At 49.6% G+C, this 144,179-nt stretch overlaps 1 protein-coding gene across 1 annotated transcript; it reads left to right on the top strand.

Moving 5' to 3' along the window:
* The first annotated feature begins 61,786 nt into the window (after positions 1-61,786).
* Positions 61,787-139,916, top strand: LOC147114404 (15-hydroxyprostaglandin dehydrogenase [NAD(+)]-like). Its single transcript, XM_085996080.1, has 7 exons — positions 61,787-61,954; positions 76,928-77,051; positions 94,953-95,059; positions 101,541-101,637; positions 103,306-103,382; positions 118,934-119,085; positions 139,699-139,916. Exons 1-7 carry the CDS (start codon positions 61,862-61,864, stop codon positions 139,841-139,843), a joined length of 795 nt encoding a protein of 264 aa, XP_085852206.1. The 5' UTR covers positions 61,787-61,861; the 3' UTR covers positions 139,844-139,916.
* The last annotated feature ends 4,263 nt before the right edge of the window (positions 139,917-144,179 follow it).

Genomic DNA, 144,179 nt, shown 5'->3' with positions numbered 1-144,179 from the left:
ACGAAGAGATGTTGAGAGTAAGCAATTCTAGCACATCCATGAGAAGCCAACAAGGAGCTTCAATGTAGGGCAACCAGTCTTGGCCCGCGACTACCGAACAGAAAAATGACAGCCAGGAACGATATGCACATGGCAGGGCCCACTAATGTACACAGTGGATGTTGGGGAGAGCATCGTGAGACGCCATGCTGACCAGATCCTAGAGTCACAGGAACAAGTCAACCCCATGCCTCACCCATACGTACCTGGTGATGAACCCGACGTACAGGTAGCATCTACCCCAGAAACAGTAGCATCGGAAGCTGATGAACCAACTGACGACAGGGGGCCAGAATCGCCTCCGCACCAAGAGCAAGACACTCGGTAAAGGCGCTATCCAGAAAGGATCAGGAAGCCTCCCCAAAGACTGAATTTATAAATAGACTATTTTCAGCTAATGTTGCATGTTAAAGGTGTTAATTGTAATTAGTTTGATATTTAATTGTTAATTGAGTGTTATGGTACTGTTAATCTAAAAGGGGAGGAATTGTAATGTATGTACCTTTAAGGGGGGAACTACTTTGTACAGCTCATGTATACTGTAGTACCGGCAGTGACCACACCTGTATGTAACGCTGAGTAGTGATCTGTACAGATCAGTTGCAGTTTGAACCACGTTGAGTAAACATCTGTTGTACCGTTCTCCGCAGTACGTTTCTTATTATACACGGACGTAACAATCTCATTGAACCATACAAAATTCTTACAGGACTTGACAGGGTAGGTGCAGGGATGATGTTTCACCTGGCTGGGGATTCTAGAACCAGGGTTCACAGTCTCAGAATAAGGAGTCAGCCATTTAGGACTGAGATGAGGAGGAATTTCTTCTCTCAGAGGGTGGTGAATATGAGGAGAGATTGAGTAGACTAGGCCTATATTCTCTAGAGTTTAGAAGAATGAGAGGTGATCTCATTGAAACATACAAAATTCTTACAGGGCTTGACAGGGTAGATGCAGGGAGGATGTTTCCCCTGGCTGGGAAATCTAGAACCAGGGGTCATCTCAGAATAAGGGGTCGGCCATTTCGAACTGAGATGAGGAGAAATTTCTTCACTCAGAGGGTGGTGAATCTTTGGAATTCTCTACCGCAGATGGCTGTGGAGGCTCAGTCGTTGAGTATATTCAAGACAGAGATCGATGGATTTTTGAATATTAAGGGAATCAAGGGATATGGGGATCGGGCGGGAAAGTGGAGTTGAGGTAAAAGATCAGCCATGATCTTATTGAATGGCAGAGCAGGCTCGAAGGGCCAAATGGCCGACTCCTGCTCCTATTTCTTATGTACTTATTTTCTTAATGCTAAGGTAGAATTCGGAGTTTGTTCAGCAGAACTACTTGTAAAGATAATTAATCCATTTGTTTATTGGCCTATCAGAGGCAGGTTAAATCTGATGAAAGGGTAAAGATCAAGTTATGGAAGGAAACAAGAAAGTGAAACAAACAGGCTCGAGGAAAAGTTAGAACAGGAGGAGAGGTGGTGTAATAAAGAACAACACGAGAGCCAATGTATAAATAATCAGGATCAGTGCAATACCTTGTCAAAAGAACTATCCAAACAGAGACATCGGTCAGAGCAGGCAGGAAAGATCAATGAGGACCTGAAGGTTGTGTTTAGGGTCACCCAGAAACAGGCTCTAGAGGAATGGAGTGCTTGTGGGGACCACACTGAATGTAATAAGTGGATTAAGGAGTTGGAGATAAAGAGGGGAAAAGATCTAAGTTGCAGGCTAACCAATCTGAAAACTCAGCAAAGGAAGGAAACAAACAGGGATTTGGAGAACTAGGGAAAGCTGCTGAGATGACGATTTAAAAGAAGGAAAAAAAGAGAAACTTAACGATTTACCAACACGGAAGTTATCAGCCTCTGTGCCGAGACAAATAAAACACAAGATTTGCTGAGTGAAAGGAACCTTAAAGGATGCTGGAATTTCAGTTTGTGTGAAAGTGTGTGTTAAAGTGTGGAAGTTTTCCTGACTATGAATTTTAAGAAGTTACAGTATTCCTTTTGTCTGAAAGTCTGTCTTTGAAAGAAAGGGGGCGATTTTGCCAGCCCTGGGGAGGTGGGTTTGGAGGTGGGATGCCGGGAAAATGGCAGAATCTGGGAGCGGGTACCCATCCCGTCCCCAACCCGCCTCCATGCCATCTTCCCAGGAGGCGGGTACCCGACCCACGCTGGGTCCCGTCTCCTGGAGGCAGGAAGGGGATTACAGCCACTTAACAGGTAGTTAACAGGGAGTTAAGAGGATTATCCCCATTTTTCCATCAGAAGTGTGGGCTTCCCAACGTCAGGAAACCCCGCCAGGGTCAGCGAGGTGAGCAGTGGGTCTGCGGGGGTGAGAGGGGTCCAAAAGTGCGCTGTGGAGGTGAGTGATGGGTGCAAGTGTGGAGAGGTAAGTATGTGAGGTGAGTGAAAAGTGTTAGAAAAAGTTTACTTACCTTTGTTTCTTCCTGCAGGCTTCATGGCAGAGATGACAGAATGGCTGCTGCATTCTCCGATACAACAACCATCTGCCTCCTGTTCAGGAAATAGGTTTGGTGAGCCTTGAGTACAAGAACTCACCAAACAACAGAGAATGTCAGTGTTTGACAGCTTCTCAAACAATGACAATTCATCTGTCAAAAATTTTTGACAGATGAAACGTCATACGCTGATGTTCTTTTTCACCGGCTTTCCCTTAATTGGCCTGCTGAGCCCGCTGGCCGGGCTTAACAAGGCCAATCGAGGGAAAATAGCGTGGGTTGGCCAGAAGTCGATGGAGGCGGGACTAAAACCCGACAAGCAGCAGTCCCGCCTCCAAAAGCTCCCCATTGGCAAAATCACCCCCAAAGTTTTTGTTATATTTGTTTTAGCTCCACCCAGTTTTCTGTGCATGGAGCTAAAGCCCTTTAACCCTTTGTTGGATGTTGGAAGCTTTAAGAGAGTGGATGTGGTAAATATGTTCATTTCAATTTAAGATTTTGCACCTAGAAGTGGGAGAAACTTTGAGATTTGCAGCTTAAGTTAAAGACCTGAAGGCAGCAGGAGCGGTAGATAAGGTGGTTAAAAAGGCACATGGGATACTTGCCTTCATTAGCCGAGGCATAGAATATAAGAGCAGGGAGGTTATGATGGAACTGTACAAAACGCTAGTTAGGCCACAGCTGGAATACTGGGGTCGATTTCCAGTGTGCTGTGGAGTCGGGATTGGAGGCGTGCGAGGGGTTAAATTCCCGAATTCGGGGGTCCCGACACCATCCCACCCAAAACCCGCCTCCATGTAAGTTCCAAAGGAGGCGGGTACCCGCCCCACACTGGGACCCGCCGACCCGAGGCGGGAAGGGATTAGTGACAATTAACTGCCTGTTAACAGGTAGTTAACAGGCAGTTTTTAGCCTAATCCCTATTTTGAAGGTTGTCATGTGGGATTCCCGATGGCTCCAAACCACTGCCAAGTTAGAGGAGTCGGGCCGTCGGGTTGAAGGACTTGGAGGGGTCAAGATGTCGGTGTTCAGGTGAGTGATGGGTGCATGAGTGCAAAGGTAAGTGTGTTTGGTGTGTCTAAAGTGTGTAAAGAAGTTTAAATTACCTGTACTTACCTTTTCAGCCTTCCTTCCTCTAGGCTTTGGGAGTCCATCATCTCACCGGCACAGAAAGCAGAATGGCTGCGATCTGTCAAAAGTGACAGCCTGCAGCTTTCAGGGCCGGCGAGATTGCCAACTGAGTCTGCGTAGAAGGACTCAGGTTAGAAGTAAGACTGTCAGTGTTTGACAGCTTCAAACAACTGTGAAACACTGATATTTCATCTGTCAACACGTCTTGACAGATTAAATTTCAGTCTGTGACATCACCTGTTGCCGGGTGGCCCTTAATTGGCCTGCTGAGCCCGCTGGGCGGGCTCACCAAGGTCAATCAAGTGAAAATCGCGTGGATTGGCTGCATCTCGATGGAGGCGGGACTACAACCCGAAAGTTGTAGTCCCGCCTCCTTCCCGACTTCTGAATGAAAATAACCCCCATTGTGTGCAGTTCTGGTCGCCACACTATGGGAAGGATGTGATTGCATTGGAGAGGGTGCAGAGGAGATTCACCAGGATGTTACCTGGGCTGGAGTGCTTCAGCTATGAAGAGAGACTGGACAGGCTGGGGTTGTGTTCCTTAGAGCAGAGAAGGCTGAGAGGGGACCTGATTGAGGTGTACAAAATTATGAGGGGCATAGATAGGGTAGATAGAAAGGAACTTTTCCCCTTGGTAGAGGGGTCAATAACCAGGGGGCATAGTTTCAAGGTAAGGGGCAGGAGGTTTAGAGGGCATTTGAGGAATAGCTTTTTCACCCAGAGGGTGGTTGGAATCTGGAACTCACTGCCTGAAAAGGTGGTAGAGGCAGGAACCCTCACAACATTCAAGAAGCATTTAGATGAGCACTTGAAACGCCATAGCATACAAGGCTATGGACCAAGTGCTGGAAAATGGGATTAGAATAGACAGAGCTTGATGGCCGACGTGGACACGATGGGCCGAAGGGCCTCTTTCTGTGCTGTATAACTCTATGACTATGACTCTATGACACTGCTGTAGATATATTTTGACTGGGACGGCTTGTACAGCAAACTGTACATCAGAGGCAGTTTGTTTTACAAAAGATAAACTTCAGCCTTGAAGTTACGGTTGCCATGGTTTCTCATCATGTCTGGTAGAAATAAATTTGGACTTTTTGAAAGTATTTTGTTTTAGTTGGATTACAAAAAATAGCTAATGTTTGATTTTATTTTAAATCAATTTGAACGTTTCCAAAGCACTGTCTTCTTAATTTGGTTACATAAGTCCGAGACGCCCACTTTCTAAGTTTTTGACAGGCAGCCTGTGGTGAAATTGTATGAATGTTTCGAAGCTACAGGCTGAGGGAAGCTTCTCCCTTTCTTTTCAAGTGGTACTGGTTAGTTTGAGATATTGGTTTGAATTGAATTGGAGTTATTGAGGTTAATTAACCTGTTTAAACCAGACTTTTTTTGCAGCCACGGTGAAATTCTGGTTGGTGTAAATTGTGTGAAAGCCTCTAATTCCGGACATGAGGCAATCACATCAACAATTGGTATTTTTGAAATTTCTGACCAATTTCAAGTATGTGTGATCTGGAAAAATATAGAAATGCTATTGTTGTGTGTGGAGTTGTTTTACAAAATGTTTATAGTAGTAACACAAACTTAAAGGCACAAAGATCTTGTTTTAAATTTACCCAAAAGCAGCGAGAAGCTGTGTGACACAAGGTGACATTGATTGATGGTATCTGGATTTGTCTTCTTTTGAAAAATGTTAACTAACCTATTAAATTGTGAAACCCAAACTGTCTTTTCCGATTGGGAAAGTTTTTTTAAGCTGTACTTGAAGTGATGCAATTGCGTGTGTCTAACAATTCGCTCCGCCTTCTTACAAACCGGCAAAGGAGTTAACCCTTTCCACTGACAGCTGGTTTTCACCACACAACTAAATTCAAAGATATTGGACATTATTAAATTTAAGGTTTTTAATTTGAGTGGATGTTTCCCCACTGTGACGGAAGGGAATCAGGAATCATAGGAAAGCCACAATGGATTGTCTGTTTTTTTCTTTTAAGCAGGGGGCCAGATGATTGTTAGTGGTGCAAGATTACCAGGTGGGTAGAAGTCTTCCCGTGCAAGTCGGCCTCATAGACGGCCAAGATCCTAGTTACAGAGGTATTCTCCAGATGTGGTAGAGTCAGATCAGAGAAGTAATTTTACAGGTCAGGTAATGCAGGCCACTCTGAAATGATGTCAAGAAATGGCTGAAGATACTGGATACTGCAAAGGCTATGGGCCCTGACAGCATTCCGGCAATAGTACTGAAGACTTGTGCTCCAGAACTAGCTGCACCCCTAGCCAAGCTGTTCCAGTACAGCTACAACACTGGCATCTACCCGGCAATGTGGAAAATTGCCCAAGTATGTCCTGTCTACAAAAATCAGGACAAATCTGACCCAGCCAATTACCATCCCATCAGTCCACTCTCAATCATCAGCAAAGTGATGGAAGGTGTCGTCGACAGTGCTATCGAGCGGCACTTACTCAGCAATAACCTGCTAACTGACGCCCAGTTTGGGTTCCGCCAGGGCCACTCAGCTCCTGACCTCATTACAGCCTTGGTCCAAACATGGACAAAAGAGCTGAACACAAGAGGTGAGGTGAGAGTGACTGCCCTTGACATCAAGGCAGCATTTGATCGAGTGTGGCATCAAGGAGCCCTAGCAAAACTGAAGTCAATGGGAATCAAGGGGAAAACTCTCCATTGGTTGGAATCATACCTAGCACAAAGGAAGTTGGCTGTGGTTGTTGGAGGTCATTCATCTCAATCACATGACATCACTGCAGGAGTTCCTCAGGGCAGTGTCCTAGGCCCAACCATCTTCAGCTGTTTCATCAATGACCTTCCCTCCATCATTGTAACGATCAATAACATGTTATTCTATAGTGGACACTAGGTGGAGCCGTAGAGCTGTGTAGAGCTGTATATATATAAGACGACACTACCCAGCTGTATGTATATTAAGACTACATTACCCATGAGGCACTAGGCTACCCAGAAGGCAGCAGTCAAGATGGATGCCTCTACAGATACTGTACCGAGTCCACATGTGCTCAATAAAAGTGTCCAGCAAAAGCTGGCTGTGTTCATAATAAGAATGTCTATTTATTAATGAACATAAGATGGTACCAGGATGGTGAAGATCTGCTGAAAATTGTGAAAAGCGACATGGAGAATTGGAAGCCACCAGAGCATTTGAAACTCACAGGAAATATCGACCACAATTGGCAGACTCTTAAACAACAATTCAAATTCTACATTGCAGCCATCGGATTTGGTACGAAGCCAGACGCAAGGAAGATAGCATTGCTGCTTACGGTTGCAGGCCCACAGGCGATAGAGGTATTTAATACATTTGTATTTAATCCAGAGGAGAACAGAGAAAAATTAGAAGATGTGCTAAAAAAATTTGATGCACATTGCTCTCCCAAAAAGAATGAGACCTATGAAAGATACATCTTCCGTTCTCGGACACAGCAGCAAAATGAGACTTTTGATAGCTTTATAACTGATCTGAAACTGAAAGCACAGACATGTAATTTCTCTGAGCTCAAAGCATCCATGATTCGTGACCAGATTGTGTTTGGTATTCATGATAAAAAAGTCAGGGAACGTCTGTTCAGAGAAACCAAACTAAATTTGGAAAATGCGGTGAAAATATGCCAAACCAGCGAGCTAGCTCGAAAGCATGCAAAGACTTTCAGTGAAATCAATAATGATGCGATTGTAATGAGTGATAATGCTGCTGTTGGTGCTGTGTCCTACAAGGGGAAGAAACGTGGGCAGAACAGAAATGAAAAGCAATCGGAGGATGAAATTTTTAATTGTAAACGCTGTGGTTACAAACACCAGTTAAGACAATGCCCAGCATTTGGAAAAATGTGCACAAAGTGTAATAGAAAGAATCACTTTGCCAAACAATGCTTTTCAAAAGCAAAAACTAAGAAAGGGCAACGAGTTAATGTAATTGAGGACACTGATTTAAGTGAGACATTTTTTGTAGGAATGGTGTCATGTGACGATATCAAAAAAGATACAGAAAATGTGCAGCCCTCAGAAATGGACAATGCTGAACATAAAGTTAATGCAGTAAAAGAGGACAAATGGATGATCCCACTGCAGGTAAATGGAGCATTAGTTACCTTGAAACTAGACACTGGGGCAAAAGCAAACTTAATCAGTATGAGTGACATTAACAATATGAAAGAAAAGCCCAAAATACAGAAAAAGTCAGTACTACTGAAGGACTATAATGGACAGAAAATAGATAGCTTAGGTGTATGCAGACTTAAAGTGACAGTCAAAGACAAAGTGCATCATCTCATGTTTTCTGTTGTGGCTGAAAGACTTGATTCACTGCTGGGTGACAAAGGTTGTGAGGACTTAGAACTGGTCAAGAGAGTCTACCGTATAAACTGTGCCATAAGCAGACCAGATGACTCGGTGGATTCTGTAGTGAATAATTTCCAGGATGTGTTCAAAGGATTTGGAGTTCTACCATTCACTTACAAGATCCAGCTAAAGCAGGATGCTCAGCCAGTGTTACATGCTCCACGAAGAGTTCCAGCACCCCTGCGTGACTGGCTCAAGAATGAACTGGACAGAATGACCACACCAGGAGTCATCAGGAAAGTCGAAGAGCCAACAGACTGTGTTAACTCCATGGTATGTGTAAAGAAAAAGAACAATGATCTAAGAATATGCATGGACCCAAAGGACTTAAATGCAAACATAAAACGTGAACACTACCAGATTCCCAAGCGAGAAGAAATCACCAGTGAAATGTCAGGTGCCAGATACTTTACAAAGCTCGATGCCTCACAAGGATTTTGGCAACTAAAACTGGATGAAGTGAGCACCAAATACTGTACCTTCAACACACCATTTGGCAGGTATTGTTTCCTCAGAATGCCTTTTGGGATAACATCTGCATCTGAAATCTTTCATAGAGCAATGGAACAAATAATTGAAGGTCTGGAAGGAGTTCGGGTCTATGTTGATGACATCATCATCTGGGGCTCCACACTGAAAGAACACAATGAGAGACTGACTAAAGTGCTACAGAGCATACGCCGGAATGGACTGAAGGTCAACAAAGCCAAGTGTCAGTTTGGCATCCAGGGAGTCACTTTCCTAGGAGATAATCTATCTGGTAAAGGAATAGAGCCAGGTATGGAAAAAGTAAACGCCATACTCAAAATGCCCCGACCCACTGACAAAAAAGGAGTGCTACGCATCATGGGGATGATAAACTTCATTGGAAAGTTCATTCCTAACTTGTCAGTCAAGACAGCCTGTCTGCGAGACCTGCCACATAAAACAAATGAGTTCGCATGGACAGAAAGACATGAACAAGAGTGGATAAACCTTAAAACAGTGCTGACAACCACACCTGTACTCACCTACTTTGACCCAACAAAAAGAATCAAAGTGTCAACGGATGCATCAAAAGATGGCCTAGGTGCAGTCTTGCTACAAGCAGAGGGTGAAGATTGGAAGCCTGTTGCCTATGCCTCCAGGTCTATGACTGATACTGAATGTCGATACGCCCAGATTGAAAAGGAATGCCTAGGCTTGGTAGTTGGACTAGAAAAGTTTCATGGCTGCATATATGGACTTCCCACCTTCACAGTTGAGACAGACCACAGCCCTCTGGTTGCCATCATAATAAAAAACCTGAATGAGATGTCTCCAAGGATTCAACGACTCATGATGAAGCTGCAAAGATATGACTTTGAACTGATCTACACACCAGGCAACTACATAGTGTTAGCAGATGCACTATCCCGAGCACCCACAATGAGTCATGTGAGCTCTACTGAAGAAGACGTGGATGTTCATGTAAGTATGGTCACTGCTGCGCTGCCCGTGTCAGACACAAAATCAAAGCAAATAGCAGAAGAAACAGTAAAAGACACAGTATTACAAACAGTAATAGAGAACATTCATCATGGTTGGCCAAAAGGTTCCTGTCCAAAATATTTTCACATAAGGTCAGAATTGAGTGTCGCAAGTGGACTATTACTAAAACAGAACAGAATAGTCATTCCACAGGCTCTACGTCAAGACATGCTCAAAAGGATTCATGAGGGACACCTCGGAATTGAAAAATGCAAAAGGAAAGCAAGAGACACTGTTTATTGGCCTGGCATAAATAAGGACATTGAGAACATGATAGGCAAATGTGAGACATGTCAGAAACACCAAAGCAAACAAGCAAAGGAACCAATGATAGTAGCTGACATACCAACAGCACCATGGCAAAAGGTTAGTATGGACCTTTTTCATTTAAATGGTAAAGACTATCTAATAGTGATTGACTACTATTCTAACTATCCTGAGATGGCGCTGCTCTCAAGCACCACAGCAAGCAGTGTCATAATGCATGTGAAATCCATCTTCGCCAGACATGGAATTCCCAGGATTGCCGTTAGCGACAATGGTCTGTGCTTCAACTGTAAGGAGTGGCAACAGTTTGCAGCACATTATGACTTTCAGCACATCACATCCAGTCCTTTGTATGCTCAGTCAAATGGTAAGGCAGAGAAAGGTGTTCAAGTTCTCAAGCAGCTACTGAAGAAAGCGACAGAAAGCAAGTCTGATCCTTATCTCGTCCTGCTGAGCTACCGAGCCTCACCTTTAGACTGTGGTTCTTCACCTGCTGCACTACTAATGGGTCACAAGTTGCGCACCACGCTACCCTGCTGTGCAAAAGAACAGCAAAGTGAGGAACTGAGACAGAGACTTCAACTGTTAAAGCTGAAACAGAAATCACACTATGACAAGTCATCCAAAACTCTAAAACCATTGACAAGGGATGATGTTGTCAGGATTGAGGATCCAGATGCATGGAACAGGAAAGCTACAGTTCTTGAGGAAGTAGGACCAAGGTCATACACTGTTAGAACTGAGGAAGGACAGATTCTCAGGAGGAACCGCCGTTCCCTCCTAAAAACACAAGAGACTATTCAAGACCCGATTGATGACAATGCCGCAACTGCATCTTGTCATTCACCGCCAGAACAATCTCATGAAGACACATCAGACTTACCTGTGTTGAGAAGATCCACACGTGAAGTAAAAAAGCCTGATAGACTTAATCTTTGAGTACAATGTAAAGCTTTGAAAATGTGTTGACTGTTTTGAAAATGTTTATGATTATAGAGCACTAACAAAAGTGTTACTGATATTATCTTTATTGTTTTCTTGAAAGTTGATTGATATTGATTTTGTTAAACCTCAAAGAAAGGGGGATGTAATGATCAATAACATGTCATTCTATAGTGGACACTAGGTGGAGCCGTAGAGCTGTGTAGAGCTGTATATAGCTGTATGTATAAGACTACACTACCCAGCTGTATGTATATTAAGACTACATTACCCATGAGGCACTAGGCTACCCAGAAGGCAGCAGTCAAGATGAATGCCTCTACAGATACTGTACCTAGTCCACATGTGCTCAATAAAAGTGTCTAGCAAAAGCTAGCTGTGTTCATAATAAGAATGTCTATTTATTAATGAACATAATAATCATAAGGTCAGAATTGGGGATGTTCACTGATGATTGCACACTGTTCAGCACCATTCGAGACTCGTCAGATACTGACATAGTCTGTGTCCATATGCAGCAAGACCTGGACAACATTCAGACTTGGGCTGACAAGTGGCAAGTAGCATTCGCACCACACAAGTGCCAGGCAATGACCATCTCCAACAAGCGAGACTCTAACCATCTCCCCATGACATTCAATGGCATTACCATCACTGAATCCCCCACTATCAACATCCTGGAGGTTACCATTGATCAGAAACTGAACTGGACCAGCCATATAAATACTGTGGCTACAAGAGCAGGCCAGAGGCTGGGAATTCTGCAACGAGTGTCTCACCTCCTGACTCCCCAAAGCCTTTCCACCATCTACAAGGCACAAGTCAGGAGTGTGATGGAATACTCTCCACTTGCCTGGATGAGTGCAGCTCCAACAACACTCAAGAAGCTCGACACCATTCAGGATAAAGCAGCCCGCTTGATTGGCACTCCATCCACCACCTTCAACATTCACTCCCTCCACCACCGGCGCACTGTGGCTGCAGTGTGTACCATCTACAAGATGCACTGCAGCAACTCGCCAAAGCTCCTTCAACAGTACCTTCCAAACCCGCAACCTCTACCACTTAGAAGGGCAAGGGCAGCAGACGCATGGGAACATCACCACCAACAAGTTCCCCTCCAAGCCTCACACCATCCTGACTTGGACCTGTAGCGCTGTTCCTTCACTGTCGCTGGGTCAAAATCCTGGAACTCCCTTCCTAACAGCATTGTGGGTGTACCTACACCATATGGACTGCAGCGGTTCAAGAAGGCGGCTCACCACCATCTTCTCAAGGGCAATTAGGGATGGGCACTAAATGCAGGCCTAGCCAGCCAGCGATGCCCACATCCCATCAATGAATAATTTTTTTTTTTTTAAATCGTGTTTAACAAATTTATTAGAATTTTTTGAGGATGCAACTTGCAGGGTAGATAAAGGGGAACCAGTGGATGTAGTATATTTGGATTTCCAAATGGTATTCGATAAGGGGGCGCATAAAAAATTGGTACACAAGATAAGGGCTCATGGGGTTGGGGGTAATATGTTAGCATGGATAGAGAATTGGTTAATGGACAGAAAACAGAGAGTAGGGACAAGCGTGTCAAGAAGGTGGCTCACCACCACCTTCTCAAGGGCAACTAGGGATGGGCAATAAATGCTGGCCTTGCCAACGATGCCCACATCCCATCAAGGAATAAAAAAAAATGTTTTTCCGAATGGCAGGCCAAAACAAGTGGAGTGCCGCAAGGATCAGTGCTTGGGCCTCAGCTATTTACAATCTATATTGTCAAGCAAGGCTGTGTCATCGCACCAACGCTCTTCTCGATCTTCCTTGCGGCAATGCTCTATCTCACCCTCAGTCAGCTCCCTGCTGGAGTGGAGCTAATTTACAGAACAAACGGGAGACTGTTCAACCTCCGTCGCCTCCAGTCCAGATCCAAGGTCGCCCCTTCCTCTGTCATCGAATTACATTATGCAGACAACGCTTGCGTCTGCGCACACTCGGAGGTCGAACTCCAAACCATCGTTAACACTTTCTCCGAAGCGTACGAGAGCATGGGCCTTACACTAAACATCCGTAAGACAAAAGTCCTCTACCAACCATCCCCCGCCACACAGTACTGCCCCCGATTATCAAAATCCACGACAAGGCCTTGGACAACGTGAACCACTTTCCATACCTCGGGAGCCTACTGTCAACAAGGGCAGACGTCGATGATGAAGTCCAACGCCACCTTCAGTGTGCCAGTGCAGCCTTCGGTTGCCTGAGGAAGAGAGTGCTTGAAGACCAGGACTTCAAACCTGGCACCAAGTTCATGGTCTACAGAGCAGTAGTAATACCCACCTTCCTGTATGCCTCAGAGACATGGACCATGTACAACAGGCACCTCAAAGGACTGGAGAGGTACCACCAACACTGCCTCCGCAAGATCCTGCAAATCCATTGGTAGGATAGGCACACCAACGTCAGTGTTCTCGCTCAGGCCAACATCCCCAGCATCGAAGCTTTGACCACGCTCGATCAGCTCCGATGGACAGGTCACATCGTCTCCGCATGCCCGATACGAGACTCGCAAAACAAGCGCTCTACTCGGAGCTCTGATACGGCAAGAGAGCCCCAGGTGGGCATAGGAAACGCTTCAAGGACACCCTCAAAGCCTCCTTGAAAAAGTGCAACATCCCCACCGACACCTGGGAATCCCTGGCCTAAGACCGTACAAAGTGGAGGAGAAGCATCCGGGAAGGTGCCGAATGCCTCGAGTCTCTTCGCCGGTGTTATAAATCTCATCATTTGTCAAGAAACTTGTTAGATCCGTGTATCTTAATGTTGTGTCCTTCAGTAATCAGACAACGACTGCAGGGAACAATTCAACAGGTGTTTAACTGAATGAGGGTTACTCGAGAACTAACTGTACAGATCACTATTCAGGGTTTATATACAGGTGTGGTCACTGCCGGTACTACAGTATACAGGAGCTGTAAAAAGTAGTTCTCCCCTTAAAGGTACATACATTACAATTCCTCCCCTTTTAGATTAACAGTACCATAACACACATTTAACAATTAAATATCAAACTAATTACAATTAACACTTTTAACATGCAACATTAGCTGAAAATAGTCTATTTATAAATTCAGTCTTTGGGGAGGCTTCCTGATCCTTTCTGGATAGCACCTTTCCCGAGTGTCTTGCTCTTGGTGCGGAGGCAATTCTGGCCCCCTGTCGTCAGTTGGTTCATCAGCTTCCGATGCTACTGTTTCTGGGGAAGATGCTACCTGTACGTCGGGGTCATCACCAGGTACGTATGGGCGAGGCATGGGGTTGACTTGTTCCTGTGACTCTAGGATCTGGTCAGCATGGCATCTCACGATGCTCTCCCCAACGTCCACTGTATACATTAGTGGGCCCTGCCGTGTGCATATCGTTCCTGGCTGCCATTTTTCTGTTCGGTAGTCGCAGGCCAAGACTGGTTGCCCTACTTTGAAGCTCCTTGTTGGCTTCTCATGGATGTGCTGGAATTGCTTACTCTCAACATCTCTTCGTATGTTTGGTCTGAGCAAATCCAGGCGAGATCTTAACCTTCAGTTAAAGAACATCATGGCTGGGGCCTGGTTGGTGACTGCATGTGTCGCATTCCGGTAGGCGAACAGGAAATTGTCCACCTTGTGCTGCAGCGGAATGTTGTCATTGTACATAGCCTTTATTGCCTTCTTAAAGGTTTGTACGAACCTCTCAGCCAATCCATTTGTGGCTGGATGATACAGGGCGGATGTATAATGCCTTACCCCATTCCTTTTCATAAATCTTCGAAACTCTTCGGACACAAACTGTGGTCCGTTATCAGAGCAAATCTGCTCTGGCAAGCCGTTCCTGGCAAAAATGGTCCGTAGGACTGCAATAGTTTTCTCCGTGGTGATGGAGGACATTTTGATCACCTCAGGCTATTTCGAGTGCGCATCCACGGCCATTAAAAACATTGAGTCCATGAATGGACCAGCAAAATCAATATGCACCCATTGCCATGGAGATGAGGGCCACTCCCATGGGTGTAGAGGGGCATGTGGTGGTGCATTTTGGACCTTCTGGCATCCTGAGCAGCTCTTTGTCAGGTCCTCGATTTGCTGATCGATCCCCAGCCACCACACATAAGCCCTACCAAGGCTTTTCATTTTCACACCTCCCAGATGACCTTCGTGAAGCTCATTGAGCACTCTCTCCCTTAACTTGGGTGGAATTACCACTCGGGATCCACACATCAAGGTCCCCTGGCATACTGACAGCTGTTCTCTTCTGGATGAGAATGCTGGCAACAGTGAGTCGCCATGTGCTGGCCATCCCTTCACCGTCAAATCGTATACCCAAGACAGTGTCAGGTCTCCTTCTCTATACCAGCGTTAGTTACTGGCAAGCATTCAATTATATTCGAATGAAATATTTCGACAGGATCCACTGCTGGTGCTTCCTCCGCAGTAGGCAGTGGCAGGCGTGTTAGCCCATCAGCATTTCCATGCTGTTTCGTGCCCTTATACTCGATTTCATATTGGTGCGCCCCTAGAAAAAGGGACCATCTTTGTAGCCGTTGCGCAGTCATCACCGGAACGCCCTTCTTTATTTAAAGATGGAGACAAGTGGTTGGTGGTCAGTCAGCAAGGTGAACTTCTGCCCGTGCAGATAGTGATTGAACTTTTTCACTCCCCACACTAGGCTGAGGGTCTCCCTGTCAATCTGGGCGTAGTTACGCTCAGCTGAGGTAAGTGATCGTGACGCAAAGGCTATTGGCGTCTCTGAGCCGTCCGAGAATTTGTGTGACAGCCCCGCTCCAATGCCGTAGGGTGCAGCATCACATGCCAACCGAATTAGTAATGCCGGGTTGTAATGGGCAGCACGGTGGCATAGTGGTTAGCACTGTTGCCTCACAGCGCCAGGGACCCGGGTTCGAATCCGGCCTCGGGTGACTGTCTGTGTGGAGTTTGCACATTCTCCCCGTGTTTGCGTGGGTTTCCTCCGGGTGCTCCGGTTTCCTCCCACAGTCCAAAAGATGTGCGGGTTAGGTTGATTGGCTATGATAAATTGACCCTTAGTGTTAGGGGGATTAAATACGCGGGGATAGGGTGGGATATGTGTTGGTGTAGGGGTTACGGGGAACGGGTGGGATATGTGTCGGTGCAGGCTCGATGGGCCGAAATGGCCTCTATCTGCACTGTGGGGTTTCTGTGATTCTCTGTGAATACCTCTTTCGATGTGATTAGTGTTTTGCTCTTCTGGAAAGCTCGTCTACATTCGTCACTCCACTTCCATGGCACCCGAGTTTGCAGTAGGGTGTTCAGTGGGTGTAGTATTGTAGACAAATTTGGGAAGAACTTATGGCAGTAGTTTACCAGCCCGAGGAACAACCTCAGTTGTGACAAATTTTCCGGTGCTGGAGCCTTGACTACTGCCTCAATCTTCTCTGGGGACTTATGTAACCCCTCTTTATCGATAACGTGGCCACAATACGAGATCTGTTTTCTAAAGAACTCGCATTTGGGGCGGTTAGCTCGGAGCCCATATTCCTGCAATCTAGTGAACACCTGCTCCAGGTTGGCAAGGTGATCACTGTCATTTTCGCCCGTGACCAGGATGTCGTCCAAATAACACTGGGTCCCTGGGATCCCTTGCAGAACTTGTTCCATTGCCCTCTGCCAAATAGCTGGAGCTGATGCTACCCCGAATACCAGCTGGTTGTATTGGTAGAGACCTTTATGGGTGTTGATTGTGAGGTATTTTTTTGATGCTTCTTCCACCTCCATTTGCAGATACGCCTGGGCCAGATCAATCTTAGTGAAGCGTTTCCCTCCAGATAGCGAGGCAAAAATATCTTCAATCCGCGGAAGTGTACGGTGTGAAGGACCGGGTTCACTGTTACCTTAAAGTCCCCACAGATGCGAACCTTCCTTTGTTCCCCAGGCGTGCTGCTCAACGACTTTTTCATCACAGGGACGATGGGTGTAGCCCACTCGCTCCAGTCTACCTGGGACAGTACACCTGAACGTTCCAGACTCTCCAGCTCTGCTTCGATGGCTGGGCGGATCACATAAGGTACCGGTCTGGCCTTAAAAAATTTTGAGCTTGCATTTTCTTCAATTTTAATCATCGCTGTCTTGGCTTTTAGTGTTCCGAGTCCTTGCTGGAACACTTCTTTCGCGTCAGATAGGATCTTTGACAGTCGCCCAGGTGTGATGTCATCATCCTTTTTGTCAGCCACAGTCAGTGCCTGTATGGAATGCCAATCTAGCTGTATCTTCCGGATCCATTCACGCCCTAGTAGTGGTGGTCCTCCATCTGGCAATACATATAGGTCCATTTTTGGTGTTTCCTTGCCGTTATATATAACGTTCACCCTTATTTTTCCTTTGGGGTCGACTTTTTGCCCCGTGTACGTCTTCAAGACAATCTTTGTATCTCTCAAGGGTATATGTGAGAATAGCCGCTTGTAGTCCCTTCGGTTTATGGCTGTTAGGGCTGATCCTGTGTCCAATTCCATTTTCACTTGGACTCCTGCTATCTTGAGCGTGACCCAGATAGTTTGGTGATCATCCATTTTGATCACATTATGTAGTTTCAGACAACCCAGCTCCTTGCTTCCGGAGTCTGTATCACTTTTCTGTTCGTCTGAACCACTCTCCGTCACCTTATGTACCTTCTTGTACTTCTGTGGAGATTTCTTGCTGCTGGTTTTCTTTCCCGACCTGCAGACTCTTGCTATGTGTCCTACTTCTCCACACTGTCTGCACACTTTGTCCTTGAACCAGCAATCATTATGGTCGTGTGTTGTTCTGCCACAGCGATAGCACTTCACTGTTCCGTATGACATTTCATTTGTGCCATATTCTTGCGGTCTCCGTTGTATCTCTGCAGCGCCCCGTGCTGCTGCTTCGTGTGATACTGCAATGCTGAAAGCCTTGTCCAGCGTAAGATCCTTTTCTGATAGAAGCCGTTTCTAGGTTCCTTCACTTTGAAGCCCACACACAAACTTGTCCCTTAATGTATCTGCTAGTCCTGTTCCAAACTGGCAGTGTTTCAATAGCTTGCGCAGTTCCGTTAAATACTCAGTATTACTTTCATCTTTATTGCTGGTTCCTTTTGTGAAACTTAAATCTTTCTGCTATCAGCAGCGGTGTGGGGTTTAAGTGGTCCTGTAGGATTGACACTATGTTTTCAAAATCCTTTTCTACTGGCTTCTCTGGGGTTACTAGGTTTCGTAGTAAGCCATACGTTTTTGCACCCATTTAATTCAACAATACCAGCGCTTTCTTGTCATCTGGCACTTCATTCGCCTTGCAGTATACTTCTATGCGTTTGACATATGTCGTCCAATCTTCGACTTCATTGTCGAACGCTGTGATACTGCCACTCTTCGGCATTTTTGGGTGTGGTTGGACTGGCTTAAAATGGCATCTCCCGCGCTTTCCTTTCTTCCCCGCTGCGGCTTAAAATGGCTTCTCCCGCGCTTTCCTTTCTTCCCCGCTGCGGCTTAAAATGGCGTCTCCCACGCTGCTGCCAACGCCGCTCTCGGCAGTCCTCACGGCAAATGGCAGCGCCTGGCGTTTTCCTGCGCGCCTCTCTCCCCCATTGATGCTGCGCAGCACTTGAACACCGGCTGCGCTCTGCTCTCTCTCGTCTCTCTCCCCCGTTGACGCTGCTCGGCCCTTGAACACCGGCTGCGCTCTGCTCTCTCTCGTCTCTCTCCCCCGTCGACGCTGCTCGGCCTTTTTCTGTGCCGCTCGGTCGGGCTCTAGCCCGTCGCTGTCCGGGAAGGGTCTGCGCAGTACCTGTTGCCAGCCCATTTCGCTGGACCACCGTGACTGGAAAGCCAAGCCTGGCTCTCGGCAGCCTCCCCTGCGATGCTCAAATCTCCGCTGGATGACTGGGCGGTTGCCCGTGGTCGACGCCCGTGCTTCTGGACTCGACCTTCTTCCACTGTTCTCCAGGAGCGAATCCCTGGGAGGTGATGCAGAGTTGCAGGTAGGTTCGAACTTGCTCGTCGCCACTGTTAGATCCGTGTATCTTAATGTTGTGTCCTTCAATAATCAGACAACGACTGCAGGGAACGATTCAACAGCTGTTTACTGGATGAGGGTTATTCTAGAACTAACTGTACAGATCACTACTCAGGGTTTATATACAGGTGTGGTAACTGCCGGTACTACAGTATACAGGAGCTGTAAAAAGTAGTTCTCCCCTTAAAGGCACATACATTACAAAACTACTCATGAAATAACACTGGACGGCCAGCTGGTGGCGCCGTCCAAGGAGTATAAATACTCGGGCGTGGGCCCAGCCTACCAGGGACATTTTGTAAGACAAGGAACTAGTGAAGTACAACTAGACCTCCATGTTCTGAAACAAGTTGATTAAATTGACGTAATAAAACTCACTACACACTTGGTTTGAGCATAAAGCAAGGCCCTGGTGCCGCCGTCGTGGAAGTGAAGAGCCGGGAGGGAGTTGCGGATAAGACACTGACATCACCCAGCCAGCTAAAGCAGGACTCTAAAGTTGGAACTTGATGCACAAGTCCGACTCCCCCAGACAGGGCAGTGAGAAAATTTGAATTGTTGCAATTTAAAAAAGAGCTGGAAGGTGAAAGTTGTGATGATGCCATTGGCATTCTGACCAATCGCGCCCCCCCCCCCCAATAGTGGGAGAGCCACCCAGCAACCAATAGGGAATCGGCAGCAGCCGGAAATGATGCAAGGAGTTTTGTTTTGGGACAAGCAGAAATAAAGAATGGCTTCACCTGCAGAGAGTCATAAGGTTGTCTTTGAGAAAGAGGGTGTGTTTCTGCACATGAGCACAAAACGGAATCATGACCAGGACACGCTCATCCCCGGAATGATCCGGATCCTCCAGAAGGGTCCTGATACTGTGATGGATTGGACTCCAATCAGTGAGAGCGGAGAACACCCTCAGTTCCTGTACTCCAAGAAGGATTCCACTGTGAATGGAGCCAGTCACACTGAGGAGGACATGTTTGACCCAGGTTACGAACCTGACTGGGCCGTTATCAGCACAGTAGGAACCAGGATACGCCCACTGGAGGATCTGCGCGCTGCCGCCCAGTGCTCCGGAGCACACAGCAAGTGGTCGTTCTCTCTCAGCCTGTCCGAGCTCAAGTCCATCCGGAAAAACAAGCCGGGCCTGGGCTGGAATATCTCATCTTCATCAGCAAGGACGGCATCTCCCTCCCGGCTCTTCACTTCCACGACGGCGGCACTAGAGCCTTGCTTTATGCTCAAATCAAGTGTGTCGTGAGTTTTACTACGTCAGCTGGTAGCAAGCGGAAGCCAAGCGCAAACAGCGGAAGGTGCGCACGTCAACCCAAGCACCCCACTCACCCGCCCCTTCAGCCATCGTCTGCCCCACCTGTGACAGAGACTGTAGGTCCCACATTGGACTCATCAGTCACCTGAGAACTCATTTTTAATGTGGAAGCAAGTCATCTTCGGTTCCGAAGGACTGCCTAAGAAGAAGATATTAATCAATTAGATGAAGGGACCGAGTGCAAGTTATCCAAGTTTTCTGACAATACAAAGCTAGGTGGGACAGTAAGCTGTGAGGAGAACACAAAGAGCCTGCAAAGGGATATAGATAGGTAAAGTGAGTGGGCAATAAGCTGGCAGATGGAGTATAATGTGGGGAAATGTGAATTTATTCACTTTTGTAGGAAGAATAGAAAAACAGAACATTTTTTAAATGGTGAGGAACTTTCAAATGTTGGTGTTCAGAGAGATTTGTGTGTCCTTGTACAGGAAGCACAGAAAGTTAGCCAGCAGGTTATCACATTATAAAGAATGTGATAACAGGATACTTAGAAAATATCAACGAGATTAGACAAAGTCAACTTGGATTTATGAAAGGGAAATCATGTTTGACAAACCTACTGGAGTTTTTTGAGGATGTAACTGGTAGAATAGATAAGGGAGAACCAGTGGATGTGGTGTATTTGGATTTTCAGAAGGCCTTTGATAAAGTCCCACATAAGAGGTTAGTGTGCAAAATTAAAGCACATGGGATTGGAGGTAATATACTGGCATGGATTGAAAATTGGTTAACAGACAGGAAACAGAGAGTAGGAATAAATGGGTCTTTTTCAGGGTGACAAGCAGTGACTAGTGGGGTACCGCAGGGATCAGTGCTTGGGTCATAGAGTCATAGAGTCATAGAGTTATACAGCACAGAAAGAGGCCCTTCGGCCCATCGCGTCCGCACCGGCCATCAAGCCCTGTCTAATCTAATCCCATTTTCCAGCATTTGGTCCGTAGCCTTGTATGCTATGGCATTTCAAGTGCTCATCCAAATGCTTCTTGAATGCTGTGAGGGTTCCTGCCTCTACCACCCTTTCAGGCAGTGAGTTCCAGATTCCAACCACCCTCTGGGTGAAAAAGTTCTTCCTCAAATCCCCTCTAAACCTCCTGCCCCTTACCTTGAATCTATGCCCCCTTGTTATTGACCCCTCTACTAAGGGAAAAAGTTCCTTTCTATCTACCCTATCTATGCCCCTCATAATTTTGTACACCTCAATCAGGTCCCCCCTCAGCCTTCTCTGCTCCAAGGAAAACAACCCCAGCCTGTCCAGTCTTTCTTCATAGCTGAAGCGCTCCAGCCCAGCTAACATCCTGGTGAATCTCCTCTGCACCCTCTCCAAAGCAATCGCATCCTTCCTATAGTGTGGTGACCAGAACTGCACACAATATTCCAGCTATGGCCTAACCAGCGTTTTGTACAGCTCCATCATAATCTCCCTGCTCTTATATTCTATGCCTCGGCTAATGAAGGCAAGTATCCCATATGCCTTTTTAACCACCTTATCCACCTGTTCTGCTGCCTTCAGGGATCTATGTACATACACACCAAGGTCCCTCTGATCCTTTGTCTTTCCTAGGGTCTTACCATTCATTGTGTATTCCCTTGCCTTGTTAGTCCCTCCAAAATGCATCACCTCACACTTTTCAGGGTTAAATTCCATTTGCCACTGTTCCGTCCATCTGACCAACCCATCTATATCGTCCTGCAGACTGAGGCTACCCTCCTCGCTATTTACCACCCCACCAATTTTCGTGTCATCTGCGAACTTACTGATCATACCTTTTGCATTCGCATCCAAATCATTAATGTAGACCACAAACAGCAAGGGACCCAGCACCGATCCCTGCAGTACCCCACTGGACACAGGCTTCCAGTCACAAAAACAACCTTCGACCATCACCCTCTGCTCCCAGCTATTCACAATATATATCAATGATGATTTGGATGAAGGAACCAAATGTAATATTTCCAAGCTTGCTGACGACACGAAACTAGGTGGGATTGTGAGTTGTGAGGAGGATGCAAAGAGGCTTCAAGGTGATTTAGACAAGTTGAGTGAGTGGGCAAATACATGACAGATGCAGTATAACGTGGATAAATGTGAAGTTATCCACTTCAGTAGGAAAAACAGAAAGGTACAGTATTATTTAAATGGTGATAGATTGGGAAATGTTGATGTACAGAGGGACCTGGGTGTCCTTGTACACCAGTCACTGAAAGCAAACATGCAGGTGCAGCAAGCAGTTAGGAAGGCAAATGATATGTTGGCCTTCATTGCAAGAGGATTTGAGTACAGGAGCAAGGATGTCTTACTACAGTTGTACAGGGCCTTGGTGACACCACACCTGGAGTACTGTGTGCAGTTTTGGTCTCCTTACTTAAGAAAGGATATACTTGCCATAGAGGGAGTGCAGCGAAGGTTCACCAGACTGATTCCTGGGATGGCAGGACTGTCATATGAGGAGAGATTGGGTCAACTAGGCCTTTCTTCACTAGAGTTTAGAAGAATGAGAGGGGATCTCATTGAAACGTATAAAATTCTGACAGGGCTAGACAGACTGGATGCAGGGAAGATGCTTCCCCTGGCTGGGGGGTCTAGAACGAGGGGTCACAGTCTCAGGATATGGGGTAGGACATTTAGGACTGAGATGAGGAGAAATTTCTTCACTCAGAGGGTGGTGAACCTGTGGAATTCTCTACCAAAGAAGGCTGTGGAGGCCAAGTCACTGAATATATTTAAAAAGGAGATAGATAGATTTCTAGACACAAAAGGCATCAAGGGGTATGGGGAGAGAGTGGGAATATGGTATTGAGATAGAGGATCAGCCATGATCATATTGAATGGCGGAGCAGGTTCGAAGGGCCGAATGGCCGACTCCTGCTCCTATTTTTCTATGTTTCTATATGGACTTCCTGAAGGAATTCTCAAATTAATGCCCATCGAATTGAATGCAAATTACTGACCCGGATAGGAGACTGGTTAGGCAGTAGAAGACAGAGATTAGGGATAATGGGTATGTATTCGAATTGGAAGGAAATGACTCGTGGTGTTCCACAAGGATGTGTGCTGGGTCTTCAACTAGTTACTATATTTATTAATGATTGCGGTAGTGTGGCAAAGCAGTCTAAGGTGCTGGATTTAGGTTCCAGTCTCTTTGGTGATATGGGTTCAAATCCCACTGCTGTCAGAAATTATGTTATAGGTGGAGCAGGCTCAAAGTGTCATATGTCCTGCTCCTAATTCTTATGACTTAGATAACACAATAGAGAGCCATACAATCCAAGTTTGCCAATGACACAGATTGGTGGTATAGTAAGTAGTGTAGACAGGAGCATGAAATTACAAAGAGGCATTGATAGATTAAGTGAGGGGGCGATACTGTGGCAAATGTATTTTAACATGGGAACGGTAGCATAGGGGATATGGGGAGAAAGCAGGGACAGGATTCTGAATTTGGATGATCAGCCATGATCTCATTGAATGGCGGAACAGGCTTGAGGGGCCGAATGGCCTACTCCTGCTCCTATCTTCTATAGTGGTTATGTTACTGGCCCAGTGATCCAGAGGCCTGGACTAATGATCCAAGAGACATGAGTTCAAATCCCTGTGGAATTTAAATTCAGTTAATTAAATAAATCTGGAATAAAAGGCTAGTATCAGTAATGGTGACCATGTAACTACTGGGTTGTCATAAAAACCCATCTGGTTCACTAATGTCCTTCAGGGAAGGAAATCTGCCGTCCTTACCTGGTCTGACCTATATGTGACTCCAGACCCACAGTAATGGCCCAGCAAGCCATTCAGATGTATCAAACCGCTAGGAAAATACCACACGGACTGCAGCGGTTCAAGCAGGTGGCACACCACCACCTTCTCAAGGGCAATTAGGGATGGGCAATAAAATGCTGGCCTCGCCAGCGATGTCCACATCCAATGAATAAAGAAAAAAAATGTGTGGTCATCCATTTTGTGCCAGAAAAGGATAGATCCGAGTGTTAGTTAAACGGTGAAAAGCTGGGAACAGTGGAGACTTGGGCTGATAAGTGGCAAGTAACATTTGCACCAGGCAATGACCATCTCCAACAAGTGTGAGTCTAACCACTGCACCTTGACATTCAACAGCATTACCATCGCTGAATCTCCCACCATCAACATCCTGGGGGTCACCATTGACATAAAACTTAACTGGGCCAGCCACATAAATACTGTGGCTACAAGAACAGGTCAGAGGCTGGGTATTCTGCGGCGAGTGTCTCACCTCCTGACTCCCCAAAGCCTTTCCACCATCTACAAGGCACAAGTCAGGAGTGTGATGGAATACTCTCCACTTGCCTGGATGAGTGCAGCTCCAACAACACTCAAGAAGCTCAACACCATCCAGGGCAAAGCAGCCCACTTGATTGGGACCCCATCCACCACCTTAAACATTCATTCCCTCCACCACCGGCGCACCGTGGCTGCAGTGTGTACCGTCTACAAGATGCACTGCAGCAACTTGCCAAGGCTTCTTCGGCAGCACCTTCCAAACCTGCGACCTCTACCACCTAGAAGGAGAAAGGCAGCAGGCGCATGGGAACACCACCACCTCCAAGTTCCCCTCCCAGTCACAAGCCATCCTGCCTTGGAAATATATCGGCCGTTCCTTCATCGTCGCTGGGTCAAAATCCTGGAACTCCCTCCCTAACAGCACTGTGGGAGCACCTTCACCACACGGACTGCAGCGGTTCAAGAAGGCGGCTCACCACCTCCTTCTCAAGGGGCAATTAGGGATGGGTAATAAATGTTGGCCTTGCCAGCGATGCCCACATCCCATAAACGAATAAAAAAAAAGGTCCAAATAGATTTAGCTGTCCGTGTACACAGATCGGTATAATTAGTGTTCAGGTACAAAATATAATCAAAAAGACTAATGGAATGTTAGTGTTTATAACTAAAGGGCTAGAATATAAAGAGAAGGAAGTTGTGCTACAGCTATACAAAGCCCTGGTTAGACCACATCTGGAGTGTAAAGTCCGCGCCTCAATAATACACGGACTTCGGGAGAACAGCTTAACAGGTACTTTACTGAACAGGAGGCAGCGTCAGACTGAAAATACAGAAGCCTGCTAGGGCCTTTTATACAGGGGTGGTCACTGCCGGTACTGCAGTCTAAGACCAGTTATTCCCTTAAAGGTACATACACAACAATTCCTCCCCTTTTAGATAAACAGTACATAACATTCATTTAACAACTAAATAATAACTAATCAAAATTACAATTTTCTCAGTAATATATACATCAACTGAAATAGACATTTATAAGTTCAGTCTTTGAGGAGGCTTCCTGATCCTGACTGGATAGCCTGTTCTGGCAGTGGAGTCAATTCTGGCTCATTGTCATTGGTTGCTTCGTCAGCTTCCAATACCCCTGCTTCTGAGGTAGACGCAATCTGTACTTCGGGCTCATTACCAGGTGCACATGCTTGTGGTATAGGTTTGGCTTGTTCCTGTGACTCTAGAATCTGGTCAGCATGGCATCTTATGATGCTCTCTCCAACGTCCACTGTGTACATTAGTGGTCCCTGCTGTGTGCATATCGTTCCTGGCTGCCATTTTTCTGTTCGGTAGTCGTGGGCCAAGACTGGTTGCCCTATCTTGAAGCTCCTGGTTGGCTTCTCATTTATGTGCTGGAACTGCTTATCCTCAACATCTCGTCTTATGTTTGGTTTGAGCAAATCCAAGCGATATCTTAGTCTCCGGTTGAAAAACAGTACGGCTGGAGTTTGGTTGGTTACTGCATGTGTCGCATTCCGGTAAGCAAACAAGAAGTTATCCACCTTGTGTTGCAGTGGTATGTCGTCATTATACATTGCCTTTATGGCCTTTTTAAAGGTCTGAACAAACCTCTCAGCCAATCCATTTGTGGCTGGATGATATGGGGCAGATGTGTAATGTTTCACCCCATTATTCTTCAGGAACCTCCGGAAATCCTCAGACACAAACTGTGGGCCATTGTCGGAACAAATCTGTTCTGGCAACCCATTCCTGGCGAAGATGGTCCTTAGGACTGCAATAGTTTTCTCCGTGGTGGTGGAGGACATTTTAAGGACCTCTGGCCATTTCGAATGGGCGTCCACAGCGATTAGAAACATTGAGTCCATAAATGAACCAGCGAAATCAATGTATACCCGTTGCCATGGAGATGAGGGCCACTCCCATGGATGTAGCGGGGCCTGTGGTGCAGCGTTTTGGACCTTCTGGCATCCTGTGCATCTCTTGGTCATATCCTCGATTTCTTTATCGATTCCCGGCCACCACACAAACGCCCTGGCTAGGCTCTTCATTTTTACCCCTCCCAGATGACCCTCGTGAAGCTCATTGAGCACTCTATCTCTCAACTTGGGTGGAATTACCACTCGGGATCCACACATCAAGGTTCCCCGGCACACTGACAGCTGTTCTCCCCTTGGCGAGAATGCTGGCAACAGTGAGTCGCCATGTGCTGGCCATCCCTTCACCGTCAAATCATAGACCCGAGAGAGTGTCGGGTCATTTCGTGTTTCCTTCTCAATACTTGCGTTTGTAACAGGCAAACATTCGACTATGGTCGCATGGAATATCTCCACAGGGTCCACTGCAGGTGCTTCTTCCACCGTAGGCAACGGTAGGCGCGACAGCCCATCAGCGTTTCCATGTTGCTTCGTACCTTTGTACTCTATGTCATACTGATGTGCCCCTAGAAAAAGTGACCATCTTTGCAGCCGTTGCGCCGTCATCACCGGAACGCCCTTCTTTGGGTTAAAAATTGAGACCAGGGGTTGATGATCAGTCAGTAGGGTGAATTTCTGCCCGTGCAGATAGTGATTGAACTTCTTCACCCCCCACACCAGGCTGAGGACCTCCCTGTCAATCTGGGCGTAGTTACGCTCGGCTGCGGTTAGCGAGCGCGATGTAACGGCTATTGGCCTCTCTGAACCGTCACGGAATTTGTGTGACAGCACCGCTCCAATGCCGTAAGGTGACGCATCACATGCCAACCGAATCGGCAGTGTTGGGTTGTAGTGGGCCAATACTTCTTTTGAAGTGATTAGGCATTTACATTCCTGAAAGGCACGCTTACACTCATCACTCCATTTCCATGTTACACCAGTTTGAAGCAGGGTGTTCTGTGGGTGCAGAATTGTGGATAAATTCGGCAAGAACTTATGGTAGTAGTTTACCAACCCGAGGAACGGCCTCACTTGCGACACATTTTCCGGTGCTGGAGCCTTGACTACAGCCTCCATCTTGTCCGGCGACTTATGCAACCCTTCCTCATCAATCATGTGGCCACAATACGAGATTTGTCTCCTGAAGAACTCGCATTTGGGACGGTTGGCTCGTAGCCCATATTCCTGCAATCTCGTGAGCACCTGTTCCAGGTTGGCAAGGTGTTCATTGTCATTTTCGCCCGTAACCAGGATGTCGTCCAAATAACACTGGGTCCCCAGGATCCCTTGCAGGACTTGTTCCATTGCCCTCTGCCAAATAGCCGGGGCTGATGCTACCCCGAATACCAGTCGATTGTACTGGTAAAGGCCTTTGTGAGTGTTTATCGTGAGGTATTTCCTAGATGCTTCTTCCACCTCCATTTATAGATACGCTTGAGCCAGGTCAATCTTTGTAAAACGTTTCCCTCCAGATAGTGAGGCGAAAATAGCTTCTATCCACGGAAGCGGATACTGTACTGTGTGCAGGACTGGGTTCACAGTCACCTTGAAGTCCCCGCAGATGCGAACCTTCCTTGGCTCCCCAGGCATGCTGCTCAATGCTTTCTTCATTACAGGAACGATGGGTGTGGCCCACTCGCTCCAGTCCACCTTAGACAGCACCCCCGAACGCTCCAGACTCTCCAGTTCAGCTTCCACCGCTGGGCGGATCGCGTATGGCACCGGTCTGGCCTTGAAAAATGTTGGGGTTGCGTTATCCTCAATCTTTATGGTTGCCTTTACTCCTTTTAGCGTCCCAAGTCCTTGTTGGAACACCTCTTTCGCATCAGTTAGAATTTGTGACAGACGTCCAGGTGCGACGTCATCTTTTTTTTTGTCAGTCACAGTTAGTGCCAGAATGGAATGCCAATCCAATTGTAGTTTTCGGATCCATTCACATCCCAATAATGGTGGTCCTCCATCTCGTAGTATATACATGTATAGTTTCTGTGTTTCCTTTCCGTTATATTCAACTGGCACCCTTATTTTTCCTCTGGGGTAGAACTTTTGCCCCGTGTATGTCTTCAATACAATGGACGTGTCCTTTAAGGGTATGTGTGAGAATAGCCGCTCATAGTCTCGTCGTTTCATGACAGTTAGGGCTGATCCTGTGTCCAATTCCATCTTTACTGGGGACCCTGCTATCATGAGGGTGACCCAAATGGTTCGGTGATCTTCCTTTGCGATCACGTTGTGTAACTTTAAACAACTTAGTCTCCTGCTCCCGGAGTCCTTATCACTCTTCTGATCTTCTGAACTGCTATCTGTCAGTTTCTTTACTTTCCTGTACTGTTCCTTAGTAGTTCTTGTCGTGTTGGTCTTCTTTCCCGACCTGCAGACTCTTGCTATATGTCCCATTTTCCCGCATTGCCTGCATATTTTATCTTTAAACCAGCAGTCCTTCTGCTCATGGGTTGTTCTGCCGCAGCGATAGCACTTTTCGGCTCCATACGCCATTTCGTTAGCGCTGTATTCTTGTGGTTTCTGTTGTATTTCCGCAGCTCCCCGTGCTGCTGCTTCGTAGGATACTGCCCCGCTGAAAGCCTGTTCTAGCGTCAGGTCCTTTTTTGAAAGTAGTCGTTTCTGGGTTCCTTCACTCTGGAGCCCACAGACAAACTTATCCCATAAGGTGTCTGCCAGTCCTGCTCCGAACTGGCAGTGCTTCGATAACTTGCGTAGTTCTGTAAGATAGTCAGCATTGCTCTCATCTTTGTGCTGGTTTCTTTTATGGAAATTGAATCTTTCTGCTATCAGCAGTGGTGTAGGGCTTAGGTGTTCCTGTAAGATATGAACAATCTCCTCAAAACTTTTCTCCATTGGTTTAGCTGGGGTAATTAAATTCCGCAATAGGCCGTACGTATTCGCACCCATCAGATTTAATAATACCGACGCCCTCTTTCCATCAGCCACCTCATTTGCCTTGCAGTACACTTCGATTCTTTCTACATACGTGGTCCAGTCTTCTACGTCGTTGTCGAAAGCAGTGATACTGCCACTTTTCGGCATCTTGGGCGATTTAAAATGGCGCCTCCCGCGCTTTTGCTTCTTCCCCAATGGAATAAAATGGCGCCTCCCGCACTTTTGCTTCTTCCCCAACGGGATAAAATGGTGCCTCCCGCGCTTTTGCTTCTTCCCCTTACTGCCACACTGCTCCTAGCATTCTACGGGGTAATGGCGGTGACCCGCAGCTTCGGCGCGTCTCGCTTTCCTTCCCCCCCGTTTAGTTTCTCTCCGCTGTCCTGTTCTTGAGCACCGACCGCGCCCTGTGCGCTCCACCCTCTCTCTCTTGTTTTCTTTTCCTGGCGACGCTGCGCGGCCCATTTTGCAGAGCCGCTCGATCGAACTTGAGCCCGCCGCAGTCCGGAAGGGTCAGCGCGCTACCTGCTACCAGCACGACTCGCTGGAACCATCGTCTCTCCCGCAATTCTCCGAACACCGATGAATTCTTTGGGCGGTTGCCCTCGGTCGACGCCCGTTGCTCAGACTACGACCTTCCAGGACCCTCCTCTCAGGCGAGATCCCCGTGAGATAATGCCACACTACAAGTGAGTTCGAACTTACTCGTCGCCACTGTAAAGTCTGCGCCTCAATAATACACGGACTTCGGGAGAACAGTTTAACACGTACTTTACGGAACAGGAGGCAGCGTCAGACTGAAAATACAGAAGCCTGCTAGGGCCTTTTATACAGGGGTGGTCACTGCCGGTACTGCAGTCTAAGACCAGTTATTCCCTTAAAGGTACATACACAACATGGAGCACTGTGTACGGTTCTGGGCACCCCACCTTAGAAAGGATATATTGACCTTGGAAGGAGTGCAGCGCAGATTCCTCAGGGGTTAGATTATTAGAAGAGATTACATAAACTAGGCTTGTATTTCCTGGAATATAGAAGGTTAGGGGGTGACTTGAGCTGAGGTTTTAGTATTTTGAAAGGAATTGATAGAGAGTAAATGTTTCCGCTGATGAGGAATAGCCCAGTGTTAGAGCGGAGGGAGAGGGGGATGAGGAATAGACCAGTGTTAGAGGAGCGGAGAGAGAGGGGGATGAGGAATAGACCAGTGTTAGAGGAGCAGAGGGAGAGGGGGATGAGGAATAGACCAGTGTTAGAGCGGAGCGAGAGGGGGATGAGGAATAGCCCAGTGTTAGAGCGGAGGGAGAGGGGGATGAGGAATAGACCAGTGTTAGAGGAGCGGAGAGAGAGGGGGATGAGGAATAGACCAGTGTTAGAGGAGCAGAGGGAGAGGGGGATGAGGAATAGACCAGTGTTAGAGCGGAGCGAGAGGGGGATGAGGAATAGCCCAGTGTTAGAGCGGAGGGAGAGGGGGATGAGGAATAGCCCAGTGTTAGAGCGGAGGGAGAGGGGGATGAGGAATAGACCAGTGTTAGAGGAGCGGAGAGAGAGGGGGATGAGGAATAGACCAGTGTTAGAGGAGCAGAGGGAGAGGGGGATGAGGAATAGACCAGTGTTAGAGCGGAGGGAGAGGTGGATGAGGAATAGCCCAGTATTAGTGCGGAGGGAGAGGGGGATGAGGAATAGCCCAGTATTAGTGCGGAGGGAGAGGGGGTGAGGAATAGCCCAGTGTTAGAGCGGAGGGAGAGGGGGATGAGGAATAGCCCAGTGTTAGAGCGGAGGGAGAGGGGGATGAGGAATAGACCAGTGTTAGAGGAGCAGAGGGAGAGGGGGATGAGGAATAGACCAGTGTTAGAGCGGAGCGAGAGGGGGATGAGGAATAGCCCAGTGTTAGTGGAGCGGAGGGAGAGGAGGATGAGGAATAGCCCAGTATTAGTGCGGAGGGAGAGGGGGTGAGGAATAGCCCAGTGTTAGAGCGGAGGGAGAGGAGGATGAGGAATAGCCCAGTGTTAGAGCGGTGGGAGAGGGGGTGAGGAATAGCCCAGTGATAGAGGATTTTGGACTCTTCAATATGTAATAAAGGAAACTTTCGTTTATCCGGAGGTTAAATGTCCGGAAAGCTCTATCTACCGGCAAAATTCAGGAGTCGGTTCAGATAATTTTTTTTCTTTTCGTTGCTTCTTTTCTCCAGCCCTGGCTCTACAAGCATCTCTGAAGCTAAGCAACAGCTTCAACTAGATGCTTGCAAGCTGCGCCGACTGTTTTGAAGCTGTTGCTAAGCAACAGGGTTTGTTGCTTCACACGGAGCTCTGAGCTCCGTATGTTTTAACATTAGCGCTGGTTTCTACGGCAGTTTTGATCTAACGGCACCAGCTCGGTCCCGTCAGTGCCGGATACCAGAAAGTTTCCTGTATTTTTTTTTAAGTAAGAGTAAGCATAGAAACATAGAAGATAGGAGCAGGAGTAGGCCATTTGGCCCCTCAAGCCTGCTCCGCCATTCAATGAGATCATGGCTGATCATCCAAACTCAGTATCCTGTCCCTGCTTTCTCCCCATATCCCTCGATCCCTTTAGCCTTAAGAAATATATCTAACTCCTTCTTGAATATATTTAATGAATTGGCCTCAACTGCCTTCTGTGGTAGAGAATTCCACAGGTTCACCACTCTCTGGGTGAAGAAATTTCTCCTCATCTCTGTCCTAAATGGCTTACCCCTTATCCTTAGACTGTGACCCCTGGTTCTGGACTCCCCGACCATCGGGAACATCCTTCCTGCATCTAGTCCGTCCAGTCCTGTTAGAATTTTATAAGTTTCAATCAGATCCCCTCTCATTCTTCTAAACTCCAGCGATTATAAACCCAATCGACCCAATCTCTCCTCATACGTCATTCCTGCCATCCCAGGTATCAGTCTGGTGAATCTTCACTGCACTCCCTCCATGGCAAGAACATCCTTCCTCAAATAGGGTGACCAAAACTGCACACAATACGCAAGGTGTGGTCTCACCAAGGCCCTGTACAACTGCCATGGTGTGGAGATGCCGGAGTTGGACTGGGGTGGACAAATGTAAAAAGTCACACAACACCAGGTTATAGTCCAACAGCTTTATTTGAAATCACAAGCTTTCGGAGAGCAGCGCTCCGAAAGCTTGTGATTTCAAATAAAGCTGTTGGCCTATAACCTGGTGTTGTGTGACTTTTTACATCTGTGCAACTGCAGCAAGACATCCTTGTTCCTGTACTCGAACCCTCTCGCTACGAAGGCCAACATACCATTTGCCTTCTTAACCACCTGCTGCACCTGCATACTTACCTTCAGCGACTGGTGCACAAGGACACCCAGGTCTCATTGCACGTCCCCTTCTCCCAATCTATTGCCGTTCAGATAATAATCTGCCTTCCTGTTTTTGTCACCAAATTGGATAACCTCGCATTTATCCACATTATACTGCATCTACCATGCATCTGCCCAATCACCCAACCTGTCCAAATCATACTGGAGTTTCTCGGCATCCTCCTCACAGCACACACACCCACCCAGCTTTGTGTCGTCTGCAAACTTGGAGATATTGCATCTAGTTCCCTCATCTAGATCATGAATATATATTGCGAATAGCTGGGGTCCTAGGACTGATCCCTGCGATACCCCACTAGTCACTGCCTGCCACTCGGAAAAAGACCCGTTTATTCCAACTCTCTGCTTCCTGTCTGCCAACCAGTTCTCTATCCAAGTTAGTACCTTGCCCCCAATCCCATGTGCCTTAACTTTACATGCTAATCTCTTATGCAGGACCTTATCGAAAGCATTCTGAAAGTCCAAATACACCACATCCACTGGTTCTCCCTTATCTATTCTACCAGTTACATCCTCAAAAAATTCCAGTTGATTAGTCAAGCACGATTTACCTTTTGTAAATCCATGTTGACTTTGTCCGATCCTGTCACCATTTTCCAAGTGCTCTGCTATTACATCTTTTATAATGGACTCTAGCATTTTCCCCACTACCGATGTCAGGCTTACCGGCCTATAATTCCCCGTTTTCTCTCTACCACCTTTTTTGAATAGTGGGGTAACATTAGCTACCCGCCAATCCATGGGCACTGTTCCAGAGTCTATCGAATTTTGGAAGATGACCAGCAATGCATCTACTATTTCTATGGTTACTTCCTTAAGTACCCTAGGATGTAGATTATCAGGCCCTGGGGATTTATCGGCCTTCAATCCCATCAATTTCCCTAACACCATTTCCCTACAAATACTGATTTCATTCAGTTCCTCCCTCTCATTAGACCCTATGTTCCCTGACATCTCTGGGAGGTTATTTGTGTCCTCCTTTGTGAAGACAGAACCAAAGTATGCATTTAATTGGTCAGCCATTTCTCGTTCCCCATTATAAATTCCCCTGATTCTGACTGCAAGGGACCTACGCTTGACTTCACCAATCTTTTTCTCTTCACATATCTATAGAAGCTTTTACAGCCAGTTTTTATGTTTCCTGCAAGCTTACTCTCATACTCTATTTCCCCCCTCTTAATTAATCCCTTTGTCCTCCTTTGCTGAATCCTAAACTGCTCCCAGTCCTCAGGTTTGCTGCTTTTTCTGGTCAATTTATATGTCCTCTCCTTGGATCTTATGCTATCCCTAATTTCCCTTGTTAGCCACGGTTGAGTCACCTTTTTTGTTTTATTTTTATGCCAAACGGGGATGAACAAATTCTGTAGTTCATCCATGCGATCTATAAATGTTTGCCATTGCCTATCCACCGTCAACCCTTATAGTAACATTCCCCAATCAATCCTACCCAACTCGCGCCTCATACCTTCGTAGTTTCTTTTATTTAAATTCAGGACCCTCGTCTCTGAGTCAAATACTTCACTCTCCGTCTTAATGAAGGATTCTATCATATTATGATCGCTCCACCCCAAGGGGCCTCGCACAACAAGATTGCTAATTATTCCTTTCTCATTACATAATACCCAGTCTAAGATGGCCTGATCTCTAGTTGGTTCCTCTACATATTGGTCCAGGAAACCATCCCATATACACTCCAGGAATTCCTCCTCCACAGTATTGGAACTAATTTGGTTAAAGAATGAGCTTGAAATCCTGAATTACTTGGTAAAAGAACAGAAAGGTCAATTTGAGTAAAGCAAGAATTCTGGGAAATTTGGCCATTGACATGTCCTGAAAAGGATCATGGGATTTTGTTCACGAGGATCACAGGCTCACACAGATTACCCAACAGGGCTTTAGAAGTTGTAAGGCTTTTATTAAAGAGCTACAGTTTTAAAGCATAATCAGTTATTACATTTGGTTTAAGCCGAGTATAATAGACATACAACCTGTGACAGTAGGAGTGATCTCCGACTCCCGAATCGGAATGCCATGACCGGACAGATGAGGAGGCAGTACGGTGGTCTCGGATTGGGTGGATTCCTGCAGTTTGCTGCAGCAGTCACTTCGGTTGGGTCATCTCTCAAGTTGCTGGAGGTGTTAGGCCATCAGCCACCTCAGAGGCTAAACTTGACCAAGGTGTTAGGCCATCAGCCACCTCAGAGGCTAAACTTGACCAAGGTGTTAGGCCATCAGCCACCTCAGAGGCTAAACTTGACCAAGGTGTTAGGCCATCAGCCACCTCAGAGGCTAAACTTGACCAAGGTGTTAGGCCATCAGCCACCTCAGAGGCTAAACTTGACCAAGGTGTTAGGCCACCTTGGGGAATCCTTCGCCCCTGACTGCCTGATTTCCTCTCTCGGTCGTCTATATTTATAGTTATTTCGGTGGGCTGGAAATCACCTGCTGTCAATCATTTGATCCCCATCCTAGTGTCCAATTGTGAAGCGGGAAGGCCCCCTCGCCATCCCTTTCTGCCTGGCTGATGAAGCCTCTCTCTTATCTTTCTGAGGAATGTTTTGTTATGTTTCTTTAAGGACATTTTATGACTTTTTGGCTCCATTTTTGTCTATTATCCCACCACCCTGTGTTGTTTTGCATTTTACGATTCCATTATCACCTCTATTTGTCTTTTGATGCTTGATATCGACCTTGCTGACCTTTCTGCTCTCTGTTCCCGGTTGCATGTTGTCTGCCTCTGTTCTAAGAATTAAAACCCATCTTTGAATCTAACAGCTATTTCTTACAATTCCCTTCTTTGAGAAGGAAATATCCTTATTGACTTCTCACAATCGGCTCTTGACTAATCTAGCTAGCTCTTATTGCTCTCTCAACTTGGGCATTAGTTAGTAGGGAGTCTTGAAAATGAAGATTACTCCCATCCTTACAGTCCATTCCTTTGAGGAGAAGGAGCAACCTCTGACCCCTTACTCAAATTCAATTCACTGTTCCGGTGTTCCAATTCTGCCCCGCCTGGGATATCCTCTGTTTCTTCTATCTTTCCTGATGTTACCCCCGCCTGGGGTCTCCTCTACATTGCTTCGGATCTTCTCTTTCGGTGTGCTCAATTAATTTGTTAGTGCTGGTTAGTCATGGGCATGAGTACCCAATTGGCTTATGTATCAAAGTCTTACTACACATGTTACATATATCAAATACACTATCATTACAAGTTGGATAACTACCAGATCATGTGAAATAATATGAACCTAAGGGTGTGCTGATGTATTAAGCCCAATATCCCACCAGTGTGAGTTGTTCCCTATGCTGTCAATTTCAATATCCATTCCCGAGTTGTCTTGCTCCAAAGCATAAAAATGCTTTAGGGAGGAATTCAGTCACATCATGAGCTCACTGAAACCCTCAAACAACAGGGGAATGTCGTATCCGAGTATCTGAATTGTGCCACATAATTGTGTAGCTCATACTTACAAATGTGTTGGTTGATGGGACAGGTCCTGTTAGAAACATAGAAACATAGAAGATAGGAGCAGGAGTAGGCCATTCTGCCCTTCGAGCCTGCTCCGCCATTCAATGAGATCATGGCTGATCATCCAATTTCTGTACCCTGTCCCTGCCTTCTCCCCATATCCCTTGATCCCTTTAGCCTCAAGAAATATATCCAACTCTTTCTTGAATATATTTAATGAACTGGCCTCCACCGCCCTCTGTGGCAGAGAATTCCACAGGTTCACCACTCTCTGGGTGAAGAAATTCCTCCTCATTTCAGTCCTAAATGGCTTACCCCTTATCCTTAGACTATGACCCCTGGTTCTGGACTCCCCGGCCATCAGAAACATCCTTCCTGCATCTAGTCTGTCCAGGCCTGACAGAATTTTATAGATTTTGATGAGATCCCCTCTCAATCTTCTAAACTCCAGTGAGTATAAGCCCAATTGACACAATCTCTCCTCATACGTCATTCCTGCCATCCCAGGTATCAGTCTGGTGAATCTTCGCTGCACTCCCTCCATGGCAAGAATGTCCTTCCTCAGGTAAGGTGACCAAAACTGCACACAATACTCAAGGTGCGGTCTCACCAAGGCCCTGTACAACTGTAGCAAGACATCCTTGTTCCTGTACTCGAACCCTCTTGCTACGAAGGCCAACATACCATTTGCCTTCTTAACCGCCTGCTGCACCTGCATGCTTACCTTCAGCGACTGGTGCACAATAACACCCAGGTCTCTTTGCACTTCCCCTTCTCTCAATCTATTGCCATTCAAATAATAATCTGCCTTCCTGCTTTTGCCACCAAAGTGGATAACCTCACATTTATCCACATTATAGTGCATTTGCCATGTTTCTGCCCAATCACCCAACCTGTCCAAATCGTACTGGAGTTTCACGACATCCTCCTCACAGCTTACCCTCCCACCCAGCTTTGTGTCATCTGCAAATTTGGAGATATTACATCCAATTCCCTCGTCCAGGTCATTAATATATATTGTGAACAGCTGGGGTCCTAGGACCAATCCTTGCGGTACCCCACTAGTCACTGCCTGCCACTCGGAAAATGACCCGTTTATTCCAACTCTTTAGTTTCTGTCCGCCAACCAGTTCTCTATTCAAGTCAATACCTTGCCCCCAATCCCATGTGCCTTAATTTTGCACGCTAATCTCTTATGTGGGACCTTATCGAAAGCCTTCTGAAGGTCCAAATACACCACATCCACTGGTTCTCCCTTATCTATTTTACCAGTTACATCCTCAAAAAATTCCAGTAGATTAGTCAAGCATTATTTACCTTTTGTAAATCCATGTTGACTTTGTCCGATCCTGTCACTGCTTTCCAAGTGCTCTGCTATTACATCTTTTATAATAGGCTCTAGCATTTTCCCCACTACCGATGTCAGGCTTACCGGTCTATAATTCCCCGCTTTTTCTCTACCACCTTTTTTGAATAGTGGGGTAACATTAGCTACCCTCCAATCCATGGGTACCTTTCCAGAGTCCATCGAGTCCTGGAAGATGACCAGCAATGCATCTACTATCTCTAGGGTCACTTCCATAATACCCTGGGATGTAAACCATGAGGCCCTGGGGATTTATCGGCCTTCAGTCCCATCAATTTTCCTAACACCATTTCCCTACACATACTGATTTCTTTCAGTTCCTCCCTTTCATCAGACCCTATGTTCCCCGGCATCTCTGGGAGGTTATTTGTGTCCTCCTTTGTGAAGACAGAACCAAAGTATGTATTTAGTTGGCCTGCCATTTCCTTGTTTCCCATTATAAATTCCCCTGATTCTGACTGTAAGGGACCTACGCTTGACTTCACCAATCTTTTTCTCTTCACATATCTATAAAAGCTTTTACAGTCAGTTTTTATGTTCCCTGTTAGCTTACTCTCATATTCTATTTTCCCTTTCTTAATTAATCCCTTTGTCCTCCTTTGTTGACTCCTAAACTGCTCCCAATCCTCAGGATTATTGCTTTTTCTAGCCAATTTATATGTCCTCTCCTTGGATCTTATGCTATCCCTGATTTCCCATCTTAGGCACGGTTGAGTCACCTTTTTTGTTTTATTTTTATGCCAAACTGGGATGAACAAATTCTGTAGCCTATCCATTCGGTCTTTGAATGTTTGCCATTGCCTATCCACCGTCCACCCTTTGAGTGCCATTCCCCAATCAATCCTACCCAACTCGCTCCTCAGACCATCGTAGTATCCTTTATTTAAATTGAGGACCCTTGTCTCTGAGTCAACTATTTCATTCTCCATCTTAATGAAGAATTCGATCATATTATGATCGCTCCGACCCAAGGGGCCTCGTACAACAAGATTGCTAATGAATCCTTTCTCGTTACATAATACCCAGTCTAAGATGGCCTGATCTCTAGTTGGTTCCTCGACATATTGGTCCAGGAAACCATCCCGTAAACACTCCAGGAATTCCTCCTCCACAGTATTGTTACTAATTTGGTTGGCCCAATCTATATGTAGATTAAAGTCACCCATGATGACTGCTGTGCCATTATTGCACGCTTCTTTAATTTCCCTTTTAATGCCGTCCCCAACCTCCGCCTTACTGTTTGGAGGTCTATATACCACTCATAGAGTCATAGAGTCATAGAGTCATAGAGTTATACAGCCCGGATAGAGGCCCTTCGGCCCATCGTGTCCGCGCCGGCCATCACGCCCTGTCTAATCTAATCCCATATTCCAGCATTTGGTCCGTAGCCTTGTATGCTATGGCATTTCAAGTGCTCATCCAAATGCGTCTTGAATGTTGTGAGGGTTCCAGCCTCCACAACCCTTCCGGGCAGTGAGTTCCAGACTCCAACCACCCTCTGGGTGAAAAAGTTCTTTCTCAAATCCCCTCTAAACCTCCCGCCCTTTACCTTGAATCTGTGCCCCCTAGTTATTGACCCTTCTACTAAGGGAAAAAGCTCCTTAGTATCCATCCTATCTATGCCCCTCATAATTTTGTACACCTCAATCATGCCCCCCCTCAGCCTCCTCTGCTCCAAGGAAAACAAACCCAATCTGCCCAGTCTCTCTTCATAGCTGAAGCGTTCCATCCCTGGTAGCATCCTGGTGAATCTCCTCTGCACCCTCTCCAAAGCTATCACATCCTTCCTGTAGTGTGGCGACCAGAACTGCACACAGTATTCCAGCTGTGGCCTAACCAGTGTTTTATACAGCTCCATCATAACCTCCTTGCTCTTATATTCTATGCCTCGGCTAATGAAGGCAAGTATCCCATATGCCTTTTTTACCACCTTATCCACCTGTTCCGCCGCCTTCAGGGATCTGTGTACTTGCACACCCAGATCCCTCTGACCCTCCGTCTTGCCTAGGGTCTTACCATTCATTGTGTATTCTCTTGCCTTGTTAGTCCCCCCAAAGTGCATCACCTCGCACTTTTCCGGGTTAAATTCCATTTGCCACTGTTCCGCCCATCTGACCAACCCATCGATATCGTCCTGCAGACTGAGACTACCCTCCTCGCTATTTACCACCCTACCAATTTTTGTATCATCCGCGAACTTACTGATCATACCTTTTACATTCATATCCAAGTCATTAATATAGACCACAAACAGCAAGGGACCCAGCACCGATCCCTGTGGTATCCCACTGGCCACAGGCTTCCAGTCACAAAAACAACCTTCGACCATCACCCTCTGCCTTCTGCCACTAAGCCAGTTTTGTATCCAACGTGCCAAGGCACCCTGGATTCCATGGGCTCTTACCTTCTTGACCAGTCTCCTGTGCGGGACTTTATCGAAGGCCTTACTGAAATCCATGTATACCACATCCACTGTGTTACCCTCATCCACACACCTAGTCACCCCCTCAAAAAATTCAATCAAATTAGTCAGACATGATCTTCCCTTGACAAAGCCATGTTGACTATCCCTGATTAATCCTTGCCTCTCCAAGTGGAGACTGATTTTGTCCCTCAGAATTTTTTCCAATAATTTTCCCACCACTGATGTTAGGCTCACTGGCCTGTAGTTCCCCGGTTTTTCCCTACTCCCCTTCTTGAATAATGGAACTACATTAGCGGTGCTCCAGTCCTCTGGCACATCCCCTGTGGCCAGAGAGGTTCTGAATATGTGTGTTAGAGCCCCCGCAATCTCTTCCTTTGCCGCACACAGCAGCCTGGGATACATTTCGTCCGGGCCTGGGGATTTATCCATTTTTAGGCCTGCTAAAACCGCCAATACCTCCTCCCTCTCGATGTTAATGTGTTCGAGCATATCACAGTCCCCCCGCCCTATTTCTATGTCTACATCGTCCCTCTCCATAGTGAAAACAGATGCAAAAAATTCATTTAGAACCCCTCCTACATCTTCCGGCTCCACACACAGATTGCCACTTTTGTCCCTAATGGGCCCTATTTTTTCCCTAGTTATCCTCTTACCCTTAATATACTTATAAAACATTTTAGGATTTTCCTTTATTTTGCTCGCCAGTGTTATTTCATGGCCCCTCCTTGATCTCCTAATTTCTTTTTTAAGTATCCCCCTGCACTTTTTGTACTCCTCTAGGGCTTCCTCCGTCTTTAGCCTTTTGTATCTGCCAAAAGCCCTCCTTTTTTTTCTAATCCATTCTCGTATATCCCCTGACATCCACGGTTCCCTGTGGTTTTTGGAACCACCCTTGACCTTTACGGGAACATGTTGCCATTGTATGATCTCAATCTCCCTTCTGAAAGCCTCCCATTGCTCCGATGCGGATTTTCCTACCTGTAGCTGATCTGTAAGATTCGCAATTTTCAGCAAAAATCACGCAAGAAAACTGGATAAAATTAAGACTGTTTATTGACCAAAGTAAGCTTGCACAGAAAAACCTTTGATAAAAGGGCATACAAAATGGCCGCCAGGCCCCGTGATCAGTTTATGAACCATTTTATTTCTGTTACTGCAAGCCAGACAGGCTTGTGGATTGAAGACAGTGAGCCCACGAAAGCCAGTCTCTGGGAACCGAAACTCAGAGCAACAGCATACATATTCAATGGATTATAAGTACAGGATGGGGCCCATCAAGATATGGGCGGACAATGTAAAAACACTTATACCCATTTATCGTACAAAGGAAAAACCGTTTAGCAGCCATCAAGGAAAATGTCCGGACCGATCAATATGCGAACCGAGCCACGGTGACAATGCAAAAGACATTGAAAGACATTATCGGCCAGGAAGGCCAGTTTAAGTTATCACCGGCTCCGTTACAAGACAAAGCGCCCCTGCAGAGATTTCTGCCCGCCAAAATTAATACAAAGACAGGACTATGATTTGGCGGGAGATAAGACTGTCCCAAAAGAGTATAACTATGGATTGAAAGTCCATCTAAGTTACTTCGGACTCCGGGTTACTTGAACAACTTCTTCTTCACTGCCACGGCTTCTTGTTGGGTGACTTCAGGCTTCCATTTCTTCAAGAACTTTCTTCTACGAGGAACGAACGAAGGGCGGACGGTGCCCGGATCGGCGCCTCTTCCACTTCGGCAGATCGATGAAAACGTTTTCGTTTTTTTAAAGACGGACGGTTTCGGTAAAAGGACAACGTGGTCGGTGTTCAGCCAAACAAGGCTCGGCCACGACGAGAAGACGACGAGGGTGGCCCGGGTACTGGGGTCGGGAGATCATCGACGACCCAGGCCGACGGAGAAGAAACCCTCTGGAGAACCGGCGATCGATGCCACAAGATTCTCCCAAGTGCATAGCCTGCATCTGGGTCTGCTCCATGAACCCAAATTGACTTGGTGGATCTCAACCTTAACGAGCGCTCATCGAGGCTGGGTCTACCCCACCGCCTCGAGGGAGGAGAGAATATCGACTGCGCCAGAAGTTTCCAAATCCACGTGACGACGGAAAGCGGTGCCAAAAAGGCTGCGAACCCCCTTTCTCGCGATTTCGAGAGTGGTGAGCATGATCCCAAGTTCCCCAGGTCGAAACTTAGTTTAGGTATAGGGGAGGGAGTTAAGGGAAATCGTAATGTGTTTCCCCTTTTTCGATGTGCCGTGTGTTCCCCATTTCCATAGAGTCAAGTTCATAAATTTGTGCATGATTGTAGTAACTTTAATCTGTGCCTATGACATGTATTTTGTAATGCTTCAAACTGTTTAAAAATAAAAGCATCCATTTCGTGCTATTCAACCTGGTCTATTGAGTTCTTTCTCTGCACTACTGTTCTCTGCACCTAAGTCCAAGGTCTAGAACCGTAGGGGGGAGTGGGTCGAACCACTCAAGGGTAATTATTGCACGAAGCCTGGCAGGAGACCAGAGAGAGCAAGAGAAACCCCCTACAGATCCCAGTCCATTTTGGCCAGATCCTGCCTTATCCTATTAAAATCGGCCTTCCCCCAATTTAGAACCTTTATTTCCGGCCCATCCCTGTCCTTTTCCATGACCACCTTAAATCTCACCATATTATGGTCACTGTCACCAAAGTGCTCACCTACTAGCACTTCTTCCACTTGGCCGGCCACATTCCCTAGAATTAGGTCCAGTACCGCCCCCTCTCTTGTAGGACCTTCTACATGCTGGCTCAAAAAGCTCTCCTGGATGCACTTTACGAATTCTACACCCTCTGTGCCTTTCACACTCTGACTATCCCAGTTAATATTGGGGAAGTTGAAATCCCCCATTATTATTACCCTATTATTTGCACATTTCTCTGAGATTTGCCTACATATCTGTTCCTCTATCTCCCCCTGACTGTTTGGAGGCCTATAGTACACTCCCAGCAAAGTGCTTGCCCCCTTCTTGTTTTTAAGCTCCACCCATATGGCCTCATTAGAGGAACCTGCTAATATGTCATCCCTCCATACTGCAGTAATTGACTCCTTAATTAATATTGCTACACCCCCTTCTCTTATACCCCCCCCCCTGTCTCGCCTGAAGATTCTGTACCCCGGAATATTGAGCTGCCAGTCTTGCCCCTCCCTCAACCATGTCTCCGTGATAGCAACAATATCATACTCCCATGTGTTTATCAACACCTTCAGTTCATCCACCTTATTTGCAAGACTCCTTGCATTAAAATAAATGCCATCCAGCCTTGCCCTTGTATATTTGCCCTGTCTACCAAGCTGACTTGTTTTTTTCTCTATAATTGGCAGCACACCACCCCCTCTTTCAGCTCCCCTCTGTATCCCATCCCCCTGCCAAGTTAGTTTAAACCCCCCCCAACAGTGCTTGCAAACCTCCCCGCAAGGATATTTGTCCCGCTCTGGTTCAGGTGCAACCCGTCCGACTTGTACAAGTCCCACCTTCCCCAGAAGCAGGCCCAGTGATCCAGGAAAGTAAAACCCTCCCCCCTACACCAACTCATTAGCCACGCATTCATCTGCTCTATCCTCCTATTCCTACACTCACTAGCACGTGGCACTGGGAGTAATCCAGAGATTACAACCTTTGAGGTCCTGCTCTTTAATCTGTTACCTAACTCCCTAAATTCTTGATGCAGGACCTCATCCCCCTTCCTACCTATGTCGTTGGTCCCAATGTGGACCACGACCTCTGCCTGCTCACCCTCCCCCTTAAGAATGCCCTGTAGCCGCTCAGTGACATCCATGACCCTGGCCCCAGGGAGGCAACAAACCATCCTGGAGTCACGTTTGCGGCCACAGAAACGTCTATCTGTTCCCCTTACGATAGAATCCCCTACCACTATTTCTCTCCCACTCTTTTTCCTCCCTTTCTGAGCAGCAGAAGCGTCCCTGGTGCCAGGAAGCTGGCTGCTGCTGCCTTCCCCTGGTGAGTCATCCCCCTCAACAGTATCCAACTTGGTATACTTGTTTGAAAGGGGGATGTCTGCAGGGGGCCCCTGCACTTCCTGCCTGCCTCTGTTGCTCCGCCTGATGGTCACCCCCTGTGCAGCCCTACCCTGAGGCGTGAACAACTCGCTAAACGTGCTATCCACGAGCCTCTCAGCATCGCGCATGCTCCAAAACTCATCCACCCGCAGCTCGAGCGCCACAATGCGGTCTACAAGTAGCTGCAGCTGGATGCATTTCCCGCACACATGGTCGCCAGGGACACTGGCAGCGTCCCTGACTTCCCACATAGAGCAGGAGGAGCAGAACGCGGGTCTGAGCTCTCCTGCCATGACTTACTCCTTTAATTAATCTAAAAATTTATTCAATACCCCAGTTACAAGTATACTCTAGGGCGCTTTACTTACCAACTGTCCTCACTACAACACAGAGCCCCTAGAAATTTAACACCACAGAATTCAAGCTTGTAATGAAAAGAGAGAAATACTCACCAACCAATCACTTACCTGCTCCCTGGTGACGTCACACCCCGATTACTTTTTGCCTCTCTGCAACTTCCGAGCTCGCAGACTGGAGTTTGGTAGGCCTCTCCTGGCCTCGCTGCCGCTTTTATTGCCGCCGCCGAGTCTCCCACAGGTCCGCTGCTCCCGCTACCTGCCGCCGCTGCTCTGAGGCCTCTCCTGGCCTCGCTGCCGCTTTTATTGCCACCGCCGCCGCCGAGTCTCCCACAGGTCCGCTGCTCCCGCTACCTGCCGCCGCTCCCACTAATGTTTTTTTCCCCTTAGTATTTCTCAATTCTACCCATACAGATTCCACATCATCAGAGCTAATATCCTTCATTACAATTGTATTAATCCCTTCTTTAACCAGTAATGCTACCCCACCTCCCTTTCCTTTTTGCCTATCTTTCCTGAATATCGAATACCCCTGGATGTTGAGTTCCCAGTCTTGGCCGTCCTTGAGCCATATTTCCATAATCCCAACCAAATCATATTTGTATACCTCTATTTGCGCAGCCAATTCATCCACCTTATTACAAATACTCCTCGCATTGAGACACAAAGCCTTCAGGCTTGTTTTTTTAATGCTCTTAGACCTATTAGAATTATTATTTACTGTGGCCACGTTTGATTTAAACCGTTGATTTCTCTGACTGCCACCTTTGTTTTTCTGCTTCCTATCTTTTGCTTTTATCCCTGTTTTCCTTTCCTCTGTCTCCTTGCTCAGGTTCCCAACCCCCTGCCATTTTAGTTTAAACCCCCCCGAACAGTGCTAGCAAACCTCCCCGCAAGGATATTTGTCCCGCTCTGGTTCAGGTGCAACCCGTCCGACTTGTACAAGTCCCACCTTCCCCAGAAGCAGGCCCAGTGCTCCAGGAAACTAAAGCCCTCCCTCCTGTACCAACTTTTTAGCCACGCATTCATCTGCTCTATCCTCCTATTCCTATACTCACTAGCACGTGGCACCGGGAGTAATCTAGAGATTACAACCTTTGAGGTCCTACTCTTTAATCTGCTACCTAGCTCCCTAAATTCTTGCTGCAGGACCTCATCCCTCTTCCTACCTATGTCGTTGGTCCCAATGTGAACCATGACCTCTGCCTGTTCACCCTCCCCCTTCAGAATGCCCTGCAGCCGTTCAGTGACAACCTTGACCCTGACACCAGGGAGGCAGCAAACCATCCTGGAGTCACGTCTACGGCCACAGAAACGCTTATCTGTTCCCCTTACGATAGAATCCCCTACCACTATTGCTCTCCCACTCTTTTTCCTCCCTTCCTGAGCAGCAGAAGCACCCCTGGTGCCAGGAAGTTGGCTGCTGCTGCCTTCCTCTGGTAAGTCATCCCCCTCAACAGTATCCAAATTGTTATACCTGTTTGAAAGGGGGATGGCCACAGGGGTCCGCTGCACTACCTGCCTGCCTCTACTGCTCTGCCTGATGGTCACCCATTTCCCTTCTGCCTGTGCAGCCCTACCCTGCGGCGTGACCAACTCCTCAAACGAGTAATCCACGACCCTCTCAGCATCGTAGCATATCCACGACCCTCTCAGCATAGACCCATAAAGCATGGTAATTGCAGTAGTAGTGACACAGGAGGCACCACCAAAATCACCTCATATTGGATTCGTACTGGTTTTTCCCACGTTCTGTTACCTACAAAACACAATTATTACAGTCACAGTTAAATTCAGTCTTACAATCATTTCAAGTGACATTGCAGTTTAACATCTAATCAACAAATCATGTACTTAAAAGATTCTCTAGATCTCTCTTTTACTCTTATCCATCTTGTGGATAATTCTTACTAAACATGATTTCTCCTTAGCCCTTGATTGTCCCAATCCAGATTCCATGTAACTCTCCACTTCAACTTCAATTTCAATCCCTCTAACAGTTCCAGTGTGTTTAACTCTATTCTGATTGTTTCATTAATTAGATAGTTTCTCGATGGAGTATGTGTCAATGCTTTAAATGTTGTCTCGCTCTCCTGAACCACATTAACCTTCATGTTTTGCTGTTGTCAAGTAACTGAGCATGTCTGAGAGCCGTTCTTCAGTGCAGATTCACCATACATTCCCGGATGGTAATTGCTTCACACGTAACGAATCACATTTACACACTCATATCAGTATCTCCATATCGTGCCACACACACCATCCGATACAAGCCTTTTTCGGGCTTTCAGGTATCTTATTGAAAGATTGCAGTTGTCTGGAGATCTTTGCTCATCTTCCTCTGCATGGTCCCGATGTCTTGGGTAGTGGCCAGACTATCAAATTCCGTTTTCTTAAAAGTTCATTAAAGGCAGGGACACAAATGTCTCCAAGAGAAAGCTATCAATTTACTATTCTTAACTACACTTTCCTGACTTTCACTAGAAAATTTTGAAAATTCCCATTCAGTAATGTAATTCTCCTGTTTCAATCTTACACCCTCAATCACTTTCCTGTAATTACCATTCATATCTCATTCATGAGTCCTGGAGAAACTTTACTGTCCAGTACAATATTTAAGATAGAAAACATAGCTCAAACATTCTCACTTGATCCAAGTTATTAACACTTTTTTATTTATCATTATTTTAGAGAATATTTTATTTTCCCAAAAGTAACCCAATATATAGTGCCTGAGTCCATTTTGTTATTACAAAATTATCCCAAAATCCAAACAGCAGTATTATTGTACCGGCAGGTTTTGCCAATGTTCAATTTCATTTCTATCAATTTATCCTTCATTTCCAATTTCAGAAACAAGTGATTCCCAGGCTACACAGTGTTTTAACATTAGAGACAGAAGTGCTGCAATTAGTTTACAAGGTAACTTCCATATAACAAAAGAAAGAAGGGAATCCATTGTGATTCTGCTTAGAGCCCAAGGGGTTAATTTATCAAATCATAGGCCCTGAAATTAGGATCGGGAGCTTGCCGCGCGTGCAAGCCCCCGATGTGCACTCACCCTGCGCGCCGACATCTGAAGCCCGGGCCTGCTTGCATTTCCTGTCACAGGCCCGGTTCCAATGTCGGCGCGATGTGCTTACCTGATCCAGCGGCGTAGTTAGTGCGATGTGCCGGCTGGGATCAGGTGAGCACTCTGCAGCCAATCAGGGGAGGGGATACTCATTCATGAGTTTGACAGTAAGAGCTGTCAAACTCATGAAAAGTATGGGCTGCCAAAACACTACTTTAACTTTAAATAAAATTTTAAAAAACATCCCACTGATTATATCTATATATATAAAATAAAACGGTATGTCTCTCTGTCTGTCTTTCTGTCTCTCTGTCCGACTATACAATCAAAAATTATAGAGCGTACCTACACGTATGTTACATCAAAAGAAAGCTTACGATTCCAGAACGGTTGTAAGCATATTTACGTTTCGGTGAGACAAAAATTGTGCCCGCGGTATCCAAATAACGTTCAAAATGCCGCTCATTATCTGCTCATTAGCATTGAGTGACGTCGAGGTCGACCAATCGTACGGTCGAGCGACCCGACGGTCGACCAATCGCTGCGTGGTGGGGGCAGGTTCCTGGCGCGTGCGGGCGGGCCCTCCTAGAGTCGAGTGATGGGACGATTGACCAATCCTACGCTTCGGTGACCTGACGGTCGACCAATCGGTGCGTGTGTGGGCGGGCCTTATCGTTCTGAACCGAGGTGAGTCGCCGCCATCTTGATTCCAAACTTTTCATTTCTTTTTCCCGCTTTCTGCATCTTTAAAAAAAAAGTTGCTTTTAAAACACATTGGGCTAGATTTTCAGTATAGACAGTTTTGGGGCGCTAAGCTTAGCGCCCGCCCGAAGTTAGCGCCCGCCCCAAAGTAGCGCCCCGTTGCCGGAAATTCAGTGGCTTCGCCCTAAGAGGTTGGTGGAGCGCTAAAAGAGGCGTTCCACTAGTATCTTTAGGCGCTAAGCCGGCGGTGGAGAGCGCAACACCCCAGCTCGGGCGCAGCGCACGGCAGACACTCTGGTGCCAGTGAGCTCTTAAAGGGGAAGGGTGCATGTGTTTTTTTCAAAGGCAACGTCTGGGAGGATGATGATGATGATGACGAAGGAGGAGGAGGAGGAGGAGGAGGAGGAGGAGGAGGAGGAGGAGGAGGAATGATGATGATGTGGTGGTGGCCGGAAACATAAATACACCGTTCATAACAACACACTGGATACTTGCACACAACACATGCAGAGTGCCTTTTATAGGAGTGCCCTTTAATTTGCGCTCCCCAGGGTGTGTTGCGATCCATTTTACAAACGCTCTGGACGCCAGCCGCACAATGGGGCGGTCCGACTGAAGTTTGGATTCGGGGCGGCCAAAGGGCGTTGCACGAGGATGTGACGTCATTTACTGCGCGCGCATCCGGGCGGCCGCTAAACTTTGCGCCGGCGCTAACGGGCAACTTAATTTGGGGCGGGGCGCAAACTGCGCTGCGCCCAGGCGCTACACGCATAGCGCCCGAAAATCACTTCTCTTAAGGCGCTAACTGCTGGCGCAAGCAACTGAAAATCTAGCCCATAGAGTTTTACAGCACAGAAAGAGGCCCTTCGGCCCATCGTGTCCGCGCCGCCCATCCTCCCTTGTCCTGTCTAACCTCCACACAGAGCGCGGCCAGAGGGAAGCGCGCAGGTTAGCAGGGGGGCGGGGCTCGGGAGGGGAGGGGGAGCGGAGAGGGTTACCCCGGCAACCGGGCTCGCCAGCCGCAATCGGCTGTCTCAAGCCGCTCAGGCCCAGGCCCGGAGATCGGGAGGTGGAGCGGGGGGAAGGGTTACCAAGGCAACCGGGCCTGGCCAGCCGCAATTGGCCATCTCAAGCCGCCTCAGGCCCGGCCTCGGGAGGGCGGGGCTCGGGCTGACCGGGGCGCTGTGCTCGGCATGTCAGTACGTGGGGCAGCACGGAGCTCAGCGGAGCCATCGCCGGCAGAGGGGCGAGGGTCTGCTGGCTCCCCCCTCCCTTTCCCCCCCTCCTTCTCCCACCTCCCCGACCCCTCCCCTCCTCTCCCCCCATCTCCCCCCCACCCCCCCTCTCCCCTCTCCCCCTCCCCCCTCTCCCCTCCTCTCCCCCTCCTCTCCACCTCCCCTCCCCTCCTCCCCTCCCCTCCCCCCCTCTCCCCTCCCCTCCCCCACTCTCCCCTCCCCCCCTCCCTCTCCCCCTCCCCGCCTCCCCCCTCTCCCTCTCCCCCTCCCCCCGCCTCCCCCCTCTCCCCCTCCCCCTCCCCCTCCCCCCTCTCCCCCCCTCTCCCCCCGCTCCACCCCCTCTCCCCCCTCCCCTTCCCTTCCCCCCATCAATTCAATTCTATTCAATTCAAATCGCTTTATTGGCATGACAAGGTACATCTTATGTTGCCAAAGCATCGAAAAACATTTATGGTTGAACACAGGTCTATCCATGCAGTGTATAAACAGATATATCCCTGAGTGTATAAATATACATTCATATAATTTGTATATACTCTTTTCTTAGATTTAATAGTTGTCCCTCTGTTTATGGCAAGCTGTAACATAGTGTGCTGCTAAGGTTACACAATTTCTCTGTTCCCCTAGTAGGTATAGGAGTTTTTGGTCATCATTCAAATTTCTGAATTCAGGGCATATTTTTGTGAATTTTGGGTAGAAATTCTCCCTTATGCCCTGATATTTTCTACAAGCTGTGAAGAAGTGCATCTCTGTCTCCACCACTCCCTGACTGCAGTGAGAGCATATCCTGTCCTCTCTTGGTAGCCGGGTCTGCCTGTGTCTGCCTTTTTCGATGGCCAGGCTATGTTCACTAAATCTGTACATTGTCACGGTTTTTCTCAGTTTGCTATCCTTTACCATGGTCAGGTAATCAGCCATGTTGTATTGTCTGTTTAGGGCCAAGTAGCAATTGAGCTTGTTTTGGGTTTTTGTTGTTTCTGCCCAATATGACAGATATTTTTCCTTTTGCTTAGTGACGATTGTGTTGGGTCGAATTCTCTGTGTTACGATGTCACTGTCCTGGGGCTGGTTATTGTTAGTAGTGTTAGTAGTAACTTCACTGAGTCCCAGGACTAGTTGACTGAGGGTATTCTTCTTTATGGTCCTCTCTTGGCATTTCAGGGCTTCGTAATGATAGCGGTGGGGGTTGCTCATTTTTAGGTGTTTCCAAAGTTTGGTGGCTCTTTTTTGGATAGTAATTATTAATGGATATTGGCCTAGTTCTGCCCTGCATGCATTGTTTACAGTTTTCCTTTGAGTCCGGAGGATACTTTTACAGAATTCTGCATGTAGGATCTCAATTGGGTGTTTGTCCCATTTTGCAACTTCTTGTTGTGTTAGCGGTCCCCACACCTCACTGCCATAGAGTGCAATTGGTTCAATTACTGATTTAAAAATTTTGAGCCAAATGCTAATTGGGATTTCTATTTGGATTGATTTTTTAATGGCATAGAAAGCCCTTCTTGCTTTCTCTTTCAGTTCATTCACAGCCGGATGAAAATTTCCCGTAGAACTGATTTTTAAGCCCAAGTATGTTGATGGGCCTTCAATAACCACAAAACTAGAAGTTATAGACTTAAACAAGTTGGCTTTTAATCACTAAGGTCAGAGCTAACACCTCAACACGCCGACTGGTTCACAGGAATGAGTCATACAGATCCTGGGATCTTTATGTAAGAGAAGTCAGGGGCGGAGCCAAGAGCCAAGACCTGGAACCTCCCAGGTTAGTCAGGAAAGAGGAAGTGAAACTATACACAGTGGGGGAGGGTAATATACATGAATGCAAAACGAATACAGGATCAAGACAAACAGATTTCATTACATATGTGTAGTTAGTGGTTTGTTCAATTTTAGTTGTTTCTAGTGTGAAATTTATTTTGGGTCCCTGATGTCTGGATCTTTGCTGGAACACAAGGACTTTGGTTTTTTGGGGGTTTATTGTCAGGGCCCAGGTCTGACAGAACGACTGTAGCAGATCCAGGTTCTGCTGTAGACACTCCTTAGTTGGTGACAGTAGAACCAGGTCATCTGCATAGAGGAGGAATTTAAACTTGGATTCATATAGGGTGAGGCCGGGTGCTGTAGATTGTTCAAGTAGTTTTGCCAATTCATTATGTAAATATTAAAGAGTGTCAGTGAGATGGGCGAGCCCTGCGTCACACCACGCCCCTGTGAAAAGTATTTTGTTTGTTTGTCTCCAATTTTAACTGCACATTTATTGTTTGCATACATTGATTTAATTACATCATATGTTTTTCCCCCCTACACCACTTTCAATAAGTTTCAAGAATAGACCGTCATGCCAGATGGAATCGAAAGCCTTCCGGAAATCTGTAAAGCAGGCAAAAATTTTGCTTTTGTTTTGATGAACATGTTTGTCTATTAGGGTCTGTAGGGTGAAGATATGATCTGATGTTCTATAGTTTGGTAGGAATCTCCTCCCCTCCTCCCCCCTCCTCCCCCCCTCCCCCTCTTCTCCTCCCCCCCCCTCCCCTTCCTCTCCCCCTCCCCTTCCTCCCCCCTCCTCCCACCTCCCCTTCCTCCCCCCTCCTCCCCCTCCCCTTCCTCCCCCCTTCCTCCCCCTCCCCCTCCCCCTCCCATTCCTCCCCTGCTACCCTCCCCCCCTCCCCCCCTCCCCTCCCCCTCCCTCCCCTCCCCCTCCCCTCCCCCCCTCCCCCCTCCCCTCCCCCCTCCCCTCCTCCTCCCCCTCCCCCTTCCCCCTCCCCCCTCCCTCCCCTCCCCCCTCCCCTCCCCTCCCCCCTCCCTCCCCTCCTCCCCTCCCTCCCCTCCCCTTCCCCCTCCACTCCACCCCCCCTCCACCCCCTCCCCCTCCCCCCTCCCCTTCCCTACCTTCCCCCTCCCCTCCCCCCACCCTCCCCCCCTTCCCCACCCTTCCCCCCCAGCTCCCCCTTCCCCCCCACCTTCCCCCTTCCCCCCCACCTTCCCCCCTTCTCCACAGTCGCGCTCTCTCTTCCCCCCAGTCGCTCTCTCCTCTTCCCCCCCAGTCGCTCTCTCTCTTCCCCCCAGTCGCACACTCTCTTCCCCCCAGTCGTTCTCTCTCTCTCTCTCTTCCAACAACAACATGCCCTCAAAAATCCCTCGGCACCGCCGGGCACTTCAGCTAGTTAACTATAAATAAGTTTTAAAAAATGTTTTAAACAATTAATCAATTTTTGAAAAAAATAAATTTTTTAAAATATGGTCTAAAACTAAACTTACCTTACTGTAAATTCTTAAAATAATAAACCTGTGGAAAAAAAATTTCTACATTGTACTAAAAGCCCACTTACCTGTAAAACTAAGGGCTAGATTTTCAGTTGCTTGCGCCAGCAGTTAGCGCCTTAAGAGAAGTGATTTCCGGGCGCTATGCGTGTAGCGCCCGGGCGCAGCGCAGTTTGCGCCCCGCCCCAAATTAAGTTGCCCGTTAGCGCCGGCGCAAAGTTTAGCGCCCGCCCGGATGCGCGCGCAGAAAATGACGTCACATCCTCGTGCAACGCCCTTTGGCCGCCCCGATTGCAAACTTCAGTCGGACCGCCCCATTGTGCGGCGGGCGGCCGGAGCGTTTGGAAAAAGGAACGCAACACAACCAGCGCGGGCCCCGGGGGGCGCTAATTAAAGGGAACGTCCTCTCCAGTATAAAGGCCATCCTTTTTTCAGAAAACACTCTTGTGCAACGCATTTCTGGAGACACAACAAGGAGGATAGCTAACTGGTTTCAAGCAGCAAGAGCCAGGTATTTTTGGACTCAGGCAACAGCGCTGCAAGTGGCCATTTGGAAATTAGAGTGTTTGCCAGGATTTGATGGGGGTTGCATGGGGTGCCAACGCGGAGCTGCAGCTCCATGTCCGTAGGGCTCGCAGACGCATTGTGAGAGGGGCAGCCCTGGCTAGAGGCAGAGGGGGCTACAGGCGTCGGCCACGTAGGCCTTACCCAGTCAGGCTATACCGCCAGCAGCGCTCCTACCTAAACATGAGTGCCGCGCGATGTGTTAAAAGGCTCCGATTCCGAAAGGGGGTGATTGCAGAGATCTGCCACCTGCTTCGCCGAGATCTGCGGCCAAAGCTCAGGTGCAGGACGTCTCTGTCGGTGGAAGTGAAGGTGACAGTGGCATTGAACTTCTATGCCACCGGCTCCTTCCAAGACGCTGCTGGGGACATAGCAAACATCTCCCAGTACGGCGCGCATCGCTGCATCCGCCAGGTGACCGAAGCACTGTTCAGAAGGAGAAGCCAATTCATCTCCTTCCCCATGGCCCTGGAGAGCCAGCATCAGCGCGCATTGGGATTTTCCAGACTCGGGGAATTCCCCTTGGTGCAGGGCGCCATTGACTGTACGCATGTGGCTTTGCGGGCCCCTCTGGAGCATGGCGAGCAGTATCGCAACAGGAAGGGCTACCATTCTCTGAATGTGCAGCTGGTCTGTGACCACAAGCAGCGCATCATGGCAGTCAATGCCAGCTTCCCAGGCAGCAGCCACGATGCCTTTATCCTGCGGCAGAGTACTGTGCATGACATGTTCCAGGCACAGCCTCCCCCAAGAGGATGGCTACTCGGGGACAAAGGCTATCCTTTGTGCACCTGGCTCATGACCCCGCTCCGCGCGCCCAGGACCGCTGCTGAAGAGGCCGACAACGAGAGCCATCAAACCACCCGCAACATCATCGAGCTAACTATTGGGGTCCTCAAGCAGCGGTTCCGCTGCCTTGATCGCTCCGGAGGAGCTCTCCAGTATTCGCCGGACCGGGTCTCCCAATTTGTGGTGGTTTGCTGCATGCTACACAACCTGGCTATCCGCAGGACTCAGGCACTGCCACCTGACGTTGGACCAGCACCTCAGGAGGAGGAGCAGGAGGAGCATGAGGAGGAGGAGGAGGAGGAGGAGGAGGAGCAGGAGTACGTTCCCAGGAGGGAGCGACCAGGGCCAAGGGCCGCACGACGCCACCTTATTACACGGTACTTCTAAGCCCCCTGTCAGGGAATGGCCAGGGGCCATGAGGGAAGATGAATGCAGCCGCTCCGCAAGCCCTCAGCCGGCGAAGCCAACAAACACTAAGAAGAACAACCATGGAGACTGCATGAATAAAGATAATTTTTTATTACACAAAAATGAAAAGCCCTTCCCACATGAATCCCCAAAAACAATAAACGGGCCCCACAAAAAGCCCAACAAACGACTCACTCCCACAAACTGGGGAGGAGCCACTCCACCTTTATTGAAACCGGGCCTCAACGTCGGCCTAACGCAAAAAAAAAAGCCCTCCAAAAGCACAACCATGGGCAAAATAAAGATGGCCACCGCCATATTAAAGGAAAGCTGGCCACACCCTCTACTGAGTGGCCCGCGAGGGCGAGACCTTGGCCAGCATTTTGCCTCCCCTGCCCTGCCTGCTGCTCCTTCGCAAGCTCTGCCCAGTGGCTGCTGCGAGGCTGGGGGAAGGCGCCTGAGGCTCAGATGCCCTTCCGCCAGATGCCGCTGGGGGGCGGCCTACACGGCGTTTGGGCCTCGAGGGGCCGTCTCCTGAGTGGCGCACCTGAGCCTGGCCACCATCAGCTGCAGCCGCTTGCCCTTGACGCCCCAGAGGGGGAATGGCGGCGACGGATGGCGCAATGTGGGCCAGCTGGCGTCTGGGATGCGCTGGCTGGTGCTGTGGCGCGGTGGCACTCGGCCGGGCCCGCACTGCAGGATCCGCAGCAATCAGCCGACGGCCGGCTTGCTGGGATGGTCCAGCGCGGCGCCTGCCCTGGCGATGCCTGCCTGAGACAGCGCGTGTGGCAGCAGTGAGTGGCCCTGTGGTCCTGGTGTGCGCGCGCATCACATCCGCCAGGGTCTTGACGGCATCAGTTAGCATGCGGCCAGTCGCGGCAGTTGCTGCCCCGAACTCGCGCACACTGGTCGCCAGCGACTCGATGGCCTCAGGCATGCGCCCCACCACGCTCATGAGCTCCGTGTGGCGCCGGTCCGAGTCGTCGGCCATCTGATCGAGCTTCCGCACCTCCTCCGAAGTGAAGGTGTCCGGACTGGAGTCGCGACTCTCCCGCTGGGGAGGAGGGGGCCGAACTAGGGGACCCTTGCCGCGTTGGTGACGGCGAGTGTGCCGAGCAGCAGCACTCCCCTCTGATCCTTCCCCCCTTTGGGGGGAAGGCCGCGGGCCACGCGCACGGCTGCTGGGTGGCTGGACGCCACTGGTCCCAGAAGCTGCATTGCCCTGCGACAGTTCCTCCAGGCACTCGTCCAGTGAGGAGGTGTCAAGCATTTCCTCCTCTCCTGCGGGACGTGACTGTTCCCCCGAAGGTCCGGTTTGCTCCTCCTCCTCCTCCTGGTCGGAGGTGCTGTCACTGGCAGCCTCAGGGTCCTGGTCGTCACCAGCTGAAAGCAGGAATGCACAAGAGTAGCTTCAGAGTGAGGAGACGGCGTCAGCGAGGGAGTTAGGACTGGTGGGATTCAGCGCATTGGTGGGACAGTGGCAAAGGAGGTAGCTCGGATGGGCCAGTGCGACGCGAGAGGGCCAAAAGGCGAGGTCCTTACCATTGCCGGGCAGTGGAGGGTCGGATACACCGCACGCTGTGGGGACAATCACACGGGCTCCCATGAGCACACACACGCGCTCCTCCAGCCGAGTGAGCTTCTGCAGCTTGGCGCGGCCACCCCTGGCACGGGCCTGGCGATTAAACGCTACTTTAGCCTGCAAGAGAAAGGACGGGCTGTAAGTGCGCAGTGAAGCCCTGATGTAGTGTGCACTGCCTCCCATGGTGGAATAGCTTGGACAGAGTGAAGCCCTGATGTACTGTGCACTGCCTCCCATGGTGGAATAGCTTGGACAGAGTGAAGCCCTGATGTACTGTCCACTGCCTCCCATGGTGGAATAGCTTGGCCAAAGTGTAGAGTGCCGAATGGCCATTTGATGCTCATGACTGTCCCAATGCTGCTGGCTGAGGGCTGGCCAAAAGGACTTTCAGGTCCCTTTGCCCATCATGTCAGGTGTACATGCAAGAATGAGGAGGAGACTGGAAAGGCTACTCACCCTCACAATCCTGGTCAGATCGTTGTATTTCTTACGGCATTGTTTGTGGGTCCTGGGGGCCTCGCCGGTGAACGTCACCCTCTGGGCGATCTGCTTCCAGGCTTTGGTGTAGTCGTGGTGGGTTGGATTCCTCCCACTCTCTGGAAACAAGATCTTGCGCCTCACCTCCAGAGCTGTGACCATTATGTCCAGATCACCCTCTGAGAAGCGCAGGGCACGCTGACGGGCCTTCTCTGGCGTTGCCATGACTCCCTGGGGCTGAGCAGTAGTGTTGAGGCCTCTTTGCAAGGCTGCAGTGTGCAGGGCGTGGCAGCAGACCAATTCGTCCCTTCCCCCTTTAAGAGCTGGTCGGCACCACGGGGTCTGCTGTCAGTGCAAAAATGACCGCACCCGTGCTGCGCCCCGCCTGGGCGCTATCCCTCTGGACCGCCGGCTTAGCGCCTAAAGAGAGTAGTGGAACGCCTCTTTTAGCGCTCCACCAACCTCTTAGGGCGAAGCCACTGAATTCCCGGCAACGGGGCGTTACTTTGGGGCGGGCGCTAACTTCGGGCGGGCGCTAAAGCTAGCGCCCCAAAACTGCCTATACTGAAAATCTAGCCCTAAGTACTTACGTTTGGTTTTTCCATGCGTAAAGACCGGAGGCCTTTACACTCGGGCAACTCTGAAAAAAAAAGGAATTTCACTGCGCACGCGCTGCCTGTGCAGTCGCACGCGTTCTGCCTCTTAACCCCTTGGGTCAGAGGACAGGAAATGCCGGTTTTCAGCGCATGCGCTGTGCATGCTGAAAACCGGCAATTCCTCCGGGCACACGCGTGAGTACCCCATCCTTACTCACGCGTTGTGCCCAGAATTACTGGGCCGTAATTTTCCTTCTGTCACTGTGGAGAAATATTAATTTAAAATTAAGAAACTTAAATTTAATAATGTCCAATATCTTTAAATTTCATACTAAAGTTGTTGCTTGGTGAACTTAAACAGCTGTCAGTGGGAAGGGTTAACTCCTTTGCAGGATTTTAAGAAGGTGGAGCAAAACGTTATCAGGCGCACGCAATTACGTTACTTCACGTAAATTTAAAAAAACTTTCCCAATCGAAAAAGACAGTTGTGTTTTCACACTTTAACTGAACACGAACAGAACAGATAAAACAAAACAAAATAGCACATTCTTGCAGAAAACAGTAAAGTATGTCATATTTCTTATTGTCCTTTCTTCAAATGTCTTTCCAAAATACTGTAAAAACATTGAATATAACTGGAGAAAAATTAGTTTTTCATATTTAAACAAATCTAATCAAACTGCTTTAGAAGATTTCACCATAGCAACCGCGACTCCAAGGTTAAATCTTAGACTGAAACTTAGGCCTAGAAATTGGGTTTTGGCGCAGCGACGGCTTTAGCGCCGGAAGTTAGTGCCGGAGCTAAGTCGCGCTGGGCGGGCCAAAAATTCACTACTTCTGCGCCCAAACGGCTGCCGGCGCTGCTGAAAGCTGTTAGCGCCTGAAAACTGGCGCTATGCGCTGAATTTCGGCGCTATTCCGGCGCTGCGGCGCCCGCTGCGGTGCAGCAGGTTCGGGAAGTGCAGGCCTCCTCCTTCCCTTAAGGAGGAGCTGCCTGCACCCGGCCGCGGCCCGCGATAATCTTTTTTAAAATGAGCCCGGCACCTCGGACAAGTGCCGGGCTTGCTTCTGTTCCGGGGGGGGGGGGGAAGTCCGGGGAGGGAGCTGCGGCCAGGCGGGCGGCGGGAAAGCGGCCGGCCGCCGCGGGGCCTTTAATGCGCCGGCGCAACGTTCTGTAAGGCACCTCTGCCAGAACGTTGCTTGCGGCTGCCACGGGCGAGGCGGCCGCAACTCAATTTCCGAGTTCGGGCGGGTTACCATGGCAACCGGGACGCTGCGCACACCGATGACGTCATCGGTGCCGGTGCAGCGCTACCGGCCTAACGCCGATTTAGGGCCCCTGTCAATTTCAAAACTGGCCATAACTTCGCCGCTAGGCCCTCTAGCGCCTCAAAAGCGGCGCTAAGGCCAGTGAATTTCTAGGCCTTAATCTTTTGTTAAACAAACTTTTTGTTGTTCTTCTCAGTTTTTACACACCAGCTTAATTCAAATTGTAGTTCAAAGATTTTTTTTTAATTCTTAGAGCACAATCTTATTCGCACATTCTTAAAACTTCCAAAATCCAAGAAAAGACTAAGGGCTAGATTTTCAGTTGCTTGCGCCAGCAGTTAGCGCCTTAAGAGAAGTGATTTTCGGGCGCTATGCGTGTAGCGCCTGGGCGCAGCGCAGTTTGCGCCCCGCCCCAAATTAAGTTGCCCGTTAGCGCCGGCGCAAAGTTTAGCGGCCGCCCGGATGCGCGCGCAGAAAATGACGTCACATCCTCGTGCAACGCCCTTTGGCCGCCCCGAATCCAAACTTCAGTCGGACCGCCCCATTGTGCGGCTGGCGTCCAGAGCGTTTGTAAAATGGAACGCAACACACCCTGGGGAGCGCAAACTAAAGGGCACTCCTATAAAAGGCACTCTGCATGTGTTGTGTGCAAGTATCCAGTGTGTTGTTGTGAACGGTGTATTTATGTTTCCGGCCACCACCACATCATCATCATTCCTCCTCCTCCTCCTCCTCCTCCTCCTCCTCCTCCTCCTCCTCCTCCTCCTCCTTCGTCATCATCATCATCATCCTCCCAGACGTTGCCTTTGAAAAAAACACATGCACCCTTCCCCTTTAAGAGCTCACTGGCACCAGAGTGTCTGCCGTGCGCTGCGCCCGAGCTGGGGTGTTGCGCTCTCCACCGCCGGCTTAGCGCCTAAAGATACTAGTGGAACGCCTCTTTTAGCGCTCCACCAACCTCTTAGGGCGAAGCCACTGAATTTCCGGCAACGGGGCGCTACTTTGGGGCGGGCGCTAACTTCGGGCGGGCGCTAAGCTTAGCGCCCCAAAACTGTCTATACTGAAAATCTAGCCCAAAAGATTTAAACGCTTTTAACACAGAGAAGTGGGTGGAGCTAAAACACACATAACAGAATCTTTCTGTTAAAGACAGACTTTTCAGACAAAAGAAATACTGTAACTTCTTAAACATTCATAGTCAGGAAAACATTCACACTTTAACACACATTTTCATACAAACTGAAATTCTAGCAATTTTTTAAGGTTCCTTTCACTCAGCAATCTTGTATTTTATTTGTCTCGGCACAGATGTTAATAACTTCCATGTCAGTAAAACATGAAGTTTATCTTTTTTTCCCCTTTTTAAATCGGTGTCTCAGCAGCTTTTCCTGGCTTTCCAAATCCCTGTTTTTTCCCTTCCTTTGCTGAGTTTTCAGATTGGTTAGCCTGCAAATTAGATCTTTTTCCTTCTTTATCTCTCCCTCTCTCCTGCACTTTATGCTTTACCTCCTTCAGGCTATCTATCAACTGTTCCCGGTGCTATGCCAACGCCATTGTATTTCTGGTTTTAACTTTCAACAAGCTCTTTACCACTTCCTTCTTTCAGAGAAAAAAAACACTATACACAGTCGAACCAACGATCACGTGCATTCGACCGGACCACTCCCTTCCTTCAGGGAGAAAAAACACTATACACAGTCTAACCAACGATCACGTGCATTCGACCGGACCGCTCCCTTCCTTCAGAGAGAAAAAACACTATACACAGTCTAACCAACGATCACGTGCATTCGACCGGACCGCGCCCTTCTTTCAGAGAGAAAAAACACTATACACAGTCTAACCAACGATCACGTGCATTCGACCGGACCGCTCCCTTCTTTCAGGGAAAAAAAACACTATGCACAGTCTAAGCAACGATCACACGTGTTTGACCGGTCCCTCTGGTCATCCCAACCGGAACCTTATAACTCCTAACTCCATGATCCCACTTCTGACACCAATCTAAGATTCAGGATCAAAGGCTCACACAGATTACCCAACAGGGCTTTAGAAGTTGTAAGGCTTTTATTAAAGAGCTACAGTTTTAAAGCATAATCAGATATTACATATGGTTTAAGCCGAGTATAATAGACATACAACCCGTGACAGTAGGAGTGATCTCCGACTCCCGAATCGGAATGCCATGACCGGACAGATGAGGAGGCAGTTAGGTGGTCTCGGATTGGGTGGATTCCTGCAGTTTGCTGCAGTGGTCACTTCCGTTGGGTCATCTCTCAAGCTGTTGGAGGTGTTAGGCCATCAGCCACCTCAGAGGCTAAACTTGACCAAGGTGTTAGGCCATCAGCCACCTCAGAGGCTAAACTTGACCAAGGTGTTAGGCCACCTCGGGGAATCCTTCGCCCCTGACTGCCTGATTTCCTCTCTCGGTCGTCTATATTTATAGTTATTTTGGTGGGCTGGAAATCACCTGGTGTCAGTCATTTGATCCCCATCCTATTGTCCAATTGTGAAGCGGGAAGGCCCCCTCGCCGTCCCTTTCTGCCTGGCTGATGAAGCCTCCCTCTTATCTTTCTGAGGAATGTTTTGTTATGTTTCTTTAAGGACATTTTATGACTTTTTGGCTCTATTTTTGTCTATTATCCCACCACCCTGTGATGTTTTGCATTTTACGATTCCCTTATCATTCTATTTGTCTTTTGATGCTTGATATCGACCTTGCTGACCTTTCTGCTCTCTGTTCCCGGTTGCATGTTGTCTGTCTCTGTTCTAAGAATTAAAACCCATCTTTGAATCTAACAGTTATTTCTTACAGCAGGATGTGGTTTTGCTGAGTCAGTAGGGAGGATATTTCAGCCAGACTGACTGTTTTAATTTACAAAACCTGAGTCACTGATGAGAAACAGTGCTGGCCGTTGCAGGATTAGGAAAGCAGACCTGAGGCACTGATAAGGAATTCTTTAATGTTAGAAGTGAAATATAGCGTGATGTTCTCCAGCAGATGTTGAAGGACAAACATATAAAGCAGCCCAATGTGCAAGGGTTTCCAGGAGAAACACATGTGATGTCGGAACAAGATGGTTTAGGACAGGACTTGTTTAATCCTTTGGGCTTGAGTTGTGCTCAATGGAAAAGGTTATATGAGAAGCTACTAGTTTCTTTCTGGTAAAAACTCTCAACTTAAATTCTTTAAAGTTAGAAAATAACTAGAGTGTCTCCCTTGACCTTCTTGTAATGTGAACGAGAGAGAGGAGAACTCCTACAGGGACAAGCTGGTCTCCGGGTCAAGTATTGCACAATGTTCCAGCTTCTCCTGACTGAGACTGAAGTGGTGGCCAGGGAGGCTGGTGGAGACGTTAAGGTCAAAGGCATAAAGGTCTGACAGGACCCAAAACGGACAGCTTTGGATTTGCCAACACTAAGCTGAAGGGAATGTTGATGCATCCAGACAGTTGGATTGTCGAGGAGGCAGAGAGGGAGAGCTGAGCTTTGTCAATGTACTGATGGGAAAGTGGGTGCAAGAATGCTCATGAAGGGACGCCGAAGGAGTTGTGAGAGGTTGGGGAGCTGAGGGTGGTGCATGAGAGGAAGGAATGAATGCTGATTGATCAGAGTAGGAGAGTGGGCGGTCTCTCTCTCTCTATATATATCTCTCAGCTTCTCCTGCCTCTGACTGGTGGCAGCTATTCGCTGAACTTTTACACACAGTCGCAGAGCAAAGTCTGCCGCTGTTATTTCTCCAGAATGGACCTGAAGGGAAAAGTTGCGTTGGTGACTGGAGCTGCTCAGGGGATTGGGAAAGCAATCAGTGAGATATTGCTGAAGAATGGGGTTAAGGTAACGTGTTTTTGCTTTCTGTAAGTCCAGGATCCAGGAGGAAGCTGGGTGTGTGAATGCTGCACATCCCAGGCTGTGGGGAATTCCGGCCGATTCGGAAACGGGCTGAGTCTCAGAGATTTCATAGTCGCTGGGGAGAATCTTAACCTAATCCGCCCGTTGGGAATCTGGTGAAATCAGGAGCCACGCTGTTGTGACACCCGACCTGATGTTAGTCTCCATTGCAGTCATTGGGGAATAATAACGAGCGGGTGTAAATCCAGTGAACCGCCCAATCCCGGGGCTCCCGCCTGGGGCAACGAGTTAAAATTGCCCCCAATGTGTTCCAGGTACACATTCCTCTTACTCTGATTTCACCTTTGGAGCTAGCTGAGGTCAACCTGTGAACTGATCAGGGTCTGGACTAGAATGAGCTTTGAGGAAGTAACATATAGGGTGGATAAAGGTGAACCAGTGGACGTAGTGTATTTAGACTTCCAAAAGGCATTTGACAAGGTGCCACACAAAAGATTATTGCGTAAGGTAAAAAATCATGGGATTGGGGGTAATATTCTGGCATGGATAGAGGATTGGCTATCTAACAGAAGGCAGAGAGTTGGGATAAATGGTTCATTCTCAGGCTGGCAATCAGTAACCAGTGGTGTTCCGCAGGGGTCAGTGCTGGGTCCCCAACTCTTTACAATCTATATTAACGATTTGGAGGAGGGAACCGAGTGTAACATATCAAAGTTTGCAGATGATACTAAGATGGGAGGGAAAGTAGCGAGTGAGGAGGACATAAAAAACCTGCAAGGGGACATAGACAGGCTAAGCAAGTGGGCAGAGATTTGGCAGATGGAATACAATACTGGAAAGTGTGAGGTTATTCACTTTGGCAGGAAAAATCGTAGAGCAAGTTATTATCTTAATGGCAAGAAACTGGAAAGTACTGAAGTACAAAGGGATCTGGGGGTCCTGGTGCACGAAACTCAAAAGGTTAGTATGTGTGGTAAACCACGTTCACTATCGTATCACTGTTAGTAGTTAGCACTGTTCACCACTGTTCGTTATAACTGTATCACTGACCACTATTGTATCACGGTACGAGGTCGCCTCTTGCCACACTGCTATACCTGGGATGACCACTGCCGACTCCGCCTTGGCTCCACCCACCAGGCCAGGTATAAAGGTGAGCGACTGGCTGGTATTCCTCCTGCTTGGATCGGATCACCCACGAGAGTGGGCTCTGTTATTTAGTCAATAAAAACCTTTAGTCACCTTCGTAACTCTTCGCCTTTTATTGGAGGAATTGATAGGTATATCAGTATGCAGGTGCAGCAAGTGATTAAGAAGGCCAATGGAATGTTGGCTTTCATTGCTAGGGGGATAGAATATAAAAATAGGGAGGTATTGCTTCAGTTGTACAAGGCATTGGTGAGACCGCACCTGGAATACTGCGTACAGTTTTGGTGTCCATACTTAAGAAAGGATATACTTGCTCTCGAGTCAGTACAAAGAAGGTTCACTCGGTTAATCCTGGGGATGAGGGGATGGACATATGAGGAGAGGTTGAGTAGATTGAGACTCTACTCATTGGAGTTCAGAAGAATGAGAGGCGATCTTATTGAAACATATAAGATTGTGAAGGGGTTGGATCGGGTGGATGCAGAGAGGATGTTCCAGATGATGGGTGAAACTAGAACTAGGGGGCATAGTCTTAGAATAAGGGGCTGCTCTTTCAAAACTGAGATGAGGAGGAACTACTTCACTCAGAGGGTGGTAGGTCCATGGAATATGCTGCCCCAAAAAGCTGCCGAAGCTACATCATTACATAAATTTAAAACAGAAATAGACAGTTTCCTAGAAGAAAAGGGAATTAAGGGTTACGGGTAGCGGGCAGGAATTTGGACATGAGTCTAGGTTCGGATCGGTCATGGCCCTGTGGGTAGCGGAGCGGGCCCAGGGGCCGTGTAGCCTGATCCTGCTCCTGCTTCGTGTGTCTAATTCTGTTGGATTCAGGAGATAGTCCTGTCATAGTGGATTGGCGGTTAGGATCAGATCAGCCATGATCTTATTGAATGGCGGAGCAGGCTCGAGGGGCCAATTGGCCTACTCCTGCTCCTATTTCTTATGTTCTTATGTTCTTATGAGCTGGTTGGGATGGAATTCATTTGATTTTTCTCAGTTCTAGTGCTGCAATTATGTCTTCACAGTACAAAAGTTCATGATTTCTGTGCAGCCTGAATCTGATCACGGGCTGTTTAAGAGCATTAACCTTTAATCCTAACCAATGAACAGGCGGGGCTTGTGCGAGATGCAGGCTGGGAGTATTTGTAACTTTCTACCTGGGCGGAGGAGCCGGAGTGAGATCCTGAGACTGAATCCCAGGCGACTAAACTGGGCACATGGACAGCAACATGACCTGACCTGACCTGCTTTGGAGAGGCTGTGTTTTATGTTTCTGTAGAAGTGTACTTAGGAGCATGTGAACAGGAGGAGGCCGTTCAGCCCATTGAAACCGTTCTGGCATTAATTGGATCATGGCTGATCTGTACCTCACCTCCATTTACCTGCCTTAGCTCCCTCCAGACCCTTACCCAACAAAAATCTATCGCTTTCTGCTTTTGTAAAATCTATCGCTCTCCGTCTTGAAAGCTCCAATTGACCCCTAGCATCTATAGCCTTTTGGGGGAGGGAGTTCCAGAATTCCACTACCCTGTGTGTGAAAAAATGCTTCCTAATTTCACACCTTAATGGCTGAGCTGTAACTTTAAGATTGTGCCCCTTGATCTGGATTCCGCACCAGAGGAAATAGTTTCTCTGTATCGAATCTCTTTCTAATATTGATGACCTGGGTTAGATCACCCCGCAACCTTCTAAACTGTTTCTTCATCCAAGTCTTTGATAAATGTGGTGAAAGGTTGAAACCATATTAAAGATCGCTGGGGACCACCACTTGTCACATCCCGCCAATCAGAGTACATTCCCTTTATCCCCACTCTCTGGGCGCAAATTTCGGCTATGGCCCATTTGGGGGTGGTAACGGAGTTAAGGACACAATCTCGGGCACCCCACTTCCTGGTGGGGCGGTAATCAAGGCATTGTCGGGGCGCGATCGGCAGCGCTCGGCAGAGGCTCCACGGAGCACTGCCGAGTTTCAAAGACCCACCCCTTCAGGTAAAGGTGAGGGCCGCTGCGCACTCTGCAGGACGGTGTGGTGCCGCGGCATAAGAACATAAGAAATAGGAGCAGGAATAGACCACTTGGCCCCTCGAGCCTGCTCCGCCATTCAATAAGATCATGGCTGATCTTGGGCTCAAAGCCACTTCCACGCCCGCTCCCCATAACCCTTCACTCCCTTATCTTGCAAAAATGTGTCTATCTCCATCTTAAATGTATTTAATGACCCAGCCTCCACAACTCTCTGGGGCAGAGAATTCCACAGATTTATGACCCTCTGAAAGAAGAAATTCCTCATCTCGGTTCTAAAAGGGCGCCCCTTTATTCAGAGACTGTGCCCCCGAGTTCTAGATTTCCCCAAGAGGGGAAACATCCTCTCTGCATCTACCCTGTCGAGCCCCCTCAGTATCATATGTTTCAATAAGATCACCTCTCATTCTTCTAAATTCCAATGAGTATAGGCCCAGCCTGCTCAACCTTTCCTCCTAAGTCAACCCCCTCATCTCTGGAATTAACCTAGTGAATCGTCTCTGAACTGCCTCCAATGCAAGTATATCCTTCCTTAAATAAGGAGAAAAAAACTGTACGCAGTACTCAAGGTGTGGTCTCACCAATACTCTGTACAGTTGTAGCAGGACTTCCCTGTTTTTATACTCCCAACGCCCTTGAAATAAAGGCCAAAATTCCATTTGCCTTTTTGATTACTTGCTGTACCTGCATGCTAACTTTTTGTGTTCATGCACAAGGACCCCCAGGTCCTTCTGAACTGTAACATTTTGTAATCTCCATTTAAATATTAATTTGCTTTTCTATTTTTCCTGCCAAAGTGTATAACCTTGCACTTTCCCACATTATACTCCATCTGCCAAATGTTTGCCCACTCACTTAGCCTGTCTATAGCCCTTTGCAGATTCTTTGAGTCCTCTGCACAACTTGCTTTCCCACCCATCTTTGTATTATTCAAGATTCAAGATCATTTTATTGCCATATGTAACTAGTACAATGGAATGCTTACTCCCCGCTCACTCCCACAATACAAGCATATAATATAAAAGCAAAAAAATAAAAACAAGTATAAATAAAAACAATAAGCAAATAAGCAAAAAGTATAGCAATAACAGTCCAAGTTGCAGGATATGATGAATAGTACAAAAAAGCCTCAATTACCACTGGAAATAATAGTAATGTAATATGATAAATATATGGTAATATGAATATAATATATATATTTACATAAACATATAACTATAATATATGGGGCAGTGCGATTAGCAGTTCAGTAGGCGCACTGCCTGTGGATAGAAACTGTTCTTAAACCTGCTGGTCCTGGTTCGGATGCTGCGGTACCGACGTCCGGACCGCAGGAGGGAGAACAGTTTGTGCCCAGGGTGATTGGGGTCCTGGATGATGGAGTGGGCCTTGTTCCGGCACCTGGTCTGGAAGATCTCCTCGATGGACGGAAGTGCGCACCCGATGATCTTTTCTGCCATATTCACAACTCTCTGGGTGGCTTTCTTGTTCTGTGCAGTGGTGTTATCATACCACACATTGACACCACCCGTCAGGACACTCTCTATGGTGCCGCGGTAAAAGTTCACAAGCCACTGTGTGCTTATACCGCATTTCCTCAGGCACCGTAGAGGGTAAAGGCGCTGGTGTGCCTTCTTCAGCATAGCCTCAGTATTGTGGTTCCAGGCCAGGTCATCAGAGATCTGCAGTCCCAGGAATCGGAAGCAACTGACGACTTCCACTGGTGTCCCGTCTATGCTGATGGGGCGATGGTTCCCTCGGTGGCTTCTGAAGTCCACGATGAGCTCCTTAGTTTTGCCAACGTTCAGGGCAAGGTTGTTGTCATTGCACCATCTCATCAGCTGGACTATCTCATCTCTGTACTCCGTCTCGTCATCGTTGCTTATCAGGCCAATTACTGTGGTGTCGTCGGCAAACTTGATAATCCGGTTGTTGCTGTGTATGGCTGTACAGTCATGTGTAAACAGAGAGTACAGCCAAGGACTGAGGCAGCAGCCTTGTGGCGCTCCGGTGTTGAGAACCAGAGTGGATGAGGTGTTGTTCCCTATTTTCACCACTTGAGGCCTACCAGTCAGGAAATCCAGAATCCAATTGCAGATGGGGAGCCCAGGCCTAGGTCCCTCAGTTTCAGGACCAGCTTGGAGGGAATAATAGTATTAAATGCAGAACTGTAGTCAATGAACAACAGTCTGACGTAAGTGTCCCCCCTGTCTAGGTGTTCCAGAGCAGTGTGTAGTGTTAGGGAGATGGCATCGTCGACAGACCTGTTCGCCCTATATGCAAACTGGAACGGGTCCAAGGAATCGGATATGATGCTGCTTATGTGTGTCACGACCAGCTTTTCCAGGCACTTCATGGCTATGGATGTTAGAGCCATGGGACGATAGTCATTGAGGCCTGTTACCTTGGTCTTCATAGGTAACGGCACAATGGTTGTCTTCTTGAAGCACACTGGTACAACAGACTGCTGCAATGAGATGTTAAAAATGTCCGTGAACACAGGAGCCAGCTGGTCTGCGCAGGTCTTGAAGACACGGGGTGAAACCCTGTCTGGGCCGGCTGCCTTCCGTGCTTTCACCCTCCTGAAGGTTCTCTGGACCTCGGACTCAGTCAGCTGTAATGTGTAATCTTCTGGGTGGCTGGGGGTTTTAATGGCCGGCTCAGTGTTCTCCCTCTCAAAGCGAGCATAAAAAGTATTCAGTTCGTCTGGTAGGGAGGGATCGGTGTTGGTGGCTGTAGGGGGTTTCTCTTGCTCTCTCTGGTCTCCTGCCAGGCTTCGTGCAATAATTACCCTTGAGTGGTTCGACCCACTCCCCCCTACGGTTCTAGACCTTGGACTTAGGTGCAGAGAACAGTAGTGCAGAGAAAGAACTCAATAGACCAGGTTGAATAGCACGAAATGGATGCTTTTATTTTTAAACAGTTTGAAGCATTACAAAATGCATGTCATAGGCACAGATTAAAGTTACTACAATCATGCACAAATTTATGAACTTGACTCTATGGAAATGGGGAACACACGGCACATCGAAAAAGGGGAAACACATTACGATTTCCCTTAACTCCCTCCCCTATACCTAAACTAAGTTTCGACCTGGGGAACTTGGGATCATGCTCACCACTCTCGAAATCGCGAGAAAGGGGGTTCGCAGCCTTTTTGGCACCGCTTTCCGTCGTCACGTGGATTTGGAAACTTCTGGCGCAGTCGATATTCTCTCCTCCCTCGAGGCGGTGGGGTAGACCCAGCCTCGATGAGCGCTCGTTAAGGTTGAGATCCACCAAGTCAATTTGGGTTCATGGAGCAGACCCAGATGCAGGCTATGCACTTGGGAGAATCTTGTGGCATCGATCGCCGGTTCTCCAGAGGGTTTCTTCTCCGTCGGCCTGGGTCGTCGATGATCTCCCGACCCCAGTACCCGGGCCACCCTCGTCGTCTTCTCGTCGTGGCCGAGCCTTGTTTGGCTGAACACCGACCACGTTGTCCTTTTACCGAAACCGTCCGTCTTTAAAAAAAAACGAAAACGTTTTCATCGATCTGCCGAAGTGGAAGAGGCGCCGATCCAGGCACCGTCCGCCCTTCATTCGTTCCTCGTAGAAGAAAGTTCTTGAAGAAATGGAAGCCTGAAGTCGCCCAACAAGAAGCCGTGGCAGTGAAGAAGAAGTTGTTCAAGTAACCCGGAGTCCGAAGTAACTTAGATGGACTTTCAATCCATAGTTATACTCTTTTGGGACAGTCTTATCTCCCGCCAAATCATAGTCCTGTCTTTGTATTAATTTTGGCGGGCAGAAATCTCTGCAGGGGCGCTTTGTCTTGTAACGGAGCCGGTGATAACTTAAACATTTTCCTTGATGGCTGCTAAACGGTTTTTCCTTTGTACGATAAATGGGTATAAGTGTTTTTACATTGTCCGCCCATATCTTGATGGGCCCCATCCTGTACTTATAATCCATTGAATATGTATGCTGTTGCTCTGAGTTTCGGTTCCCAGAGACTGGCTTTCGTGGGCTCACTGTCTTCAATCCACAAGCCTGTCTGACTTGCAGTAACAGAAATAAAATGGTTCATAAACTGATCACGGGGCCTGGCGGCCATTTTGTATGCCCTTTTATCAAAGGTTTTTCTGTGCAAGCTTACTTTGGTCAATAAACAGTCTTAATTTTATCCAGTTTTCTTGCGTGATTTTTGCTGAAAATTGCGAATCTTACAGGACTCCCGCTGAGCTCCCCTTGTAGCTGGTGATGGCCCTTAGTCCCTGCCACATGCGTCTGGCGTCAGAGCCCCTGCCACACTGAGACTCTAGTTTGTTCTTATAGTCTCTTTTTGCTGCTTTGATAGCCTTTCTGAGGTCATACTTGGACTTCTTGTAGAGTTCGGTGTCCCCTGATTTGAAAGCGGTACGCCGTTCTCTTAGTTTGTTGCGGATGTCTGAGTTCATCCATGGTTTGCAGTTAGGAAATAAACGGACAGTCTTGGTAGGAATGCATTCATCCACCAGTCTGTTAATGTATCCAGTAACGTGGCCTGCGTACACATCCAGGTCTGGGTTCTTGAAAACACTCCAGTCCGTTATTTCCAACCCGCCCTGCAGTTGTAATTCTGTGTCCGCTGTCCAGCTTCGCACCGTTTTTACTGTTGTGGGTGTGCTCTTTAACTTCTGTTTGTAAACAGGAAGTAGGAGTACGGAAATGTGGTCTGATTTGCCGAAGCCCGGCCGAGCAATGACACGGTAGGCGTGCTTTATTGTTGTCTAGCAGTGATCCAGAGTTTTTCCATTTCTTGTTGGACAGGAGATGTGTTGAAAGTATTTCGGCAATACTTTCTTTAAACTACAATGGTTGAAGTCTCCCGCAATGATAGGAACTGCCTCAGGATACCGGTTCTGAAGTTTACTGACCTCACTGTAAAGTTCACTCAGTGCAGCGTTTGCATCAGCTTGTGGCTGAATGTAGACTGCTGCCATGAGAATAGCAGAGATTTCCCTCGGTAAATAAAAAGGGCGACACTTAATTGTTAGTAGTTCTAAATTAGGTGAACAGTGTTGTGAAAGTACCTGGACATCTGTACACCAGTTGTTGTTGATCAGGCAGCAGACACCCCCACCTCTGTTCTTCCCCGTTGAATCAGCTGTTCTGTCGGCCCAAAACAGAAGGAATCCCTGGGGCTGCACCGCCTCCTCAGGTATCATGGAGGTTAGCCACGACTCTGTTAGGAACATGGCACAGCACTCCGCAAACTTGGCTACATTACACTCGATCCCTTCATCCAACTCATTAATGTAGATTGTAAATAGTTGAGGCCCCAGCACCGATCCCTGTGGCACCCCACTAGTTACCGTTTGCCAACCGGAAAATGACCCATTTATCCCGACTCTCTGCTTTCTGTTAGTTAGCCAATTCTCTATCCATGCTAATATATTACCCCCAATTCCGTGAGCTCTTATCTTATGCAGTAACCTTTTATGTGGCATCTTATCAAATGCCTTCTGGAAATCCAAATACACCACATCCACTGGTTCACCTTTGTCTACCCTGCTCGTTACATCCTCAAAGAACTTCAGCAAATTTGTTAAACATGATTTCCCTTTCCTAAAACCATGCTGACTCTGTTTGACTGTATTATGATTTTCCAAATGCCCTACTACTGCTTCCTTAATGAATGACTCCAGCATTTTCCCAACGACAGATGTTAGGCTAACTGGTCTATAGTCTCCTGCTTTCTGTCTTCCTCCTTTCTTAAATAGGGGTGTTACATTTGCGGTTTTCCAATCCGCTGGGACCTCTCCAGAGTCCAGGGAATTTTGGTATATTGCAACCAATGCATCCACTATCTTTGCAGCCACTTCTTTTAAGACCCTGGGATGCAAGCCATCTGGTCCAGGGGACTTGTCATCTTTTAGTCCCATTATTTTACCAAGTACTATTTCCTTAGTGATAGTGATTGTCTTTAGTTCCCCCCTCCCTGTGGCCCCTTGATTATCCATTATTGGGATGTTTTTAGTGTCTTCTACCGTGAAGACAGATACAAAATTTTTGTTCAGAGTCTCTGCCATTTCCGCGTCCCCCATTATTAATTCCCCTGTCTCATCCTCTAAGGGACCAACATTTACTTTAGCTACTCTCTTCCTTTTTATATACCTGTAGAAGCTCTTACTATCTGTTTTAATGTTTCTTGCCAGTTTTCTCTCATAATTCATCTTCTCTCTTATTTTAGTCATCCTTTGCAGGTTTTTAAAAATTTTCCAATCCTCTGGTCTCCCACCAATCTTGGCAACATTGTATGCCTTCGTTTTCAATTTGATACTATCCTTTACTTCCTTAGTTAGCCACGGATGATGCTAAAATCTTTCTTTCTCACTGGAATATATTTTTGTTGCGACATGGTGCCGGGTTGCGCGATGGCAACCAGGACCACATCATGGCACACCACGGAGGGATGACCTGGAGGTCGGACAAAAGAAGATAATGTTGGCGCGGGTCATGGCCGCACTTCCCCTTTAACTACTGCCCCACGAGCGGAGGTCGGCCCGGCTCATGACCCGCAAGGCTGGCGCTCACTTTGTCTGCGGCAGCCTCGTTGGCAGCAACTGAATTTCTGCTGCGGGGCGGTAAGGGGCCGCAGCAAGGCGCTAAGGGATCGCAGCGCATGGCAATGACGTCATCGTTGGCAGCACAGCGACCTGGGGTGCTACCGGTGGGGATGTGGCGCTATCGGGTAGCGCCTCAGCAACGCTTCACTGAATTACTTGGGAGGCGCTTTTCTTGCCCTCCCTCCCCGGGCGATAAGCCCTTTGTGCCCCGATAGCGCCCCCCCCCGAGGCGCTAACGGCCGGCGCAAAGGAGCCGAATTTGCCCACTGTCTCCCAACTAATTACTGACCCGTGTCACAAGGGTACCTCCAATTCCATGCACTCTCATTGATGCGAATAATCTCTTGTGCGGAACATAAGAACATAAACATAAGAAATGGGAGCGGGAGTCGCCCACTTGGCCCGTCGAGCCTGTCCGCCCTTGGTCCTCTCTCCATCCACTCCTTTTGCCCAGCGCGGGGATCAAGATGAGGATAAATATCTTCAGTCAGAGGGTCATAGAGTCATAACAGCACAGAAAGAGGCCATTCAGCCCATCGAGTCCGTGCCGGCTCTCTGTGGAGCAATTCAGTCAGTCCCATTCCCCCGCTCTATCCCCATAGCCCTGCAAGTTTATTTCCCTCAATTGCCTATTCAGTCTCCCCTTAAAAACATTCAGTGTCTCCGCTTCCACCACTTCCGTTGGCAGTGAAATCCAGGTTTTCACCACTCGCTGCATAAAAAAAGTGTTTCCTCACATCCCCCCTGTATCTCTTGCCCAAAACCTTAAATCTGTGTCCCCATGTTCTTGCACCATCCTTTCCCCATCTAGCCTATCCATAAGAACATAAGAAATAGGAGCAGGAGTAGGCCATTCGGCCCTTCGAGCCTGCTCCGCCATTCAATGAGATCATGGCTGATCTTCTGCCTCAACTCCATTCACCGGCCCTATCGCCATATCCCTTGATGCCCTTACTAGTCAGAAACCTATCGACTTCTGTTTTGAATATATCCAATGACTGAGCCTCCACAGCCCTCTGGGGTAGAGAATTCCAAATATTCACCACCCTGTGTGAAGAAATTTCTTCTCATCTCAGTCCTGAATGGCCTACCCTTTATCCTGAGGCTGTGGCCCCTAGTTCTAGACTCCCCAGCCAAGGGATGCATTCTCCCAGCATCCACCCTATCAAGCCCTGTAATAATTTTGTATTCTTCAATGAGATCCCCTCTCGTTCTTCTGAATTCAAGAGAATACAGGCCTAGTTTACTCAATCTCTTCTCATACGACAGTCCCGCCATCCCAGCAATCAATCTCGTGAACCTTCGTTGCACTCCCTCTATGGCAAGTATATCCTTCCTTAGGTAAGGAGACCAAAATTGTACACAGTACTCCAGGTGTGGTCTCACCAAGGCCCTATATAATTGGAGTAAGACTTCTTTACTCCTGCACTCAAATCTTCCAGTAATGAAGGCCAGCATACCATTTGCCTTCCTAATGGCTTGCTACACCTGCACATTCACTTTCAGTGACTCATGTACAAGGACACCCAGGTCCCTTTGAGCATCTGCATTCTCCAATCTTTCACCATTTAGGAAATACTCTGCTTTTCTGCTTTTTCTACCAAAGTGGATAACTTCACATTTATCCACATTATATTCCATCTGCCATGTTCTCGCCCACCCACTGAGCCTGTCGAGTTCCCCTTGAAACCTCTTCACATCCTCTTCACAACTGACACTGCCACCTAGCTTTGTATCATCAGCAAATTTGGAAATGTTATATTTAGTCCCCTCATCCAAATCATTGATATAGATTGTGAATAGCTGGGGCCCAAGCACCGATCCTCGCGGTACCCCACTAGTCACAGCCTGCCATCCTGAAAAAGACCCGTTTATCCCTACTCTTTGTTTTCTGTCTGTTAACCAATTCTCAATCCATGCTAGTATATTACCCCCAATTCCATGTGCCCTAATTTTGTTCACCAACCTCTTGTGTGGGACCTTATCGAAGGCCTTCTGAAAATCCAAATACACCACATCTACCAGTTCCCCTTCGTCTACTCCACTAGTTACATCCTCAAAGAACTCCAATAGGTTTGTTAAACAGGATTTCCCTTTCCTAAATCCATGTTGACTCTGCCCAATCTTACTATTAGTTTCTAAGTGCCCAGTTATTGCATCCTTTATAATAGATTCCAGCATTTTCCCAACTAACAGGTCTGTAGTTCCCCGTTTTCTCTCTCCCTCCTTTCTTACATAGCGGGGTTACATTTGCTATCCTCCAATCTGCAGGATCCTTTCCAGGATCCTAAGGATTTTGGAAGATGACAACCAATGCATCCACTATCCCAATGGCCACCTCTTTCAAAACCCTAACATGTAGGTCATCCGGTCCTTGGGATTTATCGAATTTTAGTCTCATTAATTTTGCTAGTACTGTTTTTTTTATGATTAATAATTTCTTTAAGTTCCTCATTCTAGACACACCCTTGGTTTTCTCGTATTTCTGGGTGGTTTTTTGCGTCTTCCTCCGTGAAGACAGAGACAAAGTATTTATTTAATTTCTCAGCCATTTCCTCATTCCCCATTATAAATTCTCTTGTCTCTGACTGTAAAGGACCTACAATTCAGAGCAGCTGAAGGAAGTTAATTCGGGAATCCCGTCATAATCTTGTACACCTCTATCAAATCACCCCGCAATCGCCTTTGCTCTAATGAACACAAATCCAGCTTCTCCAACCTGTTCCTGTAGCTAAGATTCCCCATCCCCAGAACCATTCTGGTAAATCTCCTCCGCACCCTCTCAAGTGCCTTCACATCCTTCCTAAAGTGTGGTGACCAGAACTGGACCCAATACTCCAGTTGTGGTCTAACCAACGCTTTATAAAGGTTCAGCATAACTTCTCTACTTTTGTACTCAATACCTCTATTTATGAAGCCCAAGATCCCATATGCTTTGTTAACCACTCTCTCAGTATGTCCTGCCACCTTCAGGGACCTATGCACATTAATTCCCAGGTTCCTCTGTCCCTGCACACTCTTTAAAACTGTGCCATTAAGTGTATATTGCCTCTCCCTGTTCCTTCTGCCAAAATGCATCACCTCACACGTCTCTGTATTAAATTCCATCTGCCACTTGTCTGCCCATTCTGCTGGCCTTTCTATGTCTTGTTGCAGTCGATTGATATCATCACTGTTTGCCACACCCCTAAGTTTGGTGTCATCGGCAAATTTAGAAATTCTACTCTGTATTCTAATATCCAGGTCATTATATATATCAAAAAAAGCAGTGGCCCCAGCACTGACCCTTGGGGAACACCACTGTCTACCATCCTCCAGTCTGAAAAACAGCCATTTACCACAACTCGCTGTTTTCTGTCCTTAAGCCAATTCCTTATCCAAGCTGCCATTGTTTACTACATTTCTGAGTTTTGTGTCACCTGCAAACTTTGAAATGATGCCCTGTGTACCCAAGTGCAGATCATTAATATATATCAGAAAGAGCAGTGGTCCTAATACCGACCCCTGGGGAACACCACTGCACACTTCCCTCCAGTCTGAAAAACAACCGTTCACCATACTCTCTGCTTTCTGTCCCTTAGCCTATTCTGTATCCACACTGTTACTGTCCCTTTAATCCCATGGACTTTAAGTTTGCTTGCAAGTTTATTATGTGGTATTTTGCAAAATGTCTTTTGAAACATCAACCACACTGTCCTCATGAACCTGTTCAGTTACTTCATCAATTAACTCAATCAAGTTAGTCAAACATGATGTGTGCTGACTGTCAGTTATTAACACATAATTTTCTAAGGGCCATTCGTCATGGATTATTGTCTCAAAGTTTTCCCACCACCGACGTTAGGGTAACTGGCCTGTAGTTACCGGGTTTATCCCTCTCCCCTTTTTTGAACAGGGCTGTAACATTTGAAATCCTAGTCCTCTGGCACCACTCCCATATCTGAGGAGGATTGGAAGAGTGGCCAGAGCCTCTGCAATGTCCACCCTTACTTCCCTCAATAACCTAGGATGCTCCCCATCCCGACCGGGGGATTTTCAAGAACATCCTCGTTATCTATTATTATCCTGTCCAATATTGTTACTGCCTCCTCCTTTACTGTTACATTGGCAGCATCCTCCTCTAGTGAAGACAGATGCAAAGTCCTCATTTAGTGCCTCAGACACACCCTCTGCCTCCACAAGAAGATCTTTTTTTAGTCCCTAATTGGCTCCACCCTTCCTTTGACTACCCTTTTACTATTTATATGTTTATAAAAGATGTTTGGGTTCCCTTTTATGTTAGCCGCTAATCTGTTCTCATACTCTCTCTTTGCCCCTCTTAGTCCCTTTTTTAGACCTCCTCTGTACTTTCTATATTCAGCTTGGTTCTCTACTGTATTATGAACCTTACATTTGTGATAAACCTCCTTTTTCTGTCTCAATTTAATCCCTATATCTTTAGTCATCGAAGGAGCTCTAGCTTTGGATGCCCTTCCTTTCCCCCTCATGGGAATGTGTCTACTCTGTACCCGAACCATCTCCTCTTTGAAGGATTGCTGATTTACTGTTTTACCCGGCAATCTTTGATTCCAATCCACCTGAGCCAGATCCCTTTTCAACTCACTGAAATTAGCCCTCCTCTAGTTGAATAATTTAATATTTTATTTATCCTTGGCTTTTTCCATAAATATTCTAAACCTGATGATATTATGATCACTGTTCCCCAAATGCTCCCTCACTGAAACATGTTCCGCTTGCCCTCATTCATTCCTCAGAACCAGATCCAGCTTTGCTTCTTCCCTTGTTGGGCTGGAAACACACTGATCAAGAAAACTCTCTTGTACATATTTCAGGAATTCCTCCCCCTCTTTGCCCTTTACACTGTGATAAATATAAGATAGTCACTAATTAATCCAATAAGCAATTCAGGAGTCACTTCTTTACCCAGAGACTGGTTAGGATGTGGAACTTGCTACCACAGGGAGTGGTTGAGGCGAATTGCATAGATGCATTTTAAGGGGAAGCTGGACAAACACATAAGGGGGGGAAAAGAATAGAAGGATATGCAGATTGGGTTAGATAGAGTAGGGTGGAAAGAGGCTCAGGTGGAGCATGGACCTGTTGGGCCGAATGGCTGGTTTCTGTGCTGTAAATACTGTGTCATGTAATGTAAATTTACAAGTCCTTTAGGATGAAACCTTGTTTTGACCTCCTTTAGGTGAGCCTGTTAGATATCAACGTACCAATGGGTGAAGCCACTAAAGCTGCCTTTGAACAGATCTATGGAGCCGAGAACGTTTTGTTCCTTCCCTGCGATGTGACGTCTGAGAGTCAGTTGAAAGGTACAGACCCCAACTTTTATCTTAACAACATCTCCTGGCCCTGCTCACCCTCTGCCTGGCTTCTACAACACAATCCTCATTCTCCCCTCTAACCGATCGGCACAATGATTATCTGTTAATGGAGTGACTGGGAGACTGGTTGAAGGGAGTTGGAACTGTCGGATTTAGGGAATGAATTCCTGCATTACAATATAGAGAACAAAGAGTGTTGTATCGCACTCCCAGTGGCTCCGTGAGTAAATGTACAGCCTGGTGTGGGTCTGACCATCAGGAGCGCAGGATTCCAGCCCCAGTCTGTGCGCGGGCACCAGTCCATGCTCCACATCTGGTCTCCATGCTTCTGCTGTAGGGTCTCCGGCAATGCTGTCTCTAATTTTTATTTGTACTGGGTGGGCGACAAACTCATTTGAGTGCGACGTTTTTGTCCATGGGCAGTTGACAACAACAACAGCAACAGCAACAATGTCCTACCCAATAACAGCAGCAACAACAGAAAATTCAGATCTTTTCATTATTTTTGTTCATTGCGCAAATGAATTTACTAGAATTTTACCAGGGATGAGGGACTTCAGTTATCTGGAGAGATTAAAGAAGCTGGGATTGTTCTCCTAAGAGTAGAGAAGGTTAAGAGGCGATTTACAAGAGGTGTTCAAAGTTTTGAGGGGTTTTGATAGAGTAAATAAGGAGAAACTGTTTCCAGTGGCAGGAGGGTCGGTAACCAGAGATGAGGAGAACATTTTTTTACGCAGCAAGTTGTTGTGATCTGGAACGCGCTGCCTGAAAGGGCGGTGGAAACAGATTCAATAGTAACTTTCAAAAGGGAATTGGATAAATACTTGAAAAGGAAAAATTTGCAGGGCTGTGGGGGAAGAGCAGGGGGGAGTGGGACTAATTGGAGAGCTCAGGCATAATAGGCTGAATGACCTCCTTCTGTGCTGTATGATTCTATCTGATACCTTTTATCAAGCCGAAAGCCAGGTGCAAGTGCCCCATTAATTCTTTCCTTGATTATTGTTTCTAAAACTTTACCCACCACTGATGTTAAACTGACAGGTCTGTAGTTACTAGGATTGTCCTTACACCCTTTCTTGAACAATGGTGTCACATTTGCCACTTTCCAATCCTCAGACAACTCCCCCGCATCTAGGGAAGATTGGAAAATTATGGCAATCACTTCCGTTATCTCCTCCCCCAATTCCCTTGGCAATGTGGGATGCAAGCCATCTGGACCAGGCGACCTGTCCACTCTAAGCTTACCCAGCCTTTCTAGTACATCCTGTCTATCAATTTTCACCCCTTCCATTGTTTCTACCTTTTCCACTTCTATCGATATTTTGTCAGCATCCACCTCCTTAGTAAACACTGATACAAAGTACTCATTGAGTATTCTAGCCTTGCCCTGCCCCTCTAAGCATATATCACCTTCTTTGTCCCTAATGGGCCACATCCCACCTCTTATTATCCGCTTACTGTTTACATGCCGGTAGAAGATTTTTGGGTTCCCTTTTATGTTAACCGCCATTCTACTCTCATATTCTCTTTGCCAATCTTATTTTCATCTTCACATCCCCTCTCAACTTATTGTATTTGGTCTGGTTCTCCCTTGAAGAATTCACCTGACATGCATCATACACCCTCTTTTTTTTGTTTCATCATTTTCCCTATCTCCCTCGTCATCTAAGGAGCCCTTGCTTTGGTTCCCTTACCCTTCCCTCATGTTGGAATGTACCTAGCCTGTACTTGGAACATCTCCTCCTTAAAGATCATCCATTGTTCCGTTACAGTTTTTCCTGTCAGTCTTTGGTTCCATTTTACCCTGGCTAGATCCTTTTGCATCCCATTGAAGTTAGTCCTATTCCAGTTTAGAAGTTCCACTCTAGATCGTTCCTTGCTCCTCTCCATTGTTTATCTAAATCTTATGATATGATGATCACTCATACAAGTGTTCTCCCACAGACATCAATCTGTGTGAGGCTGAGCCGAGAGTGCGGACGGTTTATTTTACTGCGCGGCCCTGCACGCGAAGGTTAGAGGGAACATTGATAGCGAGGCCACGAGAGATGGCAAAGTCGAGGGAATGGCTGTGAATATGGGTTGGGGAGTTCACATGGAGGCAGAGATCAAGGGAGGCTGGGAGGGCAGTGAACTCAGAGGAGAGCATGTAGCGATTCGCGTATCTCTGGTAAACAGGATCGAGTGCAAACCAATATGGTGGGTATATTGGCCCAGAAATTTGGGTCGGGGGCTTCCCGCGGGTGCAAGCCCCCGACCTGCACTTACCTTGCGCGCCGGCCGTTGAGCTGTGGGCCCCCGTGGAATTCCGATCCGGGGCCTGCTCCAGCTGCCGGTGCGCAGTGCTTGCATATCCCAGGGGCGCAGTTAGTTCGATGCGTCCCCTGGGATCACGTGGGCCATGGGGAGCCAATCGGAGCAGGGAATGCTCCATTCATAAGTCTGACAGGAAGACCTGTCAAAACTTAGAAATCCTACGGGCCCCATAACATCACTAAATCTTCAAATAAATTTTAAAAAGAATCACATTTTTTAAATAAACTATAAATTACATAAAATAACTACTTTAAACAATAATTTAAATTTTTGAAAAAATAGTTTTATTTTCTAACGGGGCTAAAAATAAACTTCCCTTTCTTTAAAGTATTTAAAAATAATAAACCTGTGGGGAAAAAATGTTTTAATTTTAATTAATTCACCACTTACCTTGTAAAAAGCAGGCCTTACCCTCCCGGGAAAACCTGTTTTAAAAAAAATAACGAAGTTCGATGCGCATGCACAATCTCTCCCGCGCACGCGTTCAACCTCTGAACCCCTTCGTTCAGAGGGACAGAAGTGCCGGTTTCCTGCGCGTGCGCAGTGCATGCAGGAAACCGGCACTTCCATTGGGCCTATGGGTGAGTACCCCGTGCGTACTCGCCCGTGGAGACCCGAAGTTCTGGGCCATTGTGTTTAATCAGAGTTTAGGACGGAATATAACACACTAGTAATACAGCAAAACCATACAACCGTGACAAGCAGCTGGTACTGTTCCCGATCGGGCAGACGGCTGGTGTGTGTGAACAGTTTTCTGGCTTGCTTCCTCTCGTCTAGAACCTCTGAGCTGGTGAACATGGGATGACTCTCGAAAGAACGGTCAACCAGCCCAACTCCTGCTTGGCTCTCCCCTCCACCATCTGTGGACAAGCACTCAGGGCGTTACCTTTATTCTCTTTTTAGGAGTGCGCCTGAGGCCAAATTATTGACAGGACCATTTAACCCATAGAGGTTCCCCAAAACCTCAGGACCCAGTGGAGCGTTGAGTTCTTTGTCCCAATTATTGGATGAAAGCCCTCCCTCAAAGGCTGTCTCATGATCTTTTGCCAATTTATCTGTCTAGTTTTTACATTTTGAAGTTTCCTCCATTGGAATTCGTCCTATCTCTCTTTGTCCCCATCCTCCCTGGCACGATTGGTACTAGGCCTGGCCTTGTACCCTTTCAATCATGAGGCCCAAGCTGAAAGGATTTTTACTTGTCCGAGCCCCTTTCGGGTTATCCCAGATCAGGCGTGTTTCTCAGATGTTCACCTCCAACTAAAGGTTTGATGCGCTAAGTTGGAGACGTCCGAGATGGCGGACAAAATGGCGGCGCCCATGGCCCCGATCCCCACGCGGCTGGGGGAGTCCAAGATGGCGGACAAGATGGCTGCCCCCACGGTTCGCACGCGGCGCTGCTGGCGTTAGCGGTTTTACCTTTGCAGGTGCTGACATAGTGTCCTTTCTTCCCGCAGCCGGAGCAGGTAGCGTTTCTCGCCGGGCAGCGTGCTCTGGGGTGTTTTGCCTGGCCACAAAAATAACATTTCTGTGCCTTGGACATCGCAGCAGCAGTTGAAGGTGGCGGTCCCATGACCCAAGGTTGTGGCGTCCACGTTGCGGAGCGGTTAGGGGAGAAGGCGTCCATATTCCTGTGGGCCGCGTCGAGCGAGAGCGCGAGGGACACTGCCTTTCTCAGGTCCATTTCTCCCTTTTCCAACAGTCTCTGCCGGGAGTAGTCGGACCTTAGACCCGCAACAAAAGCATCTCGGATCAGTCCCTCCGTGTGTGCTGCGGCTGATGCTTCTTTGCAATCGCAGTCTCGGCCGAGTATCCGTAGTGCCCGTAGGAAGGCCTCCACCGATTCCCCAGGCTGCTGTCTGCGGGATCTTAAGAGGTGCCGGGCATAGACCGTATTTACCGGGCGTGCGTATTGCCCTTTTAGCAGACCGATAGCCGCCGCGTAGGTCGTCGCGTCCTGGATTATTGTATAAACTTGGTGGCTCACCTTTGAGGCCAGGATTTCCAACTTGTTTTCGTCCAGGGTCACAGTTGGGGCTTGCAGGTAGGCCTCGAAGCAACGCAGCCAATGCGCGAATTTGGTAGCCGAACCCGCTTCTTGGGGGTCTAGGTCCAGGCATGTTGGTCTGAGGGCTCGCAGCAGCTCCTGTTGCTCAGCGTTTGGTGCAGCAGCTCCTGTTGCTCAGCGTTTGGTGCAGCAGCCTGCTGTTCAGCAAATGTCGACATTTTGTTTTTGCTAATAAAATTGATGCGCTATCAATTACTCATAAAAGACCGAGAGTTAAGAGAGTAACTAAAGGCTTTTATTAGCAAAGAACAGAGCATGCCTCTCGTGGTTGACTGGGTTCCAAGAAGGCAGGGGGCTGCAGGTCAATCACCTTTATACCTGGGCCTGTGTGGGTGGAGCCAGCCGAGACATGTTGAGGCATGCATAGGTACAACAGTGTGTAACAACAACAACAACAACAGTGGTTTACCACAAGGTTGAGGTAGCCGAATCCTAAAGACGCTTAATTGGGTCTAAAGGTCTGGGCTATCTCTCCCTAAAAGAAAGGAACAACCCGAGAATGTTACCGTCCTCCAGATAGCGCTTTTAATAAGTTTAGCCAGACAGTAAAGTCCTGGATATTATGAGGTTCCGGAGATTTCCTTCAGAAATTGTAACACTTCACCAAAGAGTATACAAAGATTGGGTTCACGAGTTATTGATACAGAAAACTTATATGAGACAATTCTAAAAATATATAGAGATTTATTAAAAAAACCGACATGCAATTTACAGTTGGTGAATCAGTCAATCGCAACATTAACAGTTTTAAAAAGAGAAAAAATACAATCTTATTCTTAACTGAGAATCCTACTTATAAATCTTAACTTCGCTACAGTATTACCGTTCTTAAACTTGCCTATTACAGGATATCCATCAATTATCAGGGTCGCAGTTACCTTCAGTCCCCGAGGTACAAAAGAGTGAAGGACTACAGAGCCGCCCCTGTAGTCGAGAATCGCTTTGCCCGATTAAAGCGAGTCTGATTATCTCATTCAAGACTCCAAAGAATTGTGTATGTTTCAATGAGATCACCTTTCATTCTTCTAAACTCCAGAGAATAGGTCTAGTCTACTCAGTCTCTCCTCATAGGCCAATCCCCTCATCCCAGGAATCAGTCTGGTGAGCCTTCATTGTACTCCCTCTATGGCAAGTATATCCTTCCTTAGGTAAGGAGACCAAAACTGTACATAATACTCTAGGTGTGGTCTCACCAGGGCCCTATATAATTGCAGTAAGATGTCTTTACTCTTATACTCAATTCCTCTTGTAATAAAGGCCAACATACCATTTGCTTTCCTAATTGCTTGCTGTACCTGCATGGTAACTTTCAGTGATTCATGTACAAGGACACCCAGGTCCCTCTGAGCACCAACATTTCCCAATCTCTCACCATTTTAAAAAATACTCTGCTTTTCTATTTTTCCTACCAAAGTGGATAACTTCACGTTTCTCCACATTATATTCCATTTGCCATGTTCTTGCCCACTCACTTAGCCTGTCTTTCTCCTCTAGAAGCCTCCTTGCATCCACCTCACAACTTACATTCCCATCCAGCTTTGTATCATCAACATATTTGTATATATTACATTTGTTCCCCTCATCCAAATCATTGATGTAGATTGTGAATAGCTGAGGCCCAAGCACTGATCCTTGCAGTACTCCACTAGTTACAGCCTGCGAACCCGAAAATGTCCCGTTTATTCCTACTCTCTGTTTTCTGTCCGTTAACCAATCCTCAATCCATGCGAGTATATTACCCCCAATCCCATGAGCCCTAATTTTGTTTAATAACCTCTTCTGTGGTACCTTATCGAATGCCTTCTGAAAATCTAAATACACCACATCCACTGGTTCCCCCTTATCTATTCTGCTAGTTACAACCTCAAATAACTCTTAACAGATTCGTCAAACACAATTTCCCTTTAATAAATCCGTCCTGACTCTGCCCAAACCTATTATTTTCTAAATGTCCTGTTACCACGATCTTGATAATAGATTCTAACATTTTCCCTCTATTGACATCAGGCTAACTGGTCTGTAGTTCCCTGTTTTCTCTTTCCCTCCTTTCTTCTATAGTGGGGTTACATTTGCCACCTTCCAATCCATGGGAACCGTTCTAGAATCTATGGAATTTTGGAAAATGACAACCAATGCATCCACTATCTTTATAGCCACCTCTTTCAAAACCCTAGGATGCGGACCACCAGGTTCGGAAGATTTATTGGCTTTCAGTCCCATTAATTTCTCCAGTACTATTTTTTTGCTAATACTAATTTCTTTCAGTTCCTCATTCTCGCTAGAGCCTTGGTTCTCCATTATTCCTGGAAAGTTTTTTGCGTCTTTTTCCGTGAAGACAGACACAAACTTTTTGTCTAATTTCTCTGCCATTTCCTTATTCCCCATTATAATTTCTCCTGTCTCAGCCTGTAAGGGACCCACATTTACTTTCGCTAATGTTGTTCCTTTTTACATACCTATAGAAGCTTTTACAGTCTGTTTTTAAGTCTCTCGCTAGTTTACTCTCATATTCTATTTTCCCTTTCTTTATCAATTTCTTGGTCCTCCTTTGCTGAATTCTAAAATCCTCCCAATCCTCAGGCTTACTGCTCTTTTTAGCAACATTATAAGCCTCTTCCTTTGATCTAATACTACCTTTAACTTCCCTTGTTAACCACGGTTGGACCACATTTCCTGTGGGGTTTTTGTGCCTTAAAGGAATGTATATTTGTTGTAAATTTTGTTAATTCTTTAAATGATAGCCATTGCTTATCTACCATCATGCCTTTTAATGTAGTTTCCCAATCTACCTTGGCCATCTCGCCCCTCATACCTACGTAGTTTGCTTTGTTTAGATTTAAGACCCTAGTTTCAGATTGAACAAAATCACTTTCAAACTCAATATAGAATTCTATCATATTATGGTCACTCTTCCCTAAAGGCCTCTTTACTACAAGGTTATTCATTAACCCTTTCTCAATGCACAATACTAGATCTAAAATACCCTGTTCCCTAGTTGGTTCCTCAACATACTGATCTAGAAAACTATCTTGCATACATTCCATATGGTTATACTATGATTATTAGTAATAATGGAAGAAACATAGGTTGGGCCTTCATTGACCAAATTAAAGATACATTAACAAAGTCAAAACCCTAACTTACAAACAACAGATATAACAGGCAAGGCCATCCTGAGGGCCCCTGTGTGGAATGTTTATGCCTCATCTAATCTAACTAACTGAAGACATTTTGTCTCAAATTCTAATATGAGCTTTCAGGAAAGCGAAACTTAAACATTCCCCAGTAAAACATAACTTATATATTAACCCCTTACTTGTCTCGAGCAGAAACATACAATCATTTAAACACAGTATTATTCGCGTAGCCATATACATTTTTAGGCACCCCGGGTTTCTAACAAGTGAGCATGATGAATTGAGAAAGAGTTTGAAATCACTGAGGATGAGAAATCTTTTGGTGCAGAAGCTGCGAGAGCAAAGCAGTGAAGATATCTCATTGATAAATTTTTATGCTACTTGGGTGGCTGGTAGAGAACGGGAATTTTAAATGAGAGGTGAGAGGGGTGGAATAAGGTGAGATGGTCAAAGGGGGAGAAGGTGCCAGGGGAGATGGGGGACAAACCAAGGTGTGATTTGGTGCCGAGAGCCTGTCACACAATGGGCAGTTGGCCTCGTGCCGCCGGCTCACAGACCCACCAACCAAGAGCCGGTTAGGCACAGGGAAGCCACCCAGCACTGGTCCCCTCTCCCTGATCGGATCCTTTTCTTGGCCGGGGCGATTTTGCTCTGTTATTAAAGACCCCACTGTGAGCCTGAGGTGAGACACTTGCCGCAGAATACCCAGCCCCTGACCTGCTCTTGTTGCCACAGTATTTACGTGGCTGGTCCAGTTAAGTTTCTGGTTAATGGTGACCCCCAGGATGTTGTTGGTGGGGGATTCGGTGATGGTAATGCTGTTGAATGTCAAGGGGAGGTGGTTAGACTCTCGCTTGTTGGAGATGGTCATTGCCTGGCACTTCTGTGCCGTGAATGTTACCTGCCACTTATCAGCCCAAGCTTGAACATTGTCCAGGTCTTGTTGCATGTCGGCATGGACTGCTTCATTATCTGTGGAGTTGCGAATGGCGCTGAACACTGTGCAGTCATCAGTGAACATCCCCATTTGTACAGTTGTGGCCTCCATATTTAAGGAAGGATATACTTGCATTGGAGGCAGTTCAGAGAAGGTTCACGAGGTTGATTCCTGGGATGAAGGGGTTGACGAAAGGTTGAGCAGGTTGGGCCGATACTCATTGGAGTTTAGAAGAATGAGAGGTGATCTTATTGAAACATATAAGATTCTGAGGGGAATTTACAGGGTGGATGCTGAGAGGATGTTTCCCCTCGTGGGGTTATCTAGAACTAGGGGGCATAGTTTCAGAATAAGGGGTCGCCCATTTAAGACGGAGATGAGGAGGAATTTCTTCTCTCAGAGGGTCGTGAATCTTTGGAATTCTCTACCCCGGAGAGCTGTGGAGACGGAGTCACTGAATATATTCAAGGCGGAGATTGACAGACATTTGAACTACAAGGGAGTCGAGGGGTGTGGGGAGAGAGCGGGAAAGTGGTGTTGAGGCCAAGATTGGATCAGCCATGATCTCATTGAATGGTGGAGCAGGCTCGAGGTGCCAAGTGGCCGACTCCTGCTACTGTTTCTTATGTTCTTTCCTTACCCTCAATTGTTCCCTTTATTCATCCCTGGAGTCTCATTAGTGTTTAGTTTGGTCTTTCCTTTTAGTGGAATATATTTTTCCTGTACTTTGTTGAACACCATTTTAAATGTTTCCCATTGTTGTTCTACATCGTTGTTTGCCAATATTGTTGCCCATTTTATTTTCCCAAGTTCTATTCTCAGCCCCTCAAAATTAGCTTTTCTCCAATCTATTAACCTGGTTTTTATCATACTTATTTCCTTCTCTATTATCATTTTTTTTAAATTCGCTTATGGGATCTGGGCATTGCTGGCAAGGCCAGCATTTATTGCCCATCCCTAGTTGCCCTTGAGAAGGTGGTGATGAGCCACCTTCTTGAACCGCTGCAGTCCGTGTGGTGAAGGTGCTCCCACAGTGCTGTTAGGGAGGGAGTTCCAGGATTTTGACCCAGCGATGATGAAGGATCGGCCGATATATTTCTAAGTCAGGATGGTGTGTGACTTGGAGGGGAACTTGGAGGTGGTGGTGTTCTCATGCGCCTGCTGCCCTTGTCCTTCTAGGTGGAAGAGGTCGCGGGTTTGGGAGGTGCTGCCAAAGAAGCCTTGGTGAGTTGCTGCAGTGCATCTTGTAGATGGTACACACTGCAGCCACGGTACGCCGGTACAGCTTATAGAAAATATCAGGGCATAAGGGAGAATTTCTACCCAAAATTCAAAAAAATATGCCCGGAATTCAGAAATTTGATTGATGACCAAAAACTCCCATACCTACTAGGGGAAGAGAGAAATTGTGTAAACTTAGCGGCACACTATGTTACAGCTTGCCATAACAGAGGGACAACCACTAAATATAAGAAAAGAGTATATACAAATTATATGAATGTATATTTATACACTCAGGGATATATCTGTTTATACACTGCATGGATAGATCTGTATTTATGTGTTCAACCATGAATGTTTTTCGATGCTTTGGCAACATAAGATGTACCTTGTCATGCCAATAAAGCGATTTGAATTGAATTGAAATTGAATTGAATGTTTAAGGTGGTGGATGGGGTGCCAATCAAGCAGGCTGCTTTCTCCTGGATGGTGTCGAGCTTCTTGAGTGTTGTTGGAGCTGCATTCATCCAGGCAAGTGGAGAGTATTCCATCACACTCCTTACTTGTGCCTTGTAGATGGTGGAAAGACTTTGGGGAGTCAGGAGGTGAGACACTCGCTGCAGAATACCTAGCATCTGACCTGCTCTTGTTGCCACAGTATTTGTGGTTGGTCCAGTTAAGTTTCTGGTTAATGGTGACCCCCCAGGATGTTGATGGTGGGGGATTCAGCGATAATAATGCCATTGAATGTCAAGGGGAGGTGGTTAGACTCTCGCTTGTTGGAGATAGTCATTGCCTGGCACTTCTGTGGCACGAATGTTACCTGCCACTTATCAGCCCAAGCCTCAACATCATCCAGGTCTTGTTGCATGCAGGCATGGACTGCTTCATTATCTGAGGAGCTAAAGCGTATTATATTATGGTCATTAATGCCTATATGTTTCCCTACTTTTACTTCTCTTATCTGCTCTAGCTCATTCCCCATTACTCGATCCAATAGCGAATCCTCCCTTGTTGGGCTTTATACATATTGGGTTAGAAAGGAGTCCTGTGCACATTGTAGGAACTCCATTCCCTTGTCCCCTTTACCTACCTCTTCTGTCCAATTAATATCAGGGTAGTTGAAATCCCCCATGATTATTATTCTGTTTTTTACTCATTTCTCTAATTTGTCTGCATATTTAGTCCTCCACCTCCCTTCCACTATTAGGTGGTCTGAAGACTGTACATATTAGTGTGATTGATCCTTTATCTTTTATCTCTATCCATATGGATTCTATTTTTGTCTTGCTGATATCTACATCCCTTTTTTCTACTGCCATTATGTTATCCCTAATAAGTACAGCTACTCCACCTCCCCTTTTTCCTTCTCTATCTTTTCTAAATGTGTTATACCCTGCAATGTTTAATTCCCAGTCCTGATTCTTCTGTAGCCATGTCTCAGTAACCCCTGCAATATCTGGTTGCTCCCAATGCATGATTGCCTCCAGCTCCCCTGTTTTATTACATTTTATGTTTTTAAATTTTATTTTATTTCTATGTGCATTGTTGTACAGACAGTTTAACTCATTTTTAATAGGATTTCCTCTCACTTTATGTTAACCATCTTTTTAGACTCCTGGGCCTAGAAATTCAGCATAGCCACTTTTGGGGCGGTAAAGTCAGGCGGTCGCTAAAGTTAGCGCCCGCCGGAAAGTGCAGGTCAGTTCGCCGAAATTCAGTAGATTTGGCCAAGAGTTTGGGCGAGCGCTGAAACTGGCGTTGCACTCCTATCTTTAGGCGCTAAGCCGGCGGTGCGGACTGATAACGCCGAGGCCGGGCGCAGCGCAGGTGCGGTCATGTTTTGATTGACAGCAGACACCCTGACGCCGGCCAGCTCTTAAAGGGGGAAGGGTCGACTTGGTCTGCAGCCACGCCCTGGATAGTGGAGCCCTGCAGCTAGGCCTGAACACTGCTGGTGGACCCAAATAGCGCCTGAAGCCATGGAGAAGGCCCGTGAACGAGCGCAGCGCTTCTCCCAGCATGCTTTGAGGGTGCTGGTTAGGGGGTTGGAAAGGTACAAAGAGATCTTGTGCCCGGACAGTGGCAAGAAGGCTCCCAGGAGGCAGTACAGGAGAGCCTGGAGGAAAATCGCCCACAGGGTGTCAGTCAACAGCGATGTCCCCAAGACTGGTGACCAATGCCGCACGAAGTACAACGACCTCACTCGGATGGTCAAGGTGAGTACCCTTTCCAGTGTCCTCCTCATCCTTGCATGTGCACCTCACATTATGGGCAAAGGGACCTCAAAGGCCTAATGGCCAGCCCTCCTCCCGCAGCTATGGCACTGGCATGATCCTCAATAGCACTTTCTGCACTTAACACACTGGCCAAGCTATTCGACCATGGGAGGCAGTGCACACAACAACAGGCCACCACACTGGCCAAGCTATTCCACCATGGGAGGCAGTGCACACAACAACAGGCCACCACAATGTACTTAGAGGCCGTCCTTTCTCTTGCAGGCCAAGATGGCCCGGAATTTGAAGAGCCAGAATGTCACTGGGGGAGGCCGTGCCCAGTTCCAGGAGCTCAGTGAGCTGGAGGAGAGCGTGGCTCGACTCATGCGTGGCCGGGTGACTGGCCCTGTTGCCATTGGAGATGCCGACCCTGTGCTGCGACCCAATGGTAAGGACATGACCGTTTGGACCTCTCTCGTTCCCCTAGTGCATCAGATCTACATCCTTTGCCACTGTCCGACCAATGCGCTGAATGCCACCACTCATGCCTCCCTCGCTGACGCCCTGTCCTCACTCTAAAGCTACTCTTGTGCCTTCCTGCTTTCAGCTGGTGAGGAGGAGGTCCTTGAAGCTGAGAGTGCCAGTCCCTCGGAAGAGGAGGACGATGAGGACCAACAGGAAGGCGGCACATCGGGCGAAGCCTCATCTGCGCCAGGGGATGGCAATGGAGGGGAGACATCTTGCCTGGAGGAGAGCCAGGGGGAAGTGCTGCAGGGGGGTGTAGTTCCTGGGCCCAGTGGCGTCCAGGCACGTGGGAAGGGTCGGGCAGAACGGCGGCCTTCTCCCCAGAGGGGGCAAGTGTTGCAGGGGAGGCCAGTTCCTGGGCCCAGTGGCGTCCAGGCACGTGGGAAGGGTCAGGCAGAACGGCGGCCTTCTCCCCAGAGGGGGCAAGTGTTGCAGGGGAGGCCAGTTCCTGGGCCCAGTGGCGTCCAGGCACGTGGGAAGGGTTGGGCAGAACGGCGGCCTTCTCCCCAGAGGGAGAGTCCGGCCTCCAGTCCGGAGACGGTCCTCGCCCAGGAGGTGCGCCTCCTAGATGAAATGTCCGCGGATTCTGAGCGCCGCCACAAGGAGTTCATGGGGGTTGTGGGACAGTTGCCTCAGGCCATTGAGTCCCTGGCTCATAGTGTGGCCGCTTTCGGGGACTCACAGGCCAGGGGTGTCGAACAACTCGCGGCAGCACAGGCCAGGGGTGTCAAACAACTCGCGGCAGCACAGGACAGGGGTGTCCAGCAATTCGCGGCAGCACAGGACAGGGGTGTCCAGCAACTCGCGGCAGCACAGGACAGGGGTGTCCAGCAACTCGCGGCAGCGCAGGACGCGAGTCGCGAGTTCATGAGTGGTGCCGTGCAGACACTCACTGATCTGATGCGGGCACAGACCAGGGCAGTTCGGGCACTCACTTCTGCCACACTCGCTGTGTCGTGGAAGCATCGCCAGGGCACCCGCCGCCCTGCTGCAGCACAGCGGTCTGGCCTCCACCAGATTGCTGCGCTTGCTGCACTGCCAGCCCGGCCGAGTGCCAGTGTCTCTGGTGACCAGCGAGCGCCTGGCATCAGCCAGCTTGCCCCCATTGCTGCAGCCGCCACTGCAACTCCCCCAGCCAAGGTGCGACGAGCTGCTGCAGAGACTGATGCTGCCCAGCCACAGCTGCAGCAGTCAGCAGCCGGCCCCTCCAGGGCCGGTCCTCGTCTAGGCCGACCCCCAAGGGCATCTGCCGTCACGCATTCTGCCCCTCAGGAGCCTTCCCCCAGCCTTGCAACACCCACAGGGCCCAGGTTGAGGTGGAGCAACAGGTCGGGCAGGGGCCGCACAAGGCTGCACAAGGACTCGCCCTCTCGGCACACCCAGTAGAGTGTGTTGGCAACGGTTTTTTTTATATGGGGGTGTTTGTGTTGTGGGGGGGGCTTATTTTGGTAAGGCCGAGGATGAAGGCCAATTGGATGGGCAAGTTTTGTTATTCCTCCCCAGGTTGTGGGAGTGAGATATTTTTGTGACTGTTTTTTGGGGGTCTTGTCTGTTTTTCTGTTTCATGTGGGAAGGGCCCTGAGTTTGTTAAATAAAGCTTTTTATTTATTCAGCTTGTTCAGGTGTCATGTTTCCAGTGGTTGTTGCGTTAAGCGGCTGAGGGCTTGCGGAGCAGCTGCATTCAGGTGCGTTCATTGCCACAAGCCATTCCCTGACAGGGGGCCTAGAAATGTCGTTCAATAAGCCGCCGGTGGACGGCCCTTGGACCTTGTGGCTCCCTCCTGGGCTGGTACTCCTCCTCCTCCTCCTCCTCCTCCTCATGGTCCTCCTGCTCATCCTCCTGAGGTGGTGGTCCAACGCGAGGTGGCAGTGCCTGAGTCCTGCGGATAGCCAGGTTGTGCAGCATGCAGCAAATGACGACGAACTGGGAGACTCTATCCGGCGAATACTGTAGAGATCCGCCGGAGCGATCCAGGCAGCGGAACCGTTGCTTGAGGACGCCAATCGTTTGCTCTATGATGTTCCTTGTGGCTTGATGGCTTTCGTTGTATGCCTCCTCCGCAGGGGTCCTGGGCGCGCGGAGAGGGGTCATGAGCCATGTACACAAAGGGTAGCCCTTGTCCCCAATAAGCCATCCCCTTGGTGGAGGCTGTGCCTCGAACATGTCAGCCACAGTAGTCTGGCGCAGGATAAATGCATCGTGGCTGCTTCCTGGAAAGCGGGCATTGACAGCTAGGATGCGCTGCCTGTGGTCACACACCAGCTGTACATTGAGGGAATGGTAGCCCTTCCGGTTGCGGTAATTCTCGGCATTGTCGATAGGTGCCCGCATAGCCACATGCATGCAGTCAATGGCGCCCTGCACCATGGGGAAGTCCGCGATCCTGCCAAATCCGACTGCACGCTGCTCCTGCCTCTCTAGGGTCATGGGGAAGGAGATGAATTGGTGTCTCCTCGCGAAAAGGGCATCGGTGACCTGCCGCATGCAGCGATGCGCGGCGAACTGGGAGATGTTCGCTATGTCCCCAGCAGCGGCTTGGAAGGAGCCGCTTGCATAAAAGTTCAGAGCCACCGTGACCTTCACTTCCACCGAGAGAGACGTCCTGCACATCAGCTGTGGACGCAGATCTCTGTGAAGCAGCTGGCAGATCTCTGCAACCACCTCCCTTCTGAAGCGCAGCCTCTTAACACAATGCGCGGCAGTCATGGTGAGATAGGACACCTGCTGCCGGTATTCCCTGAGTGGGTAAGGCCTACGTTGCCGACGCCTGATGGCCCCTCTGCGTCTAGGCATGGCTGGCCCTCTCACACAGCATCTGCGAGCCCTTCGCACATAATGCTGGAACTGAGGGTTGGAACCCCATACAGCCCCCATAATAAACTTGCAAACAGTTAAATCACAATGATTCAAATTTCCAAGCTCTGGCCAGAAGCCAAAAATACCTCTCCTATGTTGTCCCAAATCAGTAAGCTCTGTTCCTTGGTCTCTGTCCAGAAATCCAAAGCACTGAAGTCATTGCAGCAAAATGGCTGGGCTTTATAGGTCAGTGTAAGTGCCCTTTAATTAGCGCTCCCCGAGGCCCACAGGGCCTCTGTTGCGTTCCACTTCACAGTTCTTAACAGCGCCACGCCCACATTGGCCGGGCGCCACTGAATTTCCGGTTTGGGGCGCACAAACAGCGTTGCACGACGAAATGGCGTCATAAGCTGCGCGCGCAGCTGAGCGGGCGCAAACACTTTGCGCCGGCGCTAAATGTCAACTGAAGTTGGTCGTAGGCGCAGGTCGTTCTGCGCCCAGGCGCTAAGTGCCTAGCGCTGCAAATCTACCCCTCTTATGGCGTTAGCGGCTGGCGAACGCAACTGAATTTCTAGGCCCTGTTCTATAACTCTCTCTGCTCCCTTGCCGTCAGCGTCCTCCCTTACTTTATTCTTTCCTAAGCTCTCTTTTCCTGCTTTGTTTATAGTTAGGCTGTTTACGTTTCTTGTAGGTCCTTCCCCCCCATCTTACTAGTTTAAAGCCTTTGCCACTTCCCTATTTATCCTTTCCGCTAGGACACGGGTCCCGGTTCAGGTGGAACCCATCCCATCGGTGCAGCTCCTTCCTGTTCCAGTACTGGTGCCAGTGTCCCAAGAAAAGGATCCCCTCTTTCCCACACCAGCCCTTTAGCAATGTATTAATTCTCCTAATCTATCTGTTTCTGTGCCAATTTACACGTGGCTCGGGCAATAATCCAGAGATTATTACCCTCGAGGTCCTGCTTTTTAATTTAGATCCGAACTCCTGATACTCTTTCAGCAGGACCTCCTCCCTGTTCCTACCTATGTCGTTTGTTCCAACATGGACCACGACAACTGGATTTACCCCCTCCCTTTCCAACTTCCTCTCCAGCTGCCGTGAGATATCCCTTACCCTGGCACCGGTTAGACAACACACCCTTCGGGATTCTCGTTCTTGGGTGTTCGCTGCTAATTGCACAGTGTTCAGTTCCTTTCGCAACTCCTCAGATAATGAAGCAGTCCATGTCCCCATGCAACAAGACCTGGATGACATTCAAGCTTGGGTTGATAAGTGGCAAGTAACATTCGCGCCACACGAGTGCCAGACAATGATTATCTCCAAAAAGAGAGAGTCTAACCGCTGCCTCTTGACATTCATCGGATTACATAGAATATACGGCACAGAAACAGTCCATTCGGCCCAACCAGTCCATGCCGGCGCTTATGCTCCACTCGAGCTTCCTCCCGTCTTTCCTCATCTAACTCTATCAGCATAACCCTCTATTCCCTTCCCCTTCATATGCTTATCTAGCCTCCTTTTAATGTATCTGTACTATTTGCCTCAACTACTCCCTGTGGTAGCGAGTTCCACATTCTCACCACTCTCTCGGTAAGGAAGTTTGCATTACCATCAATGAAATCCCCACCATCAGCATTCTGGGCATCACCATTGGCTAGAAACTTAACTGGACCAGCAACATAAATACTGTGGCTACAAGAGCAGATCAGAGGCTGGGTATTCTGCAGTGAGTATCTCATCTCCTGACTCCCCAAAGACCTTCCACCATCTACAAGGCACAAGTTAGGAGTGTGATGTAATATTCGCCACTTGCCTGGATGAGTGAATTCCAAGACCACTGAAGAAGCTCGACACCATTCAGGACCAACTAGCTCGTTTAATTGGCACCCCATCCACCACCTTAAACATTCACTCCCTCCACCACCGGCGCAACATGGCTGCATGATGCACTATCTACCAAACCCGTGGACTCTACCACCTAGAAGGACAAGGGCAGCAGGCACATGGGAACACCATCACCTCCAAGTCACACACCAGCCTGACTTGCAAATATATCACTGAGGGAACAGAGGACTTGGGGATTGGTGCTCCTGGTGTAGGGTCTCAGAGTCTCTGCTCCTGGTGTAGGGTCTCAGGGTCTCTGCTCCTGGTGTAGGGTCTCTGCTCCTGGTGTAGGGTCTCAGGGTCTTTGCTCCTGGTGTTGGGTCTCGGGGTCTCTGTTCCTGGTGTAGGGTCTCGGGGTCTCTGCTCCTGGTGTAGGGTCTCGTGGTCTCTGCTCCTGGTGTAGGGTTTCGGGGTCTCTGCTCCTGGTGTAGGGTCTCAGGGTCTCTGCTCCTGGTGTAGGGTCTCAGGGTTTCTGCTCCTGGTGTAGGGTCTCAGGGTCTCTGCTCCTGGTGTAGGGTCTCAGGGTCTCGGTGTTCCTAATGTAGAGTCTCAGGCTCTCGGCATTCTTGTTGTAGTGTCTCTCCAACCCTCCTGATTTATGGGCACATTTGGGGTGAGGGAGGTTCCTGGTGCAAACCCACTGGCAGGCTTTGGGGCTCCTGTTAGCTGTCAATCCTGGAAAAGGGGCGGGATGCAAGGATTGTCCATCCTAGCTCACTCGGTGTGGGAACGCCTGGTCCAGGACACTGCAAACTTTGCAAATTAACTCCATTTACTATCTTTTCCAGATGCTTTCAGCAAAACACTTGGAAAATTTCAGAGGTTGGATGTGGTTTGTAACAACGCGGGGATCTTTGATGAAGACAACTGGGAGAAATGCATCAATACAAACCTGGTCTGTATTCCTGGAGGGAGAGATTACATTACATAGGATTACATAGGATATACGGCACAGAAAAATGCCATTTGGCCCAACCAGTCCATGCCGGTGTTTATGCTCCACTCGAGCCTCCTCCCGTCTTTCCTCATCTAACTCTATCAGCATAACCCCCTATTCCCTTCTCCCTCATATGCTTGTCCAGCCTCCCCTTAAATGTATCTATACTATTGGCTTCAACCACTCCCTGTGGCAGCGAGTTCCACATTCTCACCACTCTCTGGGTAAAGAAGTTTCTTCTGAATTCCCTATTGGATTTCTTGATGACTACCTTATATTGATGGCCTCTAGTTATGCTGTTCCCCACAAGTGGAAACATTCTCTCTCTGTATCCACTCTATCAAAATCTTTCATAATTTTAAAGACCTCTATTAGGTCACCCCTCAGCCTTTTTTCAAGAGAAAAGAGACCCAGCCTGTTCATCCTTTCCCGATATGTATACCCTCGCATTTCTGGTATCATCCTTGTAAATCTTCTCTGCACCCTCTCCAGTGCCTCTATATCCTGTTTATAATATGGTGACCAGAACTGTACGCAGTACTCCAAGTGTGGCCTAACCAAGGTTTGATACAGGTTTAACATAACTTCCCTACTTTTCAATTCTATACCTCTAGTGCTTGGTTTGCTTTTGTTTTATGGCCTTGATAACCTGTGTCGCAACTTTTAGTGATTTATGTATTTGTACTCCCAGATCCCTTTATTCCTCTACTCCATTTAGATTCTTATTTTCCAAGTAATATGTGACCTCCCTATTTTTCTTACTAAAATGTAATACCTTTGCTGGGAGTGAACTATAGGCCCCCAAAGAGTCAGTGTACGATAGGCCCCCAAACAGTCAGTGTACTATAGGCCCCCAAACAGTCAGGGGGAGATAGAGGAACAGATATGTAGGCAAATCTCAGAGAAGTGTAGAAATAATAGTAGGGGATTTCAACTTCCCCAATATTAACTGGGATAGTCAGAGTGTGAAAGGCTTAGAGGGTGCGGAATTCTTAAAGTGCATCCAGGAGAGTTTTTTGAGCCAGCATGTAGAAAGTCCTACAAGAGAGGGGGCGATACGAGACCTAATTCGAGGGAATGTAGCCGGGCAAGTGGTAGAAGTGTCAGTAGGAGAGCATTTTGGTGACAGTGACCATAATTCGGTGAGATTTAAGATAGTCATGGAAAAGGATAAAGATGGATCGGAAATAAATGTTCTAAATTGGGGGAAGGCCGATTTTAATATGATAAAGCAGGATCTGGCCAAAGTGGACTGTGATCAGCTACTTGTAGGAAAATCCACATCAGAGCAGTGGGAGTCTCTCAGAAAGGAAATAGAGAGAATACAACGCCAACATGTTCCCGTAAAGGTCAAGGGTGGGACCAACAAGCCCGGGGAACCCTGGATGTCAAGGGATATACAAGAATGGATTAGGAAAAAAAGGGAGGCTTTTGGCAGATACAAAGGACTAAAAACAGTGGAAGCCCTAGAGGAGTAGAGAAAGTGCAGGGGGGTACTTAAAAAAGAAATTAGGAGAGCAAAGAGGGGGCATGAAAAAACACTGGCGGGCAAAATAAAGGAAAATCCCAAGGTGTTTTATAAGTATACTAGCTGGGGAGCCCCGCGTTGCGAGGGCAATTTTGGGGCGCTTGGTCTCCCTGCCCGTGTGTCCCCCCTCTCCCTGTCATGTCCTCTCCCTGTCCTATCCCTCCCTCCCCTCCCCTCCTCTACCTCCCCTCCCCACCTCTCCCTCCCTCCCCTCCCCTGTCTCCCTCCCCTGTCCCCCTCCCCCACTCCCCCGCTCCCCTCTGTCCCTCTCTCCAGCCCCTCCCCCTGCCTAGCGCCTGAGGTCCGGTGCCGTTCCGATAGCGGGAATGCTGAGTGGCGGCCGGCACCGGGAGTGGGCTCTCGCGGGCGGCGCATGCGCGGTCAGTGCGGGCGGCGCATGCGCGGTCAGTGCGGGCGGCGCGAGCCCCCCGCGATTTCCCGAGGCTCGCCCCCCCCGCGATTTCCCGAGGCTCTCCCCCCCCCCGGCGATTTCCCGAGGCTCCCCCCCTCGCGATTTCCCAAGGCTCTCCCCCCCGCGATTTCCAGAGGCTCTCCCCCCCCCCGCGATTTCCCGAGGCTCCGCCCCCGCGATTTCCCAAGGCTCTCCCCCCCGCGATTTCCCGAGGCTCTCCCCCCCCGGCGATTTCCCGAGGCTCCCCCCCCCCGCGATTTCCCAAGGCTCTCCCCCCCGCGATTTCCAGAGGCTCTCCCCCCCCCGCGATTTCCCGAGGCTCTGCCCCCCCCGCGATTTCCCGAGGCTCTCCCCCCCCCGCGATTTCCCGAGGCTCTCCCCGCCCCCTATTAAATTGTTATTTAATTCCCTAACACATCATTAATATATTTACCTTAGTTCCCTAACACACAGAAAGTGTGGGGGAAAAAATTCTGAAAAATCAAGATGGCGGCCACTCACCTCGGTTCAGAAGGATAAGGCCCGCCCACACACACACCGATTGGTCGACCGGTCAGGTCACCGAAGCGTAGGATTGGTCAATCGTCGAGTCACTCGACACTCAACTGTAGGAAGGAACCCGCCGTCCGATTGGTGGACCTCGACGTCACACGGTCGCTAATGAGATGCTAATGAGCGGAACGCTGAGCGTTTTTGGGATACCGGGTGCGGGATTTTTGTCTGGCCGAAACGTAAATATGCCTATGACCGGTCCGGAATCGCAAGCTTTCTTTTGAGGCAACGCGCGCGTCGGTACACTCTGTAACTTTCAAACGTATAGAGAACGGACAGACATCAGGACAGACAGAAGAGCCGCTTTATATATATAGATAGACTAGCTGGGGAGCCCCGCGTTGCGAGGGCAATTTTGGGGCGCTTGGTCTCCCTGCCCCTGTGTGTCCCCCCTCTCCCTGTCATGTCCTCTCCCTGTCCTATCCCTCCCTCCCCTCCCCTCCTCTACCTCCCCTCCCCTCCTCTCCCTCCCTCCCCTCCCCTGTCTCCCTCCCCTGTCTCCCTCCCCCGCTCCCCTCTGTCCCTCTCTCCGGCCCCTCCCCCTGCCTAGCGCCTGAGGTCCGGTGCCGTTCCGATAGCGGGAATGCTGAGCGGCGGCTGGCACCGGGAGCGGGCTCTCGCGGGTGGCGCATGCGCGGTCAGTGCGGGCGGCGCATGCGCGGTCAGTGCGGGTGGCGCGAGCCCCCCGCGATTTCCCGAGGCTCGCCCCCCCCCGCGATTTCCCGAGGCTCTCCCCCCCACCCCCCCCGCGATTTCCCGAGGCTCTCCCCCCCACCCCCCCGTGATTTCCCGAGGCTCGCCCCCCCGCGATTTCCAGAGGCTCTCCCCCCCCCACGATTTCCTGAGGCTCTCCCCCCCCCCGCAATTTCCCGAGGCTCTCCCCCCCCCCTATTAAATTGTTATTTAATTCCCTAACACATCAATAAAATATTTACCTTAGTTCCTTAACAGACAGAAAGGGTGGGGGAAAAAATTGTGAAAAATCAAGATGGCGGCCACTCACCTCGGTTCAGAAGGATAAGGCCCGCCCACACACGCACCGATTGGTCGACCGGTCAGGTCACCGAAGCGTAGGATTGGTCAATCGTCGAGTCACTCGACACTCAACTGTAGGAAGGAACCCGCCGTCCGATTGGTGGACCTCGACGTCACACGGTCGCTAATGAGATGCTAATGAGCGGAACGCTGAACGTTTTTGGGATACCGCGGGCGGGATTTTTGTCCGGCTGAAACGTAAATACGCCTATGACTGGTCCGGAATCGCAAGCTTTCTTTTGAGGCGATGCGCGCGTCGGTACGCTCTGTAACTTTCAAACGTATAGAGAATGGACAGACAGACATCGGGACAGACAGAAGAGCCGCTTTATATATATAGATATAGATATAGATTAAGGGCAAAAGGATAACCAGGGAAAGAGTAGGGCCCATTAGGGACCAAAGTGGCAATCTGTGTGTAGAGCCGGAAGATGTAGGTGAGATTTTAAATGAATATTTTGCATCTGTGTTCACTATGGAGAAGGACGATGTAGGCATAGAAATCAGGCAGGGGGATTGTGATATACTTGAACAAATTAGCATTGAGAGGGAGGAGGTACTAGTGGTTTTAGCGGGCTTAAAAGTGGATAAATGCCCAGGCCCAGACGAGATGTATCCCAGGCTGCTGAGTGAGGCAAGGGAGGAGATTGCAGGGGCTCTGACACAAATTTTCAGAACCTCTCTGGCCACAGGATAGGTGCCAGAGGACTGGAGGACAGCTAACGTGGTGCCATTATTCAAGAAGGGTAGTAGGGATAAACCAGGGAATTACAGGCCAGTGAGCCTAACATCAGTGGTAGGGAAATTATTGGAAAAAATTCTGAGGGCCAGAATTAGTCTCCACTTGGAGAGGCAAGGATTAATCAAGGATAGTCAGCGTGGCTTTGTCAGGGGGAGATCATGTCTAACCAATTTGATTGAATTTTTCGAGGGGGTGACTAGATGCGTGGATGAGGGTAGTGCAATTGATGTAGTCTACGTGGACTTCAGTAAGACTTTTGCTAAAGTCCCGCATGGGAGACTGGTCAAGAAGGTAGGAGCCCATGGGATCCAGGGCAATTTGGCACATTGGATCCAAAATTGGCTTAGTGGCAGGAGGCAGAGGGTGATGGTCGAAGGTTGTTTTTGTGACTGGAAGCCTGTGTCCAGTGGTGTACCGCAGGGATCGGTGCTGGGTCCTTTGCTGTTTGTAGTACATTAATGATTTAGATATGAATGTAGGAGGTATGACCAGTAAGTTTGCAGATGACACGAAAATTGGTGGAGTGGTAAATAGCGAGGAGGGAAGCCTCAGGCTACAGGACGATATAGATGGGTTGGTCAGATGGGCAGAACAGTGGCAAATGGAATTTAACCCTGAAAAGTGTGAGGTGATGCATTTTGGCAGCAGGACAGGTAGATAAGGTGGTTAAGAAGGCATATGGGATACTTGCCTTCATTAGCCGAGGCATAGACTATAAGAGCAGGGAGGTTATGATGGAGCTGTACAAAATGCTGGTTAGGCCACAGCTGGAATACTGTGTGCAGTTCTGGTCGCCACACTATAGGAAGGATGTGATTGTATTGGAGAGGGTGCAGAGGAGATTCACCAGGATGTTACCTGGGCTGGAGCACTTCAGCTATGAAGAGAGACTGGACAGGCTGGGGTTGTGTTCCTTAGAGCAGAGAAGGCTGAGAGGGGACCTGATTTGAGGTGTACAAAATTATGAGGGGCATAGATAGGGTTGATAGAAAGGAACTTTTCCCCTTAGTAGAGGGGTCAATAACCAGGGGTATAGTTTCAAGGTAAGGGCCAGGAGGTTTAGAGGGGATTTGAGGAAAAACTTTTTCACCCAGAGGGTGGTTGGAATCTGGAACTCACTGCCTGAAAGGGCGGTAGAGGCAGGAACCCTCACAACAACCGTCACAACACTCAAGAAGCATTTAGATGAGCACTTGAAACGCCATAGCATACAAGGTTATGGAGCAAGTGCTGGAAAATGGGATTAGAATAGACAGGGCTTGATGGCCAGCACGGACACAATGGGCCGAAGGGCCTCTTTCTGTGCTGTATGACTCTATGACACCAGTTTTCCCTTAATTGGCCGGCAAGCCCGCAGGGCAGTCTTAAGAAGGCCAATCAAGGGAAAATAGTGTCTATTCGTCAGACGTCGCTGGGGGCGTGACTAGAACCTGGAAGGCAGCAGTCCCGCCCCCAACTCATCTCAGCAGGTAAAATCCAGCCAAAGTATTTGTTTAATTTCTGCCATTTCCTTATTCCGCATTATAATTTCTCCTGTCTCAGCCTGTAAGGGACCTACGTTTACTTTTGCTAATCTCTTCCTTTTGACAGACTTATAGAAGCTTTTACAATGTGTTTTAATATTTCTTGCTACTTCACTCTCACATTCTATCTTCTCCATCAATTTCTTGATCATCCTTTGCTGAATTCTAAAATAGAGTCATTAGAGCACTGATTGATGCCATTCGGCCCATCGAGTCCATGCCGGTTCTGTAGAGCAATCCAGTCAGTCCCATTCCCCCGCTCTATCCCCGGAGCCCTGCAAGTTTATTTCCCTCCGGTGCCGATCCAATTTTCTTTTGGAATCATTGATCGTCTCCGCTCCAACCACCCTCACAATCCTCAGGCTTACTACTCTTTTTGGCAACATTATAAAAATCTTCCTTTAATCTAATACTATCTTTAATTCTGCTGTTAGCCACGGTTCGACCAATTTTTCCCGTAGGGTTTTTATTCCTTAAGGGAATGTATATTCATTGTGAAATATGAATTGTTTCTTAAAATGGTTGCCATTGCTTACGTAGCATCTCCATTCTGGCCAGGGGGAGTGGTGTCACTATTTGTTGCCTGTGTATGTCTGTACTGTCATCTGAATGTGCCTGTACTCTGGTGATTCCTGTTTGTATTGCAGGTCAGTACGATCAGAGGAACCTATCTGGGACTAGCGCACATGAACAAAGAGACTGGAGGTGCAGGAGGAGTGATTGTTCAGATAGCTTCCTTGGCAGGTAAAATCAGTAGAGGAACAATTGTTTATTAGTGAATGTGCTTTGTTGTATATTGTGTCCCATGAGGAAACTGTGTTGGAAAACTTCTACTTGGAACAAATTACATTTTCAAAGGAAATAAGTTTGTTATATTTCTCCAATAGATTTCTCCAATAGTAACAGTGGAGAGGCATTTCTGTGTGACATCCTCCTCTGCATGGGTCTGCCCTGGCCGCTGATGAGCTGTGTAATGTGACTCATCCGTTTGGATTGCAAACCTAACCGAGTTCCACAGACAACATAGATCCATTTTAAATCCCCTGTGCCCAATGAGAATGGGGAATACGGGGAGTCGGTTCCCGGTGTCAATTCCCGGTGTCGGTTCTCGGTGTCGGTGCCGGTTCTCGGTGTCAGAGCCCGGTGTCGGAGCCCGGTGTCGGTTCTCGGTGTCGGAGCCCGGTGTCGGAGCCCGGTGTCGGTTCTCGGTGTCAGAGCCCGGTGTCGGAGCCCGGTGTCGGTGCCCGGTGTCGGTTCTCGGTGTCGGAGCCCAGTGTCGGTTCTCGGTGTCGGAGCCCGGTGTCGGAGCCCGGTGTCGGTGCCCGGTGTCGGTGCCCGGTGTCGGAGCCCGGTGTCGGTGCCCGGTGTCGGTTCTCGGTGTCGGAGCCCGGTGTCGGTGCCCGGTGTCGGTTCTCGGTGTCGGAGCCCAGTGTCGGTGCCCGGTGTCGGTTCTCGGTGTCGGAGCCCGGTGTCGGAGCCCAGTGTCGGTGCCCGGTGTCGGTTCTCGGTGTCGGAGCCCGGTGTCGGTGCCCGGTGTCGGAGCCCGGTGTCGGTGCCCGGTGTCGGTTCTCGGTGTCGGAGCCCGGTGTCGGTGCCCGGTGTCGGAGCCCGGTGTCGGTTCTCGGTGTCGGAGCCCGGTGTCGGAGCCCAGTGTCGATTCCCGGTGTCGGTTCTCGGTGTCGGAGCCCAGTGTCGGAGCCCAGTGTCGGTTCTCGGTGTCGGAGCCCGGTGTCGGAGCCCAGTGTCGGTGCCCAGTGTCGGAGCCCAGTGTCGGTGCCCAGTGTCGGAGCCCGGTGTCGGAGCCCAGTGTCGGTGCCCAGTGTCGGAGCCCAGTGTCGATTCCCGGTGTCGGTTCTCGGTGTCAGAGCCCGGTGTCGGTTCTCGGTGTCAGAGCCCAGTGTCGGAGCCCGGTGTCGGAGCCCGGTGTCGGTGCCCGGTGTCAGAGCCCGGTGTCGGTTCTCGGTGTCGGAGCCCAGTGTCGGTTCTCGGTGTCGGTGCCCGGTGTCGGAGCCCGGTGTCGGTTCTCGGTGTCGGAGCCCAGTGTCGGTTCTCGGTGTCGGAGCCCGGTGTCGGAGCCCGGTGTCGGTGCCCGGTGTCGGTTCTCGGTGTCGGAGCCCGGTGTCGGTGCCCGGTGTCGGTTCTCGGTGTCGGAGCCCGGTGTCGGTTCTCGGTGTCGGAGCCCAGTGTCGGTTCTCGGTGTCGGAGCCCGGTGTCGGTTCTCGGTGTCGGAGCCCAGTGTCGGTTTCCAGAGCACGACGTCACTTCCCACTGATTAGCCCAGAATGTTATTAGTGTTTCCACAGTGACAGACAACAGTTGTGGGATCCATTGGATTTGTGCTGATTCATTGTCTGTGTTGTAGTCACATGTTTCTATCTGATCTTTCTCTCTCTGCTGTCCCATTTTAAACAGGTTTGTCCCCCTTTGACGCTGGACCTGTTTACACAGCCTCCAAGTATGGAATGGTGGGATTCAGTAAAGCTATTTCTGTAAGTATTGTTCAGTCTGTGTGTGACAATCCTTACTGAGATGGTGGAGCTGGCCAGGGAAGGATGGGAATCATCATGTTGGGAAGGGTTTGTGGGCCATGGAACATTTTACTAAACTCGGGGGGGAAGGAGGTAAGAGAGACTGAGTGAAAGTCCAGTGTAGACGCTGGCCACAAAATTCGGCACCTTAGCGCCAGTAGTTATGGTCGTTTTTAAAAGTGTCCACCTCGCTTCCGCCTACTTCTGGCGTGGTCCGCGCTGTCCACCATCTTGGTGAGGGCAATAGCGCGGGCGGTACGTGCGTGCGCCGGCAGTGTGCAGAGTAGGCAGATCATGATGTCGGTCAGCACGTACCGCTGACTTGAGGCACGACCTGCCATTTTCAACGTCACCACTCCATTTAACGGCTTCTCCTAAACACGCACAGCTGAACGTGTGCTCGGCTGCATGAGGGAGTCGGGAACCCGCACCAGCTCTATTTAAAGGGATCATCAACAACTTGCAGGTAAGTTGATTATTGGTTTTATACTGGCTCTTGCAGAGCTTGTAGGAGTACTGGGTTGCTGGAAGAGATTTCAAACATTGTTGAAGTTTGCGGGGAGTGCTGCTGGACATTGGGAAGGCCTTGGCTGTGATTGAAAGGCCTCTGACTGCACCACTTACTCACAGTCCCCCTCGTGCTGCAGCACAACAGAGAGCTCGAGCAGAGGCAGCAAAGCAAACAAGCTGCTCGCAGAGTGAGGAGGGGGAGGGGGGCTCTCAGCAGAAGGCCTTACCCACCTAGGGTCTTCAGGGAGCCCTTCTCCTACCTGCACCTAAACCAGGAGCAGTGTGGTCGGCAGCTCCGCTTCACCAAGGAGGTGGTCACAGAACTCTGCCACCTCCTGGAACCAGCCCTGCAGCGTCCGAGCAGGCCAATGGTGGCACTGCCAGTGGCCCTCAAGGCGACCGTGGCCCTGAATATTTTTGCCACTGGATTCTTCCAGGCTTAAACAGGCAACATAGCAAACACCTCGCCGTTCGCCATCCATCGTTGCAGTCGAAAGGTCACAGAGGCTCTGTACGCTAGGAGAGGGGAAATCATTGGCTTCTCTCTAAACAGGGAGAAGCAGGAGGAGCGCGCACGTGGCTTTGCCAGGATATCGGACTTCCCCATGGTGGAAGCTGCCATCAACTGCACACATGTAGCTTTGCGGGCGCCGCATCTCAATGGTGAGATGTTCCATAACTGCAAAGGGTAACACTCACTTAATGTGCAGTTGGTGTGCGACCACGCCCAGCTCATCATGGTGGTGAATGCCCGCTATCCTGGCAGCAGTCATGATGCCTTCACCAACACGAGGGAAAAACCTACTTGAACTCGTCCCCACCAATCTACCTGTTGCAGATGCGTCTGTCCATGACAGTATTGGTAGCAGTGACCACCGCACAGTCATTGTGGAGATGAAGTCATGTCTTCACACTGAGGACACCCTCCATCGTGTTGTGTGGCACTACCACCGTGCTAAATGGGATAAGATTCAGAACAGATCTAGCAGCTCAAAACTGGGTGTCCGTGATGCGCTTTGGGCCATCAGCAGCTGCAGAATTGTATTCCACCACAATCTGTAACCTCATAGCCCGGCATATCCCTCACTCGACCATTACCATCAAGCCAGGGGATCAACCCCGGTTCAATGAGGAGTGTAGAACAGCATGTCAGGAGCAGCACCAGGCATACCTAAAAATGAGGTGCCAACCTGGGGAAGCTGCAACACAGGACTACATGCATGCTAAACAGTGGAAGCAGCATGCTATAGACAGAACTAAGTTATCCCACAATCAACGGATCAGATCAAAGCTCTGCAGTCCTGCCACATCCAATCGTGAATGGTGGTGGGCCATTAAACAACTGACGGGAGGAAGAGGCTCCATGAATATCCCCATCCTCAATGATGGTGGAGCCCAGTAGGTCACCGTAAAAGACAAGGCTGAAGCATTTGCAACTATCTTCAGCCAGAAGTGCCGAGTTGATGATGCCTTTGGCCTCCTCCTGAGCTCCCCACCATCACAGGAGCCGGTCTTCAGCCAATTCGACTCAGTCCACGTGATATCAAGAAACAGCTGAGCGCACTGGATACAGCAAAGGCTGTGGGCCCCAACAACACCCTGGCTGTCCTGCTGAACAACAGCAACTTGTATTTACATAGCACCTTTAGTGTAGTAAAACGTCCCAAGGTGCTGCACAGGAGTATTATAAGACAAAAAATTTGACACCGAGCCACATAAGGACAAATTAGAGCAGGTGACCAAATGCTTGGTCAAAGTAATAGGTTTTAAGGAGAGTCTTAAAGGAGGAGAGAGAGGTAGCGAGGCAGAGAGGTTTAGGGAGGGAATTCCAGAGCTTAGGGCCCAGGCAGCTGAAGGCACGGCCACCAAAGGTTACATAGATACATAGAAGATAGGAGCAGGAGTAGGCCATTCGGCCCTTCGTGCCTGCTCCGCCATTTAATGAGATCATGGCTGATCCTTTAATTCAGTATCCCGTCCCCGCCTTCTCTCCGTAACCCTTAACCCCTTTTGCCCGTAGAAATATATCTAATTCCCTCTTAAATATATTTAATGAGTTGGCGTACACTGCCCTCTGTGGCAATGAGTTCCACAGGTTCACCACTCTCTGAGTGAAGAAATTCCCCCTCATCTCTGTCCTAAATGGTTTAGCCCTTATCCTTAAATTATGTCCTCTAGTTCTGTTCTCACCCGCCAAGGGAAACATTCCTTCTGCATCCAGTCTGTCTAGACCTGTCAGAATTTTATACACTTCTATGAGGTCCCCTCTCAATCTTCTAAACTCCAGTGTGTACATCCCTAAACTACATAGTCTCTCCTCATAGGTCATTCCCGCCATTCCTGGTATCAGCCTGGTGAATCGCCGCTGCACCCCCTCCATGGCAAGAACATCCTTCCTCAGATGAGGCGACCAAAACTGTACACAGTACTCGAGGTGTGGTCTCACCAGTGCCCTGTACAGCTGCAGCAAGGTATCCCTGTTCCTGTATTCTAACCCTTTTGCTATGAAGGCCAGCATACCGTTTGCCTTCTTGACCGCCTGTTGCACCTGCATGCTCGCCTTCAGTGACTGGTGTACAAGAACACCCAGGTCTCTCTGTACTTCCCCCTCTCCCAATCTATTGCCATTTAAATAATAATTTGCCCTCCCGTTCCTGCACCCAAGGTGGATAACTTCGCACTTGTCCACATTATAGTGCATCTGCCATTTATCCGCCCAATCGCCCAGTCTGTCCAAATCGCTCTGGAGCTTCCTGGTCTCTTCCTCTGAGCCCACCCCACCTCCTAGTTTAGTGTCGTCTGCAAATTTGGAAATGCTGCATCCGACTCCCTGATCCAGGTCATTAATGTAAATTGTGAACAGCTGGGGGCCCAGGACAGATCCCTGTGGTACCCCACTTGTTACTGCCTGCCATTCAGAAAATGAGCCGTTTATTCCAACTCTCTGTTTTCTATCTGACAGCCAGTTCCCTATCCACGCCAAAACTTTCCCCTTTATCCCATGAGCCTCAATTTTCCATGCTAATCTTTTATGTGGGACCTTATCGAAGGCCTTTTGGAAGTCCAGGTACACCACATCTACTGGCTCTCCCCCATCTATTCTACCAGTTACTCCCTCAAAAAATTCCAATAGATTAGTCAAGCACGATTTACCCTTTGTAAATCCATGTTGACTCTGTCCTATCCTGTCCCCATTTGCTAAGTGCTCCGCTATTTCATCCTTAATGATGGACTCCAGCATTTTGCCCACAACTGATGTAAGGCTTACAGGTCTGTAATTACCTGCTTTTTCCCTACCCCCCTTTTTGAATAGTGGGGTAACGTTAGCTACCCTCCAATCCATCGGCACTGTTCCCGAGTCTAATGAATTCTGAAAAATCATCCTTAGTGCATCCGCTATCTCTAGGGCCACCTCCTTCAGTACCCTAGGATGCATGTTATCAGGCCCTGGGGATTTGTCCACCTTCAATCCCTTTAGCTTCCTTAACACCATATCCTTAGAGATATTGATTTGCGTCAGTTCCTCCTTTGCCAATGTCCCTATTTTTCCCGATATCCCAGGGAGGTTTTTTGTGTCTTCCTTCGTAAAGACTGACCCAAAGTATGCATTTAGTTGATCTGCCATTTCCTTATTTCCCATTATATATTCCCCCGTATCTGACTGCAATGGACCAACTTTGGTTTTCACCAGTCTTTTCCTTTTGATATATTTATAAAAGCTTTTGGAGTTAGTTTTTATATTTTCCGCCAGCTTATTTTCGTAAGCTATTTTGCCCCTCTTGATCATGCCCTTTGCCCTCCTTTGCTCTATCTTAAACTGTTCCCAATCTTCCGCTCTGGCGCTTTTTTTGGCTATTTTATACGCCCTATCTTTGGATTTTATGCTGTCTCTAATTTCCCCTGTTATCCACGGTTGAGTCACCTTTTTAGATTTCCTTTTATGCCAGATTGGTATAAACAATTTTTGCAATTTTGTCATTCTATCTTTAAATGTTTGCCATTGTTTATCTACCTCCAGTCCTCTCAGGAACGTTGTCCAATCAGACCTACTCAGTTCCCGTCTCATGGCATCATAATTCCCCTTGTTTAAATTCAGGACCTTAGTCTCTGAGTCAATTTCTTCGCTCTCCATTTCGAGTGAGAAATCGATCATGTTATGATCGCTCTGACCCAAGGGTCCCCGTACAACAAGATTACTGATTAGTCCCTTCTCATTGCACAGTACCCAGTCCAATATAGCCTGTTCCCGAGTTGGTTCCTCGACATATTGATCCAGATAACCATCCCTTAAACACTCAAGGAATTCCTCCTCCTCATTATTTTTACTGATTAGGCTAGTCCAATCTATATGTAAGTTAAAGTCACCTATGATGACAGCTGTGCTCTTATTGCACGCTTCTCTAATTTCCCTCGCGATTATAATCAGGGATCCTCAAGAGGGCAGAATTAGAGGAGTGTAGGTATCTCGGGGGGGTGGGCGGGGTGGGGGTTGTGAGGCTGAAGGAGGTTACAGAGATAGAGAGGGGCGAGGCCAAGGAGGGATTTGAAAACAAGGATGAGGATTTTGAAATCGAGGCGCTGCTTAACCGGGAGAGAGGGTAACCAGGGAATTATAGACCAGCTAGCCTCACATCTGTTGTCAGGAAATTGCTAGGGGGAGAAATTCAATATAGCCCTGTTAAATATAGGATTACATAAGATATACGGCACAGAAACAGGCCATTCAGCCCAACCAGTCCATGCCGGTGATTATGCTCCACTCGAGCCTCCTCCTGTCTTAAATCTATCAGCATAACCCTCTATTCCCTTCTCCCTCATGTGCTTGTCTAGCCTCCCCTTAAATGCATCGATACTATTCGCTTCAACCACTCCCTGTGGTAGTGATTTCCACATTCTCACCACTCTCTGGGTGAAGAGGTTTCTTCTGAATTCCCTATTGGATTTCTTGGTGACTATCTTATATTGATGGCCTCTAATTATGCTGTTCCCCACAAGTGGAAACATTCTCTCTGTATCCACTCTATCAAAACCTTTCATGATTTTAAAGACCTCTATTAGGTCACCCCTCAGCCTTCTTAGAAACATAGAAACATGGAAACATAGAAGATAGGAGCAGGAGTAGGCCATTCGGCCCCTAGATCCTGCTCCGCCATTCAATGAGATCATGGCTGATCATCCAAACTCAGTACCCTGTCCCTGCCTTCTCCCCATATCCCTTGATCCCTTTAGCCTTAAGAAATATAGCTAACTCCTTCTTGAATATATTTAATGAATTGGCCTCAATTGCCTTGTGTGGTAGAGAATTCCACAGGTTCACCACTCTCTGGGTGAAGAAATTCCTCCTCATCTCTGTCCTAAATGGCTTACCCCTTATGTGACCCCTGGTTCTGGACTCCCCCGCCATCAGGAACATCCTTCCTGCATCTAGTCTGTCTTGTCCTGTTAGAATTTTATAAGTTTCAATGAGATCCCCTCTCATTCTTCTAAACTCCAGCGAATATAAGCCCAATCGACCCAATCTCTCCTCATATGTCATTCCTGCCATCCCAGTTATCAGTCTGGTAAATCTTCGCTGCACTCCCTCCATGGCAAGAAATTCCTTCCTCAGATAAGGCGACCAAAACTGCACACAGTACTCAAGGTGTGATCTCACCAAGGCCCTGTACAACTGCAGCAAGACATCCTTGCTCCTGTACTCAAATCCTCTCGCTATGAAGGCCAACATACCATTTGCCTTCTTAACCGCCTGTTGCACCTGCATGCTTACCTTCAGCGACTGGTGCACAAGGACACCCAGGTCTCGTTGCACTCCCCCTTCTCCCAATCTATCGGCCTTCAATCCCATCAATTTCCCTAACATCATTTCCCTACAAATACTGATTTCTTTCAGTTCCTCCCTCTCATCAGACCCTATGTTCCCCGGCATCTCTGGGAGGTTATTTGTGTCCTCCTTTGTGAAAACAGAACCAAAGTGTGTATTTAATTCGTCTGCCATTTCTTTGTTCCCCATTATAAATTCCCCTGATGCTGACTGCAAGGGACCTATGCTTGACTTCACCAATCTTTTTCTCTTCACATATCTATAGAAGCTTTTAAAGTCAGTTTTTATGTTCCCTGCAAGAGTTAACATTTCAGGTCAATGACTTTTCATCAGAACTGGAAAAAGTTGGAGATGTAATAGGTTTTAAGCAAGGGTAGGGGCAGGGAAAAGGGGGAGGGGAAGAAAGAACAAAAGGCAAAATCTGTGATAGGGTGGAAGGCAGGAGAGATTAAATGACAAAAGGGATAATGGTGCAAGGCAAAAGGAGGTGGTAATGGGACAAGTGAAGAAACAAAACATGAATCTAGATGAAGTGTAAATTGGAATGGCAGAATCATCAACAGCTGCCATGTGACAAAATAGGGGCAGAGGTTATGATCTGAAATTGTTGAACTTGATGTTGAGTCCAGAAGGCTGTAAAGTGCCTCATCGAAAGATGAGGTGCTGTTCCTCGAGCTTACGTTGAGCTTCGTTGGAACAGTGTAAGAGGCCGAGGACAGTGAGATCAGAGTGGGAGTGGAGCGGAGAATTAAAGTGACAGGCGACCGGAAGCTCGGGGTCATGCTTACGGACTGAATGGAGGTGTTCCGCAAAGCAGTCACTCAATCTGCGTTTGGCCTCCCCAATGTAGAGGAGACCACATCGTGAGCAACGAATACAGTATACTAAATTGCAAGAAGTACAAGTAAATTGCTGTTTCACCTGGAAGGAGTGTTTGGAGCCCTGGACAGTGGGAAGGGAGGAGGTAAAAGGGCAGGTCATAGAATCATAGAAAGTTACAGCACAGAAGGAGGCCATTTCGGCCCATCGTGTCCGTGCCGGCCAACAAAGAGCTCTCCAGCCTAATCCCACTTCCCAGCTCTTGGTCCGTAGCCCTGCAGGTTACAGCATCCCAAGTGCACATCCAAGTACTTTTTAAATGTGGTTAAGGCTCCTGCCTCTACCAACCTTTCAGGCAGTGAGCTCCAGACCCCCACAACCCTCTGGGTGAAGAACGTTCCCCTCAAATCCCCTCTAAACCTTCCACCAATTACTTTAAATCTGTGCCCCCTGGTTTTTGACCCCTCTGCTAAGGGAAATAGGTCCTTTCTATCCATTCTATCTAGGCCCCTCATAATTTTATACACCTCAATAAGGTCTCCCCTCAGCCTCCTCTGTTCCAAGGAAAACAGACCCAGCCTATCCAGTCTTTCCTCATAGCTAAGATTCTCTACTCTCAGCAACATCCTTGTAAATCTCCTCTGTACCCTCTCTAGTGCAATCACATCTTTCCTGTAATGTGGTGACCAGAACTGCACGCAGTACTCTAGCTGAGGCCTAACTAGTGTTTTATACAGTTGAAGCATAACCCCCCTGCTCTTGTATTCTATGCCACGGCTAATAAAGGCAAGCATTCCGTATGCCTTCTTAACCACTTTACCTACCTGGCCTGCTACCTTCAGGGATCTGTGGACATGCACTCCAATGTCCCTTTGTTCCTCTATGCTACTCAGTGTCCTACCATTTAATGTGTATTCCCTTTCCTTGTTAGCCCTCCCAAAATGCATTACCTCACACTTCTCCGGATTGAATTCCATTTGCCACTGTTCTGCCCACCTGTCCAATTTATTGATATCTTCCTGAAGTCTACAGCTTCCTTCTTCAGTATCAACCACACAGCCGATTTCAATATCAACTGCAAACTTCTTAATCATACCCCCTATATTCAAGTCTAGATCATCATTGATATATACCACATCTCCTGCGCTTGCACGGGAAGGTGCCGTGGGAAGGGGAAGTGGTGTTGGGGGTGATAGAGGAGTGGACCAGGGTGTCGCGGAGGTAGTGGTACCTTCAGAATGCTGAAAGGGGAGGGGAGGGGAAGATGTGTTTGGTGGTGAGATCACGCTGCAGGTGGCGGAAATGGCAGAGGATGATCCTTTTTGCATATGGAGGCTGGCGGGGTGAAAGATGAGGACAAGGGGAACCCTATCATGGTTCTGGGAGGGAGGGGAAGGGGTGCGAGCAGAAGTGCAGGAAATAGAACAGACACGGCTGAGGGCAATGTTAACGATGGTGGAATGAAATCCTCGGTTGAGGAAATAGGAAGACAGTAGAGAAGCTGGGATTGTTCTCCTTAGAGCAGAGAAGGTTAAAAGAAGATTTAATAGAGGTGTTGAAAGTTTTGAGGGGTTTTGATAGAATAAATAAGGAGAAACTGTTTCCACTGGCAGGAGGGTCGGTAACCAAGATGAGGAGAATTTTTTTTTATGTAGCAAGCTGTTGTGATCTGGAATGTGCTGCTTGAAAGGGCGGTGGAAGCAGATTCAATAGTAACTAAAAGCAAATTGGATAAATACTTGAAAAGGAAAAATTTGCAGGGCTGTGGGGGAAGAGCAGTGGAGTGGGACTAATTGGAGAGCTCTTTCAAAGAGCCGGCACAGGCACGATGGGCCGAATGGCCTCCTCCCGTGCTGTATGATTCTATCTGATGCCTTTTATCAAGCTCAAAGCCAGGTTGAGGGCAGGTTCGGGTATGGCGGGAGTTCCAGACAATGGATGCTGGTCAGGGGGAGTTGGGAACTTGTTAAGAATTGTATTAAGGAAAGTTATTCCTTTTTATTTTCTTATGTTTTTATTATTATTGTCTCTAAATCCCACTCAAACTTTCACAATGAGTGAAAAGTGAAGTTGTAACACCAGACTTGTATCAGACAAACTTAAATGGAATGGACAGCATAAAAATAATATTTCAACAACATTTTTAAACCATATACATTTTGATTTAGCACTTGCTTTGTTTTTGATTTATTTTGCTTTTTTGATGTTTTTATCTTGTTTTTGGCCATTTTATTTTGTTTTTGCTTTTTTTTCATTTTCGAAGGGATTATTTTGTCTTTTGACGAATTTTAACTTGTTTCCAACTGATTTTATTTTGCTTTTCTAAATTTTGATTGGGTTATTTTGTATAACTCTTTAGTTGGGGTGGAGGGTTATTTTGTATAACTCTTTAGTTGGGGTGGAGGGTTATTTTGCATAACTCTTTAGTTGGGGTGGAGGGTTATTTTGTATAACTCTTTAGTTGGGGTGGAGGGTTATTTTGTATAACTCTTTAGTTGGGGTGGAGGGTTATTTTGTATAACTCTTTAGTTGGGGTGGAGGGTTATTTTGTATAACTCTTTAGTTGGGGTGGAGGGTTATTTTGTATAACTCTTTAGTTGGGGTGGAGGAAGTTGGGGGACAGTGAGGCAATTCACATTTCCACATTGATTGCATTGAAGCCCCTTCGAAACACATCATCAATTCTAGCCCTGGTTACAACAGTCCAACTTGATTGTTGCATCCACTCTGAACTAGGTATTCACATCCAGTGCCAATCGGACTCCAGAGAATCAAAAGGCCGATTAACCGGAGCATGTTGACATTGACTGTCCATCCGCCACTAAACTCGCTCTCAATTTTTAGAATCTTTTTCTCTTCTCATCTTTCCAGCGGTTTACTAAATAAAAGCATTTAGATACAGCATTTTAAAATTTTCATCACGGTTGACAGGCTGGTGGAGAAAGGCAATAGTCATTCGTGACGGGCGAACCCTTCATTGTGCTGGCTTTAGCTCTTTTCCTTTTCTGTGAAATGCAACACTCTCGAGCAGCACAACAAAGTGCTAGGGGTACAAGGGACCAAGGGCAGCAGCAATATTCCTGAATTTTGGAGAGAGGGGGTTGTGTAATTTAACTAACCTTTGAGTTTAAGCAGAGTTTAATGTTCAGCCGCTGCCGTTAAACACAGGATATTCACCGTGGTTTTGTGGTTGGCCCAGGATTTATTCCAATAGCCTTTTAATGCAGATTCTGTGCACATTAAACTTTGCAATAAAAGTTTGTGCGGTGCAAAATGTCGTTATAAATTATTTTAAAAACGATGCGTTAATATCAATCGGTGCAGAAGTAAGAGGTGGGAGGGAGGCAAGTCTTAAACACGGGAGTGTTACAGAGAACCCAACCGTCCCGTCCCGTCCTGCAGCGCTGCAAGGCGCACCCACTGCTCGCTCGCCTCTCGCCAGTCACCGGCGGTCCCGGTTACCCTGTGAACACCTCCCTCCCTCCCTCCACTCCTGTTGCCCAGCCCGGGGATCAAGATGGGGAGAAATGTTTTCACTCGGAGGGTCATCAGTCTTTGTGAGGCTGAGCCGAGCGTGCGGACGGTTTATTTCACTGTGCAGCCCTGCGCGCGAAAGTTAGAGGGAACATTGGTAGCGAGGCCACGAGAGATGGCAAAGTCGAGGGAGTGGCCATGAATATGGGTTGGGGAGTTCACATGGAGGCAGAGATTAAGGGAGGCTGGGAGGGCAGTGAACTCAGAGGAGAGAGAGCATGATGAATTGAGATGGAGGATGAAATCACCGAGGATGAGAAATCGTTCGGTAAGAGAGGAAAGCAGTGAAGATATCTCATTGATAAATTTTTATGCTACTTGGGTGGCTGGTAGAGAACGAGAATTTTAAATGAGAGGTGAGAGGGGTGGAATAAGGTGAGATGGTCAAAGGGGGAGAAGGTGCCAGGGGAGATGGGGGACAAACCAAGGTGTGATTTGGTGCCAAGAGCCTGTCACACAATGGGCAGTTGGCCTCGTGCCGCCGGCTCACAGACCCACCGACCAAGAGCCAGTTAGGCACGGGGAAGCCACCCAGCACTGGCCCCCTCTCCCTGATCGGATCCTTTTCTTGGCCAGGGCGATTTTGCTCTGTTATTAAAGCCCCCGCTGTGAGCCTGAGCCGAGTCCGCGCTCGGTTTCTTTGACTGCGCGGCACAGTCAAGCTCGCTGTGTGGCCGTGCGCCCGCACAGCTTAGAGGGAACATAGCTGCTCAGGTACGTCCTGCCCACAAAAAGCAGGACAAATCCAATCCGGCCAATTACCGCCCCATCAGTCTACTCTCAATCATCAGCAGAGTGATGCAAGGTGCCGTCGACAGTGCTATCAAGCGGCACTTACTCATCAATAACCTGCTCACTGATGCCGAGTTTGGGTTCCGCCAGGACCACTCGGCTCCCGACCTCATTATAACCTTGGTCCTAACATTGTCAAAAGAGCTGAATTCCAGAGGTGAGGTGACAGTGACTGCCCTTGACATCATAATGAGAGCCATCCTGCCACGAGGAACGTCATCGAGCAGACCATCGGGGGTCTCAGCATAGGTTCCACTGCCTTGACCGCTCAGGAGGAGCCCTCCAGTACTCGCCGGAGTGGGTGTCTCAGTTCGTGGTGGTCTGCTGCATCCTCCACAGCTTGGCCATCCTGAGGATGCAGCTCTTGACACCACGGGTTCCATGACCACCTTGGGAGGAGGAGGAGGAGGAGGAGGAGGAGGCAGCCTGCAAATCCACATTCCGGACGGCTGTCCATGAGCACATCATCAGACTCTTGTTCCCCTGAATTAAACCCCAGATCACCATTGCGCAACACTTACCCACTGTACCATCCATTTTTCATGGAACATCACGGCATCCTCTTGGCCGCAAAACAAACATTCCACATTTATAAATCATTCAATGCAAAACGACATAACAACAAATAAAAAAACCTGACCTGAAACAGCAACTCTGTTTCTCTCTCCACAGATGCTGCTTGACCTGCTGAGTATTTCCAGCACTTTTTGTTTTTATTTCAGATTTCCAGCATCTGCAGTATTTTGCTTTTGTATCTTTAACATCAAATAACTCTTGTGAATTCCCTTAGTGCCCGTCCTTCCTGTGCCTTGACCTGTCCTAGTTCTCCTACAGAGTGCTACACCAGTGGCTGCAGCATGGCTGGCGAATGGCTGCTGAATTTCGGTGGGGGAGACTTCAGATGGTCTTGCAGTACGAGCTTGAGCAGCTCTGGACCCAGAAGGCCCGGCTGTGGACTGCACCATCTCATCGTGGACGGCAGCAGTCTGGGCCGGCTGGCTAACCGGCAACAGTAAGGGCACTGGTGGAGTGGCAGTGGTGGGAGGACGAACGCTGTCACCCCGAGAGGGGACAGCATGTTCATGCTCCACGGAGCCACTGCCACTCCCCAGGGGCAGTGCCTCAGCAATCCTGGTAATCTGTTGGAGGACAGATTGTTGAACTGCTGTGACACCCTGCAAGCCCCTTTCCACACTGGTAAACCCAGCCACGATGGCAGCAAGCTGAGCTTCCACTGCAGCACTCGGATGTTGGGTCGCTTCCGCTTGTGCTGCAGTGGAAGCTGAGACATTGCCCATCAGACCCTGCATCATGGTTGATCCACAAGTGCACTCATGGAGTTATGGGCTCCAAGCTCTGCGCAAAGCCCAGTGCAAGGTTGGAGCTGGACTCCTCAATGCTCCTTGACAGTGACAACAGGCTCTCTGGCAGGCCCGCCAATGCATCAAGCATCTCTGTGTGCATGCCCATCACCCTTATCCTGAAGGCTGCCCCATCAAAGTCCTCATCTGAGTCCTCTGCGGCAGAATTAATGTGCGCCCTCGCCCTCCGGGGAGCTGGCCCCTAGTGTGCATTACCCTTTCCCCCTGCCCTGGCTGCAGCCCACTCCTGCTCAGTGACTCACCACCTACAGATCCCGCCTCTATACCACCCTCTAAAGTCGGCGCAATGCCAGTTTCTGAGCTGGTGCCTGCGAGTGTGAGATCGAGTGACGGTGTCTCTTCTCCATCACTCTCTTCTTGCTCTTCCTGCACTAGCTGGGAAGCTTGGAATTCTTGGGTATCTGAAAGGAGAAAGGCACAAGGGTAGGGTTGTGGTGAGGGGAGGGGGGAAAGCAAGATGTGCATGCATACACCATCAGCAGCTTGTACGTGAGAAGAGATTGTGGGATGAGGGGGAAGTGGGATGTGAGAAGGAGAATGGCTTCAGCCTCGCTGATCGCCATAACCTCAGTGACGGCCAATCCAATAATGTCAAGCACTGACTCCTCCAGCTGGGTCAGGATATGCAGCCGTGCCTGTCCCCTGCCTGTCCCCTGTCCATTAGCTGCTGCTGTCTCCTGTTATGCGCCACCTTGTCTTGCAAGAGAAAGGGAAGTGTCGCAGTGAGTTTGGTGCAATGTGTTTGGGTGATGAGGGTGTGAGGCTTGCAGCAGTAGTAAATGTGTGAGGCTGAGGTGAAGCTATGATTGTGAGGTGTGCCTTGAGATTGTGGGTCGGTGAGTGATGGGGGTGTGGTGCATTGAGCAGTGTGTGAGGCTGGTGGTGCAGTTGGTGGGATTCGGCTTTTGAAGATGCATTCACTGACCTTGACTACTCGGGTGAGGTCATTAAACTTCTTTCGGCACTGGATCTAGTTCCTTGGGCAAGACTGCTGGCAATGACTACTTCAGCTCTCTGCTCCCACGGTCTTCTGACGGTGGGTCTGGAGGGCCTCCTGCGGGTAGAGGACTTGTCTCCTCCATCCTACCCCTGCACTAAGGCCCCCAGCACGGCACCTGAGAACCTAGGAGCCCTTTCTCTGCCCTGTTGAGCCGTAACTGCACGCGGTCTGCATTTAAAACTGGAGGCTGGCTTGAAATGGAGCTAGTACTTGGGCCCCCTCCTGAGCCCTCAGCAGCGCCTTCAGCGCTGGGCTGCACGCATCAATGGTAACTAGCAGGCAGCACCAATGCTGCGTTCTGCCTGCACTACTTTCAACGGGCACAGGCTAATCACGCTTCGCGATCCCCCATGCCTGTTTTCAGGCCTAATCGAACTTTTAGCCCTCTGTCTTCGCTCAGCTCACAGAGCACTGCTGCTACTAACGAGCATCAGCTGCTGAGACAGAGCCCAGTAACCGCTCCGTAATCACGTTAACAAGGCAATTCGAGCTTGTGCAGTGGAATCAGAGTGGATGTGTTGAATGGCCGTTGTGTGTGTGTTGGTGTATGAGTCGGACAGTGAGTGCAGCTCAGGTGGACCTGACCCAACACACAAGCACCTCCCAGCAGCCTCCCGGATACTGATCAGGAGCAGGAACCCAGGCCGAGTTTCCCACAGCCCCTCCGACAGTGCAGCCGGGCCCCATAACCAAACTCTGTACAGACTGGGACCTGGGGCCTGGCACCCGGGATCTAGGACCTGGGATCTGGGATTTCAGATCTAGGACCTGGGATCTGGGATTTCAGATCCAGGATCTGTGATCTGGGACCTGGGATCTGGGACCTTCCTGTCAGAATGTCGTTAAATCCTATTACATAGGTACAGGAGGAGGCCATTCAGCCCCTTGAGCCTGTTCCGCCATTCAGTTAGATCATGGGTGATCTGTGCCTCAATTTTTTACCTGCCTTTGATCCGCATCCCTTGATATCTTTACCTCACAAAATTCTATCATAGACTGATACAACACAGAAGGAGGCCATTCGGCCCATCGTGCCTGTGCCGGCTCTTTGAAAGAGCTCTCCAATTAGTTCCACTAACCCCTGCTCTTCCCCCACAGCCCTGCTAATTTCGCCCCTTCAAGTATTTCTCCAATTCCCTTTTGAAAGTTACTATTGAATCTGCTTCCACCGCCCTTTCAGGCAGCGTGTTTCAGATCACAACAACTCACTGCGTAAAAAAAATTCTCCCCATCTCCCCCCTGGTTCTTTCTCCAATCACCTTCAATCTGTGTCCTTTGGTCACCGACCCTCCTGCCACTGGAAACAGTTTCTCCTTATTTACTCTATCAAAATTCTTAATAATTTTGAACACCTCTGTCAAATCTCCTCTTAACCTTCTCTGCTCAAAGGAGAACAATCCCAGCTTCTCCAGTCTCTCCACATAACTGAAGTCCCTCATCCCTGGAACCATTCTGGTAAATCTCCTCCGCACCCTCTCCAAGGCCTTCACATCCTTCCTAAAGTGCGGTGCCCAGAATTGAACACAATACTCCAGCTGGGGCCGAACCAGAGATTTATAAAGGTTTAGCATAACTTCCTGGCCTTGTTCTCTCAGCCTCTATTTATCCCGTATGCATTTTAACAGCCTTTATGACATAGAATTTCTGCTTTCAGTTGACCAGCTTTGAGAAACAAGGAGTTCGAGTAAACGTGGTGTGTCCATCATTTGTTGACACACTGGTTTTGCGCAATATGCAGTTGAACAAGAAGTTTTCATTTCTGAATGAGAAACTGCAGAAAAATATGGCGATGATTGGACTTATGGAGTGAGTATCAAAACAGTCAGAAAGAAAGATTGCATTTCTACAGCACTTTCACCACCTCAGTACGTCCCAAAGTGCTTTACACCAATGGAGTACTTTGTGAAGTATAGTCACTGTTGTAATGTAGGGAAACACGGCAGCCAATTTGCACACAGCAAGATCCCATAAACTGCAATGTGATAATGAACAGATAATCTGTTTTAGTGATGTTGATTGAGGGATAAATATTGGCCCAGGGCACCGGGGAGAAACATAGAAACATAGAAGATAGGAGCAGGAGTCGGCCATTCGGCCCCTCGAGCCTGCTCCGCCATTCAATGAGATCATGGCTGATCATCCAAATTCAGTACCCTGTCCCTGCCTTCTCCCCATATCCCTTGATCCCTTTAGCCTTAAGAAATATATCCAACTCCTTCTTGAATATATTTAATGAATTGGCCTCAACTGCCTTCTGTGGTAGAGAATTCCACAGGTTCACCACTCTCTTGGTGAAGAAATTCCTCCTCATTTCTGTCCTAAATGGCTTACCCCCTATCCTTAGACTGTGACCCCTGGTTCTGGACTCCCCGACCATCGGGAACATCCTTCCTGCATCTAGTCTGTCCAGTCGTGTCAGAATTTTATAAGTTTCAATGAGATCCCCTCTCATTCTTCTAAACTCCAGCGAGCATAAGCCCAATCGACCCAATCTCTCCTCATACGTCATTCCTGCCACCCCAGGTATCAGTCTGGTGAATCTTCGCTACACTCCCTCCATGGCAAGAACATCCTTCCTCAGATAAAGCGACCAAAACTGCACACAATACTCAAGATGTGGTCTCACCAAGGCCCTGTACAACTGCAGCAAGACATCCTTGTTCCTGTACTCAAACCCTCTCGCTACGAAGGCCAACATACCATTTGCCTTCTTAACTGCCTGTTGCACCTGCATGCTTACCTTCAGCGACTGGTGCACAAGGACGCCCAGGTCTCGTTGCACTTCCCCTTCTCCCAATCTATTGCCATTCAGGTAATAATCTGCCTTCCTGTTTTTGCCACCAAAGTGGATAACCTCGCATTTATCCACGTTATATTGCATCTGCCATGCTTTTGCCCAATCACCCAACCTATCCAAATCATCCTGGAGTTTCTCGGCATCCTCCTCACAGCACACACGCCCACCCAGCTTTGTGTCGTCTGCAAATTTGGAGATATTACACCTAGTTCCCTTGTCTAGATCATTTATACATATTGTGAATAGCTGGGGTCCAAGGACCGATCTCTGCGGTACCCCACTAGTCACTGCCTGCCACTCGGAAAAAGACCCGTTTATTCCAACTCTTTGCTTTCTGTCTGCCAACCAGTTCTCTATCCAAGTCAATACCTTGCGCCCAATCCCATGTGCCTTAACTTTACACGCTAATCTCTTATGCGGGACCTTATCAAAAGCCTTCTGAAAGTCCAAATACACCACATCCACTGGTTCTCCCTATTCTATTTTACCAGTTACATCCTCAAAAAATTCCAGTAGATTAGTCAAGCATGATTTATCTTTTGTAAATCCATGTTGACTTTGTCCGATCCTGTCACTGTTTTCTAAGTGCTCTGCTATTACATCTTTTATAATGGACTCTAGCATTTTCCCCACTACCGATGTCAGGCTTACTGGTCTGTAATTCCCCGTTTTCTCTCTACCACCTTTTTTGAATAGTGGGGTAACATTAGCTACCCTCCAACCCATGGGTGCTGTTCCAGATTCCATCAAATGTTGGAAGATGATCAGCAATGCATTACTATTTCTAGGGCCACTTCCTTAAGTACCCTAGGATGTAGATTATCAGGCCCTGGGGATTTATCGGCCTTCAATCCCATCAATTTCCCTAACACCATTTCCCTACAAATACTGATTTCTTTCGGTTCCTCCCTTTCATCAGACGCTATGTTCCCCGACATCTCTGGGAGGTTATTTGTGTCCTCCTTTGTGAAGGCAGAACCAAAATATGTATTTAATTGGTCTGCCATTTCTTTGTTCCCCATTATAAATTCCCCTGCAGCTCTCCATCAGTAATTCCCGTCCGACAGAGCAGCGTTCCCTCAGTACTAATGCTCTGACAGTGGAGCGCTCCCTCAGTACTGCCCCTCCGATAGTACAGCGCTCCCACATTACTGCTTCTCTGACAGTGCGACGCTCCTTCAGTACTGCCCCTCCGACGGTGCAGCGCTCCCTCAGTACTATCCCTCTGACAGTGCAGCGCTCCCTCAGTATTGTCCCTCTGAAAGTGCAACGCTCCCTCAGTACTGCCCCTCTGACAGTGCAGCGTTCCCTCAGTACTGTCCCTCCAACAGTGCAGTGATCCCTCAGTACTGCCCCTCCTACAGTGCAGCGATCCCTCAGTACTGCCCCTCTGACTGTACGGCAATCCCTCAGTACTGCCCCTCCGGCAGTGCGGTGTTCCCTCAGTACTGTCCCTCTGACAGTGCAGCGCTCCCTCAGTACTGCCTCTCTTAACAGTGCAGCGCTCCCTCATTATTGCCCCTCCGACAGTGCAGCTCCCTCAGTACTGCCCCTCTGAAAGTGATGCTCCCTCAGTTCTGACCCTCCGAAAGTGCAGCGCTCCCTCAGTATTGCCCTTGTGACAATGCAAATCTACCTCAGTACTTCCCCTCCAACATTGCAGCACTCCCGCAATACTGCCACTCCGACAGTACAGCACTCCCTCAGTACTGACCCTCCGCCTATGCCGCACTCCCTCAGTACTGATCCTGCAAAAGTGCAGTGCTCCCTCAGTATTGCCCCTTCGACAGTGCAGCGCTCCCTCGGTATTGTCACTCTGATAGTGCAGTGCTCCCTCAGTCCTGCCCCTCCGGCAGTGCAGCACTCCCTAAGTACTGCCCCTCTGACAGTGCAGCTCTCCCTCAGTAATTCCCCTCTGACAGAGCAGCACTCCCTCAGTACTGCCCCTCCGACAGTGCAGCGTTCCCTCAGTATTGCCCCTCTGACAGTACAGCGCTCCCTCAGTCCTGTTCCTCCGGCAGTGCAGCACTCCCTCAGTACTGCCCCTCTGACAGAGCAGCTCTCCCGCAGTCCTGCCCCTCCGACAGTGCAGCACTCCCTCAGTAATTCCTCTCCGACAGTGCAGCACTCCCTCAGTACTGCCCCTCTGACAGAGCAGCTCTCCCTCAGTACTGCCCCTCTGACAGAGCAGCTCTCCCTCAGTATTGCCCCTCCGACACAGCAGCACTGCCTCAGTGCTGCCCCTCTGAAAGAGCAGCTCTCCCTCAGTATTGCCCCTCCGACAGTGCAGCGTTCCCTCAGTACTGCCCCTCCGACAGTGCAGTGCTTCCTTAGTACTGCCCCTCCGAAAGTGCAGCACCATCAGCACTGCCCCTCCGACAGTGCAGTGCTCAGTTAGTACTGTCCATCTGGCAGTGCAGCATTCCCTCAGTACTGCCCCTCCGGCAGTGCGGTGCTCCCTCAGTACTGTCCCTCTGACAGTGCAGCGCTCCCTCAGTACTGCCTCTCTTAACAGTGCAGCGCTCCCTCATTATTGCCCCTCCGACAGTGCAGCAGTCCCTCAGTACTGCCCCTCTGAAAGTGCATTGCTTCCTCAGTACTGCCCCTCCAACAGTGCAGCGTTCCCTCAGTATTGCCCCTCTGACAGTACAGCGCTCCCTCAGTATTGCCCCTCCAATAGTGCAGCGCTCCCTCAGTCCTGCTCCTCCGGCAGTGCAGCACTCCCTCAGTACAGCCCCTCTGACAGAGCAGCTCTCCCTCAGTCCTGCCCCTCCGGCAGTGCAGCACTCCCTCAGTACTGCCCCTCTGACAGAGCAGCTCTCCCTCAGTCCTGCCCCTCCGACAGTGCAGCACTCCCTCAGTAATTCCTCTCCGACAGAGCAGCACTCCCTCAGTACTGCCCCTCTGACAGAGCAGCTCTCCCTCAGTACTGCCCCTCTGACAGAGCAGCTCCCCCTCAGTATTGCCCCTCCGACACAGCAGCACTGCCTCAGTGCTGCCCCTCTGACAGAGCAGCTCTCCCTCAGTATTGCCCCTCCGACAGTGCAGCGTTCACTCAGTACTGCCCCTCCGACAGTGCAGTGCTTCCTTAGTACTGCCCCTCCGATAGTGCAGCACCATCAGCACTGCCCCTCCAACAGTGCAGCGCTCAGTTAGTACTGTCCATCTGGCAGTGCAGCATTCCCTCAGTACTGCCCCTCCGGCAGTGCGGTGCTCCCTCAGTACTGTCCCTCTGACAGTGCAGCGCTCCCTCATTATTGCCCCTCCGACAGTGCAGCTCCCTCAGTACTGCCCCTCTGAAAGTGATGCTCCCTCAGTTCTGACCCTCCGAAAGTGCAGCGCTCCCTCAGTATTGCCCTTGTGACAATGCAAATCTACCTCAGTACTTCCCCTCCAACATTGCAGCACTCCCGCAATACTGCCACTCCGACAGTACAGCACTCCCTCAGTACTGACCCTCCGCCTATGCCGCACTCCCTCAGTACTGATCCTGCAAAAGTGCAGTGCTCCCTCAGTATTGCCCCTTCGACAGTGCAGCGCTCCCTCGGTATTGTCACTCTGATAGTGCAGTGCTCCCTCAGTCCTGCCCCTCCGGCAGTGCAGCACTCCCTAAGTACTGCCCCTCTGACAGTGCAGCTCTCCCTCAGTAATTCCCCTCTGACAGAGCAGCACTCCCTCAGTACTGCCCCTCCGACAGTGCAGCGTTCCCTCAGTATTGCCCCTCTGACAGTACAGCGCTCCCTCAGTCCTGTTCCTCCGGCAGTGCAGCACTCCCTCAGTACTGCCCCTCCGACAGTGCAGCGTTCCCTCAGTATTGCCCCTCTGACAGTACAGCGCTCCCTCAGTCCTGTTCCTCCGGCAGTGCAGCACTCCCTCAGTACTGCCCCTCTGACAGAGCAGCTCTCCCGCAGTCCTGCCCCTCCGACAGTGCAGCACTCCCTCAGTAATTCCTCTCCGACAGTGCAGCACTCCCTCAGTACTGCCCCTCTGACAGAGCAGCTCTCCCTCAGTACTGCCCCTCTGACAGAGCAGCTCTCCCTCAGTATTGCCCCTCCGACACAGCAGCACTGCCTCAGTGCTGCCCCTCTGAAAGAGCAGCTCTCCCTCAGTATTGCCCCTCCGACAGTGCAGCGTTCCCTCAGTACTGCCCCTCCGACAGTGCAGTGCTTCCTTAGTACTGCCCCTCCGAAAGTGCAGCACCATCAGCACTGCCCCTCCGACAGTGCAGTGCTCAGTTAGTACTGTCCATCTGGCAGTGCAGCATTCCCTCAGTACTGCCCCTCCGGCAGTGCGGTGCTCCCTCAGTACTGTCCCTCTGACAGTGCAGCGCTCCCTCAGTACTGCCTCTCTTAACAGTGCAGCGCTCCCTCATTATTGCCCCTCCGACAGTGCAGCAGTCCCTCAGTACTGCCCCTCTGAAAGTGCATTGCTTCCTCAGTACTGCCCCTCCAACAGTGCAGCGTTCCCTCAGTATTGCCCCTCTGACAGTACAGCGCTCCCTCAGTATTGCCCCTCCAATAGTGCAGCGCTCCCTCAGTCCTGCTCCTCCGGCAGTGCAGCACTCCCTCAGTACAGCCCCTCTGACAGAGCAGCTCTCCCTCAGTCCTGCCCCTCCGGCAGTGCAGCACTCCCTCAGTACTGCCCCTCTGACAGAGCAGCTCTCCCTCAGTCCTGCCCCTCCGACAGTGCAGCACTCCCTCAGTAATTCCTCTCCGACAGAGCAGCACTCCCTCAGTACTGCCCCTCTGACAGAGCAGCTCTCCCTCAGTACTGCCCCTCTGACAGAGCAGCTCCCCCTCAGTATTGCCCCTCCGACACAGCAGCACTGCCTCAGTGCTGCCCCTCTGACAGAGCAGCTCTCCCTCAGTATTGCCCCTCCGACAGTGCAGCGTTCACTCAGTACTGCCCCTCCGACAGTGCAGTGCTTCCTTAGTACTGCCCCTCCGATAGTGCAGCACCATCAGCACTGCCCCTCCAACAGTGCAGCGCTCAGTTAGTACTGTCCATCTGGCAGTGCAGCATTCCCTCAGTACTGCCCCTCCGGCAGTGCGGTGCTCCCTCAGTACTGTCCCTCTGACAGTGCAGCGCTCCCTCATTATTGCCCCTCCGACAGTGCAGCTCCCTCAGTACTGCCCCTCTGAAAGTGATGCTCCCTCAGTTCTGACCCTCCGAAAGTGCAGCGCTCCCTCAGTATTGCCCTTGTGACAATGCAAATCTACCTCAGTACTTCCCCTCCAACATTGCAGCACTCCCGCAATACTGCCACTCCGACAGTGCAGCACTCCCTCAGTACTGACCCTCCGCCTATGCAGCACTCCCTCAGTACTGATCCTGTAAAAGTGCAGTGCTCCCTCAGTATTGCCCCTTCGACAGTGCAGCGCTCCCTCGGTACTGTCCCTCTGATAGTGCAGTGCTCCCTCAGTCCTGCCCCTCCGGCAGTGCAGCACTCCCTAAGTACTGCCCCTCTGACAGTGCAGCTCTCCCTCAGTAATTCCCCTCCGACAGAGCAGCACTCCCTCAGTACTGCCCCTCCGACAGAGCAGCTCTCCCTCAGTCCTGCCCCTCTGACAGTGCAGTGCTTCCTTAGTACTGCCCCTCCGATAGTGCAGCACCATCAGTACTGCCCCTCCGAAAGTGCATTGCTTCCTCAGTACTGCCCCTCCGACAGTGCAGCGTTCCCTCAGTATTGCCCCTCTGACAGTACAGCGCTCCCTCAGTATTGCCCCTCCAATAGTGCAGCACTCCCTCAGTCCTGCTCCTCCGGCAGTGCAGCACTCCCTCAGTACTGCCCCTCTGACAGAGCAGCTCTCCCTCAGCCCTGCCCCTCCGGCAGTGCAGCACTCCCTCAGTACTGCCCCTCTGACAGAGCAGCTCTCCCTCAGTATTGCCCCTCCGACAGTGCAGCGTTCCCTCCGTACTGCCCCTCCGACAGTGCATTGCTTCCTCAGTACTGCCCCTCCGACAGTGCAGCGTTCCCTCAGTATTGCCCCTCTGACAGTACAGCGCTCCCTCAGTATTGCCCCTCCAATAGTGCAGCGCTCCCTCAGTCCTGCTCCTCCGGCAGTGCAGCACTCCCTAAGTACTGCCCATCTGACAGTGCAGCTCTCCCTCAGTAATCCCCCTCTGACAGTGCAGCGCTCACTCAGTACTAGCGCTCCGAGAGTGGAGCGCTCCCTCAATACTGCCCCTCTAACAGTGCAGCGCTCCCTCATTATTGCCCCTCCGACAGTGCAGCTCCCTCAGTACTGCCCCTCCGACAGTGAAGCACTCCCTCAGTACTGCCCCTCTGACAGAGCAGCTGTCCCTCAGTACTGCCCCTTCGACAGTGCAGTGCTCCCTCAGTACTACCGCACCGATAGTGCAGCGCTCCCTCAGTACTGCACTGCTGAGAGTGCAGCGCTCCCTCAGTACTGCCCCTCCGACAGTGCAGCGCTCCCTAAATACTGCCCCCCGACAGTGCAGCACTCCCTCAGTACTGCCCCTCCAACTGTGATGCACTCCCTCAGTATTGCCCCTCTGACGTATGAGGAGAGATTGGGTCGATTGGGCTTGTACTCGCTGGAGTTTAGAAGAATGAGAGGGGATCTCATCGAAACTTATAAAATTCTAACAGGACTAGACAGACTAGATGCTGGAAGGATGTTCCCGATGGTCGGGGAGTCCAGAACCAGGAGTCACAGTCTAAGGATAAGGGGTAAGCCATTTAGGACAGAGATGAGGAGGAAATTCTTCACCCAGAGAGTGGTGAACCTGTGGAATACTCTACCAAAAAAGGCAGTAGAGGCCAATTCATTAAATATATTCAAGAAGGAGTTGGATATATTTCTTAAGGCTAAAGGGATCAAGAGATATGGAGAGAAGGCAGGAACAGGGTACTGAATTTGGATGATCAGCCATGATCTCATTAAATGGTGGAGCAGGCTCGAGGGGCCGAATGGTCTATTCCTGCTCCTATTGTCTATGTTTCTATGACAGAGGGGCTCTCCTTCAGTACTGCCACTCCGACAGTGCAGCGCTCCCACTGTACTACCGCTCCAACAGTGCAGCGTTCCCGCAATACTGCCCCTCCAACCGTGCAGCACGCCCTCAGTACTTCCCCTCTGACAGTGCCGCGCTCCCTCTGGACTGCTCCTCTGACAGTGCAGCGCTCCCTCAGTACTTCCCCTCCGACAGTGCAGCGTTCCCGCAATACTGCCCCTCCAACCGTGCGGCACGCCCTCAGTACTTCCCGTCTGACAGTGTAGCGTTCCTGCAATGCTGCCCCTCCAACAGTGCAGTGCTCCCTCAATACTGCCCCTCCAATAGTGCAGCACTCCCTCAGTACTGCCCCTCCGACAGTGCAACACCCCCTCAGTACCGCCCCTCCGACAGTGCGACGCTCCCTCAGTTCTGCCCCTCTGACAGTGAAGCACTCCCTCAGTACTGCCCCACTGAGAGTGCAGCGCTCCCTCAGTACTGACCCTCCGACAGTGCAGCGCTCCCTCAGTACTGACCCTCCGACAGTGCAGCGCTCCCTCAATACTGCCCCTCTGACACATTTGAAAGTTCTCTATCTGAATGCACGTAGCATTCGTAACAAAATAGATGAGTTAATGGCACAAATAGCTACATATGGGTATGATCTTGTGGCCATTACAGAAACATGGCTACAGGGTGACAATGCCTGGGAATTAAACATACCAGGTTATTTAACGATCAGGAAGGACAGGCAGGAAGGAAGGGGAGGTGGGGTGGCTATGTTAATAAAGGAAGGAATCACTGTAATACAGAGAAATGATATTGGGTCAAAAGATCAGGATAATGAAACAGTTTGGGTGGAGATAAGGAATAATAAGGGGAAAAAAACACTAGTGGGCGTAGTCTATAGGCCTCCGAACAGTTGCAACTCGGTTGGACAGAGTATCAATCAGGAAATAGTTGAGGATTGTAATAAAGGAACATCTATAATTATGGGGGATTTTAACTATCATATTAACTGGACAAATCAAATTGGGCAGGGCTGCCTTGAGGATGAGTTCATTGAGTGTATTAGGGATGGGTTTCTTGAGCAGTATGTAACTGAACCGACCAGGGGGCAAGCAACCTTAGATCTGGTCCTGTGTAACGAGACAGGATTAATTAAAAATGTCCTAGTAAAGGATCCCCTTGGAATGAGTGACCATAACATGGTTGAATTCCATGTTCAATTAGAGGGTGAGGAGGTTGTATCTCAAACAAGTGTGCTAAGCTTGAATAAAGGAGACTATGAAGGTATGAGAGCAGAATTGAGCAAAGTGGATTGGGAAAATAGATTAAAGGGTAAGACGATACATGATCAGTGGTGTACATTTAAGGAGTTATTTTACAACTTCCAAAAAAAGTATATTCCACTGAGAAGAAAAGGGTGTAAAAGAAAAGACAGCCATCCGTGGCTAAGTAAAGAAATTAAGGATAGTATTCGACTAAAAACAAGGGCATATAAGGTAACCAAATCTAGTGGGAGGATAGAGGATTGGGAAAACTTTAAAAGACAGCAAAAAATAACAAAAAGATTGATTAGGAAAGGGAAGATAGATTATGAAAATAAATGAGCAAAAAATATAAAAACAGATAGTAAGAGTTTTTATAGTTATATAAAAGGAAAAAGGGTGGCTAAAGTAAATGTTGGTCCCTTAGAGGATGAGACCGGGAAATTAATGGTGGGAAATATGGAGATGGCAAAAACACTGAACGAATATTTTGTATCAGTCTTCACAGTAGAGGACACCAAGAATATCCCAACACTGGACAAGCAGGGGGCTATAGGGTGGGAGGAGATAAACACGATCAAAATCACTAAGGAAGTGGTACTCGGTAAAATAATGGGACTCAAGGCGGATAAATCGCCTGGACCTGATGGCTTACATCCAAGGGTCTTGAGGGAAGTGGCGGTAGGGATTGTGGATGCATTGGTAATAATCTTCCAAAACTCCCTGGACTCAGCAAAGGTCCCAGCAGACTGGAAAACTGCTAATGTAACACCCTTATTTAAAAAGGGCAGTAGACAGAAGGCTGGAAACTATAGACCGGTTAGCCTAACATCTGTGGTAGGTAAAATTTTGGAGTCCATTATTAAGGAGACAGTAACAGGACATTTGGATAATCATAGTTTAATAAGACAGCATGGTTTTATGAAGGGGAAGTCATGTTTGACAAATTTGCTGGAGTTCTTTGAGGAAGTAACATACAGGGTGGATAAAGGTGAACCAGTGGACGTAGTGTATTTAGACTTCCAAAAGGCATTTGACAAGGTGCCACACAAAAGATTATTGCTTAAGATAAAAAATCACGGGATTGGGGGTAATATTCTGGCATGGATAGAGGATTGGCTATCTAACAGAAGGCAGAGAGTTGGGATAAATGGTTCATTCTCAGACTGGCAATCAGTAACCAGTGGTGTTCCGCAGGGGTCAGTGCTGGGTCCCCAACTCTTTACAATCTATATTAACGATTTGGAGGAGGGGATCGAGTGTAACATATCAAAGTTTGCAGATGATACTAAGATGGGAGGGAAAGTAGTGAGAGAGGAGGACATAAAAAACCTGCAAGGGGACATAGACAGGCTAAGTAAGTGGGCAGAGACTTGGCAGATGGAATACAATACTGGAAAGTGTGAGGTTATGCACTTTGACAGGAAAAATCGTAGAGCAAGTTATTATCTTAATGGCAAGAAACTGGAAAGTACTGAAGTACAAAGGGATCTAGGGGTCCTGGTGCACGAAACTCAAAAGGTTAGTATGCAGGTGCAGCAAGTGATTAAGAAGGCCAATGGAATGTTGGCTTTCATTGCTAGGGGGATAGAATATAAAAATAGGGAGGTATTGCTTCAGTTGTACAAGGTATTGGTGAGACCGCACCTGGAATACTGCATACAGTTTTGGTGTCCATACTTAAGAAAAGACATACTTGATCTCGAGTCAGTACAAAGAAGGTTCACTCGGTTAATCCCGGGGATGAGGGGATGGACATATGAGGAGAGGTTGAGTAGATTGGGACTCTACTCATTGGAGTTCAGAAGAATGAGAGGCGATCTTATTGAAACATATAAGATTGTGAAGGGGTTGGATCGGGTGGATGCGGGGAGGATGTTCCAGATGATGGGTGAAACTAGAACTAGGGGGCATAGTCTTAGAATAAGGGGCTGCTCTTTCAAAACTGAGATGAGGAGGAACTACTTCACTCAGAGGGTGGTAGGTCCATGGAATATGCTGCCCCAAAAAGCTGTCAAAGCTACATCATTACATAAATTTAAAACAGAAATAGACAGTTTCCTAGAAGAAAAGGGAATTAAGGGTTACGGGGAGCGGGCCGGAATTTGGACATGAGTTTAGGTGCGGATCGGTCATGGCCCTGTGGGTAGCGGAGCGGGCCCAGGGGCCGTGTAGCCTGATCCTGCTCCTGTTTCGTGTGTCTAATTCTGTTAGATTCAGGAGATAGTCCTGTCATAGTGGATTGGCGGTTAGGATCAGATCAGCCATGATCTTATTGAATGGTGGAGCAGGCTCGAGGGGCCAATTGGCCTACTCCTGCTCCTATTTCTTATGTTCTTATGTTCTTATGTATTGCCCCTCTGACAGTAGGGCAGGTGACCAAAAGCTTGGTCAAAGAAGTAGGTTTTAAGAAGTGTCTTAAAGGAGGAAAGAGTTAGCAAGGTGGAGAGGCTATGGGAGGGAATTCCAGAGCTTGGGTCCTAGGCAACAGAAGGCACGGCCACCAATGGTTGAGCGATTATGATCAAGGATGCTCAAGAGGGCAGAATTAGAGGAGCACAGATATCTGGGGTGGTTGTGGGGCTGAAGGAGGTTACAGAGATAGAGAGGGGCGAGGCCATGGAGGGATTTGAAAACAAGGATGAGAATTTTAAAATCGAGGTGTTGCTGGACCGGGAGCCAGTGTAGGTCAGCGAGCACAGGGGGTGATGGGTGAACGGGACTGGGTGTGAGTTAGGACATGGGGCAGTGAGCACAGGGGGTGATGGGTGAACGGGACTGGGTGTGAGTTAGGACATGGGGCAGTGAGCACAGGGGGTGATGGGTGAGCGGGACTGGGTGTGAGTTAGGACACGGGGCAGTGAGCACAGGGGGTGATGGGTGAACGGGACTGGGTGTGAGTTAGGACACGGGGCAGTGAGCACAGGGGGTGATGGGTGAGCGGGACTGGGTGTGAGTTAGGACATGGGGCAGTGTGCACAGGGGTGATGATGGGTGAACGGGACTGGGTGTGAGTTAGGACACGGGGCAGTGTGCACAGGGGTGATGGGTGAACGGGACTGGGTGTGAGTTAGGACACGGGGCAGTGAGCACAGGGGTTGATGGGTGAACGGGACTGGGTGTGAGTTAGGACACGGGGCAGTGAGCACAGGGGGTGATGGGTGAACGGGACTGGGTGCGAGTTAGGACACGGGGCAGTGAGCACAGGGGGTGATGGGTGAACGGGACTGGGTGTGAGTTAGGATGTGGGGCAGTGAGCACGGGGTGATGGGTGAACAGGACTGGGTGTGAGTTAGGACACGGGGCAGTGAGCACAGGGGGTGATGGGTGAACGGGACTGGGTGTGAGTTAGGACACGGGGCAGTGGGCACGGGGTGATGGGTGAACGGGACTGGGTGTGAGTTAGGACACGGGGCAGTGAGCACAAGGGGTGATGGGTGAACAGGACTGGGTGTGAGTTAGGACACGGGGCAGTGAGCACTGGGGTGATGGGTGAACGGGACTGGGTGTGAGTTAGGACACGGGGCAGTGAGCATAGGGGGTGATGGGTGAACGGGACTGGGTGTGAGTTAGGACACGGGGCAGTGAGCACAAGGGGTGATGGGTGAACGGGACTGGGTGTGAGCTAGGACACGGGGCAGTGAGCACAGCGAGTGATGGGTGAATGGGACTGGGTGCGAGTTAGGACACGGGGCAGTGAGCACAAGGGGTGATGGGTGAACGGGACTGGGTGTGAGTTAGGACACGGGGCAGTGAGCACAGCAAGTGATGGGTGAACGGGACTGGGTGCGAGTTAGGACACAGGGCAGTGAGCACAGGGAGTGATGGGTGAACGGGACTGGGTGCGAGTTCGGACACGGGGCAGTGAGCACAGGGGGTGATGGGTGAACGGGACTTGGTGCGAGTTAGGACACGGGCAGCCGAGTTTTGGATGACCTCAAGTTTACGTAGGGTGGAATGTGAGAGGCCAGCCAGGAGTGTATTGGAATAGTCAAGTCTAGAGGTAACAAAGGCATGGATGCTGGTTTCAGCAGCAAATGAGCTGATGCAAGGGCGCAGACGGGCAATGTTACGGAGGTGGAAGTAGACGGTCTTAGTTATGCTGCGGATATGTGGTCGGAAGCTCATTTCAGGGTCAAATATGACACCAAGGTTGCGAACAGTGTGGTTCAGCCTCAGACAGATGTTAGGGAGAGGGATGGAGTCAGTGGCTCGGGAACGGAGTTTGTGGCGGGGACCGAAAACAATGGCTTCGGTCTTCCCAATATTTAATTGGAGAAAATTTCTGATCATCCAGAATTGGATGTTGGACAAGCAGTCTGACAATTTAGAGACCGTGGAGGGGTCGAGAGAAGTGGTGGTGAGGTAGAGCTGGGTGTCGTCAGCGTACATGTAGAAACTGACACTGTGTTTTCGGATAATGTCGCCAAGGGGCAACATGTCGATGAGAAATAGGAGGGGCCAAGGATCGATCCTTGGGGGACACCAGAGGTAACAATGAGGGAGCGGGAAGAGAAACCATTGCAGGTGATTCTCTGGCTACAATTAGATAGATAAGAATGGAACCTGGCGAGTGCAGTCCCACCCAGCTGGACGACAGTGGAGAGGCGCTGAAGAAGGATGGAGTGGTTAACCGTGTCAAAGGCTGCAGACAAGTCTAGAAGGACGAGGAGGGATAGTTTACCTTTGTCACAGTCACAAAGGATGTGATTTGTGACTTTGATGAGAGCTGTTTCGGTACTGTGGCAAGGGCGGAAACCTGATTGGAGGGATTCAAACATGGAGTTCCGGGAAAGACAGGCATGGATTTGGGAGGCGACAACACGTTCAAGGACTTTGGAGAGGAAAGGGAGGTTGGAGATGGGGGCGGTAGTTTTCAAGGACGGAGGGGTCAAGGGTTGTTTTTTTGAGTAGGGGGTAATGAGGGCAGATTTGAGGGAGAGGGGGACAGTACCTGAGGAGTAACAGTATCGTTAACAGTATCAGCTAACATGGGAGATAGAAAAGGAAGTTGGGTGGTCAGCAGTTTGGTGGGAATAGGGTTAAGGGAGCAGAAGTGGGTCTCATGGACAAGATGAGTGTGGACAGGTCATGAGGGGAGATTGGAGAGAAACTGGAGAAAGATGTGAGTTCAGGGCTAGGGCAGGGGTGAACCTTAGAGGAAGTTTGGCCCAGTGGGCTAGGGGAAGGAAGGGAAGTGGCAGAGGCAGCTGAACAAATGGTCTCAATCTTAGAGACAAAGAAGTCCATGTGCTCCTCACACTTGTTGTCTGAGGTGAGGGTGGAGGAGACAGGGGAGAGGGGTTTAAGAAGACGGTTAGCAGTAGAGAATAGGAGCTGGGATTTATCTTTGCATTCCAGCATGATCCTGGAATAGTAAGAAACTTTGGCAGACGAGAGCAGGACCCGATAATGCTTTATGTGGTCCAGCCAGATCTGGCTGCGAATGGCTAAAGCAGTTGTCCGCCATATTCGTTCAAGTCTGCATCCCTTGGACTTAAGGGAGCGAAGATAAGGGTGATACCAGGGGGAACAGCCAGGGTGAGAGAGGGCAATTGTTTTAGTAGGGACTAGGGTATCAAAAGTGGTGGTGAGGGTGTGGTTGAGCAGAACAGTAGCTGCAGAAATGTCATGGTGAATGGAGGGCCAAAGGCTGGACAGTTGGGATTTCATAAGTGCAGTTGCAAGAGAGTTGGGAGAATGTTTTTTCCAGGGACACAGAAGGAAGTAGGGTTGGGGGTGGAAGGGGGATGTGGGTGGAGAGCGATACGAGGAAGTGGTCAGAGATGGCCTTATCTGCGATTGACACAATGGGACCAGCGAGGCCACGAGAGATGGTAAGGTCAAGGGGGTGGCTGTGAATATGGGTTGGGGAGTTTACATGGAGGGGGAGATTAAGGGAGTATAGGAGGCTAGTGAACTCTGAGGAGAGAGAGCATGATGGATTGAGATGGAGGTTGAAATCACTGATGGGAAGTCATTCGGTGCAGAGGCTGAGGGAGGAGAACAGTGAAGATATCTCGGTAATATTTTTATCGTACTTGGGTGGGCGGTAGAGAACTAGAATTTTAAATAAGAGGTGAGGGGTGGAATAAGGTGAGATGCTCAAAGGAGGAGAAAGTGCCGGAGGAGGAGGGGGACAGACCAAGGTGTGATTTGGTGATGAGCGCCACACCGCCGCCACGGCGGTCTGAGCGGGGCAAGTGGTGGAAGGTATAGCCAGGTGGGGAGGCTTCATTTAAGGGTAAGGTGTCATCACCCCTCAACCAAGTTTCCGTCAGGGCCATGATGTCGATGCAGTCATCCACAATAATGGCAAGGGTCTTGTTCGCAAGTGAATGGACATTCTGCAGGGAGATGCGGAGAGGGTCGGTGATGGCTTACCCACTGCCAGCATCCACAGGGTCAGCTCTGGGGGGGGGTGAGTTGGACAGGGAGGAGATTGGCAAGATTTGACTCCAGTGGGCGCGCTGGGCGGGAAGGTCGGCGAGAGAGTAGGATGGGACAGTTGGGGCTGCTGCTCATAAGGCGGCAGCAATGAGTGCCTCGATGGGCCCTTCGTACGATGCCAAGAGAGGCACAGAGGGGAGCTGTGGGCTTATCGAAGAGGGAGGCAAGCCTGGGACGGTGGCAGGAGAGTAGGAAGGTCGAAGAGTAATGAAGGATTGGGGAAGGGATTTGGGAGGGCAGAGTATCCGAGAGAGGAGAGATGAAAGGAGGCCTGACGACAGGAGAAAGCGGTCAGGGAGGGATAGAGAGAAAAGGAAAAGAGGGGGAAAAAGTGGAAATAGAAGTGAATGGCTCGGGTCCGGATCGGCAGCCAAAGTGCGCATGCGAATGGACACAGGGAAAAGCTCAGTTACATAGGCCAATTTAAATGTGATAATTAATGGGACACGTATTTCCTGGTAGCAGTGAATAGATTGGAGACAATAGTCGGCAGACCAGGTTCATAGTCAGAGGTCCCATAGAGAGACAAAACCAACGTAAGCAGGCAGAGGAAGCAAAGGCTAGAAAATAGACAACAAAGGGGTTTGGCATTGCTTAGTGATAAATACTTCAATGCAAGGAGTCTAGTGAATAAGGCAGATGAACCAAAGGCGACATAAGAAAATACTTTTTTACTCAGTGAGTGGTTAGGAGCTGGAATGCACTGCCTGAAAGGGTGGTGGAGGCAGATTCAATCACAGCTTTCAAAAGGTACCTGAAAGAAAAAATTATCAGGGCTATGGGGAAAGGGCGGGGGAGCGGGACTAGCTGAAGTGCTCTTGCAGCAAGCCGACAAAGGCTCGACGGGCCGAATGGCCTTCTTCCGTGCTGTAGCCATTCTATGATTCTATGGGGAAAAATTCGGTCGCGCCTCCTTTAGGGGCACTAACTTCGCTAGGGCGCTGTTTTTAGCACCCCGCGCCGTAAATTGAGTGGTAGCGCCCCAAGCAGGAGGCCTCCTGGGGCGCTACTGGAACCTCTCCCCCTCCTTCCTGGAGCGCTACTGGAAGCGCTCCCCCTCCTTCCTGGGCCACTACTAGAAACGCTCCCCCTCCTTCCTGGGGCTACTAGAAGCTCTCCCCCTTCTTCCTGGGGCACTACTAGAAACGCTCCCCCTCCTTCCTGGGGCTACTAGAAGCTCTCCCCCTCCTTCCTGGGGCTACTAGAAACGCTCCCCCTCCTTCCTGGGGCTACTAGAAGCTCTCCCCCTCCTTCCTGGGGTGCTACTAGAAGCTCTCCCCCTCCTTCCTGGGGCTACTAGAAACGCTCCCCCTCCTTCCTGGGGCTACTAGAAGCTCTCCCCCTCCTTCCTGGGGTGCTACTAGAAGCTCTCCCCCTCCTTCCTGGGGCTACTGGAAACGCTCCCCCTCCTTCCTGGGGCTACTGGAAGCGTTCCCCCTCCTTCCTGGGGCTACTGGAAGCGCTCCCCCTCCTTCCTGGGGCTACTGGAAGCGCTCCCCCTCCTTCCTCGGGCACTACTGGAAGTGCTCCCCCTCCTTCCTCGGGCACTACTGGAAGCGCTCCCCCTCCTTCCTCGGGCACTACTGGAAGCGCTCCCCCTCCTTCCTGGGGCACTACTGGAAACGCTCCCCCTCCTTCCTGGGGCACTACTGGAAACGCTCCCCCTCCTTCCTGGGACTACTAGAAGCGCTCCCCCTCCTTCCTGGGACTACTAGAAGCGCTCCCCCTCCTTCCTGGGGTTACTCGAAGCTCTCCCCCTCCTTCCTGGGGCACTACTGGAAGCGCTCCCCCTCCTTCCTGGGGCTACTAGAAGCTCTCCCCCTCCTTCCTGGGGCACTACTGGAAGCGCTCCCCCTCCTTCCTGGGGCGCTACTGGAAACGCTCCCCCTCCTTCCTGGGGCGCTACTGGAAACGCTCCCCCTCCTTCCTGGGGCGCTACTGGAAGTCCTCCTCCTCCTTCCTGGGGCACTACTGGAAACGCTCCCCCTCCTTCCTGGGGCGCTACTGGAAACGCTCCCCCTCCTTCCTGGGGCACTACTGGAAACGCTCCCCCTCCTTCCTGGGGCAACTAGAAGCTCTCCCCCTCCTTCCTGGGGCGCTACTAGAAACGCTCCCCCTCCTTCCTGGGGCACTACTGGAAACGCTCCCCCTCCTTCCTGGGGCAACTAGAAGCTCTCCCCCTCCTTCCTGGGGCGCTACTAGAAACGCTCCCCTTCCTTCCTGGGGCACTACTGGAAGCGCTCCCCCTCCTTCCTGGGGCGCTACTAGAAACGCTCCCCTTCCTTCCTGGAGCACTACTAGAAGCTCTCCCCCCTCCTTCCTGGGGCTACTAGAAATGCTCCCCTTCCTTCCTGGGGCACTACTGGAAGCTCTCCCCCTCCTTCCTGGGGCGCTACTAGAAGCGCTCCCCCTCCTTCCTGGGGCGCTACTAGAAGCGCTCCCCCTCCTTCCTGGGGCTACTAGAAGCTCTCCCCCTCCTTCCTGGGGCGCTACTAGAAACGCTCCCCCTCCTTCCTGGGGCACTACTGGAAACGCTCCCCCTCCTTCCTGGGGCAACTAGAAGCTCTCCCCCTCCTTCCTGGGGCGCTACTAGAAACGCTCCCCTTCCTTCCTGGAGCACTACTAGAAGCTCTCCCCCCTCCTTCCTGGGGCTACTAGAAATGCTCCCCTTCCTTCCTGGGGCACTACTGGAAGCTCTCCCCCTCCTTCCTGGGGCGCTACTAGAAGCGCTCCCCCCTCCTTCCTGGGGCGCTACTAGAAGCGCTCCCCCTCCTTCCTGGGGCTACTAGAAACGCTCCCCCTCCTTCCTGGGGCACTACTGGAAGCTCTCCCCCTCCTTCCTGGGGCACTACTGGAAGCTCTCCCCCTCCTTCCTGGAGCACTACCAGTTAACATCCCGTTAGCGTCCCCCTGGGCGCAGCGCCGCTAACGCCTCCTGCGAAATTCAGCGGGAGGTTAGCGGTGGCAGTTGCCGGTTGCGCCCCGCGGCACTGCGCCTCCGGCGATGACGTCTATGCCATGCGCAGTGCCCCGCTCATGTCCCGGCCGCAAACTTCGGTCGCGCCCCCTGACCTAACGCCAGCCGATATGTCCGACAGGGTCAGGGGTTGTGTTTGCAGCCGCAGCAGCGCAAATGAAAGGGCAGGTGCCAGGCGGCCATTTTTTTGGGGGGCCACCTGCCTTCACCTGTCCCGTTCAGGGGAGAGTGGCCTGTAATAACCCGGCGCTACCTGTCGACACACGTGGCGCTGTTGCACGTAGCTCCGCGATATTGAATGGTAGCGCCCCAGGAAGGAGGGGGAGCGTTTCCAGTAACACCCCGCCTCCTGCTTGGGGCGGTACCACTCAATTTACGGCATGGGACGCTAAATTTTTCGGGGTGCTAGAAGTAGCGAACCAGCGAAGGTCGTGCCCCTAAGGAGACACGACCGAATTTTTCCCTCTATGATTCTAAGAAAGCTGTAGACTGCAGGAAGATGTCAATGGACTGGTCAGGTGGGCAGAACAGTGGCAACTGGAATTCAATCCGGAGAAGTGTGAGATAATGCATTTGGGGAGGGCTAACAAGGAAAGGGAATGCACATTAAATGGTAGGACACTGAGTAGTGTAGAGGAACAAAGGGACCTTGGAGTGCATGTCCACAGATCCCTGAAGGTAGCAGGCCAGGTAGATAAGGTGGTTAAGAAGACATACGGAATGCTTGCCTTTATTAGCCATGGCATAGAATACAAGAGCAGGGGGGTTATGCTTCAACTGTATAAAACACTAGTTAGACCTCAGCTAGAGTACTGCGTGCAGTTCTGGTCACCACATTACAGGAAGGATGTGATTGCGCTAGAGAGGGTACAGAGGAGATTTGCAAGGATGTTGCCGAGAGTTGAGAATCTTAGCTATGAGGAAAGACTGGATAGGCTGGGTCTGTTTTACTTGGCACAGAGGAGGCTGAGGAGAGACTTTATTGAGGTGTATAAAATTATGAGGGGACTAGATAAAGTGGATAGATAGGACCTATTTCTCTTAGCAGAAGGGTCAAAAACCAGGGAGCACAGATTTAAAGTAATTGGTGGAAGGTTTAGAGCGGATTTGAGGGGAAATTTCTTCACCCAGTTGTGGGGGTCTGGAACTCACTGCCTGAAAGGGTGGTAGAGGCAGGAACCCTAACCACATTTAAAATGTACTTGGATGTGCACCTGGGATGCTGTAACCTGCAGGGCTACGGACCAGGAGCTGGGAAGTGGGATCAGTATTACAGGAAAGATGTGATTGCGCTAGAGGGGATGCAGAGGAGATTTACGGGGATGTTGCCTGGGCTGGGGAATTTTAGCCAAGAGGAAAGATTGGATCGGCTGGGGTTGTTTTCTTTGGAACAGAGGAGGCTGAGGGGAGGCTTAATTGAGGTGTATAAAATTATGAGGGGCCTAGATAGAGTGGATAGGAAGGACCTATTTCCCTTAACAGAGAGGTCAGTAACCAGGGGGCATCGATTTATAGTAATTGGTCGGAGGTTTAGAGGAGAGTTGAGAAGAACGTTTTTCACCCAGAGGGTGGCGGGGGTCTGGAACTCACTGCCTGAAAGGGTGGTGGAGGCAGAAACCCTCATCACGTTTAAAGAATACATGGATACGCACTTGAAGTGCCGTAACCTGCAGGGCTACGGACCAAGAGCTGGAAAGTGGGATTAGGCTGGATAGGTCTTTGTCGGCCGGCACGGACACGATGGGCCGAATGGTCTCTTTCTGTGCTGTCTGCTTCTATGAATCTCTCATTTGATTTGAGGAATCTGCAGATTGATGATGTCAATAATGTGAGAGCAGAGTCGCTAACAGCCCCTGAAACACCGATGGTGCTGAACTGCTTTGACCCACTGAGGTGGTTTGTGATCTGGTTCTGGTGCATTTTAAACTGATTGGGTGAATGTTCAGGAATTCCGTCTGATTTTCCAGGCCATCCCAGGTTGCCGAGGGATTCTTGCAGCTTGTCGTGGATCAGACCAAGAATGGAACGGTGGTGATGGCGATGAAGGACGGCCAGATTGTGCATCAGGCCCATCCTCTGGCCTTTCCTGCAGAAATTAAGAAACCTACTTAAAGATCTAATGAACGCGAGCAACGAACCGCTGAGAATAATGAAAAGTTCAGGAATAAAATGATTAACCCTTTAATTGCTGGTGTTCTCACTGTTTTCACATTGAAAGAGTTGGGGTTGCTACGGGGGTGTCGGGGAACGGGGGTGTCAGGGTTTGGGGGGTGTCGAGGTTTCGGGGGTGTCGGTGTTCAGGGGGTGTCGGGGTTCGGGGTGTTGGGGTTCGGGGGGTGTCGGGGTTCGGGGGTGTCGGTGTTCGGGGGTGTCGGTGTTCGGGGGTGCCGGTGTTCGGGGGTGTCGGTGTTCAGGGGTTTCGGTGTTCGGGGGTGCTGGGGTTTGGGGTGTGCCGGGTGTCGGGGGGTTCGGGGTGCCGGGGGGTTCGGGGGTGTCGGGGTTCGGATGTTCGGGGGTGTCGGTGTTCGGGGGTGTCGGTGTTCGGGGGTATCGGGGTTCGGGGGTGTCGGGGTTCGGGGGTGTCGGGGTTCAGGGGTGTCGGGGTTCGGGGTTCGGGGGTGCCGGTGTTTGGGGGTATCAGGGTTCAGGTGTCAGGGTTTGGGGGTGCCGGTGTTCGGGGGTGTCGGGGTTCGGGTTGGGGGGAGTCGGGGTTCGGGGGTGTCGGTGTTCGGGCGTGCCGGGGTTCAGGGGTGTCGGGATGTCGGGGATCGGGGGTGTCGATGGTCGGGGTTCGGGGGTGTCGATGGTCGGGGTTCGGGGGTGTCGGGGATCGGGGGTGTCGATGGTCAGGGTTCGGGGGTGTCGATGGTCGGGGTTCGGGGGTGTCGGGGTTCGGGTGTGTCAGGATTCGGGGGTGTCGGGGTTCGGGGGTGTTGGTGTTTGGGGGGTCGGGGTTCAGGGGTGTCGGGGTTTGGGGGGTCGGGGTTAAGGGGTGCCGGTGTTCGGGGGTGTCAGGTGTCAGGGTTCGGGGGTGTCGGGGTTCAGGGGTGTCGGGGTTCAGGTGTCGGGGTTGGGGAGTGTCAGGTGTCGGGGAGTGTCGGTGTTCGGGGGGTGTTGGGGTTTCAGGGGTGTCGGGTTTCAGGGGTGTCGGGGTTCGGGGATGTCGGGGTTCGCGGGGTGTCGGGGTTCGGGTGTGTCGGGGTTCGGGGTGTCGAGGTTCGGGGGTGTCGGGGTTCGGGGGTGTCGGGGTTCGGGGTTCGGGGGTGCCGGTGTTTGGGGGTATCAGGGTTCAGGTGTCAGGGTTTGGGGGTGCCGGTGTTCGGGGGTGTCGGTGTTCAGGGGTGTCGGGGTTCGCGGGGTGTCGGTGTTCGGGGGTGTCGGGGTTCGGGTTGGGGGGAGTCGGGGTTCGGGGGTGTCGGTGTTCGGGCGTGCCGGGGTTCAGGGGTGTCGGGATGTCGGGGATCGGGGGTGTCGATGGTCGGGGTTCGGGGGTGTCGGGGATCGGGGGTGTCGATGGTCGGGGTTCGGGGGTGTCGGGGATCGGGGGTGTCGATGGTCAGGGTTCGGGGGTGTCAATGGTCGGGGTTTGGGGGTGTAAGTGTTTGGGGGTGTCGGGGTTTGGGGGTGTTGGGTTTCGGGGTGTTGGGATTCGGGGATGTCGGGGTTCGTGGGGTGCCGGGGTCCAGGGGGTGTCGTGGTTCGGGGGTGTTGTGGTTCGGGGGTGTCGTGATTTGGGGAGGTCGGTGTTCAGGGGTTTCGGCGTTCGGGGGTGTCGGCGTTCGGGGTTGTCGGCGTTCGGGGGTGTCGGCGTTTGGGGTGTCGGCGTTCAGGGGTCTCGGCGTTCGGGTTGGGGGGAGTCGGGGTTGGGGGGAGTCAGTGTTCGGGGGGTGTCGGGGTTCAGGGGTGTCGGGGATCGGGTGTGTCGATGGTCGGGGTTCGGGGCTGTCTGGTCGGGGATTGGGGGTGTTGATGGTCAGGGTTCGGGGGTGTCGATGGTCGGGATTCGGGGGGGTTGGGGTGTCGGGGTTCAGGGGTGTCAGGGTTCGGGGATGCCGGTGTTCGGGGGTGTCAGGGTTCAGGTGTCAGGGCTTGGGGGTGCCGGTGTTCGGGGGTATCGGGGTTCGGGGGTGCCGGGTGTCGGGGTTGGAGAGTGTCAGGTGTCGGGGAGTGTCGGTGTTCGGGGGTGTCGGGGTTCGTGGTGTCGGGTTTCAGGGGTGCCGGGGTTCGGGGGTGTCGGGGTTCGGGATGTCGGGGTTCGCAGGGTGTCGGTGTTTGGGGGTGTCGGGGTTCGGGTTGGGGGATTCGGGGTTTGGGGGTGTCGCTGTTCGGGGGGTGCCGGGGTTCAGGGGTGTCGATGGTCAGGGTTCGGGGGTGTCGATGTTCGGGGGTGTAAGTGTTTGGGGGTGTCGGGGTTCACGGGGTGTCGGGGTTCAGGGGGTGTCGTGGTTCGGGGGTGTCGGGGTTCGGGGGGGTCGTGGTTCGGGGGGGTCGTGGTTCGGGGGTTCAGTGTTCAGGGGTGCCGGGGTTCCGGGGGTGTCGGCGTTTGGGGGTGTCGGCGTTCGGGGGTGTCGGCGTTCGGTTTGGGGGGAGTCGGGGTTGGGGGGAGTCGGTGTTCTGGGGGGGTGCCGGGGTTCGGGGGTGTCGGGGTTCAGGGGTGTGGGGGTCGGGTGTGTCGATGGTCGGGGTTCGGGGCTGTCGGGGATCGGGGGTGTCGATGGTCAGGGTTCGGGGGTGTCGATGGTCGGGGTTCGGGGGTGTCGGGGTTCGGGTGTGTCAGGATTCGGGGGTGTCGGCGTTCGGGGGTGTTGGTGTTTGGGGGGTCGGGGTTAAGGGGTGCCGGTGTTCGGGGGTGTCAGGTGTCAGGGTTCGGGGGTGTCGGGGTTCAGGGGTGTCGGGGTTCAGGTGTCGGGGTTGGGGAGTGTCAGGTGTCGGGGAGTGTCGGTGTTCGGGGGATGTCGGGGTTCGCGGGGTTCGGGTGTGTCGGGGTTTGCGGGGTGTCGGGGTTCGGGGGTTGTCGGGGTTCGGGGGTGTCGGGGTTTGGGGGTGTCGGGGTTCGGGGGTGTTGGAGTATGGGTGTGGTGGGGGGTATCGGGGTTCGGGGATGTCGGGGTTCGCGGGGTGTCGGGGTTCGGGGGTGTTGGAGTATGGGTGTGGTGGGGGGTATCGGGGTTCGGGGATGTCGGGGTTCGGGGATGTCGGGGTTCGCGGGGTGTCGGGGTTCGGGTGTGTCGGGCTTCGGGGTGTCGAGGTTCGGGGATGTCGGGGTTTGCGGGTGTTGGAGTATGGGTGTGGTGGGGGGTATCGGGGTTCGGGGGTGTCGGGCTTCTGGGCTGTCGGGATTCGGGGGTGTCGGTGTTCGGGGGTGTCGGGGATCGGGGCGTTCAGGGGTGTCTGTGTTCTGGGTTGTCGGCGTTCGGAGGTTTTGGGGTGTTGGGGTTCGGGGGTGTCGGGGTTCTGGGGTGTCGTGGGGGTGTCTTGGATTGGGGGTGTCGGGGTCCGGGGGCGGGGGTGTCGGGGTTCGGGTGTGTCAAGGGTGTCGGGGTTCGTGTGGTGTCGGGGTTCGGAGGTCTCGGGGGGTGCCGGGATTCGGGCGTGTTGGGGTTCGGGGGTGCCGGTGTTCGGGGGGTGTCAGGGTTCTGGGGTATCGGGGGGTGTCGGAGTTCTGGGTGTCGGGGTTCTGGGGTGTCGGGGTTCGGAGGTCTCGGGGGGTGCCGGGATTCGGGGGTGTTGGGGTTCGGGGGTGCCGGTGTTCGGGGGGTGTCAGGGTTCTGGGGTATCGGGGGGTGTCGGAGTTCTGGGTGTCGGGGTTCTGGGGTGTCGGCGTTCAGGGTATCGGGGTTTGAGGGGAGTCGGTGGATATCGGGGTTCGGGGGTGTCGGGGTTCTGGGGTGTCGGCGTTCAGGGTATCGGGGTTCGAGGGGTGTCGGTGGATATCGGGGTTCGGGGGTGTCGGGCTTCTGAGGTGTTGGGGTTCGAGGGGTGTCGGTGGATGTCGGGGTTCAGGGGTGTCAGAGGGTGCCGGGGTTCGGGGTGTCGGGGTTCGAGGTGTTGGTGGATGTCGGGGTTTGGGGGTGTCGGGGTTCGGGGGTTTTGGAGTTCTGGGGTGTCAAGGTCGGGGGGTGTCGGGCTTCGGGGGTGCTGGGGATTTGGGGTCTATGGGTGAGTTGGGGTTCGAGGGTGTCGGTTACGGGGGTCCGGGTGTTCGGGTGTTGTGGTTCTGTTAACAATCTGGACTAACAATCCAGAAAAGGTGAGTCCAAATACAACCACGGCAGTTTGAATCTGTATTCAGTTAATTAAATGAATCTGGAAATAAAAAAACTGGAGTCAGTAAAAGTGACCATGAAGCTTCGGATTGTCGTAAAAACCCAACTGGTTCACTAATGCAATGCATGCGAGATGGTTTCCTGGATGAGTGTGGAGGAACCAACCAGGGAACAGGCTATTC

Source organism: Somniosus microcephalus, chromosome 8 (assembly GCF_052327205.1).
Source record: "Somniosus microcephalus isolate GS21.2 chromosome 8, FLI_Smic_1.0, whole genome shotgun sequence".
Taxonomy (NCBI): domain Eukaryota; kingdom Metazoa; phylum Chordata; class Chondrichthyes; order Squaliformes; family Somniosidae; genus Somniosus; species Somniosus microcephalus.
This window is presented reverse-complemented; position numbering and strand designations above follow the sequence as displayed.

Excerpts from the sequence above, each read along its gene's own strand:
- LOC147114404 (XM_085996080.1), top strand. The coding sequence starts at position 61,862 with ATGGACCTGAAGGGAAAAGTTGCGTTGGTGACTGGAGCTGCTCAGGGG. Across the intron at positions 77,052-94,952 it reads GTCTGAGAGTCAGTTGAAAG|ATGCTTTCAGCAAAACACTT; the intron begins GTACAGACCCCA and ends TATCTTTTCCAG. Across the intron at positions 103,383-118,933 it reads GATTCAGTAAAGCTATTTCT|TTGACCAGCTTTGAGAAACA; the intron begins GTAAGTATTGTT and ends TTCTGCTTTCAG.